The 142140-nt window shown below is 48.0% G+C and overlaps 3 protein-coding genes across 8 annotated transcripts; 2 read left to right on the top strand and 1 right to left on the bottom strand.

Annotated features, from left to right (window-relative positions):
* The first annotated feature begins 24769 nt into the window (after positions 1 to 24769).
* Positions 24770 to 106779, top strand: PEMT (phosphatidylethanolamine N-methyltransferase). 5 transcript variants are annotated; one of them, XM_049776960.1, is made up of 7 exons: positions 24770 to 24784; positions 40174 to 40281; positions 93397 to 93512; positions 102031 to 102176; positions 103985 to 104096; positions 106187 to 106261; positions 106549 to 106779. In XM_049776960.1, exons 2-7 carry the CDS (start codon positions 40189 to 40191, stop codon positions 106604 to 106606), a joined length of 600 nt encoding a protein of 199 aa, XP_049632917.1. In that variant the 5' UTR covers positions 24770 to 24784; positions 40174 to 40188; the 3' UTR covers positions 106607 to 106779. The 5 variants fall into 5 exon arrangements, with proteins under 5 accessions (XP_049632917.1, XP_049632916.1, XP_049632919.1 ...); XM_049776959.1 differs by lacking the exon at positions 24770 to 24784 and adding an exon at positions 24791 to 24856; XM_049776962.1 differs by lacking the exon at positions 24770 to 24784 and adding an exon at positions 25244 to 25303.
* A 2563-nt stretch (positions 106780 to 109342) lies between these two features.
* On the top strand, positions 109343 to 110624 carry RASD1 (ras related dexamethasone induced 1). 2 transcript variants are annotated; one of them, XM_049776939.1, is made up of 2 exons: positions 109343 to 109706; positions 110065 to 110624. In XM_049776939.1, the coding sequence occupies exons 1-2, from the start codon at positions 109421 to 109423 to the stop codon at positions 110580 to 110582; spliced, it is 804 nt and encodes a 267-aa protein (XP_049632896.1). In that variant the 5' UTR covers positions 109343 to 109420; the 3' UTR covers positions 110583 to 110624. The 2 variants fall into 2 exon arrangements, with proteins under 2 accessions (XP_049632896.1, XP_049632894.1); XM_049776937.1 differs by having other exon boundaries at positions 109991 to 110624.
* Positions 110625 to 114061: 3437 nt separating this feature from the next.
* Positions 114062 to 131501, bottom strand: MED9 (mediator complex subunit 9). Its single transcript, XM_049776991.1, has 2 exons — positions 131286 to 131501; positions 114062 to 115012 (listed from the first exon to the last, which is right to left on the bottom strand). The coding sequence occupies exons 1-2, from the start codon at positions 131498 to 131500 to the stop codon at positions 114796 to 114798; spliced, it is 432 nt and encodes a 143-aa protein (XP_049632948.1). The 5' UTR covers position 131501; the 3' UTR covers positions 114062 to 114795.
* Between the last annotated feature and the right edge of the window lie 10639 nt (positions 131502 to 142140).

The following is a 142140-nucleotide window of genomic DNA, read 5'->3' as shown; positions in this document are numbered from 1 at the left end:
GGCTGACATCTTGGCTCATGGTTCCATGTGGTGGAGAGACTGGCTTGTGGGTGAACAGCTTGCGGTGTGAGTTTCTGGCCTGCTATTCCTTCCCAACTGTGTGTGGATTATTTCCTCTGTTGGAATTGCTGCCAGACCTGCGTCTCTTGTCCTACCCAGACAGGGGGCATGGGGATTCTTCTTCTCTGGGTTTATGGAATGCACAACCCACCATTTCACATGGCCCCAAGTATTTGGACAGTCTTAACTGGGGCCATAATCCCTGTTTCAAAGTCTTTGATGATTCTGGAATGTTGTTATTGGGTATCTGTCAAGTGTGAAGGTCCGGGTTGCTCAATGTTTGCAAGACCAGCCCCCACCACAAAGAATTATCCCACTCAAACACATGTTTGAAACATCACACACATTCATCAAGAAATGTGAACAAGGTGGGGGGCCGGAGCGATAGCACAGCAGTAAGGCATTTGCCTTGCACACGACCAACACAGGACAGACCCCGGTTTGAATCCTGGCATCCCATATGATCCCCCGAGCCTGTTTGGAGTGACTTCTGAGCAGACCCAGGAGTAACTCCTGAGCACTGCTGGGTGTGACACAAAAACCAAAAAAAAAAAAAAAAAAAAAAAAAAAGAAAGAGGGCCCGGAGAGATAGCACAGCGGCGTTTGCCTTGCAAGCAGCTGATCCAGGACCAAAGGTGATTGGTTCGAATCCCGGTGTCCCATATGGTCCCCCATGCCTGCCAGGAGCAACCCCTGAGCAAAGCCGGGTGTAGCCCAAAAACAAATAAAAAAAAAAGTAGAAAGAAAGAAATGTGAACAAAGTTCTAGAGCAATAGTAAGCAAGCAGGACCTTGCATGTGGCCGACTCTGGTTCAATCTCCAGCATCCCATATGGTACCCCAATCCCCACCAGGAGTGATTCCTGACTGCAGAGCCAGGAGCACTACCAGATATGGCCCAAAAGTCGGGGGGGGGGGGCAGAGAGATGGAGCACAGCAGATAGGGCATTTGTCTTGCATGTGGCCAACCGAGGTTTGATCCCTGTCATTCTATATGGTCCCCTGAGCCTGCCAGGAGTGATTCCTGAGCACAGAGCTAGGAGTAACCCCTGAGCAATGTTGGGTGCAGACCTAAAACCAAAAAAAAAAAGAAAAGGAAGGAAGGGAGAGAGGAGGGAGGAAGGAAGAAAGGAGCGAGGGAGGGAGGGAAAGGGGAAGGGAGGAAGGGGGAAGGAGAGGGAAGGAAGGAAGGAAGGAAGGAAGGAAGGAAGGAAGGAAGGAAGGAAGGAAGGAAGGAAGGAAGGAAGGAAGGAAGGAAGGAAGGAAAGAAGAAGGAAGGAAGGAAGGAAGGAAGGAAGGAAGGAAAGAAGGAAGGAAGGAAGGAAGGAAGGAAGGAAGGAAGGAAGGAAGGAAGGAAGGAAGGAAGGAAGGAAGGAGATGTGAACAGTTGTTGGATATATAATATTGTGTGTAGGATATTTGCTTTGCTCATGGCTAATCTGGGTTTGATTCCTGGAGCCCTACCAGGAGTGCTCCGAGTGCAGACCCTAAAATAAGACCTGAGCATTCCCATGTGTGACCTAAACCTGAAAAGGAAAAAAAAATACCTGAACAGAAGCCAGGAATATGGCTCAGAAACCGATATGGCTCTGCATGTGTGACACTCCCCCCAAACAAGAGAGACACAGAGACAGACACAAAGGCAGAGAAAGAAAGACAAAGAGAAAAACAGAGAGACAGATTGAATCACACGCGCATGCACGCGCGCACACACACACACACACACACACACACACACACACACACACACACACACACACACACAGAACATTGATAGATTCTAGCCCAGGTACTTGTTCTGGATAATGAGTCTGAGCTCGGTGAGCAGACCTGTTAGGTTCTAATTCAAAAGCCCCCTTTGGATTATCTCTGGGCTTGTCCATAAATTCAGTTTGTGTTTTGCTGCTGGATGCTGGCTCACCTGTGGGGGCTTTGTGCTTTGCATGTCAGGGTACATGACTTTTCTCCCCCCCGGGGAGCAGGAGGGAGACAGGGATGTCAGCATTAACAAGGACATATCAGCCAAGCAACAGGGGTGCGGGCAAGGGGCTGGGATGATAGCTCACCCTGTGCCAGACTCCCCCAGGCTGAGCTAGACCCTGGTTGGGTCTGAGCAGTGCTCCCAAGCTCCAGGCAGCTCATTAATCAGCAACCAGCACACCAGCAGGTAGCAGCAGCTGGGCAGTCAGAGGGAAGAAAGGAGAAGAAACCCCCCACCCTCTCACCCCTCATCTCTATGGAGGGCAGGCCTGCCCCTCGAGGCTTTCAAAACTCCAGCACTGAGGACCGGCAGAGCAACAGCTTACATTGATGGCTCCCTAGGACACAGAGAGGGCTTCAGCCAAACTCACCCTGGGTACAAAATACCCAAAAGTCAGTGTTAAGAAAAAGAGACGGGGCCGGAGCGGTGGAGAGGAGTGGTGGAGAGGAGCGGTAAGGCCTTGCTAGTGCTAGCCTAGGATGGACCTTGGTTAGATCCCCTGGAGTCCCATATGGTCCCCCAAACCAGGAGCTATTTCTGAGAGCATAGCCAGGAGTAACCCCTGAGCGTCACCGGGTGTGGCCCAAAAACCGAAAGAAAGAAAAGAAAAAGAGAAATTAAGGAAGGAATGCTCCAGATCAACACCAGCCCAGGACAGTCAGCAGACTCAAAAGTGGACTCTGTTGGCTGTGCTCAGTCTTCCATGATAAACTGCTTCTGGTTATCCTAGTGTGGGGATTGTGAATTTGCTGAAATTAGGGTTCAAACACCTACCTCTTACTCTCTTTTTTTTTCGTTTTGCTTTGTTTTTGGGTCACACCCGGCAGCGCTCAGGGGTTACTCCTGGCTCTACGCTCAGAAATCGCTCCTGGGGCCTGGAGAGATAGCACAGTTGCCTTGCAAGCAGCTGATCCAGGACCAAAGGTGGTTGGTTCGAATCCCGGTGTCCCATATGGTCCCCCGTGCCTGCCAGGAGCTATTTCTGAGCAGACAGCCAGGAGTAACCCCTGAGCACCGCTGGGTGTGGCTCCTGGCAGGCTGGGGGGACTATACAAGATTCCGGTATTCGAACCACTGTCCTTCTGCATGCAAAGTAAATGCCTTACCTCCTTGATATCTCTCCGGCCCCTACCTCTTACTCTTTTTTTTTTTCCTTTTTACCTCTTACTCTTTTTTTTTTTTTTTTTTTTGATTTTTGGGTCACAGCCGGTATCACACAGGGGTTACTCCTGGCTCTATGCTCAGAAATCACTCCTGGCAGGTTCGGGGGACCATATGGGATGTCGGGATTTGAACTGATGACCTTCTGCATGAAAGGCAAACACCTTACCTCCATGCTATCTCTCTGGCCCCTACCTCTTACTCTTTTTTCTTTTGTTTTTGTTTTTTTTGGGCCACACCCGGCATTGCTCAGGGGTTACTCCTGGCTGTCTGCTCAGAAATAGCTCCTGGCAGGCATGGGGAACCATATGGGACACCGGGTTTCGAACCAACCACCTTTGGTCCTGGATCAGCTGCTTGCAAGGCAAACACGGCTGTGCTATCTCTCCGGGCCCACCTCTTACTCTTAAAGGGTGCAATAGGGACCGAGAGATTGTATAGCCCTGAAGGGCTCTTACTTTGCATATGGCCAATGCTAGGTTTGAGCTCCAGCATCCCATATGATCCTCCGAGCCCACTAGGAGTGATTCCTGAGTGCAAAGCAGGAGTCACCCTTGAGCACTGCCATGTGTGGTGCTCCCCCTTTATAAAAGTACAACAGAAGAACCATATAGAACCATTCTCGCAAATTCTAGAAATGATAATAGATAAATTTGGGTGAAGGACATATGGGTTTTGTCATATAATTCTTGAAGTATTTTGTGAGTTGGTAAGTTTTCTTTCTTTTTTTTTTTTGGTTTTTGGGCCACACCCATTTGACGCTCAGGGGTTACTCCTGGCTATGCGCTCAGAAATCGCCCCTGGCTTGGGAGGACCATATGGGACACCGGGGGATCGAACCGCGGTCCATCCTACGCTAGCGCTTGTAAGGCAGACACCTTACCTCTAGCGCCACCTTCCCGGCGAGTTGGTAAGTTTTCAAAACAAAATTTCCCTTCTCTCTCCCCCATGCCTTTAATGTTGTGATGGAGGTAACAGGGAATCACAGTCACAGACCTGGCATGGTGCTCCCATATTTTGAGTTGTGCTCGGCAGCGGTTACACAGAGTTGGCTGCAGTGACATTGGGGTTACACTCTTAGGTGAGGATCAGGAGTCACAGCTGTGATTTCAGCTGGCGTCGTTGTGGTATGGTGTTTACATGTGCGGCTACCAGAGTTTGTACCTGCATGTATGGTGCTCACAATCTTCTAGTTTTAATGTTTGTCAGGGGCCATACCCCTTCTTTACCCCTTTCTATGATGCCCCCATACATGCCTGACTATAGTGGAGCCAGAAATTCTTGCAGCCTTGGTGATGGCAGAAGGTGGAGCTGTTGGGACTGAACTTAGTGTATGTGGGACACCAGGGATTTGAATTCATGACTTTAGGTTTCCCAGACAGTTGTTTTCAGTCACTTGAGTCTTTTTCTGAGCTCTTGAGGAAAAAAAAAAACCAAAAAACAATTCAGAGCAGGAGAAACAGTGTAGGTCTTGAAAGGCCTTGCATACAGCTGACTCTGGTTTGATTCCTGACACAAGACCCCTGAACAACTCCCAAGCGCTGATCTGGGAGTAGCCCCTTGAAAATAATCAGGGTAGTTCTTTTTCATTGGTTTTGAAGTCATATCTATGGTCCTAACCCCCCCTTTTTATGGTTTTTGGGCCATCCCTGGTGGTGCGCAGGGCTTACTTCTTTGTGTTCAGGGATTACTCCTAGAGGACTCAGGGGTCCATATAGGGTGTCATAGATCAAACCTGTGTCAGCCACATGCAAGACAAATGCCCTATCCACTGTACTTTTGCTTAGAGCCCAGAAAACACTATTCTAATGGAAGAGTATTTGCTTTTTGAACCATGCCAGGTAAGTTCAAGAATTACTCCAGGAGCCGGCGAGATAGCATGGAGGTAAGGCGTTTGCCTTCCATGCAGAAGGACAGTGGTTCGAATTCTGGCATCCCATATGGTCCCTCCGTGCCTGCCAGGGGCAATTTCTGAGCATAGAGCCAGGAGTAACCCCTGAGTGCTGTGGGGTGTGACCAAAAACCAAAAAAAAAAAAAAAAAAGAATTACTCCAGGGGCCAGAGAGATAGCACTGAGGTAAGGTGTTTGCCTTTCATGCAGAAGGTCATTGGTTCGAATCCCGGCATCCCATATGGTCTCCTGAGCCTGCTAGGAGCAATTTCTGAGCATGGAGCCAGGAGTAACTCCTGAGCACTGCTGGGTGTGACCCAAAAACAAAAACAAAAACAAAAAAAGAATTACTCCAAATATTCAAATACAGTGTTTGTGAACTAACCAGAGCTGGTTGCATGCAAAGCAAGTACCTTAACCTCCAACTATTATTAACATTATTTAACTATTAAATTGTTTTGGCTTTGGTTTGGTTTTGTTGTTTACTTTTGGGATACACCTTGCAACACTCAGAGCTTACTCCTGGTCTACACTCAGAAATCACTCCTGATGGACTCAGGCTCAGGGAACCAAGAAATCCAACACAGGTTGGCTGTGTGCAACGAAAGCACCTTCCCTGCTGTACTATCTCTCCATCCTTAAATTACTGTTAGCATATTTGTAACAGTAAAACTCTGTTGAAGAGGATAAATAAAGGAAGGGTAGGAGGAGATGTGAAGCAGAAGACAGACTTTTGAAAGACAGGTGCTGAGACAGCCTCTTTGACATGTAGGTTATTTCAGCTGAGGTCAAAGGAGGCCCGGAAACTCACAGGAAACTTGTTATCACCACCTTACTACCCAGAAGAATGAAATGGGGGTATTACTCAGATTAGGATCTCTACCAGAGCTAATATTTCTTTCTCTTTTATTTTTGGTTTTTGAGTCATACTCGGCAGCGCTCAGGGGTCACTCCTGACTCCATGCTCAGAAATTGCTCCTGGCAGGCACAGGGAACCATATGGGATGCCAGGATTTGAACCACTGACCTTCTGCATGCAAGGCAAACGCCCTACCTCCGTGCTATCTCTCTAGTCCCCAGAACGAATATTTCTTTTTTTTTTTTTTTTTTGGCCACACCTGTTTGATGCTCAGGGATTACTCCTGGCTAAGCGCTCAGAAATTGCCCCTGGCTTGGGGGGACCATATGGGATGCTGGGGGATCGAACCGTGGTCCTTCCTTGGCTAGTGCTTGCAAGGCAAACACCTTACCTCTAGTGCCACCTCACTGGCCCCGAACGAATATTTCTTTGGGAGAAATTTACTTATATGTCTGGGAAAACATTGGCCTTCTTATGAATTAGAGGAAGTGTCCTGGTCTTTTGAGTCTCCTTCCTGCCTTTTGAAAGTCATGTATCTATCTATCTATCTATCTATCTATCTATCTATCTATCTATCTATCTATCTATCTATCGTTCATCTATATATCTAAATTACCACGTATCTATTTGTCCATTTCTTTCTTTCTTCCTATCTATTATGTATTCATCCATCCTATCTACCATATCTATCATCAATCAACATATCAATATTTCTGTATAATTTATACCTATTATCCACATTTATCTACTATGAATATCATCTATCTATTCTTGGTATTTGTTCTCTAAAAATGATTGCTATCTAAAGAGTAGGAGGAAGAAAATAAAACAGAAGATCTATATCTGCTATTTATGTCTATGCCCTATTATCTATATCCACTTATCCATCTACATTTTCCCACTTTGACTCTAGAATCTACAGCCATGTACATTCTCCATCCATAGACTTGTTCTTTTCTTTTTTTTTGTTTTTTGGGCCACACCCGGCGTTGCTCAGGGTTACTCCTGGCTGTCTGCTCAGAAATAGCTCCTGGCAGGCACGGGGGGACCATATGGGACACCGGGATTTGAACCAACCACCTTAGGTCCTGGATTGGCTGCTTGCAAGGCAAACACCGCTGTGCTATCTCTCCGGCCCGACTTGTTCTTTTCTATTGTTAGTTTCACAGATGTTTATCGCTCAAAATGTTTGACCCACCCCCATTAAGTTGCCAGGAGGGACCAATTGCAGGGGTGCCACCCAATCTTTAGCGGTAATGGTGATTACTCCGGCTCTAGTTCTGTCTGGCTCCTGTGTGCTCTCCCTCAAAAACAGTTCCCACTGCGTCCTAAAGACCCACCTCTCCATTAAAGAAGTTTCTTTATTTTTATAATTAAAAGTCGCCACATCAGGGCCGGAGAGATAAAATGGAGGCAGGGTGTTTGCTTTGCATGCAGAAGGACAGTGGTTTGAATCCCATCATCCCATATGGTCCTCTGAGCCTGCCAGGAGCGATTTCTGATTGTAGAGCCAGGAGTAACCTCGGGTGTGACTCCCCCAAAAACAACAACAACAACAACAACAACAAAACCCAAAAAGTTGCCACATCCATGGGGCCAGAACGGTGGTACAAGTGTTAGGATCTTTGCCTCGCACGGGGCTGACCTAGGACGGACCACGGTTCGATCCCCAGCATCCCATATGGTCCTCCAAGCCAGGAATGATTTCTGAGGGCATAGCTAGGAGTAAGTCCTGAGTGTCAATGGGTGTGGCCCCAAAACAAAAACAAAAAAAACAAAAACAAAAAATTGCCACATCCAGTTATACTCAGGAGTTACTCCTGGTTCTGCACTCAGCAATTACTCCTGGTGGTACATGGGGGACCATATGGGATACCAGGGATTGAACCCAAGTTTGGCCATGTTTAAAGCAATCACTCTACCCTCCATAATCAATTTTTTAAAATCTCTAATACAAAAGATAAAAAAGAAAGGGAATAAATAACAGTCAAAGTCATTAGAACTGAAATATTGTCTATAGAATTGAGCTTAGATGGGGCGGGGCTGGGCAGAATGGTTGGGACTCATTGGAGGGGCTTGGGTTCTCTGGTGGATCTGGTCTGGTGTTGGAATAATACATGCATGGAAAATGACTAACAGTATTGTAAATTCCTGTACCTTAATGAAAGAAGGGGAAGACCTGCTTCTGCTCCTGACACATTTGCACCTGTTGTGCCCAGACTGCTCCTGTATCTCTTGCACAGTTCCCAGCTGGCCTACACTGTACTCAGTGCTACATCCTGCCCTTCTTGCCTCCATTCTTTTTGTTCTGTGCTCAAGAATCTCTCCTGGTGGGGCTCTGGAGAACCATATGCTGTGCAAAGGAAGCACCCTAATGGCTGTATTGTCACTGTGACATCTCTCCTCCATTCTTTGAGCCTGTGACAAAGAAAACTCTCATGGCTTCCTGAGTCTGCTCTCTGCCCTCCCTCGGGTCACAATTATCTGACGATAGCTGGTCCTTTGCTAGGTCAGCTATGTTACTGGTGCAGGGATGGACACTGGACCCGGCTGGAGCAACTGGATTTTATCTCTGGGCTTGAAAACAAATGCAGTCTAATTTCCAAAGACGAGGACATTTTCTAGTTATCCTCTTGTTTTCTAGCTTAATCCCACTGTGTTGAGGAGAATAACTGATGTGATTTCTGTCCTTTGAAATCTGCTGAGACTTGCTTTCTGCCCAGCTGCAGTGGATGTTGGCGAGAGCTCAGTGTCACCTTGAAAAGCAGGCTCTTCTGGGCTTTGGGGAGAGCTCTGCGGAGATCAGTGAGCTGGAGTTGCTTTGCTATGTTCTCATCAAGTACGCTGAGTCTTTCCTGCTGCCTCTCTCTCCCTTACCAAGATAAATATTTTAACCCCCGAAGATGTTTTCATTGTTGCAAACATCTAACATGCACTGAGGCTTAGTTCCAAGAGCACCTTTTCCAGGCCTCTTCCTCCCTTCCTGTTTACAAAGGGAACCGCTATCCACCTGCCAGCTAGGGATGAACGGTTTCCCTTTCCTTTTTTTCTGCTTGCCTGACAGTATCTTTATGTGATCTCTGTTTCTGAGGGATAATTTTATGCACTCAAACTTCACTGTGGCCTTCATTCTCTTTCATTTTCTGCTTGGGGGCCACACCTAACGGTGCTCAAGAGCTATTTCGGGCTCTGTGCTCAGGAGTAACTCTTAGCGACGCCCAGGGGACACATTGGGTGTCCAGGCCTATAAAACCTCAAACAGGGGGCCGGAGAGATAGCATGGAGGTAAGGCGTTTGCCTTTCATGCAGGAGGTCATCGGTTCGAATCCCGGCGCCCCATATGGTCCCCTGTGCCTGCCAGGAGCAATTTCTGAGCCTGGAGCCAGGAATAACCCCTGAGCACTGCCAGGTGTGACCCAAAAACCAAAAAAAAAAAAAAAAAAAAAAAAAAAAAAAAAAAAAAAACCTCAAACAGGAAGAGGATTAGAAAAAGGGTTTATTTGAGGGAGAGGCAAGGCTAGGAGGCCAGGGACCTTACAGCAAGCCCCCTAGGCCAATAGGGGAAGAGAGGGGGCCAAAGTTGGGACCAGGGCAAGGAGTCAGCCTGGGAAAGGACCAGACAAAGGGAAACAGTAACAGAGGTGGCAAAAGACAGCAGGAGCAGGGCCGAAGAGATAGCATGGAAGAAAGGTGTTTGCCTAGCATGCAGAAGGACAGAGCCTGCCAAGAGCAATTTCTGAGCTTGGAACCAGGATTAACCCTTGAGCACCGCTGGGTGTGACCCAAAAACCAAATACAAAAAAAAAAAAAAAAAGACAAAAGACAGCAGGAGCAGGGAAGCCTGCAAACAGTTCCTCCAGCAATTTGGCAACAACCAACCCATCATCTAACAGGAGAGATCCGGCAGAGGGCAGTGGCTGGGCCCTAGCACGGCAGCCCAGGCTTTATATACCCCTGGGCCAACTGCCCTCCAGCAGCAGATGTTTCACCCTTAAAAGGACATTAGCCCACGGGCCTTAAGAATCTGTTTCCGGGGCCGGGCGGTGGCGCTGGAGGTAAGGTGCCTGCCTTGCCTGCGCTAGCCTAGGACGGACCGCGGTTCGATCCCCCGGCTCCCATATGGTCCCCCAAGAAGCCAGGAGCAACTTCTGAGCACATAGCCAGGAGTAACCCCTGAGCGTCACAGGGTGTGGCCCAAAAACCAAAAAAAAAAAAAAAAAAAAAAAAAAAAAAAAGAATCTGTTTCCGTACTATTGGGGATCTAACCTTCTACAAGGGGGGCTAGATCCTTACCCTTTCCCCCAGTACGACCTTTCCAGTCCTTGTTCATTTTTTTGTTCATTATCTCTTTGATGCATACCTGGGATAAGAGGTTGGGTGGGAGTAGAGGAGTTAGGCAGGGTGGAGGATTGGGTAGGGGATGTCTGTTGTCAATAGCAAACAATGTCCCTGCTCTCCAAAAGAGAGGGAGGCAAGAGGAGGAACTAAATTTCCCATGGTTGGAAGCAACCAAGGAGGTGGGTGGGACCATCTGGTCAGCCTGTGTTCTCCGAAAAGACTTCTCAGAGAAGAGGAAAGTGTCCTGTGGTGGAAGGGGGAATGTGATGGGGGAGAAGCAGAGACAGGGGCAAAAACTTGATGTGCTTTTTGTTACTGGTGACTCAATAAAGCAAGGAGCAAGGGAAGTAGACTCAGACAGTACTGCTTCTTTCTATCTTATGCTTGAGCCCCCTCAGCTACCTGCACTAGGGAAATGCCCAGCTTGGACCAGGACCAGTATACTATACAGCAAGGACACTTATATCCTGCCAGCCCCACGAGGAAGCCCATCCAGCTGACCCTAACTTCAACTTGTTCTGTATAACATAGGAGATAATCCTTGCCAGCTGATTTCTTGGGGAGCTGTGAACTCAGGCTGGAGCAAGGATTTGCTCTTTGCAGGGAAGGAAAGTCAGTCCTACTGGGGACATAGGTTCTGAGTTCTGAGTCTGGGTACATTATTTTACAGGGAAGAATTTTAGGAGGAGATAAAGTAGTGAAGCAATATATATATATATATATATATATATATATATATATACACATACATATATATTTGTTTGTTTGTTTGTTCTTGTTTTTGTGTTTTTTGGTCAAGCCTGGCAGCGCTCAGGGGTTACTCCTGGCTCTACGGTCAGAAATTGCTCCTGGTGGGGCTGGAGAGATAGCATGGAGTTTGCCTTTCATGCAGGAGGTCATCGGTTTGAATCCCAGCATCCCATATGGTCCCCCGTGCCTGCCAGGAGCAATTTCTGAGACTGGAGCCAGGAATAACCCCTAAGCACTGCCGGGTGTGACCCAAAAACCACACACACACAAAAAAAAATTGCTCCTGGCAGGCTCGGGGGACCATATGGAATGCCGGAATTCAAACCACTGTCTTTCTGCATGCAAGGCAAACATTTTACCTCCATGCTATTTCTGGCCCCTCAAGCTATATATATATATATATATATATATATATATATATATATATATATATACACATATATATTTTTTTAATTGGTCACATCCTGCAATGCTCAGGGGTTACTCCTGGCTCTACACTCAGGAATTACTCCTGGCTGGCGAAGGTGACCATCTGGGATGCTGGAGAGAGAACCTGGGATAGGGACATGCAAGGCAATTAGCCTATCTGCTTGCTGTACTCTTGCTCAGCCTTGTGCAAGGTAGTTTTTATTTGAATGAAACGTACTTAGTTGTGAAAGGAAAGAAAAAAGGGGAAATCTGTGTTCAAGAGAGAACACGGGCTTTGCAAGCAAGCAAGGTAAGTGCTCAAGGGAGAACGTGGGTTTGAAGAACAAGCCAGTCAACAAGCAAAGAGACATAGAAGGATACATGTTCAGGGGACTAGGGAGAGCTCAGCGGCACAGAAGGCCAAGGGTGCTCACAATGCACATGGCCAACCCAGGTTCAATCTCTGGCCCACAAGCCCTGCTAGCAATGATCTCTGAGCATAGAGCCAGTAAACCCTGAGTACCACTGAGTGTGACCCAAAATTAAAACAAAAAAAGAATGTGTTCAAGGATGTTTAAGAAAGAACATGGGGGCCCGGAGAGATAGCACAGCGGCGTTTGCCTTGCAAGCAGCCGATCCAGGACCAAAGGTGGTTGGTTCGAATCCCGGTGTCCCATATGGTCTCCCGTGCCTGCCAGGAGCTATTTCTGAGTAGACAGCCAGGAGTAACCCCTGAGCACCGCTGGGTGTGGCCCAAAAACCAAAAAAAAAAAAAAGGAAAGAACATGGGGGCCGGAGAGATAGCATGGAGGTAAGGTGTTTGCCTTTCATGCAGAAGGATGGTGGTTTGAATCCTGGCATCCCATGTGCCTTCCAGGAGCAACTTCTGAGCATAGTGCCAGGAGTAACCCCTGAGTGCTGCTGGGTGTGACCCAAAAACCAAAAAAAAAAAAAAAAAAAGGAAAGAAAGAAAGAACATGGGCTTAAAGAGCAAAACTTAAACGACTTTTGGGAAGAGCTTTTATACAGTTTCTCCAAATTATATTTTCCTGAAGTTCTGTATACATAAAAGTTAATCTGGGGGCCGGAGAGATAGCATGGAGGTAAGGTGTTTGCCTTTCATGCAGGAGGTCATCAGTTCGAATCCCAGCGTCCCATATGGTCCCCCCGTGCCTGCCAGGAGCAATTTCTGAGCGTGAAGCCAGGAATAACCCCTGAGCACTGCCGGGTGTGACCCAAAAACCACACACACACAAAAAAAGTTAATCTGGCCCTCCTGGACCTCATCTCTACTGTCCATGGTACCATGGTAGGAAGCTTGCCACAAATAGCTGGGGGATGCAGTTTGGGCAGAGGAAGGATCACGATTACAATGATAATTGGAAATATCACTTTGGACAATAACTGGGTACTGAAAGAAGGTAAAGTGATATGCATGATGCCCCTTCAGTAACATGTCGAACCACAGTCTAAAAAGAAAAAAGGGGTTGGGGCCCGGAGAGATAGCACAGCGGCGTTTGCCTTGCAAGCAGCCGATCCAGGACCAAAGGTGGTTGGTTCGAATCCTGGTGTCCCATATGGTCCCCCGTGCCTGCCAGGAGCTATTTCTGAGCAGACAGCCAGGAGTAAGCTCTGAGCACCGCCGGGTGTGACCCAAAAACCAAAAAAAAAAAAAAAAAAAAAAAAGAAAAAAGGGGTCGGGGCCAGAGAGATAACATGGAGGTAGGGTGTTTGTCTGTGTGCAGAAGGATGGTGGTTCGAATCCCGGTATCCCATATGGTCCCTCGTGCCTGCCTGCCAGGAGCGATTTTGGAGCATGAAGTCAGGAGTAACCCCTGAGTGCTGCCGGGTGTACCCAAAAGCCAAATTAAAAAAAAAATTGCTCTTGGCAGGCTCAGGGGACCATATGGGATGCTGGATTTGAACCACCGTCCTTCTGCATGCAAGGCAAATGCCCTACCTCCATGCTATCTCTTCGCCCCATGTGTTTTATTTTTATTTATTTATTTATTTATGTTTGGTTTTTGGGCCACACCCGGCGATGCTCAGGGGTTACTTCTGGATGTCTGCTTAGAAATAGCTCCTGGTAGGCATGGGGGACCATATGGCACACCGGAATTCGAACCAACCACCTTTGGTCCTGGATCAGCTGCTTGCAAGGCAAACACAGCTGTGCTATCTCTCCGGGCCCATGTTTTTTTTTTGTTTTTTTTTTTGAGCCACACCCGGTGATGCTCAGGGGTTACTCCTGGCTATGCGCTCAGAAGTCGCTCCTGGCTTGGGGGACCATATGGGACACCGGGGGATCGAACTGCGGTTCATCCAAGGCTAGCGCAGGCAAAGCAGGCACCTTACCTCTAGAGCCACCGCCCGGCCCCATGTGTTTTATTTTTAATAAAAAGCTAATCTGGACAATGTCACAGAAAAGCCTTGTGCTGTTGTTGATATTCTCAAAATTTCATCTATTTTTTTTCACACTTTTTTTCCAGTGCATATCTTCCACCCCCCGTCAGGAATTACTCCTGGTTCTGCTCTCAGGAATTACTCTTGGTGGTACATGGGGGACCATATGGGATGTGCAAAGCAAGTGTCCTACTCACTGTATTCTCTAGCCCCACATCCCTTACACGTTTGTGACGCACAGGGGTTACTCCTGGCTATGCTCTCAGAAATCACTCCAGCTTTGGGGGCTATATGGGACTCCGGAGATCAAACCAAGGTTCGTCCTACATCAGCCACGTGCAAGGCAAACATCCTACCGCTGTGCCACCGCTCTGGCCCCTCTTCTACTTTTCTTTCTTTCTTTCTTTCTTTCTTTCTTTCTTTCTTTCTTTCTTTCTTTCTTTCTTTCTTTCTTTCTTTCTTTCTTTCTTTCTTTCTTTCTTTCTTTCTTTCTTTCTTTCTTTCTTTCTTTCTTTCTTTCTTTCTTTCTTTCTTTCTTTCTTTCTTTTTTTTTTTTTTGTTTTTGGGTCACACCCGGCGGTGCTCTGGGGTTACTCCTGGCTCTATGCTCAGAAGTCGGAATTCGAGCCATCCTTCTGCATGAAAGACAAACGCTTTACCTCCATGCTATTTCTCTGGCCCCCTACTTTTCCTTTCTTTTTATTTTTTGTTTGTTTTTGTATTTGGGCCACACCCAGCTATGCTCAGGGTTACTCCTGGCTCTACACTCAGAAATCGCTCTCCCTCAGGGGACCATATGGGATGCTGGAGATTGAACCTGGTCTGTGTCAGATCAGCAACATGCAAGGCAAATGCCCTACTGCTGCTATGCTATGGATCAGGCCCCTAGATTCCACTTTTCTGAAGGTACTGCTTTTCTCTGTTGGGGCCCTGGATTTCTGCATCAGGGTGATGTCTCAGTTTCTTCTCTTCAAAGAGTTCAGGATTTGCATGTCCAAAGGATGTGATCTTTTTTTTTTTTTTTTTTTTTTTTTGGTTTTTGGGTCACACCCAGCAGTGCTCAGGGATTATTCCTGGCTCCAGGCTCAGAAATTGCTCCTGTCAGGCACGGGGGACCATATGGGGCACCGGGATTTGAACCAATGACCTCCTGCATGAAAGGCAAACGCCTTACCTCCATGCTATCTTTCCAGCCCCAGGATGTGATCTTTGTGTCTTTGTTTTGTTTTGTTTCTCTTTTGCCACATCGGGAGACATTCAGGGGTTACTCCTGGCTATGCGCTCAGAAATCACTCCTGGCTTGGGGGCCATATGGGACACCAAGGAATTAAATCGCTGTCTGTCCTAGGCTAGCGACAAGGCTCTGCGCCACCCCTTCATTCCTCTTCGTATCTTTGGGTTACATCAGGGCTAGGCAATCTCTTCTTTTTTTTTTTTTTTTGGGGGGGGGGCCACACCCGTTTGATGCTCAGGGGTTACTCCTGGCTATGTGCTCAGAAATCGCCCCTGGCTTGGGGGGACCATATGGGACGCCGGGGGATTGAACCGCGGTCCGTTCCTTGGCTAGCGCTTGTAAGGCAGACACCTTACCTCTAGCGCCACCTTCCCGGCCCCGGTAATCTCTTCTTAAAAATTTTATTATAAAAAAAATTTATTATTTGGGGGGTGCTGGGAGGCTTGGCAGGCCCCCAGACGTTCTCCTATTTCTCCCCTGGACTCTAGGCCTTGCCTGAGTGCCACCTTGGGTGGCCTGATGTGGGTCCCAGGTGGACTCTGTTAGGGGTCCCCAGGCTTCCCCCCTCCCTACTCTAGGGGGGAGGAGCAGGGGGAGAAGCCAGGCAAATATCTGACTTCTGGTTCCTTGATCCTGGAGGCCAGCTCTTCCCAGGTGTGGGGTTAGGGGACACACCATACCGGAGGCCTACTCCCTAGCTTGGGGGGTGCTGGGAGGCTTGGCAGGCCCCCAGCCATTCCCCTATTTCTCCCCTTTATTCCAGGCCTTCCCTGGTTGCCGGCTCAGGTGGACTCTATAGTGGTCCTCAGTCTTCCCCCTTTCTCTCTCTACACTAAGGGGTGGGGGGGAACACATAGGGTGGAGTGCAGGCCAATGCAGCACTGGTGTATGTCATGACATTCACTGGTATTTTTTTTCTCATTGATCTCCATTTTAAAAACTGTGCGGGGGCGTACCATATATATTCAAAATAAAAATTGGAGGATGGACTCTCAGGCTGGGAAGAGGCCAGCACTTTTTTCCTACTTGTTTACTCTTAGCGGCTTCTTGGCCTCTTCCTTTCTTCATTGTGTAACTGTGGTTGCTACCGTACTAGGTTTCTGATTAGTTCCCACAAACGGTGACAATTGAGTCCACTGTCTTAAGTTAGATTGTTTATTTTCCCCACTTTTTATCCCTTTGTTATCTGTTAAATAAGGAAGTTTGTAGAAGTGTCCCTCCATTTATAAGAACCAAGTCAATTGGATTGTTGGATTTGTTCTAGCATCCCCATAGGCACCAATCTCACCATGTGATACTGTTCTTCCTTTGCATAGACACATTAAAATGGGAAATTATATACAAACACGTTCTTATTTTATAGAGATGGGAAGACACAAATCTTGTAATGCAGTAGGACCTTACACCCTGAACATTGTCATAAAGACCTAGCTCATGTCTTGAAAGAATGGGCATTGTCCATTTACCTCTAATACAGGGATGCCATCTACAAAACAACCATGGTTGTGTACTACATCACCTGAATGCAATCCTCTACCAGGGAAGATCCTACCACAGCTCTGGCATAGACCTATTCAACAGAGACTTCCCTTTAACACCCAGAGAACTTTACAACAATAACAACCTGCTTTAAAGACTGAGGTATCTGCATCACCCTCTAATTGTGAGTGAAACTAAAGGGTGCTCCGCATCATCCTGACTCTTTTTTTTTTTTGGATTTTGGGCCACACCCAGCGGTGCTCAGGGGTTACTCCTGGCTGTCTGCTCAGAAATAGCTCCTAGCAGGAGGCACGGGGGACCATATGGGACACCAGGATTCGAACCAACCACCTTTGGTTCTGGATCGGCTCCTTGCAAGGCAAACACCGCTGTGCTATCTCTCAGGGCCCTTCATCCTGACTCTTATGTAGAATATGGACATATTCCGAGATCCTTGTTACAGAAACCTGACACCACCAACAGTGACTGTGTGAAAAATAAAAGTTTATTGGCATACAGACAATGACTTGGGTTGGACAACCTAATATGCCTGAAGCCTAGCGTTGGTCTTATGCCAGAAAACTTCAGGGGTAAGGTTTTCTTGTATTTAGGCCAAGGCTTTTTTCTTTCCATGTCCCCTATATTTTGCTGGGCCTATGCAAATAATTTCCACACTAACACAGTCTTTACTGTGCTCCTTTGACTCATTCTTAGTGAATTATTGTATTATGATCAATTGTGTCAACAATACCACAGCTTTTAATGTTAAGGGAGTTGCATAATTTTTTTGGCTTTGGATTGCTTTGTGTAAGAAATATTATAATGTACTACAATCTGGGGCTTGAGGGACAAAGTAAATGTACATGTTTAAATAAATAAATAAATGAAAAAAAATTATTATTTTCCAATACATTACCAGGGTCCCCTTCTTATCTGTGGGCAATGCTTTGAGCACTGAGATGTGAATAAATGTTGGTCATCATTGAATACTGCCTGACATTCTTCCATTTGTAGGAGGCAGGATTGAGAAAGGGAAATGATCAGGCCAATAGATTTCAAGCCTGTCATTTAGCTGTGTGACAGTGGCCCAGTCCTTTTCACATCTGGAAAACGAGAGCAGCATTTTTTTTAACTTTATTTATTTATTTATTGATTGATTGATTGGTTGGTTGGTTGGTTTTTGGACCATATCCAGTGGCATTCAGGGTCACTCCTGGCTTCTGCACTCAGAAATTGCTCCTGACAGGCTGGGGGATGCCTGGAATCAAACTGGGTCCCTCCCAGGACAGCCGTATGCAAGGCAAACTTCCTACAGCTGTGCTATCTCTCCAGCCCTAAGAGCAGCATTTTCGGGCCCGGAGAGATAGTACAGCGGCGCTTGCCTTGCAAGCAGCCAATCCAGGACCAAAGGTGGTTGGTTTGAATCCCAGTGTCCCATATGGTCCCCCATGCCTGCCAGAAGCTATTTCTGAGCAAACAGCCAGGAGTAACCCCTGAGCACCGCTGGGTGTGGCCGAAAAACCGAAAAAAAAAAAAAAATAAATAAAAAGCAGCATTTTCTACTTTATAGGATTCCTAAGAGCTTTCCTTCCTTCCTTCCTTCCTTCCTTCCTTCCTTCCTTCCTTCCTTCCTTCCTTCCTTCCTTCCTTCCTTCCTTCCTTCCTCCCTTCCTCCCTCCCTCCCTCCCTCCCTCCCTTCCTCCCTTCCTTCCTTCCTTCCTTCCTTCCTTCCTTCCTTCCTTCCTTCCTTCCTTCCTTCCTTCCTTCCTTCCTTCCTTCTTTCCTTTCTTTATGGCCACATCTAATAACGCTCAGAGGTTACTCCTGGCTCTGTGCTCAGAAATCTGGCAGGCTAGGTGGGACGCAGACTATATGGGATGGGATGCAGGGGATCGAACCCAGGTCCATCCTGGGTCAGCTGTGTGCAGGGCAAATACCTACCATTGTGCTATCACTCTGGATCCATAGAGTGACTCGAGGGCAGAGCCAAGAGTTACTCCAAAGCTTGATTGGGTGTGGCCCCAGGAAAACAAACAGAACAACAACAACAAAATGATGTTTTCTTCCACAAAGAGTCATTAGCTCTAGGGCAAACACCAGGAAATAGTGAGGCTAGGATTACTGTTCTCAGTCAGGGTTGATTTGTGACTTGTTGATCTTTTGAAATCTTGCCTGTTCCTGGTCACTGAGGCTTAGAAAAGTGACTTGCCCAACTCTTCATTCACTCATCCTCTACCAAATGGCTGCTTTGTGCCAGGTGCTAAAGAGACTGCTCTGAACAGATAAAGAACCAGGCACACATCCACACACATACACTTTGACTTGTACATTTAATGTGAGTGTAGGAGACTGACACAGAGTAAAGAAATAAGTCAACTTTGGGCCGGAAAGATGGCATGGAGGTTGGGTGTTTGCCTTGCATGCAAAAGTATGGTGGTTTGAATCCTGGCATTCCATATGGTCCCCTGAGCCTGCCAGGGGCGATTTCTGAGCGTAGAGCCAGGAATTACACCTGAGTGCTGCCAGGTGTGACCCTAAAATGAAAAAAAAAACCAAAAAACCAAAAAAAAAAAAAAAAAAAAAGATAGGAAGGAAGGAAGGAAGAAATGACTCAACTTAATTTAATGAGGACAAAGGACAGAGGGTTGGGAGATGGGGGTGTCAGGGGACATCAGTGCCTTCAGTGGAGTGGAAGGTGAGGCCAGGGAGGTAAGGAAGGTGTCTGAAGCCCATGGAAGGACACAGTCCAGATGAAGAGGCAGCCTGTGCAAGGTGCTAAGGCTGCACCCCAGGTATTCTAGTAACAGCAAGGCCAGCAAAGAGAGGTGTCTGCAGAGGGGACACCGGATCCATCAAGGGTATGTATGAGCTGCTGGCTGGCATCCTGGAGATTTTCTCAGCCCTTGACTCAGCAACAGGAGGCCATTCAGAAGCAAGTCCTTAAACCAGGGCAGAAGAGACTCATCTGCTGTGTGGCCCCAAGTCTCACCTTACTTCTGCCAAACCTCCAGCACTGAGGGGAGTAATTTGGCCAGAATTGAGGGGCACTGAGCCTGGTGACCCTTCCTTATCTTCCTGTGTACCCTGCCCTAACTTTGTCTGCTTCCACCCCCAGTAGAAAGAGCTAGTGGTTCCGAACCTAGCTCATATGACCCCTTGCACCCCAGCCTGACCCCACTAGGAACCTGGGCTCATCCTAAAGCCCGGTATCCCATATGGTCCTCCGAGCCTGCCAGGAGTGATTTCTGAGTGAAAAAGCCAGAAGTAACCCCTGAGCACTGCCGGATGTGACCTTAAACTAAAAACCAAACAAACAAAAATTTTAATCCCCCATGATCTTTCTAATCTTCACAATAACCTCATTCAAGAAATATTATCATACTTTACAAGCAAAAAATAGATGGAACAGGGTAAAGTTTAAGCTTTGCTCAAAGCTACCCAATAAGCAAGTATAACTTTTTTTTTTAAGTTTTGGGCTCAGGGCTCACTCCCGGTAAAGATCAGGGAACCACATAAAATCTAACCTATTTCTGTGTGCAAGGCAAGTGCTTTCCCCTTACATGCAGAGCTCTCTCCTCAACCTTAAACAAGTGTCATTCTTTAAAAAAATTTTTCTTTTGGGTCACACCCGGCGACACTCAGGGATTACTCTTGGTTTTGTGCTCAGAAGTTGCTCCTGGCATGCTCGGGGGACCACATGGGATGACGGGATTTGAACAGGGTTCAGTCTGGTGTTGACCGTGTGCAAGACCTACTATAGCTATAGTGCTATAGCTCCACTTCCCATTTTTTAAAATCAAAACCATTGTGATTTTTTCACAATGTTTCTTCATAATGTGATTTCTTCAAGTTCTTCATAGAACAAATGACATTATACTACTAACAGCCAGGTTCAGCATTGAGGTGGGTAAGGGAGAAGGAAGGCCAAAAGAAAGGAAGAAAAGGCCTTGAGCCTTTTCAGGACATCCAAACTCTTGGCTAGAGAGGTCAGTGGGAGAATTTTGCCCTGGAGCCCAATGAGAGATGTTCCATAATAGTAGCTCTTCTTATCAAAAGTGCCATCAAATATCAGTGGGCCATATCCCTGAGGAGAAAGGAGCTTGATTTGAAGGGTGACCTTGAGAGAGACCTAGAACAAATGCCCAATGCAAGTAGAATAAGCAGTGAGCCTCCTGTCATTTTAGGCTGGTAAGCAGAATTGACTTTTCCTTTGCCAGGGATGATTAAAAGGAATTTTTCTTTTAGGGAGAGATTGGCCTGGATGATTTCCCTGCAGTCACTTAGGCATGTGAGTCTTCAAAATAATCAGGTATGGGGATGGGGGGTGGCGGCTGGATGGGAGAAGGGACAGGAGTGATAGCACAGTAGATAGACAGTCGACCCAGGTTTGATCCTGGGCTTCCCATATGGTTCCCAAGCTTTCCAGGAGCGATTTCTGAAAGCAGAATCAGAAGTAAACCCTGAACACTGCCAGCTGCAGCCCAAAACAAAACAACGACAAAAAAAATCAGGCACATGGGCCCAGAGAGATAGCACAGCGGTGTTTACCTTGCAAGCAGCCGATCCAGGACCAAAGGTGGTTGGTTTGAATCCCAGTGTCCCATATGGTCCCCCCCCCACCCCCCGGGCCTGCCAGAAGCTATTTCTGAGCAGACAGCCAGGTCCCCCTGAGCACCGCCGGGTGAGGCCCAAAAACCAAAAATAAATAAATAAATAAATAAAATAAAATAAATCAGGCACAGATTGATGCCCCCAGATTTCTCTGGTAGGAGCTTTGACCAGGCTTAGCTGCAGTCAAGCTTGTTCTATTAGAGTGAGAGGGGTAGCGTTGCATCAGCTATGATGTGACCTCTGACCTTCACCTTTGTTTTCAGATAATAAATCAAAGTACACAAAAACCCAATTTTCCTTGTTCAAAAAAACACACACACATGGGGCCAGAGAGACAGCATGGAGGTAGGGCGTTTGCCTTTCATACAGAAGGATGGTGGCTCAAATCCCGGCATCCCATTTGGTCCCCCAAGCCTGCCAGGAGCGATTTCTGAGCATAGAGCTAGGAGTAACCCTTGAACGCTGCCGGGTGTGACCCCAAAACCAAAAAAAATAAAACAAACAACAACACACACACAAAACTCCCAAATAAATACAAAGCAAACAAAAAACAACACAGGGGCTGGAAAGATAGCACAGTGGTAGGGTGTTTGCCTTGCCGCAGCTGACCCAGGACCTATAGTGATTTGAATCTCTGCATCCCATATGGTGCCCTGAGCCAGCCAGGAGTGATTTCTGAGGGAAGAGCCAGAAGTAACCTCTGAGTGCCACCAGGTGTGACTCAAAAACCAAAACCAAACCAAACCAAAACAAAATAGGACCAAAACAGTTCAAGAGAAAACTGGGGCTACAGCAAATAGGGTTAGAGGGAATGCTTGCCATGGCGCTTCCCCCACCAGCTCTTCTCTGGCAGGTTCCCCAGAACTGATTGAGTCTAGCAGACCTGAGTTTGCGTGGATATTCTGGACAGAGAAATCTCCTGAGTCCTGTGAGTCCCAGAAGCTAGTCAGTATGCAAGGCGTCAGCATAGTGTATACTCAGGTCTGGAGTGGTCAGTGAATATTAAGTACTTCCTCTGGGTCAGATCCTGTATGATTAGTTTTACCAATACGTACTTTCATAGGTCCCTTTTGAGGAGACAGAGCTAATACATGCTTCCAAACCTGTCATTTCTGTCTGCTCTGATTCTATACAGCTGTCAGCACAAGGACAGTTGCACAGTGGTTGCTTAGTAGGTGCTAAAGGTTCAGGGGACAGAAGCAGGTAGCTAGGATGAGAAAGCAGTGTGCCTTGCCTTTCAATCACCAGCTCCTACCTTAAATCTCAGTCTGTTTCTCCATCCATGTAACACCTGATCTCAAAAGGAGGCTCTCTGAAATCCTGTCCTGCGCAGCACAGACAAATTTTCTCTGTAGGAAATACCTGTCTAGGTTTCCAGAACAGTGCAAATAATCTTTCTTTTTCTAGTGTGCCCTGCCTCCACATTTTACATGTCTGGCACTCTTTTCAGCTCTACGCATTCTATCACTTTGTGATCTGACCTAGTCCCAGGTTGTGACTGTTTTTTGAGGCGTTATAATTTGTGAGGGAAATTGATAGAAATTTGGGTGTAAGAGGGAAACTGGCAGAGATTTAAAGGCTTAAGGGAGGAAATGAAGGAAGGTGGAGAAGAAATCTGAGCACAAGAAAGACCCTAGTCACCAGAGAAAGACAATGTATGTGTGTGTGGAAGTTCTGCATAAAACCCTTTGTTCTTCAAAGCCACATAGCTTAAATGACAATATAGCGTGTATAATTCTCATTACTTGCTTGTTTCTGCAGTTGAAGACAAAAACAAACAAACAAACAACAGAGGCTTGGAAGAGATAGTACAGTAGGTAGGAAATTTGCCTTGCATAAGATTCCCTAAGCATACCAGAGAGCAGAGCCAGGAGCAGACCCTGCGCATCACTAAACCTGTGCCCCATCCCCACCAAAAATAAAAAAAAGGAAAAGAATATTATAAAGAAAAGAAAAAAAAATAAAGAGAAAAATGGAGTAGCTCTTTTTGTTCAGGTCAAACAACAGTTGGAAGGGTTACCTGAACTTTTGATTCGCGTGAATAAACTCCTTTCTCTTCCACCCACCTTAGGCTGTAATTTAGATTCCTTGAACTTATCCTAGCAAGTTTACAATAGTATTGAAGTCAGTTATAAAACCAACCCACCACCAGGATTAAGACCTCTTCATCATTGTCCCTTCTCCCTTCTGTTGCCAGTAGCTCAGTAAAGTGGGGAACGAGGGAGATAGCACTATTTTCTTGTCTTCTGTACCACCACATTCCAGAAATGTCCAGCTTAAAGCAGGATTGGTAAAGTTGATTCTGAGCACTGACATGACACAGCTGCTTGCGTCCTACCAGCCCTGATGTAGCATCAAGGTGCACCTAACGTCTACTTGCTCTGCACAGTGTGGGAGACAATCCCTGCCACCCAATTATTTGGGAAGGAGGTGTGTGGACTCAAATTGAAGCAAGGAATTGCTCTTTGTAGGAAAGAAAAGTTGGTCCAACAGGCGTTCCAGGCCCATTGCCTTCTCTCACAAGAAAGAATTTCAAGAGGCGGTGAAATAGTGCAGAGAGTTTTTATTGAAGGAGATTTACTTAGGAAGAGAAGGAAGAGAAAGAGGAATACATGCTCAAGGGAGAACAAGGACTTGTGAGGGTGAGCCTGAAATGACTTTCAAGAGGAGCTTTTCTACAATTCCCCCCCAAATTAATCTGGGCATCATTACAGGAAAAGCCTTGTCTTCTCATAATTTCCTTCTTTGTACTTAAGATATTTTCATAATCGCAGATTCTTTAGTAACTTCTCTCTTTCTGAGAGGTTAATCCTTCTCTGAGTTGAGGCCTGCCTTGGATTTCTGTATTAGGGTGGTGCCTCAGTTTCTCCTTTTTTTTTTTTTTTTTTTTTTTTTTTTTTTTTTTTTTTTTTTTTGGTTTTTGGGCCACACCCAGTAACGCTCAGGGGTTACTCCTGGCTATGTGCTCAGAAGTCGCTCCTGGCTTGGGGGGACCATATGGGACGCCGGGGGATCGAACCGCGGTCCGTCCGAGGCTAGCGTAGGCAAGGCAGGCACCTTACCTTTAGCGCCACCGCCCGGCCCCAGTTTCTCCTTTTTTAGCTCAGGATTTAAACAAATTAAATCACCGTGAATTACAAAATTATATTCATAACAGTTTCAGAATACAATGTTCCAACACTAATTCACTTCACCAGTTTTCCATCCACCAATGTCCCCACCCATCCCTCCCCCACAGCCTGCCTCTAGGGCAGGCACTTTTTTCTCCCACCCCCCTTTCCTTTTAAGCATAGTGGTTTACAAAGCTGATAGGGTATCTTGCATATCACATCACCGCTTTTCAACTCTCCTCCGGAGAGACTGAGCCCTCCACAATTTGCATGTCAAAAGGATGTGGTCTTCATGCCTTTGGGCTGCTTCGCGACCAGGCAATCTTTTCTTAAATTTTATTATTTTCCTAAAGTTCCAGGTCCCCCTTCCTATCGGCCTTCAGCACTTGCTCTCCTCCAATTCCCAGTTCTATTGATCCTGTCTCAGGGTTTGTTTGCAATAGGGATTGCCTAATCCCTAGTTGGTTTCTTTATACTCAACATCGGAGCCTGATCTTTGGGTACGTTTTCTGACTTTCTGATACGTGTAATTTGGACGACTTCTTGCAATTCCATCCACGTTGCAGCAAACGGTAAATTTCATCTTTTCTCATAGCTCATATTTTCTCATAGTACTTCCAAATGTATATATACTAATCTCTATAGCCACTATTTGCTGTGTTTGGTTTCAGATGTTTACAGTACATATTGTAATTCGTTTGGTCACGTAAGGTTTGCGAGACGGTGAGGACAGGACCCCTGTGTTGCTGCTGGGTCAATAACGAATGACTGACTGGAGAAGGTGTCAGCTAAAACTGGAGGAGGTGGGGGTGGACTCTAGATCTAGAGGCCGCAGAAGACTGCTGGCCTTGCACCGCCTCTGGGTACAAAGCAACTCTCAGAAGTGGGCGGGGAAGGGGTGTCTCGCTGGGGCCAAAGTCTAAATCCGCAGGGGGCTGCGTGCAAGGCTACTTATACCTAAGGCCGGTGGCTCCAGGTCTCTAAGCCTTTCCAGCCGCCAGCCGGGTCAAGAACGCCAGGTTAGTAGTGGAAGGCCCTGGTGCAGGATCCAGAGCCCAAGCCACAGGGCAGGGGCCGAATTCAAGCAGCCTTAGAACTTGCAGGCGCTGCCGCGGTCGGCCTTGGGACTTGTAGTTTTTCACCGCAGCTCGAAATGCCCGCGCGAGTCCCAGAGAAGGGGCAGTTTGCGGGGACGGAGAACTACATTTCCCAGAGGGCCGCGGGTCGTTGGGGTAGCCGGTAAAGCGCTCCGGTCACCGGCGATTTCCCCGGCGCAATGGGGCCGGCTTTCGGTGGGGAGCGGCTGCCGCGAGGCTCCTGCGGGCTCCCTCTAGCAACATCCCCGATTGAGAGGATTTGGGGGTCCAGCCAGCTGAGGCTATGGGCAGCTCGGTGGGGGAGCCCGACTGCTGCGGAGGCCTCGGGAATATTGACTTCAGGCAGGTAGTGACCGCGCCCCGCTGCACCGCCGCCGTGCGGGGAGAGAGACCGCGGGGTCGCGCCGCTTCCCAGGCCGGGTGGGCGGGGCCACCGCGTTGCCGGGCAACGGGGCGGGGCTACGGGCCACTGGGAGGATGCGAGTGCCTGGGGCGCTGGGTTCAAGTTCTGAGCGTGTTAACTCAAGTTTGAGTTCTCTGTGCGACTGTTGCGCGTGAGCGTGGTGCAACTAGGGCGCTTATTCGAGGGAGGGGATGGCTAATGGATGCTTCCTTCCCTGTAGGAATTTACTCCACTCCACTCCACGCTCAGGAGTCCAGATCTGCAGCCTAGGCTTCGACCCTGGGCCTGTGGTTAGGTCGTTATCACCGGCAAAGCATCTGCTGCCATGGGATGATGGGGTGGGTTGGCTGTGCTGAGACTGCTGCAAAGGGGCTGCCTCTCTGCAGAGCCAGAGGTCAGAGTGAGAATTTGGTTGACTTCTAGGTTCCTTATCCCTTGATTTTAGTCCCTCCTGCAATCTGCCTACAACTGGTGTTCTTTTTCTTGTTGTTTGTTTTTTTGGGCCGCAGCCAGCGGCACTCAGGTCACTCCTGGCTCTGTGCTCAGAAATCACTCCTGGCAGGCTCAGGGAACCAACCATATGGGATGCTGCAGATCGAACCCTTAATGGCCACGTGCAAGGCAAAAGACCTACCCATTGTGCTATCACTCCAGCCCATTTTAACTGGTGTTCTCTTAAGACTTGACTTCCCTCCCCTCCCCTCCCCTCCCCCCCTCCCCTCCCCTCCCCTCCCCTTCCCTTCCCTCCCCTCCCCTTCCCTTCCCTCCCCTTCCCTTCCCCTCCCTTCCCTTCCCCTCCCTTCCCCTCCCTTCCCTTCCCTTCCCTTTCCTCCCCTCCCCTCCCCTCCCCTCCCCTCCCTTCCTTCCTTCCTTCCTTCCTTCCTTCCTTCCTTCCTTCCTTCCTTCCTTCCTTCCTCCCTCCCTCCCTCCCTCCCTCCCTCCCTCCCTCCCTCCCTCCCTCCCTCCCTCCCTTCCTTCCTTCCTTCCTTCCTTCCTTCCTTCCTTCCTTCCTTCCTTCCTTCCTTCCTTTTTTTTTTTTGGGTCACACCTGGAAGTGCTCAGGGCTCTATTCTCAGAAATCGTTCCTGGCAGGCTCAGGGGACCATATGGGATGCCGGGATTCGAACCATGAAAGGCAAATGCCTTACCTCCATGCTATCTCTCCGGCCTCCTTTTTCCTTCCTTCCTTCCTTTCTTCCTTCCTTCCTTCCTTCCTTCCTTCCTTCCTTCCTTCCTTCCTTCCTTCCTTCCTTCCTTCCTTCCTTCCTTCCTTCCTTCCTCCCTCCTTCCCTCCTTCCTTCCTTCCTTCCTTCCTTCCTTCCTTCCTTCCTTCCTTCCTTCCTTCCTTCCTTCCTTCCTTCCTTCCTTCCTTCCTTCCTTCCTTTCCCTTCCTTCTCCTTCCTTCCTCCTTGTCACTCCCAGCAGCGCTCAGAGGTTACTTCTGGCTCTGCACTCAGAAATCGCTCCTGGCAGGCTCTGGGACCATATGGGATGCCAGGATTCGAACCACCGTTCCTTTTGCATGCAAGGCAAAGGCCTTGCCTCCGTGCTATCTCTCCATCCCCAGTGATTTTTTTTTTTATTTCGAGAAGGGTGTCCACATCCTTTGATGCTCAGGGGATACTCCTGGCTTTGTACTCAGGAATCACTCCTGGTGGTGTTCAGAGGGACCATTTAATATGCCAGGGATGGGGCTGGAGAGATAGCCCCAATAGTTGTACTATTGCTCTGGCCCGCCATTAGCTCTTTTTTTTTTTTTTTTTACTCTTATTTTACTTTATTTTTTGGAAGCTTTTGGGTCACACTCAGTGGCACTTAGGGTACTCCTGGCTCTGTGCTCAGAAATTGCTCCTGGGAGATGAGCGGCAGAGTGGTGATATAGTTCGAGGGCCTTTGCCTTGCACGTGGCTGACCTTGGATGGACCACGGTTCCATCCCTCAACATTCAAGCCAGGGGCGATTTCTGAGTGCATAGCCAGGAATAACCCCTGAGCATCACCAGATGTGGCCCCAAAAATCAAAAAAAAAAAAAAAAAAAGAAAAAAAATTGCTCCTGGAAGGCTTAGGGGAACCTATGGGATACCAGGGGATCAAACCCTGATCATCCACATACAAGGTGCCCTGTCTGCTGTGCTATAGCTCCAACCCCATTTTTTTTTTTTTGGTTTTTGGGCCACACCCAGTAATGCTCAGGGGTTACTCCTGGCTATGCGCTCAGAAGTTGCTCCTGGCTTGGGGGACCATATGGGACACCGGGGGATCGAACCGTGGTCCGTCCAAGGCTAGCGCAGGCAAGGCAGGCACCTTACCTTTAGCGCCACCGCCCGGCCCCCCATTTTTTTTTTAAGTTTGGGTTACACTCAGCAGTACTCTGGTTACTCCTGTGTCTGTACTTACAATTATTCCTGGCAGGCTTTGGGACCATATGGGATGCTGGGGATCAAGCCTAGTTGGCCATGTGTAAAACTCTACCTAATTGTTTCTGCCCCTAATTTCCTAATTTGCTACTTTCTGTTTTGTTTTGTTTTGGGCCACACCTGACCCTAATGAGCTACTTTTATTTGTTTTATTTATTTATTTATTTGGTTTTTGGACCACACCTGGTGTAACCAGGGGTTACTCCTGGCTATGCATTTAGAAATGGTCCTGGTTTGGGGGACTATATGGATCATACCCATGTCCATCTTGGGTCAGCCTGGTGCAAGGCAAGTGCCTACTGCTGTGCTATCGCTCTGGCACCAGCTACTTTTTTTTTTTTTTGGTTTCTGGGTCACACTCGGTGGTGCTCAGGGATTACTCCTGGCTCTATGCTCAGAAATCAGGCTCCTGACAGGCTCGGGATTGGGATTGGGATTGGGATAGGGGATGCCGGGATTGGAACCATTGTGCTTATGCATGCAAGACAAATGCCCTACCTCCATGCTATCTCTCTGGCCCCACCACCTACTTTTAATGTAGTACCTAAGATTTATTTCTGGTTGAAGCAGTCTTTAATATACCAGTCCTTTGTCCTTTGTTTTGTTCATCCATTAATGCAGCAGGTCTTTGATGACCTGTTTTTTGGGAAATAATTTAGGGCCTACTTTAGAGGGAGCGAATAAGCCTGGAAATCATTCACTGAAAAAGCTAGAACAGGGCTCGGGGAGAGATAGCACAGCGGCGTTTGCCTTGCAAAAAGCCGATCCAGGACCAAAGGTGGTTGGTTCGAACCCCGGTGTCCCATATGGTCCCCCATGCCTGCCAGGAGCTATTTCTGAGCAGACAGCCAGGAGTAACCCCTGAGCACTGCCGGGTGTGGCCCAAAACCAAAAAAAAAAAAAAAAAAAAAAAAAAAAAAGCTAGAACAGATTGTTTAGAGAGAAGCCGGTGGGGAGGAGGGGTTGATAATCAGATAACCCAGAAGTGATAACTGGTTTTCTCTCTGAGACTGAATGATAAATCTAGACACTCCAGGGTTTGAGGGAGGAAGAACACAGCCATAGGACTAGAGGAGGGAGTACTTCTCCCTGGGACACTGAAGGCTGCTGAGGGCCAACAGGACTGCCAAGTGAGTGAGTGGGAAGCTGGAGAGATGAGGATTTCTACTTAATTTTCTTTATTTTGTTGTTGTTTGTTTGCTTTTGGTGTTTTTGGGTCACACCCGGCAGTGCTCAGGGGTCACTCCTGGCTCTACGCTCAGAAATCGTACCTGGCAGGCTCGGTGGTCCTTATGGGATGCCAGGATTTGAACCACTATCCTTCTGCAAGCAAGGCAAACACCCTACCTCCATGCTATCTCTCTGGTCCCTTTTCTTGGTTTTTTTTTTTTTTTTTTTGGCCACATCCAGCGCTGCTCAGTGCTCCTGGCTCTGTGCCCAGGGATAATTTCTGGTAGGGCTCAGGGGACCACATAGGATGGGATTGAACCCAAGGTGGCTGTGTGCAAGGCAAATGCCTTACCCATTGTGCTATTTCTCTGGCCCCCTGACTTTCTATTTTTAAACACTTCAATTAAGCATCATAGACCAGGGATCCTAGGGATATAGTTCCTGCTTTGGATTAAATGAAAGCTGAATTTAGGTCATGTTGGAGTGGTGGTATCTTTAGAAATATAAACTGAATGGGCTATAGAGACATAAACTGAATGGGCTATAGAGACAGCTGCCTTTGGCTGCAGTCTGTTTTCTGCTGCAGCTGATTACTGAATGCTAAGTGCATGGCCTGGCTTGGGGATTGGGTGCTTAAAATCTCTGTGGTTGGATCACTAGTCATTTGAGGCTCATTTGCCTCCAGCCAGAGGGTAGACTTCAAGAGGGCAGTAGACCCTCCAGAGAGTGAGGCTTCTATACTCAGGCATCTGAAGCAAAGTCTGTTTAGGTAGACTGACATCAGCCATCTGTAGTGGGTGTCTGGGATAAGCAAGGGCTTCTCTGCTTTTTTCCATCAAGAGCCTGATAGTGTTCTGTGACTGGAGAGAATTCACTTTTTCTGTGATTGCTGTTTTTTTTTGGGGATGGGGCCACACCCAGCAGTGCTCAGGTTACTCCTTGTTCTGTGCTCAGTTATCACTCCTGGCAGGCTTGGGGGACCATATGGCATGCATGCCAGGAATTGAACTAAGATTCTTCCAGGGTTGACTGTATGTAAGGCAAATTCCCTACATTGTGCTATCGCTCCAGCCCATTATTTATTAATTTTCTATTTTATTTTATTTATTTATTTATTTTGTTTTTGGGCCACACCTGGCAGTGCTCAGGGGTTACTCCTGGCTTCTGCTCAGAAATAGCTCCTGGCAGGCACGGGGGACCATATGGGACACCGGGATTCGAACCAACCACCTTTGGTCCTGGATGGGCTGCTTGCAAGGCAAACGCCACTGTGCTATCTCTCCGGGCCCTAATTTTCTATTTTAGTTTTGTTATTGTTCAAGAACATAGTCTGTGCTTTCTTTTTGGCAGAGTGGGGCTCACCTTTGCTCAGGGACCACTCCTGGTAGTGTGTGGAGTGCTGGGATTTGAACCATTATCATAGGTGCAGCTGCATGGAAGGCAGGTATCTTCTCATCTCTGGCCTCTGTGCCCTTTGACGGGAGGAACTGTGTTTTGGACTAAACTCAGTGAGTGGGGTTATTCCTCGAGGTGCTTGGGGACCCTTGTGCTGAGCATTGAACAAGAGTCAGCTGTGAGCAAGTACCTTAAGCCCTAACTACTTCTCAGCTGTTTATCTTAAAGTTAACCTTTTATTTTACACTAATATTATGATATATTTGTTGGGTGTTCCATGTGCTATGATTGTGGCTGCTAGTGTCAGGCTATGTGGTTGCTGGTGGGGCCAACCCTGATTTTCTGGCTACTTGGGTACTGCATCAGTCACCAGAGCAGTGTCAGGTATCCAACTCTAATCGTGACCCTGTCTCTCACTTTTTGGGGCTGATGTTTTTTTTTTTTCTTTTCTTTTTTGGGTCATGAGCTGATGATGTTCAGGAATTACTCCTGCCTCTGCTGTCAGAAATAGCTCCTGGCTTGGGGACCATATGGGACGCTGGGGGATCGAATAGTGGTCCATCCTAGGCTAGTGCCTTACCACTTGCACCACTGCTCTGACCCCAAGATGTTATTTTCTTGAAAAAAATTTTTTTGCCTCAATTTTTTCTTTTTTTTTTTTTCTTTTTTTTTTGGTTTTTGGGCCACACCTGGCGTTGCTCAGGGGTTACTCCTGGCTGTCTGCTCAGAAATAGCTCCTGGCAGGCACGGGGAACCATATGGGACACCGGGATTCGAACCAACCACCTTTGGTCCTGGATCGGCTGCTTGCAAGGCAAACGCTGCTGTGCTATCTCTCCGGGCCCTCTTTTTTTTTTTGCCTCAATTTTTTCATTTGCAAAATGCCTCCCAAAGTTAATTACCTGTCTTGAACAACATCTGTGAGGCTTCACTTGGTGCCTAGCACTGGGCCAAGTAGTTTTCCCTTATAGTATCTCACTTTCCTCCTTCCCCCACACTATGAAGCAAGTGGCACTATTCAGAAAAGCAAGTGACATGGCCAAGCTTCTGTAGGGCATCAAGCTCTGCCAGTCAAAGTGAACCCTGTTTCAGTATCATTCTCTGCCCTTTGCCAAGCTTGGCATCTGTTCTATTCTCAGTGAAGCAGTAAAGGTCGACTGGCTGGTCAGTATTGTTGCCTTCATCAAATACTGCATGATTGATTGGCTTATGTACTTAGATTTTTATTTATTTTTGTCCACACTTGGTGGTTCTCATGGCTTACTCCTGGCTCTGCTCAGGAATCACTCTTGCTGGTGCTTAAGGGAACATATGTGGTGCCACAGCTCAGGTCACCCACATGCAAGGCAAGCGACCTACCTGATATACTGTCTCCACCACTGAAATGTGTGGCTTATTTATTTTTGGTGTGTGAAGCAAGATAGTTTTTTTTGTTTTTGTTTTTGGGTTTTTGTTTTTGGCTCATACGTGGCACTGCTCAGGGGTTACTCCTGGCTCTACTCTCAGAAATCACTCCTCGCAGGCTTGGGGGACCATATGGGATGCCGGGATTTGAACCACCGTCCTGCATGCAAAGCAAACACCCTAAATCTATGCTATCTCTCCGGCCCCTAGGTAGTTTTTTTATTGAAAGAAATTTCCTGGGGCTGGAGCTATAGCACAGTGGTAAGGCATTTGCTTTGCACGCAGCCAACACAGGACAGACCCCGGTTTGAATCCCGGCATCTCATATTGTCCCCTGTGCCTGCCAGGAGCAACTTCTGAGGGCGGAGCCAGGAGTAACTCCTGAGCACTGCCAGGTGTGACCCAAAAAGAAAAAAAAAAAAAAAAAGGAAAAGAAAAAAAACATTTCCTTAGAGAGGGCTGGAGGGATAGCACAGCGGTAGAGTATTTGCCTTGCATGCTGCCATCTCAGAATGGGCCCAGGTTCGATCCTTGGCATTCCTATGGTCCCCCGAGCCTGCAGGGAGCGATTTCTGAGTGCAGAGCCAGGAGTAACCCCTGAGCGCTGCCGTGGATGGCTGGGGTGGCCCAAAAACAAACAAATAGGGCCCGGAGAGATAGCACAGCGGCGTTTGCCTTGCAAGCAGCCGATCCAGGACCAAAGGTGGTTGGTTCGAATCCCGGTGTCCCATATGGTCCCCCATGCCTGCCAGGAGCTATTTCTGAGCAGACAGCCAGGAGTAACCCCTGAGCAACGCTGGTGTGGCCCAAAAACTAAAAAAAAAAAAAAAAAAAAAAAAAAACAAAAAAAAAAACAAACAAACAAATAAAAATTTTCTTAGAGAGATGTGAAGGGAGAGAAATAGAGGAATAGGTGTAAAGAAAGAACATGGTCTTCTCCAGAAGGAAAAGCACAACTGAGGTGTAGTCAGTTATACACAAACCAACGCTGGGGCCTCTTTTCTGAACTCCTGTGGGTGGAGTAAAGAAACCATTTTCCTGAGGCTCCTGAGGCTTACAGGGGTGCAGTGATGTGAGAGGAAGGGACTGGACCCAACATGGGGAGAGGTATCCTTCTGAGGAGAAAGTCTTTAGTGGGATCCTGAGTAATAATCTCAAAGCATCAGATTTTTGCACATATCTGTGGGACACTTGTTGGCTGAAGAATGAGTTAATGAATATCTTGCCCCTTTCTGAAAGGAGGTCATAAATTTAGGGACTTGGATTTTTTTTTTTTTTTTGGTGGTTTTTGGGTCACACCTGGCAGTGCTCAGGGGTTACTCCTGGCTCCATGCTCAGAAATTGCTCCTGGCAGGCACAGGGGACCATATGGGACACCGGGATTCGAACCAATGACCTTCTGCATGAAAGGCAAACACCTTACCTCCATGCTATCTCTCCGGCCCCAAATTTAGGGACTTGGAGCTTGCTACTCTCCCACCTCCTTTTTTGATCCTTAGGGCTTATGTCTGACTCTGAGCTTATAGGTCACTCCTGGCAGTGCTAGGGCCATATGGGGTGCTGGGGCTTGACTTGGTTGTCTGCTTGCAATGCAAGCTCCCTATATACTCTCTACTCTCTTCCTGTGCTGGCCCTTTTTGCTGTAGGTTTTGTGTTGTGCCAGGAATTGTCAGCCTGTGATCTCTGGCCTTGGGTTCCAATGGTTTTTAGGTGATTTGGATGTGGCTCAGCAATAAAGTGCTTGTCCTGTGTGTCTTAAGACCCAGTACCACCAACTCCTGCCCCCATCTGCACACAATATGTCTTTAAAGGAGCTTCAGCTGGTAGGGCGCTTGTCTTGCATTCAGCTGACTTGGGTTTGATCCCCAGAACCCCTTATGGTCCCAAGCACCATTAGGAGTGATCCCTGAGCACAGATCCAGGAGTAATAAGCCTGAGGTGTAGCCTAAAAAAGCCAATCCCCCATTCCCCCTCAAACAAAATAGTAAACAAAATAAAGTTGGTTTCCAGGAATTGCTTATGCTCTAGACCAGCATTCCTCAAGGTAATTTCCTCTCTGGCTTTTCCTTTGGAGTGTCCTCCAGAAAGCAAGAGCAGTGAGATGTCTGCCTGTCTGCAGGAAGGAGAAGGGGAGACAGTGTGTTCCTTTTCCTGGGAGCTGGGTGGGTGGAGGGGGTTATGCTTCTAGAGAAACTAAAGCCCTGTCCTTGAACGTTGCTAGGCTCAGGTCTCCAGTAAAGGTCCTGAACGAACTGGAGAGTAGGGACACATGGGCCCCCCCAGTGCAAGGCTGGGACCGCAATTCCAAAGGCCGATTGCTGCAGGAGCCCCTGTTCTCTGGCCTCCCACAGCCCTTTGCCCCTTTTGCTGTGTGCTGTGTGTGTGGATTCCCACAGGATCAATATGACTTTGACTCTCAGGGCCCTCCTATTTGTTTGGATGTCACAATAGGACCCTGAGGCTATTGACCTGTAGCAAATTATTCCCTGGAGGGGCTGCAATTCCCTTCTGTTGAGTGAAATTACTAGGCACTGTTTCCTCCCTGGCCCATGGGGTTTCAACAGCTGAACCGTTGATGTCTCAGCAGCTAGAGTTCTTAGTTGGTAGGTAGCTGCAGTCATGGGGTGAGTTACAGAGAACGGGGCCTCTGAGGGGTTCTGGTCTTAGAATTACCAGAGTTGGGGCTCCAAAATCCCAGAACTGAAAACAAAGAATTGACAGGCAGCTGGCACGAAGCCAGGACCTGTGCTGCGTCAAGATTCAGGGAGAGGTGGGGATGCAGGGGTGGGCTCTTCCTCCTGGTCCAGGTGGTCCACAGGTGTGCCCAGGGACCCAGAACTCCCCTTCCTCCATTTACATTTGACCCAGGCCTTTGTTCTTTGTTCTTTGCTGCTGACCCAGCATTTGAGCGAGGTTTGCCCTTTCAAGCTGCTTGTAGGACTTGATCGCAATCAGGACCTTCAGCCAGGAGTGGGAGGACGGGAGGGGCTCAGCTGAGCAGCTTGGAATGCCAGTGAGCCATTACTCACTCTTTCCTGCCCTTCTCCAGGCAACACAAATCCCAGATGCACTCGGTCACTCACTCTCAAGGTGACCCAGGGGACAGGATACTTCTGCCCACCAGGACAGATTGACCCAAGGGTATCAGGACCTGGAACCTCTGAAGATCCAGTGTTGATTAAATTAGCATTCATCGTATGGTTTAGGGTCACACCCAACAATTCTCAGGGTTTTCTTTCTCTTGGCTCTGCACTCAGTGCTTGGGGATCATATGTGATGCTTGGGGTCAAACCCAGGTCAGTCGTGTGAAGGTGAGCATCTTAATCCTTGTATATCTCTCTGGCCCAGTTTTCTTTTTCTTTTTCTTTTTTTTTTTTTGGGGGGGGGGCACCCCCAGCAATGCTCAGAGGTTACTCCTGGTTCTGCACTCAGGAATTTCTGGTAGTGCTCGAGATCATGTGGGATGTCAGAATGAACCTGGATTGGTTACTTGCAAAGGAAAATACCCTACCTGCTCAGTTTTCACTTTTTTCCCCCCTATTCTTTTGGGTCACACCCAGCAGCACTCAGAGTTTACTCCTGGCTCTACGCTCAGAAATCGTTACAGGCTTGGGGAACCATATGGGCAGCCGGGATTCGAACCACCGTCCTTCTTCATGCAAGGCAAATGCCTTACCTCCATGCTATCTCTCCAGCCCCCCCCCCCCTTTTTGTGGTGTGGACCTAGGTCCCCAATATGCAAAGCATGAATATCTTCTACCCCTGAATCACAGCCTCTACCCCCGAGAGTCTAGTAATTTTGGCCGATTGAATAGTAACTGGGAGATGCAGGTGAGATGTTCAATGCCCTCTACTTTACTCAATGTTAGTTAACTATTTTGTGCCTCAGTTTCCCTCCACCTCTCAGAAGAGGGAGAAGGATGCTTCATCCTCATTGTCCCATCTCATGGGGAGTGTCTGTCTGCCTGGCTCTGTAGGGTGCTGAGGGCTCCATTGTTGATGGAACTAGCAGGCTTCAGGGCTCTTTAGAAACTGTGGAGATAATTGGTTTTGACAGCTAGTGATGAGGCCTCTGTGTTTGTCTGGCGGACATGCAGAGCACAGTGAAGAGATCCTCAGGGCAGGGATGTGCTGCTTCTGTTCACTGCCTTTGAGGTTTCCTCTCTCATTCACATTTCTGAATTTCAGCCTAGCTATTTACTTCCCAGGGGTTCTGGAACTGAGTTCTCTCCAGTGGTCTGGTGGAGAAAGAGGAAGACTTTCTCAGGACACCTTGCCAAGGTTCTTCCCCAGATGTGCTGTTTACATCCCGGGAAAGTGTGAACGTTAAAGCCCAGTTGGAGAAGGCAAGTGCCCAGCAGTCCTGGCTAGCCAGGATGCAGCTGAGGTCTATCTCTCTCACCCCAGACTCTGTGTCTCTCCCAGTGAGCATTTCCATATGTAGGACAAGCAGCACCCTTTAAGGAAGTGCTTCCCCAAAAGGGATACACAGAACATTTCTCCACCCTGACACTACAAACATGTAGGGACAGTGGTAGTTTTGAGCACAGTTGGGAGGGTGCTTTGTTTGTTCCCTTAAAGAAGGTAGATTTTCAAAGGGTGCTTGCTAAGTGATGCTTGTACTTAAGAGACCATATTCTGTGCCTGAGTTGGAACCAGTCTTCCAGCATGTAAAACCATGTTTGTGCTCAGCCCATGGAACTTTCTGTGGCCTCTCCAAGTGATTTCTTTGTAAGTTTGGTTGGGAGCCTCTGCTCGAAGGATTCACAAGTCTTTGTCACTTTTCATTATGAGCAAAGGGAGTATGCCTTTGTAGAGAGGGACTCCTGAGCATCAGACCAGTCCAGTCAACACTATGCTGTCTCAGGCTACCTGAGCCTAACCACAGGGGTCAGATACATGGTCACAGGGGAGGCCTGCCCATCTAGGAGCTAGAGCTTAAGAGCACAAAGTCAGGAAGAGCTTTTCTTTTCTTTTCTTTTTTTTGGTTTTTGGTTTTTGGGCCACACCTGGCATTGCTCAGGGGTTACTCCTGGCTGTCTGCTCAGAAATAGCTCCTGGCAGGTACGGGGGACCATATGGGACACTGGGATTCGAACCAACCACCTTTGGTTCTGGATCTCTCCGGGCCCCAGGAAGAGCTTTTCATTGGACACAGGAAAGGTGTGCAAGGCGTAGCTGCTCAGAGGTGACAAGGATGCCCATCCCCCAGGTTATGCCTGCTTATTTGTTGAAGGATGTTGCTGACCTACAGTGTACAGGGTTATGGGCAGGTCGCCAGAAAGAGCATTTTTTAAAAATATTTTTTATTTAAGTAAATGATCGTAGTTGGGTTACAGTCAGAAACAGAACACCCCCCCTTCACCAGTGTAACATTCCCCCCTCTCCCCTTTCCATCCCCTGCCTGTATTCGAGATAGGCATTCTACTACAGTTATTTGGTTTTAAGTTCAGTAAGTTGTATTTTTTTTTTCCTTAAAGGATAAGAGTAAAAAAATATAGTAAAGGTGTGATAGTGACAATCGCCGTTTGCATAGGTCCAGAAAAATGGAAAAAAAATCTTTGACCTGATTACAAAAGGGCCTCACCCCAGAAGTTTATTGGCATAAGACCGACTCTGGGTTCCAGGTATACCAGTCTGTCCAACCCAAGTCATTCTTCGTGGTCCCCATGAAATGTTTTCACACTTTAGCTATTGTTGGTATCAGACTCTTATATTTAAAGATTCTGGATTCTGTGCATTTCTTTCATCGATGTCAGGCTGATGTGGAGCATCCTCTAGTTTCAGCATACCATTAAATGCGTAGTGATCTGCCCTGCAAGCAGGCTGTTGCTGAGTCGTGTGGGTGTTGAGAGCACTCTCAGAAAGAGCATTTCTCTTCGCTGTATGCAGAGGATGTGAACCCCTGTTCACTGACACGTCCTAACTGGCGGGGTGTTCCCATTTCCACTACCTACCATGTGCTACCTCATTGCCTTGAAGGGCAGACTCAACTCTTTAGAAGGGGTCAGCGGAACAATTGAGTCCTTGTCTGCAGTTTCAGGTCAATTCCCTTGGGAGCTGCTGAGATGGTGTCTGTCCCCTGTGCCCCCACTGCAGTTAGCAAATATTGAAAAGGACATTGAATGCTCTGGGCCACCCAGTGTCCTCATGGATGAGTCAGGGCAGCTGTGGGTAGTGGGAGGGGAGGGGCACAGGGTCAGGGTTGAGAGTTAGTGAATGGGGAGAGTGGAACCTGGTGGGTGATGGAATTTGGGTAGCCAGTACCTGTTCGCCACCCTACACTCCTTTCACCCAGTTGCACATCCCAGGGACTGGCAGGCTCCTACCTACTTCTGTCTGGGGCCCACAGAACGCCTACCATTCCCTGGTCTTGGTCATCTACTTCTGGCCAGTGTTTTTAGCATCTGAGTATCAACCTTCAAGAGGCTGTCTTCAAGTGTTGTCTGGGCAGACTGTTCCTAGGCCACTATGTCTTGGGTCTGTTGTCCATCTGCCCACCACTAGAACTCCTGCTCTAGCCATAAGGGCTGTTTTCTGCCTCTAGCTGGAAGCAGAATTGGAGAGAATCTGAGTTTGAGTTCTAGAGCACAGGCAAGTGAGCTGCAGGGGTCCCTGGAGACATGCCATTAGCCCCTATCATGAAATAGGAGCTCTGTTTATCCAGCAGAGGAAAATGTTCAACCACTTAGACCCTGAACTGGAGGACCTACGACCACCAGACAAGTAGAGATAACTGACAGATTTTAAAATTCAAGGGGTGGGCACAATGGGTTGAAAGATGGTGGCATGGGTGGGTGCGTGCTGTGAGTATTGAGGGAATGCTTTTTCTACTGGGTCCTGGGGGCCAAATAAGGGTTTGCTGTGTGTGTGTGTGTGTGTGTGTGTGTGTGTGTGTGTGTGTGTGTGTGTGTGTGTGTGTGTGTGTGTACAGGGATAAGAGGGTATTTCAGACAGGCTCAGGAATTACGGGTTAGAGACACTACAGGAAGTAAGGTGCTTTTTCTACTGGGTCCTGGGGGCCAAATAAGGGTTTGCTGTGTGTGTGTGTGTGTGTGTGTGTGTGTGTGTGTGTGTGTGTGTGTGTGTGTGTGTGTACAGGGATAAGAGGGTATTTTAGACAGGCTCAGGAATTACGGGTTAGAGACACTACAGGAAGTAAGGCACTTGCCTTGGCATGGGGGTGCTATGGCTGTGACCCTGGTTCAGAGCCCCAGTACCACTTGCCCTGAACACTGCTGATTATGGCCCAAACACCCCTGACCCCAAAGAAGAATGTGAAAGGTGGTGCAGGGAGGATGGAGGTGAGAGCTGCCATTGGGAAGGGAAGGTCTCAGTAGTCTTGCCAAAGGAGGCAAGAGTTCATAGGCCAGATGGCTACTCCAGCAATGTGGGGTGAAAGGTGTGGGGTGTGTGGTATCTGTGTGTCTGCCTGTAACATCATCTTCCATGGATGGGCGTCTACATTTCTCAACCGTTGGAAGCCACATGCCCTCTGCACCCATATTTGAGTCCTGGGGCAGATTCCTGTAGTGGGATTTTACTTAGACTTGTGGGAGCATCTATAGCAGCCCTTGTCATCACTTGGAGGGCTGGTGGCCTTGGTCAGTGGGAGTAGTCACTGACCAAATTCCTGATTTATCACAAGGGTCTTGGCCCTTGGCACCTCCAAACACATAAGTGGGGTTCCAGTTGAGGTTTCATTCCTTTCAGGGTGCCAGACTCAGTTCGTGGCGCCTCCTTGCATCTTGCTTTTCCGCATTGGGCCTGGTCACCTTCCCACAGGGACTGCCACAGTTGAGTAGTTTTGGCTTTTATCTGCAACTCTCAGACTGCACAGCAGTAATCTTTGCTGGACTTTGGTGTCCCCAGGCCTCCTGGCGTGTTCCCAGAGGGTAACTTTTTGTCTGAGTTCTGGGGGTTTGTTGTTCTGGGTCTCCCTGCACGTAGGACTGGCAGAGCTTGTGCGGTTCTCCTGATGATCCCTGCCTCTGTCCCTGCAGGCAGACCTCTGCGTTATGAGCTGGCTGCTGGCCTACGTGGACCCCTCTGATCCCCGCTTTGTGGCTGCTGTCCTTGCCATCGCTTTCAATCCTTTCTTCTGGAATGTGGTAAGTGCCTAGCTCTGTCTAGGGGCCTTCACAGGGTTGCCTTCCAGTTTGCTCCCCACCCAGTTGCTGACCAGGGGCACTCCGTCATCACCACTGTAGATAGCCCAGGAGTGCCTACTGGGCAGGGGGGCATGCAGGACTGCCTGCTGGTATCAGCCTCCTTGCGGAAGTCCATAGGCTTTGTTGTGTGGGGTAAGGTGGGCGCAGGTGGGGGCAGGTAGGGTCGTCTTGTTGCAGCACTGTGGCCTCCACAGTGAAAGCCTGTTCTGGGTGAATCTCCCTCAAATGTGCTGCTTCCACTTGATGGTTTTGAAGTGGGGCTTCTTAAGCAAAACGAGCAGGGTTGCTGATGGGTCAGAACAAGTCTATTAGAGGGCAGAGGAGACCGAACAGTGTCTGGGCTGGGCTGGGAACTTGTGAGCTGGGCTCTGGGGATCGGGCTGGGGAGGCCCTTTTCCCCACCAAGATTGGGGAAAGATGCTCTAGGGAGCTTCTGGGCTGAGGGAGGAAGCATGAGGTATCCAGTTTACTAGCTGACAGTTCCTGGAGTCAGCCTGTGCGCCAGTTTGCTGAAGCGGAGCTGGGAACACTGGGCTCTTGCTGGAGAGGGCTTGGGGAAGGCGGCTGTACCCTGTTCCAGACTCATCTGGTTACCCCTGAGTCCCAGTACAGAATGTGCTGTCTGTGACTTATGGCTTTTCTCCCTCTGCTGGTGGGTTGGAGAGAGGCAGAGCTGGGACTGGCAACCCTGGCCTGAGGGGTTGATGGAGGGTGGGGTATGCTAGGGAATGGAGGCTCAGAAGTAGGTCCAGTTTCAGTTTGAAGGGTGAGCTGTTTGGCCCAGGATTATTCTTTGGATCTTCTGGTACCCACACCATGCTGTTCAGATCCCTGGGTTCTCTACTCTGAGCTTGAACTGTCTTGAGCTGAGACCTCCCCTCACTCACCTATAGGTACTCCTAGGTGCCTGCCTGTGTGCTCTCAAATATCTCTTCTCATGAAGACATGGGGGTACAGTAAAGGCTCTTTAAAGATGGCCATGAAACAGAGGTTTTCAAAGATGGCCATGCCCTGGAACCTGTGGATGTTCCTTTTTCTAGAAAGAAAGACCAACATGGGGCCGGAGAGATAGCCCAGCGGTGTTTGCCTTGCAAGCAGCCGATCCAGGACCTAAGGTGGTTGGTTTGAATCCCAGCTTCCCATATGGTCCCCTGTGCCTGCCAGGAGTTATTTCTGAGCAGATAGCCAGGAGTAACCCCTAAGCACCACTGGGTGTGGCCCAAAAAAAAAAAAAAAAAAAAAGAAAAAGAAAAGAAAAGAAAGAAAAACCAAGACCAAGACCAAGATGGATGGTGTTCTAGGTGTGGCTAATAAAGGGCCTTGAGCTGAGAGAGTGGCCTGAGCTGCTGGGTAGGGCATATGTGCAACTATAGGGAACCTAAAGAGGGCTTGGTCACGGTCTGGAGAGGAGACTTTAGCAGGGGAGGTGTACTGCCCTGGAACCCCTGCACTCCTCGGCCTGGGAACTAGCTCTGGACTTCCCTTGCTTTAAGCCAGTCTGAGCTCATTGTCGTGTACTTTGGGGAGCTGGTGCAGGGATCCAGGGGGAGTGGATGACATTCTTTCCAGCCTGCAGGTCTCTCTCATTGGACCCTGGCCTCTGGGTTTGCTAGTCTGGCCTTTGTCCACAACTCCTGGGGCCTGTTGCTGTCCTAGCTAGAGGAGCAGAACGAGCTGCAGTGCATCTTGGGGACTCACCCACACAGGCCCCTTGGTTTTCTCTGGCCTCTGACAGTGGGTTTTTGTGCCTCCACTTTGAAGACACTCTGGTCCTGGCAGCATCAGCATAGCCTTGAGGTTATAGTGACTGAGGGAAATGCTTGCGTCTGTGCCTTGTCAGAAGGCTTTCTTCTTTTTCCATAAGTTTCTGATTTGCCTTGTATTTGAAAAAAATCTTTCACTGGAACAGTTTGTGGTCAGGAATGGGAGAGGGCAGGCTCTTCAAAGGCTTTTCAGAATGGGAAAAGTTATGCAAACATGGTGTGGTTTTGTGGGCATGCTGGGAGAGCAGCAAGGCGAGGGATGTGGGGTAGGAGGGGCTGACCCCAGCCCCATGACAGCATACTGACGGCAATGCCAACCTCAAGCAGAACTGTAAATGGGCTCACACCCGGGAAAGTGCTTAATTAGTGAACAGCAATTTTGTCCACATAATGCTCCTGCAGGGCTCGCTCTGCTCAGCTGCACGCAGACTGCATTTTATGCAGCGTTTCAGTTCCTCTGTCATTACCAAAGCTGTTGTGAACCCTTTGGAAATGGGGTTCAAAGAGGCTCCATATTTCTTCAGTTATTTATGAGGCCCAGCTGTGTGCCAGGCGCTGGGTTTTTGGCCCTGGTCCCCAAGACACTGACGTCTTAGAAAGTGCAGTTTGTGAACACACACAATCCCTGCAGTGGGGAGGTTGGGTAGGGAGCCAGGAGGGTTCTTCGGGCCAAGGGTGACCTTGAATAGACCTACCTCTTAGATGAGGGGAATGGAGCCAGCAGAAAAACTGATCAAAGTTCTGGGGCAGATTCTGGGTGCTCTTCGAAAGCAAGAGGATTTGATTTGTTTGTTGCTTAGGGACACATCTGGCGGTGCTCAGGGCCAACTCCTGGGTCTGCACTCAGGAATTATTCCTGACAGTGTTCATGGGATCATATGGGATGCTTGGACTCAAACCTGGATTTGTCATTTGTGCAAGGCCTTCCCTGCTCTAGTATTGCTCTGGCCCTAGAAGGCAGGAGGATTTGTTGTTGCTTTTTTGTTTTGTTTTGTTTTGGGGGCCACACCTGACAATACTTTGAGGGTTATTACTTGCTCTATGCTCAGGAATTACTTACTCCTGGCTATGCTGAAGGGACCATATAGGATGCCAGGATCAAACCCAGGTCAGCTGTGTGCAAGGCAAATATTCTGTTACCTCTCTGGTGTCAGGAAGATTTGAAGGCAAGATCTAGTCTTGTCTTACCAAGGGGAGTGTTGAGAGAAGGCAGGGCTCTCCCTAAGTGGCCTTTAGAGCATGTGACCATCTTCAGGAAAGGCACAACTGGGGAAGGATTTAGTCCTTCAGAGACAGGACTGTGTGAGGGCTATGGTTGCTGCTGGAGAAGCCTGGAACAGTGGGGAGGGACACCTAGGTGCCCTCTTGCTGCCTCTTTAGTTCACTGTCTGCTCTTCATTGCTGTTTGAAGTATCCCAATGATGACTAATGCTTGGCCTAGTGTTTATGTTGGTGCACCTTGCCAGCCCCAAGCCCAAATCGCCATCTCCCTTTTCCCCTGTCTAAGGCCTCTTTCTTCCTCATTCAGGAAACCCTTCCTTCCGCTAACCCCAAGCTAAAGGTTCCATGCCAAGGAACCTGGGTCAGCCGCATGCTTGGCAAATGCCCTACCCATTCTCCACCACCCTTTTAAAAAAAATTCTTGCCGCTTGATGGTATTGAGTGGATAATATACCACTCTCCTCATCCTCAGTTTTTGTGGGGCTCATGTTTATAGGAGGGGGTGCTTATTCACAACCCTATTGGTTCTTTACTCCTGATCTTAGATGGCTCAGACAGCCCTGTGTGTCCTGCCAGTGTTTTTGGGTCTTTCCTTTACCCACGTGTCCGAAATCAATTGGCAAGCACCCACTTTGCTCCACAAGTCCTCCGAATGCATGGACTGTGCAGCCTACACATACTGTTTATAAGTCCCAGGCTCCTGGCAGTGGAGCTCTGACCTAGCTCCCTGTTGTGGGTGGCAGCTGCTATACAAGGCCCATTCCCACCTCTGGCGTTTGCATGCCAGGACTTTGTGCAAAGAAAGAGAATAGCAGGAAAGGGAACCACCCCTAGCCCGACTATTTGTGGCATCTTGGTGGAGATAAGATAGGCTCCTGTTCTGCGTAGTAGTTTCAGCGCCCAGGGCTACATCTTTGTGTTTATGCTGGAGCCAGTACCAGGGTATTAAAACTAACCTTGAGCTCTGTTGTTTACAAAAGAAAATTTATAGTTTAGGTGCCTGTTTGTGGTAACTATTCTGAAGGACTAGTATTTCAGATAGCAAAGCTGAATGAGACATATCATCTTGTTTGCATGCCCCAGGTGATCTAGATGGGTTTGTAGTTGAGCTCCTGGTGTCCTTGATGATTGGTATTGGGAGGAGCTAGAGATGACGGGGTTGAGGGTGGGCAATGTTAGCGATGGGCTGTGCTAGTGAGAGACTTCTGTGCTCCCACCTGTGCTTATGACCATATGTGCCTCTCTCTGGCCTAAGGCTCCTCCTTCTGGGTCATCCACTTGCCCTAGAAGTCCCTCAAGACAGGCTTTCACTGTCCTCCAGCTTCAGACCCCTTTTTTTTTTCTTTGTGGGGACAGTTGGGCCATACCTGGTGGGTACCCCTAGCTCTGTGCTCAGGGATTACTCCTGACAGTGGAGCTCTGACCCAGCTCCTGCTGTGGGTAGGCAGCTGCTATACAACGTCCATTCCCACTTCTGGCAATTGCATACACACAGGATCACTTCCGGCAGGGCTAACTCCTGGCAGGGCTCCAGGGAACCATGTGGAATCAAACTGGGGCTGACTGCATGCAAGACAAGTACCTTACCTGCTGCATTTTTGCTCTGCCCCTCCCAGGCCCTTTATTCTTTTTTTTCCGTTTGTTTGTTTTTGGGCCATATCCAAGTAGCACTCGGTTACGCCTAGCTCAGAAATCACTCCTGGCAGGCTTGGGGGACCATGTTTGCTGTTAGGTCTGGGGCTGACAGTATGCAAGGCAAACACTCTACCACAGTGCTATCACTCCAGCCCCCCAGGCTCTTTCTTCTCAGGGAGGGGCCTCTATCTGGGCAGCCTCTTCAGAGGCTGAGTATTGAGTATCAGTTGTTGGATTGAGTATCAGTTGGTTCCTGGAATGCACCCTGATCTCAAAACCAGGAATTGGAACTGGAGGCCTGCTGTGGGAGTGGTTCTCTTACAGAACAGGAGTCAAGCCTTCCTTTGTCCTGTGCTTTTCTGGTTTGACCTATTTGATTTTGGTTTCTGGGTGACACCTGGTGATATATTGGGCATCTCTCAGATGTGCATCTGGTGATTGGATGGTACCAGAGATCAAACTCAGATTTTTCTGCATACCAAGCTTATGGAACTCTCTGGCCTCTGAACTGGTGTTTGTTTGAAGGGTTCAGCATGCTCCTATTCTGCAGGAAAATGTGGTCTCCCCAGAAGATGAAACTGGGAGAAGCATTGGGTAGAAGTGAAGGAGGGAGGTTATTGCCTGGCTGGGGTCTTGCAGCAGGTAGATAGATGATTGCTGTGTGTTGAGTACTGTGGACTTGGGAATGAGTGGCGTGGCTGGACGGCAGGTGGCGCTGTGAGCCTGGCCAGGTGCTCAGGGAGGCCCCAGTGAGAGTTGGCATGGCAGATAAGAAGGATGTTGAGCAGCCTGTCCTGCCTGGCTGCCTCCTCATCTGCCTCTACACTTTTTTGTGCATTTGCAGTGCAGCCTCAGTTTCTGCCTTCAAATCTGCATGTTGGCTTAGTTAGGTGCCGGAAAGCTGGTGCTGCTGATGTTCTGGGCTGAGGTAACTGGAGCAGCCCAGCAGCTAGGGGTCCAGGTTCTTTATGAAGTTTACTCACTATCAGGTCTTTTCCTTCTGTGGAGCAAGGATGAACCCTTGAGGTGCTATGATTTACTCTCCATGTCTTCCTCAAGGGTTCAGGGTTGGCTTGAGGGTGAGACACCTCGTGCCCTCCAGCATTGATGCTTTGGCCGGCAAATAAGCCAGGGTGTCAGGAATAAGTGTCTTTTAAGGACCAGAGAACTGACATCTAGAGAATATGCTGGTGACGAGAGGCTTCCTGCAGGGGCTGGAGCAATAGTACAGTGGGGAAGACATTTACATCGGGTTGATCTGGGCTTGATCCCCAGCATCCCATATGGTCCCCAAAGCCTGCCAGGAGTAATTCCACGAGAGCAGAGCTAGAATTAATCTATGTGCATCACTGGGTGGAGCACAAAACGAAACAAAACAAAACAAAAAGAGGGCTTCTGTAACTCCCTGGACTGAGGGCCACCCAGGACTGGCAGAGGTGGGATTTGGCTTATCTCAATAGGTGGTTGAGGGGCTGGAGAGATAGTACAGTACAGTGGGTAGAACACTTGCTTTGCATGTGGCTGACCTGGGTTCAATCCCTGCCACCCAATGTGGGTTCTTGAGTCTGCCAGGAGTGATCCTTGAATGCAGGGCTAGGAGTAAGCCCCAAAGATAGCTGGGAGTAGGTCTAAAACAAACAAGAAGAGGTGTGTGGAGCAAGGGTGCACAGCTGCACACCAGTGCTTTGAAGGCTGGCCTGAATCCCTACTCTGCTAGAATAGGGTTTGCGTGTGCAGGTGTGTATGTGAGACCATGTGTTGCATGCGTGTGTGCCTGTATTTATGCATGCATGCAGGTGCGCTGGTGAACACACTCTTGTGTGTGCAGACATACCTTATATAGTCCAGAGCTCTGGGTTGTCATGAAGTTGCTGTTTGAGACCATGCTTCGGTCTCTGCAGTCTGCTTCCCAAGCGTGGCCACATGCCTCCTGGGCTCTGAGCCCTGTTTCCAGAGCAGGAACATCCTGCATTTGCAGGGATGCTGAGCTCGGCTTGCTGGTGTAGCCTATGGCACAGAAAGATCTTTCCTTGAGCAGAGCCTGCTGAGACCTTGACTATGAACAAGGCCTCTCAACAACTTGTCCTTTCAGACAGATGTACACGATGCTTCTTTTCAAAGATTTCTGATTGATGGGAGCACATCCATTTGGGAGTGGGCTCCTCCAAGCTCTGTACTTTGGAGTCTCCTGGTTATGCTTCAGGACCAGATAGTGGTGGGGATCAAACTGGGGGCTTTGGACTGCAAGCCCTGAGCTCTGGCACTTTGAGCGCTCTCTTCAGCCTCCAGGACTCAGCTCCTATACATTTGAACTGAAATGGGGTTGTAAAAATTTGGCAACAGGGGCCGGGCGGTGGCGCTGGAGGTAAGGTGCCTGCCTTGCCTGCGCTAGCCTAGGACGGACCGCGGTTCGATCCCTCGGCGTCCCATATGGTCCCCCAAGAAGCCAGGAGCAACTTCTGAGCGCATAGCCAGGAGTAACCCCTGAGCGTCACAGGGTGTGGCCTAAAAACCAAAAAAAAAAAAAAAAAAAAAGAAGCAGTGACTAACAAGTTCAGCGCCACCCTCTAATGAAACTGGGTGTTTCCAGCAGTGCTCAGCTGTGTTGTGGTTGGAGAAACACACATGGTCAAGATTTAGTCCCTGGTAGAGGACAGACACCCCAGCACTCTGCCTGCACCTTGCTCAGAGCAAGGTTCCCAGCAGGTCCTTAACTGGGAACCTTCTGCTGCTTCTCACTGAGACCTGTATCATTCCCTGGGCCTCCTATTGGGGTCATAGGAGCAGACTGTTGCATGGTTAATGCACATGTTCTTTTATTTGTGGGGAGGGGTGTGATGGAGGAGTTTTGGGCCACACCAGTGGTGCTTCAAGGCTTACTCCTGGATCTGCACTCGGACCACTCCTGGCGGGGCTCAGGGGACCATATGGGATGTGGGCATTGAATCTGGTCAGCTGTGTGCAAAATATCCTCTCCACTGTGCTAGGCTCCCGCCGTGGAGCTATGAACCCCGGGAGATGTGCATTTTCAGTGGGAAGCAGCCCTGCCCAGCCCCACATCTCTGAACAGAAAGTCGGTCCTGGGCAATGTGAAGGCCTTGTGGGGCAGTTGGCCTGGCAGGGGACCGCTGTCTCATTGATCAGGGCTAACTTTAGCCTCTCTGTGTCTCAGCAGCTGTGATGAGAAAAGGTGTGTGGCTTCTCAAAAGTGGGTCAGCACAGTCTTTGCCATCCTGGCAGGAGAGACTCAGTGGGGAGCCAAGTAAGGTGGGTACAGAAGCAAGCCCTGTCCACATACAAAAGCCCTTCTGAAAGCCCCAACTGAGCAGGCTCTCCCCACCCTCCCCACCTCCTCCAGTTCCTACCACTCTAGAGATGTAATTTGAATTTTCTTAGAAAGAAAAGGAATGCTCGTGCTACCCCAGATGTTTGCCTACAGCAGCTGGTTTCTGGCATCTATGGCCCAGGGGATAGTCCCCTCAGCACATAAATTGATGTTGTCTGAGGGTCTCGTGACTTGCATGTCTCTCACGATCCTTCTGCATCCAGGGTGGTTGGGCCAGGCCAGCATTGTTTTACCATGTTCTTCTGTGTTCTCTGTTCTGAAGATCGGCTTCTTTCTATTAGAACTTTTTTTATTGTTTTTGGGTCACATCCAGCGGCGCTCAGGGGTTACTTCTGGCTCTGCACTCAGAAATCACTCCTGGCAGGCTCAGGGGACCATATGGGATGCCAGGAATCAAACCACCTTCGTCCTGGGTCAGTTGTGTGCAAGGCAAAGCCCTACCACTGTGCTGTCTTTCCTGCCCCTATTAGAACTTTCTTTTCACCTCTTTTTTTTTTTTTTTTTTTCAAAGCAAGTGCCGTACCCACTGTAGTATTTCTCTGGCCCCATTTATCTAATTTTATTTATTTATTAGTTTTGTTTTTCTTGGTCACACCTGGTGGCACACAGGGCTTATTTCTGGCTCTGTGCTCAGAAATTACGCCTGACAGGCTTGGGGAACCATATGGGATGCTGGGAATTGAACTGGGGTCTGTCCTGTGTTGCCCACACACAAGGCAAACGCCCTACTGCTGTGCTATCTCTTCAGCCCCATTTATCTAATTTTAGTGACTTTGGTTTTTTGTTGGGGTAGGGATGGGATGGGAACACAAACCATTGTGCTCAGGGTAACTCTTGACTCTGCGCTTAAGAATTATAACTGGGGGGCCGGGCGGTGGCGCTAGAGGTAAGGTGCCTGCCTTGCCAGCGCTAGCCTAGGACAGACCGCGGATCGATCCCCCGGTGTCCCATATGGCCCCCCAAGCCAGGAGCGACTTCTGAGCGCATAGCCAGGAGTAACCCCTGAGCGTCACCGGGTGTGGCCCGAAAACCAAAAAAAAAAAAGAAAAAGAATTATAACTGGCATGACTTGGGACTACATGGGATGCGCTGTTGAAGAGCACACCTGGGTTGGCAGTATGCAAGGCGAACACCTTACCTACTGTAACTATTGCTTTTTTTTTTTTTTTTGGCCATATCCAGCAGCGCTCAGGTGTTACTCCTGGCTCTGCACTCACAAATTGCTCCTGGCAGGCTCTGGGGACCATATGGGATACACAGGATCTAACCCGGGTCAGCTGTGTGCAAAGCTACCACTGTGCTATTGTTCTGCCCCCTAATGCTGACCCTTTGACTTGTCCCTCCACTCTCTGGGTCCCCATCCAGGATCAGCAGGGGAGCCTTTGTCTTGTTTGCTCATGGCTTGGCAGCTCAGGTTTTGGGGGAGGGAATGAGTGCAAAGGGTCTTGGAGGCAGGCATGCCTGGCTCATACTCTGGCTGTGGGAGAGGCGGTGTTGTGGCACTCTTGTGGCAGCACAGGAGCTCTTACATCATTGGGAATGACTGGAGTCTTTCTTTCACCCGAGGCTTAGTCCAAGTGCTTTCATTAGTCCGAGAACTCAAGCCCAGGAAAATTCCATGGCCCAGGGATACAGCTTTGAGAGTATGGGGTAGCTTTTGGCCCCTCATTGTCTCCAGGAGTTGGGAATGGGCCAGGGAGAGATTTGAGCGCTGATGCTCATTGTAAATGTCATTGTAAATGTCCTTGACTGCCCCTGTGATACCACATGGGAGTGGGAGAGGGTGGAGAATGCCTACTGCCTGAGGCCTCCCCATTCTTCCTGCCATTTTGTTCAGTTTTTGTTTTGGGGGTCACACCCAACTCTGCTTAGGGCTTATTTTCTTCTGGTACTTCAGGGGACCATTTGTGGTACCAGGCATTGATCTTGGGTTGGCTGCATTTGAATTTAAGGCCTTGCCAGTTCTCTCTATCTCACTGGCCCAGTTTCTGCCACTTTGGTCCCTGTTTCTCTTTTTGTTTTCTTTCTGGGTACAGAAAGGTGGGAAGCAGAGGTGGGAGAGAGCCCCATGCCCGCCTGACCAGCCATGTTCTGAAGGCACACTCTGCTCTCATTTTGGTTTTACTTTAGGTTTTGTTTTTTTGGTTTTTGGGTCACACCTGGCAGTGCTCAGGGGCTACTCCTGGCTCTTTGCTCAGAAATCGCTCCTGGCAGGCTCAGGGGACCCTATGGGTTGCCAGGATTCAAACCACCCTCCTTCTGCATGGAAGGGAAACACCTCCATGCTATCTCTCCAGCCTCTCTGCTGTCATTTTGGGAGAGGCTCTGTGCTGGATTGCTTCTGGATCTTATATGAACAATTGCAGTTTCTTTAAAAGAGGGGACATCCCGCTGGTGCAGGCTGGGGTGCCAGGTTCCCGAGGTGGGCCAGGTGCCTGGGTTGGCTGTGGTGCTCCTGAGGTAAATGCTGGAAAAGGGACTAAAACCAGAGTGGCTTGAAAGTGTTGGGCAGAAAAGGAAGGAGCATCTTAGTCTTCGTGAGAAAGGGAGATGAGGAGGGGTCCTGGATGTTGGGGCAGAGGGACCTACAAAAATCCCTAACTGCATTTCTCACAATCAGGTATGGGCTCTCTGAGGCTCTGGTGTAGTCTTGAGGCCATGTCCATAGGTGGACAAACAGAATTTGTTTCGCATCTGAACGGGCACAGTTGTCCAGGTCTGCTGGGGCCTTCGGGCTGTGCCCATGGATTGAGGGACCCACAGTGAGGATATGAGGGCTCTCTTTCAGGGTTATCATTCAGCTCAGATAAAGGGCTGCCTTGTAGAAAGTGACTGGCAGGCTTGGATCACAATACAGTTTCTTTCTCCTTCCTTTCTGCTCTCCCTACTCTGTTCCTACTGTGAGTTGTCCTAGCCCCAAGAAAGTAATGGGTGAGAAGGATGGAATCTGTGACCCTGAAAGCTCAGCCCGAGGAGAGAAAGGAAGGGAGTGCATGTGATGTTAGGATTCATAACAGTACAAAATAAATTTGATCGTGATTCCTGGTACATAGCTCCTAACCCCCTGGCATTTCTATGTGGTGAGAGCCAGACATGTCTTTTGTTATGTTAATGAGCGACTTTCAGAAAGCTGGAAAACTGGCTATGGCACCAAGGGCTGGGGTGTGTGGTTGCCAGGGAAACCAGCCATGTGATTAGAGGACTGGAACTTTCTGCCTTAACCTCTGTATCTCCAATACATAAGGAGAGGGGTGGGGGGTGGAATCAGCTGCTAGGGCCTAGTGATCTCATCAGTCAGTTATGCCTATGTAATGAAGTCTCCATAAGAACTAGGGTTCCAGTTCCCCAGTAGCACAGCAGTAGGTCATTGCCTTACACGTAGCCAATCCAGGACAGATGGTGATTCAAATCCCGGCATCCCATATGGTCCCCCGTGCCTGCCGGGGGCAATTTCTGAGTACAGAGCCAGAAGTAACCCCTGAGTACCGCTGGGTATGACTCCAAAAACAAACAAACAAACCAACAAACAAAAAAGAACTGGGGTTCTGGACTGAGAGATGGGATGGGGTTAAGGTGCTTGCCTCACATGTAGCTGACCTGGGTACTAGCCTTGGCACTACATACAGTCTGGTCCCCTGAGCACCGCATCTAAGTAGGGGATCATACCTATAAAAATTTGGAGCAGCTATATCTCCTTATCCTCAGCATCTCCTGTCAGGGTACTCCTGAACTTTTTTCTTTTTTGGTTTTTGGTCCACACCCAGCTATGCTCAGGTGTTACTCCTGCCTCTGTACTAAAGAATCTCTCTTGATGGTGCTGGGGGACCATATATATGGTGCCAGGGATCAAACCCAGGCCTGCTGTAAGCAAGGCTGTTCTATCTCCCCTGTGCTCTGTCCTTGCTTCACATTCATGTGTTCTAGTAAGCAAACTCCTCCTCCTCTGCATTCTGGGGATTGCTCTGGTATATTAATTGAGCCCAAGGAGGAGACAGTCTGTTTGCATACCAGGACTTTTAGCTGGCTTTGGGTGGGTCATACCAGGGGCATCCACTTCTCTGAACCCCAGGTGACAGTGTCAGAACTGGGGGTATTGGGAAGTCAGGCAGGGCAGCTACTGTTTATCTTGAGGCCATGCTGCTTTCTCAGGGCCTGTACTTGCCTTTTTTCCTGATTAGCTCCCTAATCAGGCTGGCCTGAGGGGCCTCTGTCCGATATTTTCTGCCAGAAACTGCTGTTGTGCCTGCCTGGTCCTGAGGTTGCTGCCTGTTTGCACACTTTTCTGTGAGGATCCCGGGCCTTTGGGAGATGCCACAGCAGCAAACTGGCATTGAAGGGGCCACACTGGGGAGCTCTGGGGAGCCCTTAGAGGAAAGTGCTGCCCGCAACCCTGTCCAGGCAGGCATGAAATTTCTCCCATGGGATCTTCCTTGCTGCCTTGGGAGGCTCAGAGCCTTCTTCCATGGTGAGGGAGGTGACCATCAATGAGTTCCTTCCCTAGCAGGCATTTGGGCCTGTGGGCCTGTGGTGTGATTGTGGTCTTCTGCTATGGCCTGGCCACTGTTGTGAGGATGGGCATCCTGAGGTTGGGGTGATCCATCCAGAGAGCCACAGGCTGTGACGGACATACAGGAATATCACTGCTGCTCCCTCACCCATGACTGCTGTGCATTCATAGCCCGGGGCTGCAAGTCCCAAACAGTTGAGCCCTAGGGAGCTGACTGGGACCCTGGACACAGACCTGGGCCTGGCAAGCTGGGGCTTCTGCTGCTGGTCGTCATTCCTTTATCCACTGCCTCTGGGGCCTGTCTGGTGCAAACACAGATTTGAGGGGCTGTGCGGCTGGGTCCAGAGAGGGTGACCATTGGGGCCATGATGGCCAGAGCACTTAAGGGAGGTGTGACTTCCCAGCCCTCCATCACTGAGGCCTGAGGTGCCCAATGAGCCCTGCACTGATTTCACTTGGCCACAGTCTGTCTTCCTGGCTGCCTGGGGTCTACCTGTGTCAATATTATGACCATATGTGGGCTTCCTGTGGGACTCCTGAGTGGAAGGAGCTGCCTTGAGCCCAGAGCAGTGTGTGTACATGTGTCCCGGCCCCTGTGTTCTCTACTCTTTCAACAGGCTGAGCTTCTGGCCACTCTAGCTTGTCCTGTCACTGTTCCCTCTGGGCCTCAGTCTTGCCAGCTATTAAATAGACTCAGCAGTTCTGCCTTGCTGGAATGTTGGATTTTCCGGTTTTTTTGCAGTTGTTGGTGGCCTGTGGGACTTTGGCAGGCTGAAGGCCTTTGGGGTGGACTCAGGCAGGGCAGCTTGGGACAATTTCTATTGCCCTCTGATTGTGAGGCTTTGCCTCTGATTCATGTTTCTGAAAGGGTGACATTCCCCACCCCTGCATTGTATCTATCCAGTAGATAGAAGAACCTCATATAGTTCTGAGTGATTTCTTTCTTATTTATTTATTTATTTATTTATTTATTTATTTATTTGTTTTTGGGTCACACCCAGCAGTGTTCAGGGGTTACTCCTGGCTCTATGCTTAGAAATTGCTCTTGGCAGGCTCGGAGGACCATATGGGATGCCGGGATTTGAACCACCGTCCTTCTGCATGCAAGGCAAATGCCCTACCTCCATGTTATCTCTCTGCCTCTTCTTTCCTTTCTTTATTTTATTTTATTTTTACTTTTTATTGGCCACTAGTGGTGCTCAGAGCTTACTCCCGAGTCTGCGCACAGGATGGGCTCCTGGTGGGCTTTGGGGGACCATATAGGGTGTCAAGAAAGAAACCTGAATTGGCCGTGTACAGGGTCCATGCCCTACCTGCTATGCTATGGCTCTGGCCCCATGAGTAATTTCTTGTTGATTTCTGGAAACTTGATGCTTGGTGGTAGATTGGTGCCTGAACAGGTACACAGTGAGGTCCTCTGGTGCCTTCAGGCTTAGCTGAGATGGGGGGAGGCTTGGACTCTGCTGCCTTACAAGGTGGAGTTCAGGGAAATCTTGGGTGCTGCCATTGTGGCTAGGGAGTGGTGGTGACCCGGTTGTGTATTTTTCCTGTGGACCTCTGGGGTTCCCTTGGACCATAACTGTGGGTGCACAGAAAAAGAGACGGGAGGGGCTGGAGCGATAGCACAGCTGAGAGGGCGTTTGCTTGCAAGCGGCCAACTCGGGGTTGATCCTCAGCATCCCATATGGTCCCCTGAGCCTGCCAGAAGTGATTTCTGAACACAATCAGGAGTAATCCCTGACCAATTTAAGGGTGTGTCCCCAAAACCAAAACAAACAAACAAAAAAGAAAAATAGGGCAGGAGAGGGTACATTCTCTGATTACATGGGCTTGCATGAGGAAAGGTCTAAGTGGGGTCGGGAGAAATTTAGGAAGATGGACCTCCTGTGCTTTGCCAGGGTTTGCACCTCTGCTGGGGTGTTAAGAAGGCATGCCAGGTAGAGGGTACCATGAGGACCTGGATACAGCCAGTCTGGTCCTTTGCAGCTTTGGGGGTGGTGGCAAATTCTTGTCAGGGGCCAGCTGGGGCATAGGACCCTGAGCTCCATGATTCTAGTCCCATTGATGACCTCTGCTTTGACCATTTTTCTGTTTGGTGTAGATCTCAGGAGTTGGGGGCAGCCAGGACCTGGCCCCTAGCCAGGGAGCAATGAGGACTCTCCCCATGCACATTCCTGCATTGACCTCCCCTTGGAAGAGTCCTGCAGCCCTGTTGCCTTCCCCAAATTCTTGCTAGGCACTGTGGTTGGGGAGTTTCCAGCATCCTGGTCACCTCATTTGAGAGCTTTCTGGCCAGTTCAGGTCAGTCTTGGCAGTGATTGTTCCAGAAGCCCAAAGACTGTAGTGAGAAGGACTCCAGCACTTCTGATCTGCTAGCCCTCCAGGTCCAGGCCTTCAGCAGCTCCCAGAGCCTTCCAGCTAGGCTCCAGCCCATTTCCCCCACCCAGAGCTGCCATTTCCGCTGTGGACAGTGGAGGTGGTGGACTGCTTTGTGTCTTCTGCTTCCACACAGAAGCAGAGCTTCTGGCTCTCAGAGTGTCTCTCTGAGCCTCAGTTTTCTCTTCTGTAAAATAGGCAAACCTAGAGGAGCCATCTTGGCAATCTGGGAAGTAAGTGATCTGCAGGTCTCAGCCACAGCACAGCCTCTGAGACTCACAGAAAAGCCTCAGGGTTTTTGATCCTTGTTCCGACCCCTGTGTATCCCCAGGCCCTACAGATTACCCCCTTTTTTCCTCCTCACACATTGACTCTGCATTTCTGTGAATACCTCAGGTAGGGCCATGGGCCCTGTTCCAGGTGTGGTGATGGATGGAAATACCCCTACAAGTGTATGGAGTGGGATGCAGAGATGGGAAATCCTGCTGCAGGCAATGTAGCCCTGGATAGAAATCCAATCCCAGCAGACAGGGGTTGGGCACAAGGGGATCCCTAGCCTGGCCCCTGCCCTCTGGTGGTACATCTGAGCTTTGGCCTCTCTGGAAGCTGCAGGGCCTCAGGTTCAAGGCTGCACTCTACAAGGACAAAAACTAGTTTCTCTAGATTGGATTGAGGTTAAGATCGGCGAGTAGGGGGCTGGAAATCCATAGCCCCCGACCCGTGTGACCTTCTGGCAGTTTCCTGAGACACAGACACAAGGTGATCCTTCAGTCCAGACATGTCAGAGCAGTATGTTCAGAAGACACTGTTCCCGGTGAGGTTTTGACACCTCACCAGGAGTTGGGAGAGCCAGGTGTGAGAGCCAGTGGCCTAATTTTAGACCTTGGGTCTCCATGTCAAAACACTGGCAGGATAATTGGAAAAGAAAGAAACTAACAATGACAACGGGTGTTGGTCATTTGTAAATTACACAGCAAGCACAATCCCAGAGCAGGGCACCTGATGCTGCAGTTCTGTCTGGGTGGCACCGAGCGAGACATGCACCATTCTAGCACTGTGACCCTGCAGCTGCACTGCTGAGCTTCATCACAGATGGGGCAGGAAATCGTGAGGAACAGATTAGATAGTCACTTATCCAGCTCCTGCTGGGAAAATGAAGACCTTTTCTCATCAGAGAAATTTCCAGTTTTCTATACCCTAAGTATCATAATTTCTTTTTCAGTCACAAATATATATTCCCTCTAACACATACAGGCTCTTCAGTAGCAGAGATGGAGCTACATGGAGAGGGTACAGCTGCTGCCTGCATAGGACTTGAGCTGGTCCAGGGGTTCTGACCAGCCTTAGCTGCCATATCTCGCTGCCCATTCATCCCCATATCTAACACTGTGTCCTTGTGACCTGCATGTCATCCTGTGTAAGATGACATCCAGCTATTAACCTAAAACAAAGGTGTTCCCCATCTTCCTCTTTCCCATAAACCTCTCCCTTTGATTTGTAACAGCTCACTTTAGATAGGTACTTTTGTTTGGGCTTAATAAAGAGCAGTTCTGGCTTTTGGTGGAGACTGAGAGACATTGAGGCGAAAGGCAGACTGACCCCATGGCTCTCTCCTGACTGGCTTGGCTTATTATTATTTCTTTGCCACTACCCTGCTTCTTCAGACCTGGCTGCGTGGGTTTAGAAGTAGGGTGCCTGGGGATGATCTTACAACTCGTGGACCCATGGATTTTTATTTTATGAGCCTGTATCATAGTGACCCCTGGGCTGAAACTGGGAAGCTGCATGACTTTCATTGGGGTTGGCCCTAAAGACCTATGAGTCCATGTATTTCCTGACTTAGCCCTGGGGACCGGATAGTTCATTGTTTGTCTCGATGCAGTAATCATGTGTAGAATAGGAGCTATATATAAGTAATTTTGGGGCCAGACCACTGTAGGTAAGCCTCATCACTAAAGCTACTCACATCTAACTTTTGGCTTCCTAGTGCATAAAATTCATATTTATGAGAGAAAGAGAGGGAGGGAGAAAGGGGCACAGGGAGGGAGAGGGAGAGAGAGAGACAGAGAGAGAGATAGAGATATCATGTGTGACTGAGAACAAACAAATAAAGAATTACAAAATTCTCTCCAGTACCATTCTCTCCAGTATCATTTATAGCCCCTGGACTTCCTCTGACTTCATCTAAGCAGAAAGTGCTGAGCTTGGAACAGTAACGAGAACTAACATGCCATACTAGGCAATGCACGCTTTACTTTTGGCTGCACATAGGTGACCCAGAGGCAGTGGTGCCAGGGGTTGGCTATGGGTAAGGCAAGTGCCTTAACTTTCTGGACTATCTCTCCTACCCATCAAATTGACTTGAAATAGGAACCCTGCTTCACATCATTAATCATCAGGGAGATGCAAATTAAAAGAATGAGGTACCATCTCACACCTCAGAGACTGGCACACATCACAAAGAACAAGAACAATCGGTGCTGGTGGGGATGTGGAGAGAAAGGAACTCTTATTTACTGCAGGTGGGAATGCCACCTAGTCCAGCCTTTATGGAAAACAATATGGAGATTTCCTCAAAAAACTAGAAATCGAGCTCCATATGATCCAGCAATACCACTCTTAGGGATATACCCTAGGAACACAAAAACAATACAAAATGCCCTCTTCACTTTTATGTTTATAGCAGCACTATATACAATAGGTAGAATCTGAAAACAACTAGGTGCCCGACAATAAATGAAGTGGCTAGAGAAATTGTGGTACATTTACACAATGGAATACTATGCAGCCATCAGAAAAATGAAGTCATGAAATTTTCCTATACATGGATGGACATGGAAACTATTATGTTGAGAGAAATAAGTCAGAGGGAGAGAGGGAGACACACAGAATAGTCTCACTCATCTATGGGACTTAAGAAAAATAAAAGACATGATTGTAATAATAACCAGAGATAATAGAGATGAGGGCCAGAAGGACCGGGCCATGATATGAAGCTTTCCATAGAGTGGAAAGTGCAGTTAGAGAAATAACTACACTGACAACTATCATGACAATGGTAGTGAGTGAGAGAAATAGAATGCCTGTCTCGAATTAATAGGCCGGAGGTTGGGGAGGTGGGAGTTGGGGGCCATTGGTGGTGGGAATGTTGTACTGGTGAAGGGCGGTGTTCTTTTTTTTTATAACTGAAACCCACTACAAACATGTTTGTAATCATGGTGCTTAAATAAAGATATTAACAACAACAAAAAAAAGCAATAGGAGTCCTGGACTGGAGATGTGGTTCTGCGCTAGAGTACTGGCCTCACATGTGCCTCGTCCCAAAACCAAAAGAAAAATTAAAAAAGTACTTTGATTTGGGCCTGATTATCCCCAGGGAGACTGCTCTGCCAAAGGCTGGAGCAGGTAGACACTGTGCTGTTTGTTCTTGTCCCTCGAGGTGACAGTACCACAAGAGTCCCTGTCCTCACAGGTCACGGGAAATGTTCCGCCGGGGAGTGATTAGCACAGAACATGATATTTTGAACCCAGGCTGTTCCGAGTGAGGTGAGCGTGTGCTCATGCCAGTCCCCTGGGCTGTCAAAGGCTGCTTCAGGGACAGTTGCACCATCCTGTGAATGGATCGGATTTCTGCGGTGTTCTCTTTGCATTTTCCTCCTGTAGGGTTTAACTTGTCCCCTGCCCGAGGCAGATGGATAAGCCGGGCCTCTTTTCCCCCAGCACTGCCACTGCTGTGGACTGTGGTCCTGAGCCCACCCTGATCCCAGAGTGTGGGGGTTGGTGCTGGTGAGTGTTGGCTGCTGTGTATTGCTTAGACCTGTGCTCCCCAAAGTGGGCACTACTGTTCCCCCTTTTTGGGGATCTCTAGATCAATTCAGGCGGTTAATAGTCACCTCAGGCATTTTGGGAGCATTCACTTGAAGGCAAATTTTCAGTGTGCACTGAGTTGTTTATTCATTTTTTTTCTCTTTTGGGGGTGGATCACTGAGTGACTGAGTGGCCTCGGGTGGTGATCTGGGGATGTGGGTGGACAAGCTCTTGCAAGCAAGCCTGAGCTCATTCCACTGAGCTTTCTTTCTCTCTGTCTCTTGGACCCTGGTTTTCACTTAGAAAAGGGAGCAGTGGGCCCGGAGAGATAGCACAGCGGTGTTTGCCTTGCAAGCAGCCGATCCAGGACCAAAGGTGGTTGGTTCGAATCCCAGTGTCCCATATGGTTCCCCGTGCCTGCCAGGAGCTATTTCTGAGCAGACAGCCAGGAGTAAACCCCTGAGCACCGCCGGGTGTGGCCCAAAAACCAAAAACCGAAAACCAAAAAAAAAAAAAAAAAAAAAATAGAAAAGGGAGCAGTAGGCCTAGTAAGTTTGGGCTCCTTTGGGTTAGATGCACGTATCAGTGAGCCCTTCAACGCTGACAGCTCTAGGGGTCAGAGTCCCTTGCTCCACATTTGCCTTCTTCGTTTTCCCTCCCATCCACATTCCCCTTATTCCCCAGAGCTCAGTCACTGAGTATGGCTTTGATTTTCCTTGTCTTTGTCCAATGCTGTCAATCCTGGGACACCTTATCTTGCTGAATACCAATTCTTTTTTTTTTTTTTTTTGGCCACACTTGGTTGCACTCAGTGGTTGCTCCTGGCTCTGCGCTCAGAAATTGCTCCTGGCAGCTCAGGGGACCATATGGGATGCTGGGAATTGAATTCAAGTCCATCTTGGGACTGCCGCATGCAAGGCAAATGCCCTACCATTGTGCTCTCTCCGGCCCAGGCTTTTTGTTTTTTAAGGACCATACCTGGTTTGGAGGGCCATGTTGTGTGAAAGTGATTGAATCTGTTGCTCCCTCATATAGCATGTACTCATAGCATGTACTCCAGGGGTCTCAAACTCACGGCCCGTGGGCCATTTGCAACATTTTGTGGCCCGCAGCCGACCTTCAAATATCGCAGTATTCGCGATTATTCGCTTACTGAATAATCGCAATAAAAATCACATTAGTAAGAAAAAAAATTGCATTAAACATTCGCATACCCCGAGCAGTTCCGTTCGGGGTATGCAAATGTTTAATGCGATTTTTGCTATTTTTTTCTTACTAATGCGATTTTTTTTATTGCAAATATTCGGTAAGCGAAATCCCTTATGCGGCCCTGCCTCACCCCGACTTTGCCTCCTGCGGCCCCCAGGTAAATTGAGTTTGAGACCTCTGATGTACTCCATCCCTTGGGACCCTCTCTGGGCCCCTGTGTCATTTACCTTTGATTTGATGTCAGTCCTGGGTGTGGAGGTCCCCTTGCTAGGGAGGACTACCTGACTACTTCCCCCATCCAACCCCATTAATCTTTTTCCTAGAACCCAGTCCTTGGTGATCAGTATGGGCTTGCTCCACCCTGGATAGTCCTCAGAGCAGGCTTTAGCCCCTTCCCCTGGCCTTGGATTGCAGTTGAGCCCAGCTGCTTGTAAATATTTCCCTCTGCCTCAGCAGGTGTGAAATAGCATCATGGGGCTCCTTGGCTGCTGAGTGGTTTCCTGTTGCATTCATTATCCCCAGACTCTGACTGCATTAACAACTGCTAATTGGGAACATTAGGTGCAGGAGGAGGAGCTGAGCTTTTCTGGAGACCAACACAAGAACTGGAGAGGGGCCAGTACTCCAGCCCATGGACTCCTGCAGGGAGTCCAGTTCCCCACTGACCACTTCTCCATCCTTTAAAAGGAGAAGGGTGAAAGCCTATGCCCAGTGTGCAGAGGTCTGGGTCAGCATGTGGTAAATGAAATAATCCTAACTGCTTGGTTGGCAGCTGTGAGGATAATGAGGTGACTTCCTTGGCACATAGACTCGGCAATTATGAGGAACTAACTGGGATTTTGAGACCTGCCTCCAAACTGGGAGCTCAGTCAGGCCACTAGGAGGCCATCCACACGCTAAGTGAGCCCTCATATGGAAGCCCCTTCCCTCTTCTATGCTAAGTCAGACAGACCACAGAGGGACCAAGCACATTGGAGACATCTGCCAGATGCAGGTTGGCTTCGGGGTGTCTTGATGCTTGCTGGTGGGCTGGATGGGGAGTGGGTAGGGACATGAGATCCTTCCAGTTCATGTTCAGACGACTATGTACCCTTTCTGTTTTCCTTCTGTGTCCATAGCAAACTCAGTAAATGACAGAAATGCCCTGAGTTGCTTCAGTCTATCATACCTAGAACCCTAGTCTGGTTTTATAAGGTTTGCCCCTATTTGAAGCCTGCATCTGCAGTTATCTGTTCTCCTATCCCCAACCCCAGACTCAGTCCTGGTCCTTTGCAGAAACTTTTGGTGAATTTAGGACTGTAGGGTGGACATTAGGACCAGAGAGAGAGAGAGGGTTGTCTGGTTAGGGACACTGGTTCTCACCCATGCATGTGGACTGTGACACTCCTGATGCTATCATGCCATTTTGTCTCTTGCAAGTGATGCTCTGGGCAGGCCAGAGCAATGCCCATGGACATGAGCACTCAGCTTGGCAGGGCCTGAACCACGATGAGAATAGGATCTCCATGAGCTGTGGAGAGGAATCAAGAATGTGCACCAGAGAGATAGCCGTTGAGATAGCATGGAAGTAGGGCGTTTGCCTTGCATGCAGAAGGACGGTGGTTCGAATCCCGGCATCCCATATGGTCCCCTGAGCCTGCCAGGAGTGATTTCTGAGTGTAGAGCCAGGAGTAACCCCCAGCGTCACCAGATGTGACCCCCCCCCCCAAAAAAGTGCACTCCTCATCCTTGAGCTGCCTGAGGATGCAACGCTGGGCTGTGAGAGAGCCAGGCTCAGGCTGACGTTCTGGAACATCTGGACGAGATGTTCTGAAGGAGGAAAGGAGGTGTGAGAAAAAGATGTCTGGATAGGATTGGAGCTGGAGCCTTAGGCAAAGGGAACTTGTTTCTTGTTGACCCACCCTAAGCATTCAGAAAAGTGTAGAGCATGAATTTCCCGTACCCCAACGCCTGGATTCCACAACATCTTGATGAAGATACAGACACCCTGAAGCTGAGGGTACTTCCTACCCACCAGCACAACTTCATCATCACAGAGAGGACATTCTGAGCCCAAGACTGGGGAAGCAAGAGTAGAACTAGTTCTGGGAAAGAATGCTGGTGAGTCATTGACAGGCTCCCTGGAAAGGCTTTCTGTGTCTGTCTGTGGGGGGAGTGGTGCAAGTTGAGGACCTGAGACAGAAGGACTCCTGCACAGACCCAGAGCCATGGCCTGGCCTGCATGGTGTGTGTCTGTGTCTTTGTGTCTGTCTGTAAAATGCTATCCCAAGGAATATCTACGCAATGCTGATCTCAGCTGAGGTGGGACAGTGCCTCCATGCAGCAGGGAAATCATAGACAGTGGTGGGGACCTAAGGCCCCTGTCTCTAGGATGCAAGGCAGGGCTTCTTTGTAGAGGCCATTCATGCTGAATCTTTTGAGGATGACCTCCAGAGAGGGGTGAGGTCCCTCAATGCTACAGCAAGGTTAGCAGGTTCTTATAGACTATGCTATGTCTCAGATTGAGTTACATCTTTGGGGTCTCCAGCCCCTGCCTAACATGACCAGGAGCTCAGGCTTTCCAGAAGTATGTCTGGCGGAGGACAGGGGACACATGGAACACATTATGTCCACCTTTCGGGAAGCTGAGAACATGATGCCTCTTTGGGTTGATAAGGGCCTTAGATCGGCATAGGCAGAATTCTCTCCTTTTTCCATCTTCTCAAATTGCATTTTTTCTTTTGGGGGTGGGGCTCACACCCAGGGGTACTTAGGGACCACTCTTGGGGCTGCTCACAGAACCACATGTGGGCTGGAGATTGAACTGGGTCAGCATTGTGAAGGGCAAATACCTTAATCCCTGTACTAATTTTATGGCCATTATTTTTTTTTACCACTGTTGCTTTAAAAATAAGAACATTTATTTATTTATTGTGTATTGTGTATTGTGACCACCCTATGGTGGTCAGCCTTACTCCTGGCTCTGTACTCAGAAGTCATTCCTGGCAGGGTTGGGATGCCAGGGATTGAACCTGGGTTGACTTTTGTGTCCAAGGCAAATTTCCTCTCCACTCAACTATTGCTATGGCCCCTCTTATCATTATTTTATTTAGTTTTTTTTCATCCATTTTACAGGGGTACCAGGATTGACAGTAATTTTAATTATACTTTAAACACATGTGCTATTCCAATACCAGACCCCCCATCACCAGGGAGGGAGCCTGCTTCCCTCCACCAGTGTCCCTAGAACACCTCCAAGCCACCCCCTGTCCCAAATAAGATTTTCTTCTATAGACAAAATTTTCAATTCTGCTGGCTTAGGCCATTTGTTTCTGTTTCTTTATATCCTACACAGGACATGTGTGTATGTGTTTTAAATTTATTTGGGAAGTGGTTATAGCTACACACATAAATAAAGCAACTGAACTTTTACAAAGTTGTAAACCAATAATAATTTTTTCCCAAAAATCATGTATCTTTCTCTTTATATTAATTAAAAAAATTTTTTTTGGGGGCCGGAGAGATAGCATGGAGGTAAGGCGTTTGCCTTTCATGCAGGAGGTCATTGGTTCGAATCCCGGCGTCCCATATGGTCCCCCGTGCCTGCCAGGAGCAATTTCTGAGCCTGGAGCCAGGAATAACTCCTGAGCACTGCCTGGTGTGACCCAAAAAACACACACACAAAATTTTTTTTTGGTTATTTTGGGTCACACTCGGTGACGCTCAAGGATTACTCCTGGCTATGCGCTCAGAAATCACTCCTGGCTTGAGGGGACCATCTGGAATGCTGGGGGATCGAACTGTGGTCCAGCCTAGGCTAGTATGCGCAAGGCAGACACTTTACCGCTTGTGCCACTACTCCAGTCCCTATGCTGATACTTTTAAACATTTACATTTTGGACCACACTCTGGTTCTTAGGGCTTACTCCTGCTTCTGTGCTCAGGGATCTCTTGGGGTAGCATGTGGTATCAGGGATTAAATTTTGGGTTGGTTGTCTGAAGGCAAAGCCCTATCCATTGTACTATTTCTCTAGCCAAATGCTAATATATTTTAAAATTACTGTGAGATGCTATCTCTCCGGCCCCTGACCCACATTTTCCCCCCTGCATTCTGTAGGATGTCTCAGTAACACCAGGAATAATTCGTGACTGAAGAGCACTGCTGCCTATGACACCCCTCAAAAAAACCCTAAAACTAAAATTAATATGAAGTAGATAAATCCTAAAGTATAATACTTAGTGTTAAGGGTGAGGAGAGGAAATTAAAATAAGGAGAATAAAATAAAAGGTATAAAAGTATGTGTTGGATAAAAAAAAGAAAAGAGATTAAGTAAAAGAAAATTTGTGGGCCCGGAGAGATAGCACAGCGGCGTTTGCCTTGCAAGCAGCCGATCCAGGACCAAAGGTGGTTGGTTCTAATCCCGGTGTCCCATATGGTCCCCTGTTCCTGCCAGGAGCTATTTCTGAGCACACAGCCAGGAGTAACCCCTGAGCATTGCCGGGTGTGGCCCAAAAACCAAAAAAAAAAGAAAAAGAAAAAGAAAATTTGTGACAAAAATATCTCACAATGGGGTCATTAGGCCATTGTCTGAAGGTTTATTAAACTGTTTTTAGTTGTGAAAAAAAAAAGTATGTGTTGGGGACACAGATATTACAGCAGGTAGGGTGCCTTTGGCACATGGCCACCTGGGTTTGACCCCTCGCATCCTATATGGTCCCCTGAGCCTGCCAGGAGTGATTTCTCAGTATAGAACCAACTGCTTAGTGTGTCTTCCTCCAAACAAAAACAACAAAAGGGGGCTGGAGAGATAGAATGGAGGTAAGGCATTTGCTTTGCATGCGGAAGGACAGTGGTTCGAATCCCGTCATCCCATATGGTCCCCAGAGCCTGCCAGCAGTGATTTTTGAGCGTAGAGCCAGGAGTAACCCCTGGGCGCTGCCTGGTGTGAACCAAAAACCAAAAAATCAAAACCTCAAAAACAAAAAATGTGTTTTATACTAAAAATGGAATATTGGCCTTATATTAGAAAATTACTGTATAGATAGTGCTTAAGTGCCTGCATTGATAAGATATAGCATATAATAAAAAATTCTGTACCTGGAGCCGGCGAGGTGGCGCTAGAAGTAAGGTGTCTGCCTTGCAAGCGCTAGCCAAGGAAGGACTGTAGTTCGATCCCTCGGCGTCCCATATGGTCCCCCCAAGCCAGGGGCAATTTCTGAGCGCCATATGGTACCCCCCAAGCCAGGGGCAATTTCTGAGCGCCTAGCCAGGAGTAACCCCTGAGCATCAAACGGTGTGGCCCAGAAAACCAAAAAAAAAAAAATTCTGTATCAAAATCACCTGATAGATTTAGAAACATTCAGTATAAGTGAAACATTAATTATTAAAAAAGGCATAATCTTATCAAGTTAGAAAAAAAAACAATTTTTTTCTCTTTTCTTTAAAATTTTTTCTTTTGGTGGTGGTGGTGGGTGATGGTGGTGGTGTGGTGATGGTTGGCGTGGGGTGCAATTTTTTTCTCTTTAAGAACAGAACTTTATTTTCACTGATTTAGGATGCCAGAGTTTTCTGCCAAAGAGCTGTGATGACAGTTGAATGTACAAAGTATTGACAAGTGACTAACTCAGAGTACAAAGACTTATGAGTGGTTGTTTCTTCCTTTTCTGATTTTAACTTAGAAGATCACCCACACATTTCCCTGGGGCACAGTTGTGGTCCTCTCTGAGGGTTGCATATTCTTTCCAGTTGTGTACCTTGTGCATTGAGCAATGGTGCTTTTCCATGCTGTGGAGGTATAGTACTTACTGGATGGTTCCTGAGATGTTCACACTTTGGTCTGTGTATTGTGTGAGTCTGCTTAGACACACCTGGCCATTGCCTACTCTAAATAGATCTTAATCTTGTAGACAACAGCAGTCTTAAGTGCCACGAGTGAAGACTGCAAAGTGCCGAGAGATTTGTCTTGTCTTTTTTTTTTTTTTTTTTTTTGGTTTTTGGGCCACACTCGGCAGTGCTCAGGGGTGACTCCTGGCTGTCTGCTCAGAAATAGCTCCTGGCAGGCATGGGGACCATATGGGACACCAGGATTCGAACCAACCACCTTTGGTCCTGGATCGGCTGCTTGCAAGGCAAACGCCACTATGCTATCTCTCCGGGCCCCGTTGTCTTGTCTTTTAAAGAAACTCCTTTCTTTAAATGCTTCTTGAAAATTGTTTTCAAGGCTTGTTGCCTGTTTTTGAAGCGTCCTGAAGCTGTCATCTCTTCAACTCTGAATGATAACTTACCTGGGTAAAGTATTCTTGGTGAGTTGTTTATTTCACCAAACTTTTATTTTATTCTTTTACTATATTTTACCATTCTCTTCTGACTCATAGAGTCTTTTTTGAGGTGCTAAGAATCTTATGAGTTTTCCTTTTTATGTACTTTCTTTGAATATTCTATCCGTGTTTTTAGCCTTTATTGTCCGGCAACAATGTGCCCTGAAGAGTTTCTGTTTGAGTCTATTTTTGTGGACTGTTTGGATTTCTTTGATTCCTGCAACTCTAGGAAATTTCGTCTGTGATTTAACTAGGGGTTCTTCATCAAGTTTGCCTTCTTGTTCTTCAAGGATTCTGAAGATTCTTAGTATTGTTCCTCTTGACATCATCTCATATTTCTCTGGTGTGCTGTTTATTTCCTTTCAAACTTTTTTCCATCTTCTATTGTTTTCTAATGGCTTCCTGCCTCTTATCTTGGAGCCTCTTGTTCTTTTTCTCAGCTGATATTCAGCTACTCAAAACTACTGCAGTTTTTTATATCACCTATCACCCTATCATGTTCTATTATTTCCATCACTTCTGATTGTAGTGTTCTCATTTCTGCTCTCCTACTGTTTGTTCCATTGTATCCTTGAGAACTCATCAAACATTCTCAATATAGTGGTACAAAAGTTATTGTCTAAAAGTTTACAGAATGGTTGGCAACTGATGGAGCCTTCTGTGTTAACCGTTTTTGCTCACTGAGCTTGGTGGCTTTTCCATCTCTTACCTATTGTGCTCCTACAACTGTGTTGCACTGTACTCAGGGTGAATCTTCGTAGTACCGTATTTTCCAGCATATAAGACAACTTTTGAAACAAAAAAAGTCAACCGAAAATCAGGGGTCGTCTTATACACCGAGTATATCCCGAAAAATGTTTCAATATGCCGCTAAACGAAAATTGTCTGAATATTGCCACAAAACGAATTTTCCAACTCCATCCTGCACCAATCACTGCAAGGCTGCTCGGACCGTCTCTCTAACTCAGCCAATCCAAGCAGGCTTTTGATGCATGCAAATTAGACAATGTTCTGGACCTGAATCTACACTGTCAAAAGCCTGCTCAGATTGGCCAGAGTCAGAGAGGAAGTCTATTACAGTATAACCTTTGAACCTTTGCTTGTTCTGATTGGCTCACTGTGGTACATACAGTTGCAGCTCAGGAACGATCTGTCTGATACAGCAAATATAGGCCTAAACCTATGTTTTAACTGCAAAATTAGGGGGTTGTCTTATCCGCAGGCAAATACAGTAAGCCCCCCTGGGAGTCTCTGAGGGATTAGGCTGGGGGTTGCTCTTTTCCTTCCCTTCTGGTCTTCACCCAATGAGAGGGGGTCTGTGTGTGAGCAGTGTGAGGTGTGAGAGTTTGTTCAGGACATTTGGAGCGGGGCCTGTGGAACTGACAGAGGGCAGGCGTGGAGGCTGCCTGGATTCAGCTGGAAGGGAAGGGAACCTTCTTCGGGTTCCAGAAAGTGCTCAGGATGTCAGTCTGGAGTTGAACCTCAGCAGGGATCTTGGAGGAACAAGTGGAGGATGAGGAGATGTGAAGGTAGTTCGCTGAGATTCCTTTTTAGTAGCAGCTTCCTCAGCCATGCTGGGGCAAGTATCCAGGGAGCTTTTCCAGAGAACCTGCTCTGTGCTGCTGGTGGTGCTGGGGACACTAGGGTTCCCCCAGCAGTGTTTGGGGTGGGGTAGGGGTGTTGTGCAGCACCAAGGAGCAGAATCTGCAAGGTTCTCATGCCTTTGAGCTCTCCCCTTGGCTCCAAGCACACTGTTGAAAGGTGAAGTTCATCGCTGAGATGCCTCAAAGAAGAGAGATAACCTTGGAATTGTCTCCCCTCTGCTGGCAAACCTTCACATGACTGCCAGTCATCGGAACCCCCAGGATTCCCTTGAGTGAACTAACATGCATAGTAAAGCTCAAATGTCAAAACATCCTGGACTGGATGGCGCCAGCTGCTCTCAAGCGGCCTGACCTGGCCAGATCTTCCCAGAGGAAAGTCTAGCAGGCTCCTTTGTTGGTGCCATGAGCCTGGAAGGGGGTGTCCTTTCACGAGGTTAGAAAGGGATTCTAGGACCCACCCATCTTGTATTTACAGAGTTACTGCTTGCTCGAGGAAGGCAGAAGTGGGGGGCGGGATGAAGAGTGATATTGAGCCCTGAAGAGCCACCCCTTGGTGTTCTCTGGGACAGCAGTGATTTGTGCTGATTTGTGGCAGTTGTGGTACAGATAAAGCTGGACAAGAGGCCCTCAGAAACGTGGGGTTCTCCTAGCTGTGCTGGGACTTGATTAAAACCTAGGCATCGGGGCCGGTGAGGTGGCGCTAGAGGTAAGGTGTTTGCCTTGCAAGCACTAGCCAAGGAAGGACCGCGGTTTGATCCCTTGGCGTTCCATATGGTCCCCCCAAGCCAGGGTCAATTTCTGAGTGCTTAGCCAGGAATAACCCCTGAGCATCAAACGGGCTGAAAAGCCAAAAACAAACAAACAAACAAACAAAAAAACCCCTAGACATCAGAGGTGGGAGGGGTGCAGTGGTGAAGGGTGGTGTGGATTCTATGAATGAAACCCAACAATGAATAATTTGGTAACCACAGTGCTTAAATAAAGCAATTAAAAAAACAAAAAACAGAAAAACAACAAAACCCAACAACCCGGTCTCTGATTCAGCATCCCTAGGAGGGGAACTGAGGATCTCTGTGTCAGCCCCAAACTGTGCTCCTACTGGGATTGAGACTGATTTAGAGTCTGTACTGAGACAGCTGAGGCAGCTGAAATATTAGTCTCAGTCACTCTGAGAGATGGGCTGGTGGCCGAGATTGGGACTGGCTGTGACTGAAAGATTCAGGTCTTCCTTCCATGAAAGATAATCCTCCTGCACAGAGACCCTGCTCTGGCCCATCTGTGCCCTTGCTGAGGTGTCCTTGCTCTCTCAAAGGACAGTGGTCGCCCTGGAGATAGGCCCAGTCAGCCCTGGCACTCTGAGACTAGAAAAGCATTAGCCAAGTAGGTCGCTGGAGGTGGTGCTGGGAGTGGCGGTGGAGAGGTGAGTATGGCCACACCCAGTTCCCTGAACAGGTTCTGACTGTCCCCAGCCAGGTCCTGCTGGCTGTGTCATACCAGTCCACAGAGAACGCTCCTTTTCTGGATTAACTGTGAGGCAGCGCAATTAGGCAAACAACTTTCCTTAGCATCCCTCTCGCCTTAAAGAATAACAAGATTAGCTGCGGCCTTCCGGCTCTGGGCTCTGGGATTCTAATATTCACTAATGGCCTCTGGCCCCAAAAGGCCTTCCTGGAGCTTGTGCGGGCAGGGGCGGGGTATTCACCGTTGGCCTTGGAGCTTGGGGTGGCAGCTCAGGGCTCATTCCTCTCAGGGGAAAGTTGTCTGTAGGTCCAAGACTGTGTTTCTGGCCCAAGTGTCTTCCCTTTTCTGAACCTGGTTCTTCCTCTCACCCTCCCACCTGGCAATGATCAGGGGTCACTCCTGGCTTTATATTCTACACTCAGGAATTGCTCCTGGTGGTGTTCAGCAGATTCTTTTTTTTTTTTGTGGTTTTTGGGTCACACCCAGCAGTGCTCAGGGGTTTTTCCTGGTTCCGTGCTCAGAAATTGTTCCTGGCAGGCACGGGGGACCATATGGGACTCCGGGATTCGAACCAATGACCTTCTGCATGAAAGGTAAACGCCTTACCTCCATGCTATCTCTCCAGCCCCATTCAACAGACTCTTAAGTTCACCAAAATCCGCAAAGGACCATGCTAAAGATCAAACCTTGGTTAGCCTCATACAAGGCAAAAGCCCTACCTATTATACAGTTTCTCTGCTCCCTGAACCTTGTTTTCTTACCTTGGAAATATTTCCCTTCAAATATTTCTCTGCTGCTTTGTCCTTTACAACAGCTCAGATCTGGGCAGGTTTCTTATGATAAATCCCCCTTCCCTGGGGCTGGAGAGATAACATGGAGGTAAGGCCTTTCAGGCAAAAGGTCATTGGGGCATCCCAATGGTCCCAGGCATCCCATATGCTCCCCAGAGCCTGCCAGGAGTGATTTCTTAGCATGGAGTCAGGAGTAACTCCTGAGCGCTGCAGGGTGTGACCCAAAAACAAACAAACAAAAAAATCCCCCTTCCCTTCCTGCTTTCTGCAGGGGTTGTTGTGTGATAGGTGTGTTGATGGTGTTGGATTTTTGCTGGGGCCTCCACATGTATGATTGCATACATCTGGCTGTGGGGCACTGGTTGTCACTCATACTCTGTCAGTGCTGGGGTGTCTCAAACAGCAGAGTGGCCATGAGTTCTTGGAACATACCTGATACATTTGCAAGGCAGGTACTTTTGTCACTGAGGTGTCTCGGGCTCTAATGGGGCTGATTTTGTTTTGAGCCCAGTGAATGACTGCTTCTGGCAGCTTGCTGGGGACCTGGGAAGCAAACCTACAAACCTATACCATATGCACCCCCATTTCTGCATTCTGCAAATGGGTGACAGGCCCAGACAGACCAAGAACAGATAGAGCAGAGGCAGGAGAGAATGATGGTCTGGAGCAGAGGGCTCAGGCCTGAACTCTGCCTCTTGCCTCTGCTGCGAGCCCCCTTGCTCCTTTCCTCAGGACCATTACTTAGCACCCTGGCAGGCCTGCCCTTCAGCCCGGCCCCAGGCACAGAAGGTGTTCTCCTGAACAGTGGGGTGTCTGCCTGCCATGTCTTTCATGCCTACACTGATGGAAATGGCTTACATCGCCCTGGTGAGGACAGGTGGGCTGAGGAAAGGATGATCTGGCAGAGACAGGGACCAAGCCTGGGGAGGAGAATGCATGATTCCAAAAAGATGTCTTTCAGGGCACCTTTCAGGATGATGGAAGTCTGTGTGGATTCAGGGGCACCTTTGTGACTCTGCTAGCTCAATTCACAAAAGTACATTCATTAAAAGGTAGACATTTCTGTTTTTTTTTTTTTTTTGTTTTTGTTTTTGTTTTTGGGCCACACCCAGCGGTGCTCAGGGGTGACTCCTGGCTGTCTGCTCAGAAATAGCTCCTGGCAGGCACGGGGGACCATATGGGACACCGGGATTCGAACCAACCACCTTTGGTCCTGGATTGGCTGCTTGCAAGGCAAACGCCGCTGTGCTATCTCTCCGGGCCCTCTTTTTTTTTTTTTTTTTTGATTTTTGGGTCACACCCGGCAGCACTCAGGGTTTACTCCCGGCTCTATGCTCAGAAATCGCCCCTGGCAGGCTCGGGGGACCATATGGGATGCCGGGATTTGAACCGGGATTTGAACTACTGTCCTTCTGCATGCAAGGAAACGCCTTACCTCCATGCTATCTCTCCAGCTCCCCCATCCCTTCCTTTCCTCTCTCTTCCCCTTTACCTTCCTTTCCTCTCTCCTCCCCTTTACCTTCTTTTCCCCTCTCCTTCCCTTCCCTTCCCTTCCCTTCCTTTTTTGGACCACACCTGGTGGTGCTCAGACCTTACATTTGGGCCTGCACTCTGGGATCACTCCTGATGAAGCACAGGAAGCATATGAGGTGCTAAGGATTGAATCTGAGTTGGGCCAGTGTAAGGCAAGCACCTTCCTGTTTGCACTATTGCTTCTCAGAATCTCTCATAATAAACTTGAAACTCTGCATCAGGCAAGAAGAGGTGCTGAGGTGTACGAACACTGGGTGGTGCTCTGCAGGTGCGTGGTGACCCTCTTGTGAGAAGTCACAGTGTCTCTGCCAGGGTACAGAGTGGTGGAATCCTCAGAGCATTTACCCTATACTGTGGGGGACCCAGTACTTCAAGAACATGTCACACTGTAGGGCCTCACCTGTTCCCCTCCTTAGGTTCCCTGGGCCTCTGCTTAGCACAGGTTGAATCCGATGATGAGTGCTCACAAAAGTTGGAGCAGTGTGACTATCTTCCAACAGTCCCCATGGCCCTGGAAGGCTGGGCAACAGAGGGCTGCTGTGCTCAGCTCTGCCCATCTCAGCTCCCCTGCTGAGACTGAGCAGAGGTGAGAGCACAGTGGATTGAACCCATCTAGGGTTAGGCCCCTGGTTCAGACCCACCAAGCCTGTGGAACCCAGATGCCCAGGAGCCAAGAGTGGCCAGGACTTCCTTACCCTTCTACCCCCTACTGTGGCCCCTGTCCCACCCCCCACCCTCACCACAGGCAAGGTGTCGACACTGAGGCTAATCAGAGAGGTGGACCATGAGATGCTGGGGTTGATGCCCATAGTGGAGCAGCTGCAAGCACACAATGCTTGTGTCTACTCCTCTTTGGCTCTGGCTTGTCCCTGGGACTTAGCAACTTCAGAAGACGTGGATAATGTAGAAAAAGAAGCCAAATCTGTGACAGAGAGAGAGAGAGAGAGAGAGAGAGAGAGAGAGAGAGAGAGAGAGAGAGAGAGAGAGAGAGAGAGAGAAAGAGAGAGAGAGAGAAGAGAGAGAGGAGAGAGAGAAGAGAGAAGAGAGAGTGTTTCCTGAGCCCCACGGGCTTTGGCAACATAACAAAAGTACTGCAGGACTCAGTGGTGAGGAAGTGTAGGGAACCTCCATGCACAAAGGTCTGGGGATGTTGCTGCCTGAATCATGTCACTATCAGGACAGACCCAGACCCTGGGTACAAGCCTCTGTCCTCTGTGTCCCTCTGGGGGTAGGGAGGCCCCCTGGCAACACAGAGGGAAGACCAAGGCTAGTGCATGACATGTTGAAGAGCTTTCCCTGCTGTACCACACAGACCATGGTCATGCGGCAGCAGTAGCTGTGTCCCAGCTCAGCACTGTCCTGCATCCCATAGAAACCAGGGAGGCAGTGACCTGGGGCTGAGAACCAATCCTGGGGTCAGGCTGTCCATTTTACTCTGTTATGAATTATGCATTTCCTGTTGTTTCCAGGAAATCTTAGCTCAAGGTCATAAAGATTTTGTAATATATCTGTCCTCTTCTGCTAAGAGCTTTATAGCTCTAGGTTTTATGTTTTGATTTATAATTCACTTGGAGTTCATTTTTGCATAAGATGTAAGAATTGAAGTTCACGGGTTTTGCATATGATAGTCAATGACATTCGTTGAAATTTCCTCTCCATAGAATTGTCTTTGCACTTTGTCACAAATCAAACACAAGCTCTGGATTTATATTTTGGACTTTGTTCTGTTCCAAGGATTGTTGTTTGGAATCTTACTGTTAACCTGACTTTGATCTTCCTTTGCAGAATTGTTTTAGCTGTTGTTTTGTTTTGTTTTGGGGCCACACTTAGCAGAGATTAACTCTTCTGTGCTGTGGGATCTCTCCTGGCGATGCTTGAGGGACCATATGGGGTACCAGGGATCAAACCTAGGTTAGATGTGCGTGTGCAAGGCAAGTGTATGCTCAGTTGTACACCTAGGCCCCTTAGTCATTTTAAGTTCTTTGCTTCCATAGGAATGACAGAATAAGGTTGTCCATTTACAACTAAAAGCCAATTGAAATTCTGATTGTATTATGTTGAACCTATAGACCTATTTGCATGAATTGGCATTTTGTTCTCTCAAAGTGTGGGGCCCACAGACATTGCATAGCTTTGAATCCTCCAAGTGTTGGGTTTCACAGCTGTCTGAGTTACTTTTTGCATGTATTCCATCAGGTTTTCTATATTCTTCGTTGTTCACTTCCTCTTGAGTAAGCCCTGAGAACATCTAACTGGGTGTAGTTCAGAAACAAACAATGTGACCTGATCATATCTCTCCTTTTTAGTTTCTGAGAAGAGTTCATATACATAATTGGTAATATTTCTTCATTAAGTATTGTCAGGGTTTTCTTTACGATGTTCTTATTTTAAATTACTTTTATTTTTTTATTTGTTTGTTTTTGGCCTACACCTGGTGGTGCTCAGGAGTTACTCATAGCTCTGTGCTGAGGGGTCATTCCTGGTTGTTTGGGGATCATATGGGATGCTGGGGATTGTACCTGGGTCAGCTGTTTGCAAGGCAAATGACTAATTCCCTGTGCTATCACTCTGGCCTCTGGTTTAATTTTCTTAGGCCATATCCAGCAGTGCTCAGAGGTGCTCAGATATCTGGCTTTGCTCAGAAATGACTTCTGGTGGGACTCAGATCAGATGCAGTGTCAGGGACCAAATGCAGGTCAACTAAGGTGAGGGCCTTAACTGCTATCCCATCTCTCTGGTCCCTATGATGACTTTTTGGTTTTGTTTTTGGGCCACAGCCAGAGGTGCTCAATCTTGGCTCTGCACTTAAGGATCACTCCTGATAGGCTTGAGGGAGGGACCAAATGGAATGCTGGGGATCATACCTGGGTCAGCCATGTGGAAGGCAAGGCCCCACCCACTATATTCTCTGTTTTTGCTATAATCTCTCTTTTCCCTTTCACCTACCAGGCAAACACACTTAGCAATGCCCAGGGATATTCCTGGGCATATGGACCATTTGGAATGCTGGGGATTGAATCTGGGTTGACCACTTCATAGGTAGCTTCTGTCTACTGTACTATTTCTTTAGTCCTGTTAGGATGCTTTTTTTTTGGGGGGGGGGGCACACCCGGCGGTGCTCAGGGGTCACTCCTGGCTGTCTGCTCAGAAATAGCTCCTGGCAGGCACAGGGGACCATATGGGACACCGGGATTCGAACCAACCACCTTTGGTCCTGGATCGGCTGCTTGCAAGGCAAACACCACTGTGCTATCTCTCCGGGCCCAAGGATGCTTTTTTAAAACTGCAGATTAAGACAGTTTGGTTATGGCCCAGAGATATGCCTCAGAAGTAGAGCATTTACTATGCACAAGTGAAACCCTAGGTTTGATTTCCTACATCTTTCCCTAATATATTATTATTGTTCTAGAAAGGTTATTTATTTTTTTCTTGAGCGAGCTTTGGTAATTTTGTCTTTCAAGGAGTAGACCTATTTTTGTTTTCTTTCTTTTTTTTCTTTTTGGATTTTTGGGTCACACCTGGCAGCGCTTAGAGGTTACTCCTGGTTCTACGCTCAGAAATCCGCCCCTGGCAGGCTTGGGGGACCATATGGGATGCCAGGATTTGAACCACCGACCTTCCACATGCAAGGCCAATGTCCTACCTCCATGCTATCTTTCCGGCCCCAAATAGCCTATTTTTCTTTCTTTTTTTTTGTTTTTGTTTTTGTTTTTGTTTTTGGGCCACATCTGGCAGCGCTCAGGGGTTACTCTTGGCTCTATGCTCAGAAATCGCTCCTGGCAGGCTCAGAGGATCATATGGGATGCTGGGATTTGAACTACCATTCTTCTGCATGCAAGGCAAAAATGCTACCTCCATGCTATCTCTCTGGCCCCAGAGTTCTTTTATTCTTGATGTTGAGAACTTATATCTTCCATTTTCTTGGTCTTCTATATGGTATTTTATTAATTTAATTTTCACTTTTTTTTTTTTTTTTTTTGCTTTTGCTTTTTGGGCCACACTCAGTGGCATTCAGGGCTATGTGCTCAGAAATTGCTACTGGCTTGGGGGATCATATGGGACACCAGGGAATCGAACTATGGTCCCATCCTAGGTTAGCGCATGCAAGGTAGATGCCCTACCCCTTGCGCCACCATTCCAGCCCCATAATTTTTACTATTGTTCTATTTTCCATTTACTTGATTTTTAGCCAATTATTTTCCTCTTTATGTGGGTTTCATTTTTTTCTTAATCTAGTTTATTTGGGGAGCACAGGGGCCAAGTATGATAGTGTTTAGGGTAAGCTCTCATCTCAGTGCTCAATAATGTCTTGCTGTGTTAGGGAGACCCTTGTGGTACCATGGGATTGAAACCTGGGGTTCTTTCATGTATAGCCTGTGCTTTAGCTTTTTTTTTTTTTTTTTTTTTTTTTGGTTTTTGGGCCACACCCATTTGATGCTCAGGGGTTACTCCTGGCTATGCGCTCAGAAGTCCCTCCTGGCTTGGGGGACCACATGGGACGCCGGGGGATCAAACCGCGGTCCATCCAAGGATAGCGCAGGCAAGGCAGGCACCTTACCTCTAGCGCCACCGCCCGGCCCCTGCTTTAGCTTTTAAAAGCCACCTCCCTGGTACTTTATCATGATTCTTATGGGGAGGCTAGGGCCATTGTTCTGTCTGAGACCCCCCCCCCCCTATTTTTTTTGGGGGGGGGTTGGGCCACATTCAGCAATGCACAGGGTTTACTTCTGGCTCTAGGAATAAAACTTAGTAAAATTACTGCTGACTGTTTTCTGGGGACCATGTGGGATGCTGGGGATTAAAACTGGGTTTACTGCGTGTAAGCAAACACCCTACCTGCTGTACTATTCCTTTGGCTCCCTGACTTTTCTTTTTTTTAATCTAAGTGTCCAGTGCATTGATTTACCCTATGTACAGCTTTACAGTAGTATCTCAGTTTTTGATATATTGTATTTTCATTTGATTAAAAGCCCTTGGCCAGGGGCCGGAGAGATAGCATGGAGGTAAGGCATTTGCCTTTCATGCAGAAGGTCATCGGTTCGAATCCCGGCATCCCATATGGTCCCCCGTGCCTGCCAGGAGCAATTTCTGAGCATGAAGCCAGGAGTAACCCCTGAGCACTGCCGGGTGTGACCCAAAAACCACAAAAAAAAAAAAAAAAAAAAAAAAAGCCCTTGGCTGGAGCTGCTTACCTTGCACACAGTTGAACCAGGTTCAATCCCTGGTATCCTATGTTGTTTGTTGAGCACTGCCAGGAATAATCTCTTTGTCGAAGCCCTGACACTGCCAGGTGTGACACAAAACTACCCTACACTTTTTCCTATCCTCCCCACCTCTCCAAAAAGACCTTGGCTAGAGAGGTAGTATCATGGCTAAGGTGCTTTTTATTTTGTATGCAGCCAAACTTGATTCACTTCCTGGTACCACATGGCCCCTTCCCTTGAATCCTTCCAAGGGTCCTCTGAACCATAAGCCACAGCTAATGTGGCCCAAGAAACCAAAGATAAAAACCATCTTTCTAAATATTCCCTTTGATTTATTTTATCTTATGAATCGGCATTTTGGGAGTTTGTTAGTTTCCAGAGATCTCTTTGATTAAATTCTAATCAATTCTTTGTGGTCAGAGAACACTCTGTGTATGTTGGCTTCTTTCTAATTTATTGTGATTTGTCTTATTTCCCAGGCTGTAGTCCAACATGATAAATCTCCTATGTGTACTTGAAATAATGAGTTTTTTTTTTTTTTGCTTTTGGGTAAAGTATTTTATAAATGGTTATATGCTGAATTGCTTGATAAATATCCAGATCTCCAGCTATTTATTTATTTATTTATTTATTTATTTATTTATATATTTATTTTTCTTCTAATGTTCAAAGAGAAATATTGAATAGACAGGTTTATCTATTCCTGCAGTTTGGTTTTTTATTTTCTATTCTATGGAGCTCTGATGGGGTGCATGGAAATTTAAGATATGCCCTTTTGACTATGAAAAAAAAATCCTTATTTACCCCAGTGATGATAATGTTTGCTCTGATCTCTATTTGGTGTACTATTAATATTTCTACCAGTTTTTTGTTTTGTTTTGTTTTTGGGTCACACCTGGCAGCGCTCAGGGGTTACTCCTGGCTCTACACTCAGAAATTGCTCCTGGCAGGCTCGGGGGATCATATGGGATGCCGGGATTTGAAGCACCATCCTTCTGCATGCAAGGCAAATGCCCGACCTCCATGTATCTCTCTGGCCCCTCTACCAGTTTTCTTTTGATCAGTGTTAGAAACTATATCTCTTGTGCCATCCTTTTGCTTCCAACCTATTTGTATCTTAAATAAAGTGAATTTCTACCTATAGAAAGAGATAAAGTCTCATTTTTTTTTTCTTTCTTTCTCTCTCTCTATTTTTGGGGGTTACTCCTGGCTGTCTGCTCAGAAATAGCTCCTGGCAGGCACGGGGGACCATATGGGACACCGGGATTCGAACCAACCACTTTTGGTCCTGGATCGGCTGCTTGCAAGGCAAATGCCGCTGTGCTATCTCTCCGGGCCCTTTTTCCTTTCTTTCTAACTATATATTTTAATTGGGATGTTTAGGTCATTAGCCTTTATTGTAATAATTTATGTAGTTGGGTTTAAATCAGTGCCATTCATTACTTTATGTCTAGTGGGTGTTTGGTTGTTTCCAATGAGGAGGTAAGTAAGATCCATCTACCTTGACTGGAACTCAAAAAGGCAATAATTGTGTATTAATGCCATTTTGTATTCAGTTCATGTTCAATTCCTGAATGTCTCAGATTCATCTTTTTACATTTGGTTTGTTTCTCTCAAGATCCCAATAGGTCTAGTTATGGTTCTTGTAACTTAATTCTTAAATTCCTTTGAATTTGGAGCCGGAGAGATAGCACAGCGGTAGTGCATTTGCCTTGTATGTGGCATACCCAAGACAGACTTGGGTTTGATTTCCGGCATCTCATATGGTCTCCGGAGTCTGCCAGGACCAGTTTCTGAGTGCAGAACCAAGAGTAACCCTTGAGCACTGCCCTGTGTGGCCCACCCCCCCCAAAATTTTTCTTTGAATTTTCTGGTTTTGGTGATCTGAGTTATGTGTGTGTGATGCTGAGGATTTAAACTCAGGCCCAGTCCCCAGAAGAGCAAGGCACTATCACTAAGCCACCTTTCCAGCTCTGGGTGATTATATCAATGATGCTTTTTGTTGGGAGTGTCCTGGGAGAAGGCATTGGTCAGCAACCAGAAGTGTTCAGGGATTACTCCTGTTTCTGTTGTCAGGGATCACTCCTGGCGGTACTCAGGGAGCCATATGTAATTTCAGGGATTGAAAATTGAAAATGTAATTTCAGGATCTGTTTTATGAAGGACAAGCGGTTTAACTTCTGTATTCTCTTGACCTTCTATGAATTCTTTTCCTTTTTTTTTTGGTTTGTTTGTTTGGGGGACAGGATGTATGTCGGGAGAACCACACAGCAAGTGCTCAGGGCTTACTCAAATCTTTGCTCAGAGATCTGAGGTGCTTAGGAGACTATATATGGTGTTGGGGATTGAACCCTGGTCAACCATGTGTAAAGCCTTAAGTTCTGTTACTCTCTCCAGCTCCCTGTGATGATTTTTAATGAGTGTCTGTTTACTGTAATGTCACAGATGTCAGAAGCACTTTATAAATTGCGCTTCCTGAAATAAATGAGATTTTCAGTATGCGACTGCTTTACGGACACAATGGCAGTGTTCCATTAGATTTTCCGCCTCCTCCTCTGACAGAAGGTCAGGAAGCCCCACTCTGAGAGTTGCTGGGATTGACCATTGGCTTCAGGGAGGTCAGTGTGACCCTTGTAGTCAAGTGTTCTCTGTTGGGTTCCTTACTTCATTAAAAGTTGCAAAATGGTGGTTTCAATTCTGTCATTGCTCCTGCAGTACTTTTGTGCAGAGAAAATGTTTGCTCACCAATGATTTGGGAAAGCGCATTTAGCCAACAGCAGAATGATGCTAAATTTTGCTTCTTTACAAACAGATCTTTAGAACAGTATGCTCATGTCCTTGGGAGCTCTGAAGAAATTGATTTGAGCATTTATTTGTATGTGTGTGTTTGTGCCTGATAATTGGTTGATACATTGATTTCCCCCCCCTTTTTTTTTTGGATTTTGGGTCACACCTGGCGGCACTCGGGTTACTCCTGGCTCTATACTCTGAAATCGCCCATGGAATGATCCCTGAGCACAAAGCCAGGAGTTAGCCCAGTGCATTGCCAGCTATGGTCCCAAAATTAAAAATAAATAAAAGTATATATGGAGTATTACATGATATATGATGTATTTGGAGTATTTGGCATATATCAATTCACTGGAATTTCCCTTTTTAGTTTTGGGGCTATACTCCGTGGAGATCAGGTTTTTCTCCTGGCTTTGCACTAAGGTGTAGTGTTAAATAATTAAGGATGGGGCTGGATGGCGATGGATGGAGGTGGATTTTTCTGTCTGCCATCCCAGGCCACGTGGCTCAGCAACCCCCATGCAGCCGGCGAGTTCCAGGCCCAGGTGAAACGCGAAATCACTCACTCACAGGCAGGCATCAGGAAGAATCATCTTTATTCAAGCCCTAGCCACCACGTGTGTGTGGCCTATTCATAACCTTTCAAGCACAGCAATATTTTGCTAGCCCTGCATCTTATTTCCTGTTAGCCATCTTCCCTTTGGGCTCCATGCTGGCCAAAGACCAGAACACAGAAACCCAGAAGCCAGAGCGCACAGCAGCGCAGAAAGGGCAAAGAGACAAAAAAAAGGTCCTTCTGTGAAAAGCTGCTGGCTGCAGGAGGATTCTTTGGCTCTCCTTGCCCGATCTTTTAAACCCTATTGTTCTGGTCTGTGTGGATTATTATTTGCTGCGGATAAATATTTCCAAGGTCTTCCCCCGAAAGGGGACAAGGGGATGGGAAGTAATTTCTCATTCTGGGGACTGTTCTTGGATTCACAAATACCCAGCCAAGATAACAGCGAAGATATCTTGCACTAAGGGATCACTTTTGGAAGGACTTGGGACCTTCCGGGGTTCCAGGGATTAAACCCAGGTGGGCTTCTTACAAGGCAAATGTCCTACTTGCTGCCTCTGAAGGAACTTTTGTTCATTTGTTCCTCTTTGTATGTATGTGTGTATGCATGTGCATGCTTGTGTGCGCATGTATGTGTGTGTGTGTGTGTGTGTGTGTGTGCGCGCGCATGCGCGTGCTCAGGGGTTACTCCTGGCTCTGCACTCAGGAGTTATTCAGCAGTGTTTGGGGGACCCTATGGAATGCTATGGATCAAACTTGGGTCAGCCCTGTGCAAGGCAAACACCCTACCTATTTGTGCTATTGCTTCAGTCCTTCCAATTGTCCCTCTGTAATGAGCTGGGGATTCCTGACATTTTCCTCTATCTTCTGGTATTTTCACCTTCGTTTCCATAGCTTCCAGGGCTCAGCAGCCCTGGGGTTAGCATTTTAGCATTGGAATTGTTCTTTTAATCAAAGTCCTTGGTGACTCACAACTAGGTTCTCACGACCCTGGTGCTCATGACCATGGGAGTGGTCTTTCATGTAGCTGCAGTGAGGAAAAGGAAATTTAAAATTTTTAGGGCTTATTGTTGTTGTCTTGGTAGTTGTCTTGCATAAGGCCAACCTGGCTTTAATTTCTGGCATTCCATATGGTCCCTTGAGCCTCCCATCCCCAGGAGTGATCCTTGAGCACAGCTGAGTGTGGTTGTAAAACAAATACAACAAAACAAAATACAACAATTTCTTCTTGTTGTTGTTTGTTTTGGGCCATACCTGATGATGCTCAGAGGTTACTCCTAGCTCTGTGCTCAGAAATCGCTCCTGGTAGGCTCGGGGAACCATATGGGGTATTGGGGATTGAACCTGGGTCAGTCCTGGGTCAACTCCGGGTTGGCCACGTGCAAAGCAAGCACCCTACTCACTGTGCTATCACTCTAGCCTCAAAATTTTCTTTTTGTATCTTTTTTCTCTTGTGGGAGCTTGATTCCTAAATGTCTGATTATAATTTATGTAATACATTCCATGCAACAATATCTTATTATCTGTTGTTACTAACAGATACTAACTGGGCATTTTAGAATTTCTTTATAAAGAAGGTCTTTCTTCCTTCTTAATAACCTGAATATTTCTTAGGTTATATTACTGGATGATGAAAGACAATGCTGAGTTTTAGAATCACTCAAAGCCCTTATCTGTGCTGTTAGCTACAGCTGGTAGTTTCCTTCTTTTATCCTTGAAGTTTTTTTTTTTTTTAATTTAGTTTTTGGGTCACACCCAGCAATGCTCAGGGGTTACTCCTGGCTCTATGCTCAGAAATTGCTCCTGGCAGGCACGGGGGACCATATGGGACACCGGGATTCGAACCAACCACCTTTGGTCCTGGATCGGCTGCTTGCAAGGCAAACTCCGCTGTGCTATCTCTCTGGGTCCGAAACAAATTTTTGTGGGAGGCTTTGGGCCACACCTGATGACGCTCTGAGGTTACTCCTGGCTATGCTCTCAGAAGTCGCTCCTGGCTTGAGGGGACCATATAGGACACCGGGAATGGAACTGAGGTCTATCCTGGGTTAGCATTTGCAAGGCAATGCCAGTTAGGGACTCTTTCCTGCTTTCATCTTTCCAGTCCCCCCGGCCTCCCCTGACTGGGCCTTTACCAACCTTGTTGGGACTTAACAAGAAAGCTCCCTGAGGCTTTCTCCTATCCTACTACTGGGGAAATGGAGAGCTTTTGCTCTCCAGCTTTTCTCTCTATACTATGGTCTTTGTATTTGGAGAGTATTTGTATTTGTATCAGAGGAGTGAAGAGACTGAATGTGGGCAGACAACTTCATACTTGCCAGGCCAGGTCTTTGTCCCAAGAGGAATCTGACACATGGTCAGTCTTAGGTATTATGCCTTTGGTTACGTGGCTTGAGGACTCTTCACGGTAGTTGAGTCCAGATGGGAATTCACCATGAGGGGAGAGCTTGTGTGTTGACCTCTTCATTGAAGTCCTGAGAACACCCAGGACTGCACAAGGCCAAGGCTGCTAGCATCTGGGCTATCTGATGCCTTGGTACCACTGGCAGCACATAGCTTACTGAGCTAGGCTGCGGGGACTGAAGGTGGAACCCAAAGTGGGCAGACAATCTTCATAGGGAAGCAGAGGGGAGTGGGGAAAGCTTCAGTGAGCAGGCCCATGAAATTTAGGGGCTCTCCACTGACCAAGGAGCTGGGGAATCTGCATCTGAGCTGAGAGAACTCCCAGGCCTTGACTCACTGGACCTCTCCAGAACTCCAGGCACTGCTGCTCTGTGGCCCTCTCAGCTCCTCAGTCACTTCTAGACAGCAACCCCGGGTGGACCCAGAAGGTCCAAGGGGTGAGTCCCAGTCACGATGGTGAGAGCTTGTCTTGGGGCTTTCCTTCTGTCCAGCTGTGCAGCCCTCTGTTCATGGGGCTCCTTCAGGATACACCCCCACAATAGATCACATGTAGGTGTGGATGAGATGGGTTTGTTGGAATTCCTGCAGAGTCTCAGGAATGCATGTGGCAGGTGTTTCTAGAAGATTCTGGCGAGTGGGTGACCCAGCAAAGCGTAGGAGAGCCTCTTGGAGGGACTGATGGGTGGAAGAAGGGGCCAAACTGCAGGTAAGAAAGCTCGAGGCCCAGTAGGAGGTTATGTGTGTGCTTGTGGTGGAGATGGGGCAGTGAGCAGTGGGTGCCCAGCAGAGAGGTCACCTGGGCCTGGTGCCCACTGGGAGCAGAGTCCATATGCCCTCCCTAGAGGCTGCTTCACAACAGTTTCCTCATCTGCTTCCCAGCAGCCTGTCAGCCAACAGCCTGGTCTTTATGCCTCTCCACTCCCACCCACTTGTCTACACTAGATAAAAACAAACACCACCACACTACTTCACAAAGCCTCTGAATATTCTGTATATAGTGGGTAGATTTTTATTTTGTTTTGGTTTATGGGCCACATTCAATGGTGCCCAGGGTTTATACCTGGTTCTACACACAGGGATTGTTCCTGTTTACTTGGGGGATCATAAGGGGTGCCAGGGATTGGTGGGGGATTGAACCTGGGTCAGCCACATGCAAGGCAAGCACCTTACCCAATATATTTTAACTCCAGTCCCAAGTATAGCAAGTAATTGAGTCCTCACAGTAATGGTTTGAGACAGTAGATCTCCGTACAGCGGGGTCATAACAGAAAAAGTTGACACATCTTCAATCATGAATCATGACTTCATTTTATAGATCAGGAAATTGAGTTAGAGAGAGGGGAACTATTCACTAAGGCATTTATTTACTTACTTACCGGACTGAAGCCAAGCTTGTCATGTACCCTTTATAGAAATAAACCTAACAACTCTATGACACTGTCATTTCACTGGAGCAAATTTCTCAAGGCTACATGGTTTGTTCCTGCTCACAATGTGCTTGTCCTGTGGTCCCAGAAGGCTTAGTTGGGGTAGGTGGTGGGGACCAGGGTGAATGGTGGATTGTTGGCTGGTTGTGATACTGTTGGCTCCTGGCCCAGATATTTCAACACTGTCTTGGACTTGCTGAAGGCAGATTTCTGCTTCCTTGAGGACAGGCATGCATTGCTTTGATGGCTGATGAGACATCTGGGGGACACATGTGCTGGGTTTACATGCTTGAGAAGTGTGGTGATGTCACTGTGTTGTGTCTGCTGAGGCTGAACAGTTGTACCCTGTGGCCAGCAACCTGACAACTCCCAGCAAGCATCAGGCGCTAGGCCTCCCTCAGGAGTCATCAACTCACAGAAGCGTAAACCATGGCCCCTGTGGAGGTGGGCTGCTCAGCTGTGGCCAAGGGCTTCTTTTACAGTGTGGCAGACCCACCATCAAACTGTCTGCCTGGGGCAGTTCTGTCTATGTGCCAACTCTCAGAGTCAGTTGTTGGACTACTCCCCCGCAGTCATCCTTATTTTTTCAGTCAAGGGATTTCTAGGGTTTCACACATGAAAGGCATGCACTTTATCCCTACTTTTGGCCCTCGCTTAAAACTTGGTCAGGGGTTACTCCTGACTTTGAACTAAGGAATCACTCCTAGTGTGCTTGGGGGACTATATGAGATGCCATGGATTGAACCCAGATTAGTCCTGTGCCTGAGAGATAGCTCAATGGACTGAACATATGCTTTGCATGCAGAAGACCCGGGTGCTCTGCATATTCTTCAAAGCACAAAACCAGGAGTATCTCCTAAGCATCTGTATGTGACCTGTTAATAAAATATATTAAAGCCTTTTTTTTTTTTGGTTTTTGGGCCACACCCGGTGACGCTCAGGGGTTACTCCTGGCTATGCGCTCAGAAGTCGCTCCTGGCTTGGGGGACCATATGGGATGCCGGGGGATCGAACCGCGGTCCGTCCAAGGCTAGCGCAGGCAAGGCAGGCACTTTACCTCTAGCGCTACCGCCCGGCCCCTATTAAAGCTTTTTTTGAAAAAAAAAAAAAAAATCAAATGCTGTGGGTTTGATCAAAACAAATCTTGGACTACCAGTTACCATCTCTCAAGGATGAGTTCCTAGGATTGGATGCCAGAACAGAACTCTGGAAAGCGCAAAGGCCATGATTGTGCTGCCTCAGAGAGAGACAGGGAGAGATGGGTCTCCTTCCTCATCATAAAAAAGGGCATGAGGGAGTTGAATTACCCTATTATTCTATACGTTACAACCGACTGGGTCTGTGCCCATGTAGCCAGCCAGCTGGCAGTCAAGTCTAGCCTGCTGTCCTGGATCCCTATTTCTTTCCCATCTGTGTGCTGTCTCCTCTGGCTCTTCATAGACCTTGTGAAGGAAGTTTTGCAAGAATAGAAAATGAAACCAGCATTTTGGAGGAAAAGGCCCGTCCCTGGGAGCTGAGTTGGGTGACCCCTGGTCAGGGGTGTGGGAGAAGCAGCATTTCATAGGATCCCTTGTTCCCATCTAGATTCTGATGTTGCATTTGGGTGCTTTATAGTAAAAGGTTATTTGAGAAGAGAGAGACTGAGAGAGAAAGAGAAAAGAGGAGAGGAGAGAGAGGAGGAAGAGAGGAGGAGGAGGAGGAGGAGGAGGGAGAAAAAGAGGGGAAGGGAGGAGAGTTCAGTGGGCAAGAGCATATGCTTTGCATGTAGGAAGTCCAGGTCTGAGCCTTCTACATGGTCAACAAAACAAGCATTTTCAGGAGCGACCCCTGAACCTGAGCAGGGAGTAGCCCTAGAGAGTTATCACCAGGTGTGCCCGTGCCCCTTTTCCCCAATAAATAAATTAAAAGTTCATTGTTATTTGTTCTGAAATTCAGACTTACCTTAGGGGCCTGGTATTTATCCAACAACCTGGGGAAAGGACAGGAGGCATGGAGGAAGTTGGGCATCTTCTGTTTCATTTTGGGATTCTGGAAATTGCAAAGACAAGCAGTTTCAGAAGCAGTGACTTTGGGAGCTCCCTCTGTGTGGGCACATCCCAGGGGAGCTTGACATGAATCCCCAACCCTTGGCTTCTATGTTCACCTTCTACTACCTGCCTCCAACCCTTTAATCAGATGAAGTGTGTAGCCAGTCACTCCAGAAAGGAAGGAAAGGATGGAAATGGCGGTTGCTTCTTCAGTGACCTGGGATTGCATGTAGATGGATGTAGATGGCCAAGCAGCAGCAGAGAGGGGGGTGTAGGATAGTCCTGGGCTAGCATTCCCTTCTTGCCTTTGTCAGCAGGGCACTCTGAAAGTGCATCTGTCACCCTGTTCGCCCATGGGAGGTGCAACCTTGGGAGGCCTTGGGAGTCTGTGGGAGATAGAGGGCCTGGAAAGTTCCTCTGGGAAATTGCCCCCTTGTCCCCAGCACTGAGTGGTTCTGCCTGAGTCTGGAGGTTTGCATACTTGCTTCCCTATCTTTTGTTTTGTTTTGGGGTCAAACCCAGTGATGCTTAGGGATTACTCTTGGTTCTGTACTCAGAGTCACTCCTGGCAGAGCTTGGGGGACCATCTGGGATGCCAGGGATTAAACTCAGCATGAAAGGCAAGTCCCCACCCACTACTCTATTGGTCTAGCCCCCCATCTCTTTTTGTTTGTTTTCTGGGGGCCACACCCAGTGGTGCTCAGGGGTTACTCCTGGCTCTGCACTCAGAAATTACTCCTGGCTGGCTCAGGCTCATATGGGATGCTAGGGATTAAACCTGGGTCAGCTGTGTGCCAGGCATATGCCCTACTCATTGTGCTATCACAGGACCCCCTTCCCCCATTTTTTTGGAGCACAGTGTTTGCTCCCCTGGAGCAGGTACAGCTGGTCCTGGGGAACTTTAGGAAGTCTCAGTAAGAGCAATAGAGTCTCTAGAGGGGGCATGGACACAGGCTGGCATATATGAATGTCTGCAGCATCTCATGTGTCAGGGCAGATTTTATAGGGAGCAGCCTCTGAGAAGCAGCGCTCCTGAGGTGGCACGTACCAGTACTGAGTGGCCCCTGTTGTCAGGTTCCTTTAGTTCTGACGTGTGTATGTCCCAATGATCTTCCAGGAGCTGGAAAAGTGCCTTCCCAGCAGGTTCTCTCGTGAACTCACAGTCTCTCCTGCGCCTGGCCCTCCCAACACTGCTACTCTGACTCTGTGCCAATAGCTGCCTCTACTCGGACTAGTGCCATGCAGTAGTGGCTCTTTTCTGGCTCAGCCGTGAGCCGAGGATGTCCCTTTGCACTGTGGTTAGGTGTCTGTCCTGCACAGAGGTCTTTATAGAACCTATCCTTGGGTACAGAGTTTGACCTGTTCTCCCTTTCGCCTCCTCATTTTACAGTTCACAGGCAGTCCCAGAGAGCCTGGAGGACAAACAGGGTACTCTTGGGTTTGAGTCTGGCCCTCACCCCTCCTGACGTCCAGTCTGGTGCTCCCCTGTCGAATGTGGGGCTGGACATGAGGGCCACTGGTCTCTCAGGTAGAAGGACTCAATGTCTTTCTGTGATGTCTAGCAGGCTTCAGTGCTCTTTGGGAGCATTATCCCATCAAAAGAAGAAACAATTCAATAGCTTCTGAAGCTGAATGTGCAACTCATGCACCAGAAAGGTGTGTCTGAGGCAGCTAGTCTGAGAACTGAGGGGGTGGAAGGAGGTTTCTTCTGGGAGAGAAAGAACATGAGGCAGGAGCCTCTTCCATCTCCTGTGCCCTGTTTAGTGAGGTTCCAGCTTCTTCCACGGTAAAGGGTGCTCATTTGTGGGTGCTGGTGTATCCCCACCTCAGGGTGGTTTTGAGCATGAAGAGAACTTTAAGAACCTTTGACATTGAGTCTTTGGTCTTTTGAATTCTCATCATATATTGGTGTCCTTGATCCATGGGTATTCAGTACCCTGATTAGTCTTGGGCTACATCAGGCCCTGGGCTGGCCCAGGACACTCATGTTCATTTTCAGGTCACTCTAAATGGCATCTTATGTCCTCTGGTGCAGCTGCTTTGGAGATGACTGTGGGAGGAACTCTGACTCGTGTACTGAAACCACCTACCCCTGGGATTGAGGACTTCCTCTCTCCCTCTCAGCACATGGGACTAGCTAGGGTCCTTGCTTTGTGGTAGTAGGACTCTCAGCTAATGGAGTCAATTCCCCAAGGATGAGCCTGGCAGGACCCCATGTTTAGACTCTCAGTCACAGAGGGGCCCCCCTGCAGAAAGGTGGGTTGGTTGGATAGAACCTGCATAACACTGAAGTGAAGTTTTAACATCCAAAACTTTGGTGCATTCCAGAACATGGAGCAGAAAGACTGTTTACAAAGTGAAGACCATATTTGCAAATTAGATTAGTATTCAGCACATATAAACAACTCATAGATCACCAACAAAAAATAAACCCCCAAACTGTCTTAAGACTTACAGATGGCAAGGCCAGAGAGATAGCATGGAGGTAAGGCATTTGCCTTTCATGCAGGAGGACATCGGTTCGAATCCCAGCGTCCCATATGGTCCCCCGTGCCTGCCAGGAGCAATTTCTGAGCCTGGAGCCAGGAATAACCCCTGAGCACTGCCGGGTGTGACCCAACCAACACACACACACACACACACACACACACACACACACACACACACACACACACACACACACACACACACACACACACACACACAAAGACTTACAGATGGTAACCAGAGAATTCAACTATAAATGCGAATTTGATTTACATACACTTAATGGCTATGGCTGCATTTCTTTTGGCAAGGTGATGGAGGTGGTGATATCAGGAATCAGAGTCAAGGCCTCACACATACAAGGCCTGTACTCTACTATTGAACTGTACCTCTGGCCCCTAAAATGATTACAGTCTTTGTTTGAGTTTTGGAGACTATACCTGGCAGTGCTCAAGGATTATATATTGTGCAGGGGTTGAACTGAGTGAGGATGGCTGCATGCAAGGCAAGTATCTTCACTCTAACCTCTGTACTATCACTGACCCCAAGTGACTGCATTTTTTTTTTTTTTTTTTTGGTTTTTGGGCCACACCCATTTGATGCTCAGGGGTTACTCCTGGCTATGCGCTCAGAAGTCGCTCCTGGCTTGGGGGACCATATGGGACGCCGGGGGATCGAACCGCGGTCCGTCCTAGGCTAGCGCAGGCAAGGCAGGCACCTTACCTCTAGCGCCACCGCCTGGCCCCTTTTTTTTTAAAAAAGAAAATAGAACCAAAGAGTTGGTATGGGAGGTAAACTACTTGCCTTGCTCACAGAAACCCAGGATCAATCCTCAGCATCCCATCTGGTCCCCTCAGCACAGTTGTATATAGAAAAAGGAAAACTAGGTGGGAGGTGGAGTGGGGGTAGGGATAATGAGTTTTGGCAGGGCTGTGGAGAAATCCCCTGCACACTGTGAGATGGGCAACTACTGGGGACAGTCTGGCAGGACCTTAGGAAACAAGTCCATCACAGATTAGCAAGTCCACTCCTAGATGAACAGGTCTGTGTGGTGGGCACATGCTCACACACACATTCTTAAGAGCTCTGTCCAGAACTGTCACAAAGGTGAAAGCACCTAAAGGGTCAACTGCTAAAGGAATAGGCAATAGAGAATTTTGTTTTATTATATATTTTATGTTTGGAAATAAATATTTGCAAGCAGCAACACAAAAGTATTTATAAAGAATGCACAATCGCTGAAAATTATGAAAACATTTCTGCTACAGTACATTTTAAATACAAAAAATTTCAAGCCACACCTGGTGGTGCTCAGGGCTATGTCTAGCTCTACATTCAGGAATTATTACTGGCGGTGCTTGGGGAATCATACGAGGTACAGGGGATTGAACTGAGGTCTGTTGTGTGCAAGGCAAACATCCTACCCACTGTACTATTGTTCTGACCCTGAGAAGTTCATTTTCTTCTTTTTGTTTTTGGGTCACACCCGGCAGCGCTCAGGGGTTACTCCAGGCTCTAAGCTCAGAAATCGCTCCTGGCAGGCTCAGGAGACCCTCTAGGATGCCGGGATTTGAACCACTGTCTTTCTGCATGCAAGGCAAATTCCCTACCTCCATGCTATCTCTCCAGCTCCAGAAGTTTATTTTAAAAACAGATAAAATTCAGTCATTAAGTGAAAATGGTATATATAAATGGTAGGGTTTTTTTTTTTTTTTTTTTTTTTTAGGTTATTTTAAAGAAGGTAGAATAGTTTATTGGAAAGTAGAGGAGAAAGAAGGAACTCTCCATGTGGGAAGGAAATTAGCATAGGACTTGGTTTGTTTTTTTAACAGTTTATTAAAACCTGAGACAGGGGGATTCACAAAGAAACTATTGCTGTCTTATGGCATCCGCTGAAGCCAGAGCTAGGAATGCCTCTGGGATATTTTACTTAGAAAGATGACAAAGGCTGGCCTGAGTGATAGCACAGCGGTAGGGCATTTGCCTTGCATGTGGTCCACCTGGGACAGACCTGGATTCATCCCAACATCCCATTTGGTCTCCTGAGCCTGCCAGGAGTGATTTCTGAGCACAGAGCCAGGAGTAACCAGAGGGCCACCAGGTGTGGCCCAAAAATTAAAACAAAACAAAACAAAAAAACAAAAAAAGAAAGTGGACAAAGGTAACATCTTATTTAACTTACTGCTCTCAACCCCTGGAAACCTTTAAGTAAACAGAAAACACTCTCCAATTATACCTGAGACTACTGTCACCCCATCAGTTGTCCCTTGTTTTTCCCCACTGCTCCCAGTGATAGCACTCACTTCAGGTAAACACTGCATTAGAATATTATTTGTCACGCAACACTTCTGACCATCTAACATTATGGATAAGCCTCAGTGAAAGTAGTCAAAGGTCATGTTTTATATGATTCTGTTTATCCAAAACTTCCAGCAAGGCAGTTCCACAGACAGAAAGTAGATTAATGGTTGCCAAGGCTGGGGAGAGTGACAGCTGAGGGACTTGGGCTGCCATGTGGGTGAGAGAAGAGTTCTGAAATTAGGCCATGGTCACAGTTGCACAACTGAGAACCACTTTGAATTTCATCTCTAAAAACTAAAAACTGGACTAGAATTATGAACTTCTGGGGATGGTGGCTAGAGACACAATACAATGTAAGCTTTGCATGTGGCCAATCTGGGTTTAGTCCCCAGTACCTCTTATAGTCCCTTGAGCCTACCAGGAGTGATCCCTGAATAAGCCCTGAGCACTGCCAAATGTGTCCCCCTAATCAAAAGGGTAAAGATGAATGAGCAGAGAGATAGCTCAAGAGGCTAAACAAAGACCTTCACTGCATGGTTTCCTGATCACTCTTGGGAGTAGCCCCCAAGCATCACTGGTCACGACTTAAAAAGACCCAAATAAACAAAGGAGCATATGGAATGCTAGACCAGGGGTGTGGCTCTAGCTGCAGTGGTTTGGGCCCCTGCTTAGCAGGTACAAACCCCTAACTCTGATCTCTGGTACTAGACGCCCCACCCATGCTAGCATCACCTGGTGTAGCCATACTGACCCCCACATTCCACCAGGAGTGAAAGCGGTCCTGCCCCTCCACAGAACTCCGGGTGGCCCAGGGGATCCTTAGGGTGCAGTTTGTCACCAGCCTACATTCCAGCCTCAACTTGTCCACTCTAGCTTCCTCTTTCTGAGCGAGAGCCAGGCTTCGCAGGGGGTTGCCGCAGCCTGCCCAAATAGCGCCAGGCAAAGGGCATGTTTACCTTCCGGGAGAATCATGCAGTGGTGTAATAGCAAAGTGATTGAGGGGAAGGCCCAGCAGAAAGTGACTTTGCTCCTTCCTCTGAACTTCAGCCTGTTGCCCTTGTCCACATGCTGCTGCTGAGACCTGGGACCTGAGGACAGGCCAGAGCTATCTCTGCTGCAGGGACAGGTGGGTAGTTGGCGGCAAGTAGGCCAGGTGCTGGACCCTCTGATTAATTGCCAGGTAGGAGAGAGCATGTGGAAAGTTGAACCAGGTGGCAAACATCATCTAGAATCAACTTTTAGCTACCCATGAGCACAGTTAATGCCTACTCACTCCCAACAAATACCTTTCCAGGTCCCGCTTGTGACCAAAAACTGAGAGAAAGAGGTGGGAGTGGGTGAGGGATGCTGGAGGGTAGTAGAGGCAAGGCGGTTCAGGATGCCTGGCAGACACATGCACATAGAGCCAAGTTCACATGCCTATAACAAAACAAAACAAAACAAAAAGCCCAGAGAAATAAGCGATGCTGTCTCACATGTGGCCAACCCGTTTGATTTCTGACCCTTTGTGCTGTGATTCCCTGAGTACAAAACTTTGAGTGAGCCCCTGAGCTCCCAACAGTGGGGTTTCCTTCCCCATAAAAGAAAACATTAAAAAAAAAATTGGGGCCTTAGGGAATGCTGGAAAGCAAGCCCCAGGGAGGGTGCCTGTCTCCCCTCCTCTTTGTGCCTGGTGTTGGGCTGCTATGGCAGGGCTGTACTCTGGCCTTTTGAGGGCTCCTGCTTTGCCATCTTCTCAGCAGAGACTCTTCCCTCTGCTTCTTTTCACTGCTGTGGCTGTTTGGAGCCCTATGAAGCAGACTCTAGGCTGTAAAGAGGATAAAGGACTTCAGGGTGCACCAGGTCTGTGGTACTATCTGTTTCCCTCAGACTGTATTTGGAGACTGGTTTGAGGTGCTACCAGACAGAATAAAGGATGCATGGGGCTCCCTGCCAAGCTGAACTGAGTACCCCCACTTTTCAGCTTCTCCACCTGCTACACCCCTGCACACGTTCCCAAGACAGGAATGGGGCAGGACGGCCATAAGAATGTGGGAGTAGGAAAGGCAGAGGCTTGAGAACTCACCTTCCACCCTGGAGCAACCTGGACCTGGAGCAGGGCCTAGACACAGCCCTCAGCCTGGACACCACAGTCTTTTGTCACTGTGCCCACTGGGGCCCTAAGCAGACATGTCATTACCAATCATCAGGTTTGAGACCCTCACAATCTTCATCCTGGGGTTATTAGAACCTTTGACCAAGAGGGAGTCTTCCTCCCTTATCTTCTTCCTAGGTTCTCAACAAACTGGTAATGTTTTCTCTTTCTTTTAGGTTGCAAGATGGGAACAGAAAACTCGCAAGCTGAGCAAAGCCTTCGGCTCTCCTCACCTGGCCTGCTATGCCCTGGGCAGCACCATTTTGCTCCTGAATGTCCTGCGCTCCCATTGGTAGGCATGCAAATCCAAACACACGTTTGCTGTAAGAAGCCATTGCACCTGTGGGTGGGAAGCTTACCACAGTGAACATCATATCTGGATGCCTGGGGTGTGCAGCTTTCCCCTCCTCTCTGGCCTTGCAGAGGTGTCAGGGGCACATGCTGGGGATGATGTTCCAGGCTTGCAATTCTGATCTTTAGGGTTAAGAGAAAGTTACTCTGGAAATTGGTTGGGTTGGTTGGGAACACTGTAGTTGACCCAGCCTGGGCCTGGTATCAGCAAACCAATTGGTGTCCCTCTGGCCTTAGCTGTGTTACCCTCCTGCATTAGAGGTCGTTGGTGTGAAGTCATTCTTGATGGGGAGCCTTGACTCCTCTGATCCAATGGGGTGGGGTCAGGGTAGCCAGGAAGGTGGTGAAGGACCAAGTGGGACCCAGCCACAGTCCTTTGGACCTTGTCTCTCTTTGTGGGAGATTTTAGGGACAGCACACTGGTTTCTAGAGGAACATGGTTCGTTTGATGCTATGAGGGATGGGAGCATGCACATGGACTCCCCAGATGTGCAGGATAAAAAGCTCTAATGGTTCCCACCCCAGTGGCAACCATTATGGGGGTCCGAGTGGTGTTTGGCATTGCAATCCATGGCCCCAAGCCTTGACCAGACTGCATTGTCTTGGCTTGGAGTCCTGGCTCTTGGGCCTCTGTGAAAGGCGTGGCCAGCCTCCCCTCACTGTGTCCAGGGCCCTTTGCTCTACATTTCTGCCATCTCCATTACTAGAGGACCCTGCCAAGGCTAGCTTTCTGCACTGATTCATGAACACGAGACTTTGCTGTTTGGCCTTGTAGGCTATCTAGATGGACTCGCAACAGAGCATTCTGGACTGCCCCCAGTGTGGTGGAGCTCAGCAACCCAGCTGCAGATTGATTGGGTGCCTGATCTCACTCCAGTAGCTGGGAGCCTACTTCTCCACCTGCTGCACCCAGCACATGTTCCCAAGGCAGGGATGGGGAGGGGTGGTCATAGTTTCCATAGGAGTATGGGAGTAGGAAGGGCAGAGGCTGAGAGTTCATCTACTACCCCGGAGCAGCTGGAACCAGGCCAAGGCCTAGACACAGCCTTCATTCTGGACACCATTGTCCTTTGTCACTGTGCCCATTGGGCCCCTGGGAAAACATGTCATTTCTATGCATAAGGCTTGTATGTCAACCCCACTGGATTCCCAGGTGCTGGCATCCTCACCTGGACAATTCTTCCATGGCATGTATGTGTGCTAACTCAGCAGAGGGCAGCCCTAAGCAGCCCTAAGCATACATCTTCCCTCCCACACTGGGTTCCAATTCCCTTGTCTGCTTTTGCCTGAAACTTTGAGCGAGGCCTCCCTTCGTTAGGACCCCTATTTCCCCCACTCTGCATCTCTCCTGCTGTAATTTCTTATGAGGATCTCAGTGAAGGACTCCTCCTTGCAGAAGTGACCCCAGATCTTCCATCCATCCCCATCCCTTTCCTGGCATCTCCCTGCCCATCTGTCCAGCTTCTCTTACCTGAGCTCTGGGGTTTTTGGGGCCTCCCAGGGCCTTCTCCTACTATAGCTCTCAGTACTGGTACAGTGAGGGCCAACTTAGCTGTCAGAATCTGCTTGCACTCCTGTGAAACCTGCCTTTCCCAAACCATGTGGAACAACACTCAGGATTGCCCCAAGGCTGGTGTTTCCAAGCTGCGGCATTTCCCAGCTCCCAGGGAACACTAAAGATGGATGCAGAGTCCACTGAACTGTGGGGAACCCAGCTGAGAACCAATCTCTTGGTGAGGAAGTGAGTGGCTCAGTGGGTCCATAAATGGGTGAGCATCTGTCATTAGTGACAGTGGCTCCCTCTAGGCCCTGCTTCCTTCTTCCTTCCCCACAACCCACAGGCCAGGTGATAGCCCTTCTGAGCTCTTTCCCAGTGCCCTTAGGACATCCCCCAAGGCAGCACTACCAGCCATCCTCCTGTCTCCTGGTGGTGGGTGCCTTCTGGTGTGCCTGACTATCAGGTGCCAGGGAGGTCAGCAGTCAGGGCTATACAAAACCTCCATCCTGATGCTGAGGCAGGGTGAACCCCTGGCAATCCTGATCGCACCCCTCTTCTTAGGCCACAGATTTCAGCTTGGCCTGTGGGGAGACAGTCAGGGGTCCCCAGCACTTATCCTAGTCTTGCCCCTGGTTTGACCCCCCCAAGGGGCCCCCCTTACTGATTTTGGTGACTTTGGAAGCTCAGGTCTGCTTGAACACAGATGCTCCTGTCTCTTAGTGGAGTTGGCCTCTGGCTAATGGAGGGCTGACATGAGTGGAGAGGGGAGAAGGCAACAGAGCCTGGGTGTCCCCCCCCCCCCATCCTCCCTCAGCTCTTATCTCAAGAAGGCCTTGTACACACCCATGACCTGGACCCATTTCCAATGGCACATCGTTACTAGGCCAGAGGATTGCCCCTGTGCGATGAGGTGGTGCTTTTTCTCTCCCTACTGCTTAAGCCTTTGGTGACCTGCCCTGTGCTAGGTACCAGGTTGGTCTGTGTAAGGGGAGATTGTGAAGGAATTGGGGTGGGTAAGGGGGATAGGGTTGGAGAGACATTTGGCTATGGCAGAAAAGGGGACACATAAGTGCTACTGAGCTGAGGAGTGAAAGAAGCTGAACTGGGATTTGTGCTTTTTTGAGTAAGCTGTGTCCATCTTCCCCGCCAGACACATCCCTCAGTTTGGGTTTCCACTTCCAAGAAAAAGTCCTTGGCTGTGTCTGCCCTACGTAGAGAGAAGTGGCAGTATGTGGCCTTGAGGACTAGAACCCTCTTCCACCCAAAGGCAGTGCTCAGGCAGATTTAGGGACCTTTGTGGATGCTACTTGGTTATGAAACCCACCACTGGGGTTGGCTGTGGACATGTTTGGGGCATCTGTGTGGCAAATTAACCTTCCTCCCTCTGTGGGGTCTTTGATCAATGGCTGCAAACAGCTGTCTGGGGTCTGGACCAGCTTCCTGCTTTGGTCGACAGCCCAGAAGTCTGGTTAGCTGCTCTTCAGCCTAGTGCTTTCTCCTTTGTTTTCTTCTTGATGAGTCTGCCCACAGCACCTGCAGATACTGGCCCATTCACAGTGAGGGAATGAGAAGAGGGAATGACTGAGGAAGGGAAGGGAGGGAACGAATGAATGAGGGAATGGGTGAATGAGAGAATGAGGGAGGGAATGGATAAGAGTGAATGACTGAGGGAATCAATGAGGGAGGGGGTAAATGAGTAAGAAGATGATTATGATGATATAAGCCTTGCTCAGGGGTTAGTCCTGGCTCTGCAATCAAAAAGAGTCACTCCTGGCCAATTGGTTTCAAGTATCATATGGTATGCTGGGGATTACACCTGGATGGCCAGGCATCCCTATCTGCTGTACTCTCTCTCCAGCTCTCTGGGAAATTTTATTCTGCCTGCAAAATAGTATCAGTTACCATCTGCATGGAAATTGATTGCTGCTTAACTTTCTGAGAGGGGTATTTGTTGTCTTTGGACTAGTTAAAACTGTTCTTGCTCAGTCACTTTTATACTGTTACTATGATTTCAGGCTTTGGCAGCCTTTTTCCTGTAAAGGGCCCGAGAGAGTTGTTTGGACTCCATGGGCCTCATGGTCATTGCAGCTGTGCAGCCTGAGAGCAGAGCTGTAACTCAGAGAGTTGGTCTGGCTACCATATGTTGTGCTGGCCCGTGGTCTCCTAGAGGAATGCCTGGTTTTGCCTTGGGTATCCCTGACCACCTTGCTAGTGGCCCTGTGACTCAGGGAAGGTGCAGCAGGAACAAGGCAGCCTTTGCTCTTGCCCGGTGGTCTTGAGCAGTCTCCTGGTTTCCTGACCTGGGCTTCTGTATGTGCAATGGAACAGCTGCCCCTGCCCAGTGGGGTGGGCAAACTCCATTACTCCCAGACTATTTGGGCTGGAGACCACAATGTGCTCACAGCCAGTCCAAATCCAGTCAGTATCTGCCCAGGGGGGTCTGGGGAGGCAGGCAGAGCTACCTGTGTGAGGAATGGGCCTGGACTGCATGGAACTGTAGCTGAGGAGTACAGCTCTGAAGCAGTGGATGCTGGTTTTAGGGGGCTGTGGGTAATTTGTGACGGGCAAAGGTGGGGGCTTCCTGTGCCTAGATTTGGCAACAGCTCTGACACAAGATGCCAGCAGGATGGAGCCAGGCATGCGGTTCCTAGGAGATGGCAGAAGGCCGTCAGAGCTCTTGACGCTGAAGGCTGTTTCAGTCCTGCTGTTGGGATCTGCAGGAGGGCCTGCCATGTCTTCTTACAACCGCTGGCCTGGCTCTTCTTCAAGGCTGTCCTAGTTTGGGTAGACTGGGCAGTTCAAAAGCTCCTGGAAGGGGACACAGGATGCAGCGTACACCGGGCTGCCTCCTCCTCCTGCCACTGATCCCCTACCCTCCTTTCTACAAGGGGAAGGTGAGAATCCAGTTCAGACCAGCTCTGCCTGTGGCCTCATTTCTCTGTAGCTTTCCCCACCTAACTCACTGTCTCACTCCCAGATGTGATTTCTTGTTTCTGTGGTAAAACACATGCAATAGACTTAATGTTCAATCTGTGAGCATTTGACGAATGAGATTGGCCTAGTGTTGTACAGCTGCTTGGGTTCGAACATTTTCACCCTCTGCACAGCTGCCTCCAGCTCTGCAGCCGCCTCTATGCTGTCTTATAGCAGTGAATCTGGCTGCTGTGTTGCCGGCAGCTGCAGGCTCAATGTGATGTCACACAGCAAGAGTGAGGGACTGAGCCAGAGGTGCTCACAGCGCAGGTGATATTGTATCTGCGGCCAGGGTGCAGTAGTCTGGGCCCAGCGTATGAGCGCCTGTTCTGAGGCTCTGGCTATGGATCATAAGTGGAAGAAGTACCTGTGAAGCCCAGCCCTCTGCCCCCACAGGTGTACCCTCAGACTGTCAGCTCTAATGGCATCGGGAACCCCAAATCATCACCTAGTGACAGGCCTCTGGGCAGACTTACTTACATGGACACCTGCCACGTCCTTGTGTCTGCTAGCTTTCCCAAAAGCTATCTCTCACTGACCATGCTCAGAGAGTGCAGGGTAAGGGAGCACTTGATTGAATTCTATTCCAGCTGCTGGGAGATATCAGGTTCTCTGGGTGAAAGAGAGTGTACAGGTGCGGGGTGGTAGTGCCCAGCCACAGGCAGGAGTTGGGTTGGGGCACAAGGAAGAAATGTTCTCCTTCAGTGTGGACTCGCAATGGGCCCTACACAGCCAAGTGTGTAGTAATGGCACATGCCTGGTCCCTGTGGCCTGTGTGCCAGTCAGTGCCCCCACCCAGTAACCAGCTAGAACTGCCCTCAGAAGAGGGTCAGGACTGGTCTGATAGCTGAGTGGCTGTAAAATAAAAATATAAATGTAGGGGGCTGGAGCGATAGCATAGTGGTAGGGCATTTGGCTTGCATGTGGCCAACCCCAGATGGACCACGGTTCGATTACTGGCATTCTATATGGTCCCCCGAGCCTGCCAGGAGCGATTTCTGAGTGCAGAGTCAGGACTAACCTGAGTGCTGCCAGGTGTGGCCCAACTCCCACTCCCCCGCAAAATTCAGTTGGATGAGGATATCACAGGCACCGTGTTTCTAACCCCTCAGGCAGACAGGTATGATGAAACAGGGTAGTGGTGGAGAAGTAACAGCAGTCAGAAAAGCTATTCATTGGAATCAGCTTGCTTTATAGGAATAAAAAATGGCCTTTCTCTGCCATATCCAACCTCTGCCATGTGCTCATTCGCCCCAGCCCAAACCCAGCCTCTTTCTTTATTATCCAGAACCCCACACACCAGGGTGGGGGAAGACCCTATAATCCAGGTGGGTTTTTAGATACCAAAAGAAGAGGATAGGGAAACAGGAAGTTGGGGGGAGGGTTACAAATGGCCACTGAAGGAACCTGTGAGGGAGTGGCCAAGCCCAGCCTGCAGTGGCCAACAATGAGAGTAGAATCATGACCATCACTTCCAGTCCCTGTTGGTGGTCCAGGTCATACGCACTATATTACTGTGTAGGAGGAAAGAGTCAGGGAGCTGTCAGACTCCTGCCCCATGTGGAGTATTGCTCAGAGTGAGTTGGGGCTGGAAGTGTCTGAGAGCCAGACCAGGGCTAGGGGGAGTGGAGCCTGTGGCCCCCATGGTCTTGTGTGTCCCAGGACTGCTGGGAAGGCCTAAAGCTTGTCATGTCAGCTGTACCTAGAATCTGAAACAGCCTCGTTTTGGAGGCTGTAGGGACAGAACTCTCACTCCCTGCCATCTCTCCAGGTTCCGGGATTTGGGAGGAGTAGAGCGCATCAACCAGAAGTCACATTGGTGACCGAAAGTATAATCTCCAGGTTCAAAAATAGCAACCGACATAAATGAATGAGTCTCCACTCCCTGGATCATCCCCAGTGCGGACTATTTCTAAAGGAAATTGCCTACTCATTTGGCTGCACTGTGCTCGGCCCTCCGTTTATTTCTCCTGGAATGGACTGTGCTTTCCTGGCTTAATGTAGGCGCTGGGACAGCATTGTCACCTGGAGGTGGGGTAGCCAACCATTCCCGTAACCCTGTGGGCTCCCAGTGTTCCAGTCCCTGAAGAGAACCCAGGCATAGGGCCCACACTCTGGCAGGGACTCAGCTGCAGAGGGAGGACAGGTCGGGTCTGAGCAGTGATCCCAGGGAGAGATACAAACACACACACACATACACACACACACACACACACACACACACACACACACACACACACACACACACACACACACACACACACACACCCTATGTCTCTTCGCTGGTGCTGGACTTCTTAGCATTCACCTCAACATTGAGTTCTCACCAATAGGAATACCCTGACCTTGCCCTTGACTTCTCACGGTGACACTCTGACTTGTCTTTACTGTAGCCTAGGCCCGGCCCTCATACACTACCCCCTATCCCATGGTCCCCAGCTCACCAGGTCTGGCCAGCAGGTGCCCAGCAGGCCTCATGGCTCTAGGTTTGGGGCACAAGGGTCAGTCTGGCACTAACTAGGTAGCAGGCATTGAGGATCACCCTGCCTCTCTGTAGAGAGGCCTAAGTGTTTCCCTTCCAACCTGATCCTGCTCTTTGTATCTGGTGCAGTGGAAGCCAGGATGTCTGAGTCTGTAGGGAAGCCTCATTGGGGAGGGAGCAGGGCGAGCTCAGCTGCTCTCCTACCCTAGCACCAGAGCCTCTATGCAGGATGAGTGCCCCACCTGGGTGTCTGCTGAGGAGGCCCAGCAGCCCAGCCTGGAGCTGCAGAGACCCTGAGCCAGACAGTGGGAGGGTGGTGGCAGGTGGAAAGCCAGGGCTGTGGCAGTGACCAAGGTGGTCTGGGGTAGGGTGCCAATGCTTTCAGATAATAGTGCAGCCTGTGCCTAAGGTGCCCAGGCAGGCTTTCTTCTCCCTCTCTATGCTCTGCCCTCTGGAGAGGAGGGAGGAGGTGTCGGTGCCAAATAGAGCCTGTCACACTGTCCCTGGGGTCAGGGAAACACCTGGCTGAGCAGCAGCTGCCTCTGTTCAAGAGCTGTCAGGAAAGGGGAGTTCCAGGAGGTAGTTTTTATAAGGAGAGTATTCCAGAAATCCAGCTAGTCTTGGGGCGAAGGAATGAGGAGGACCATATGAGGGATGCTGAGGATTGAACTCCAGTCTGCCATGTGCAAGACAAACACCCTACCCTGTCAATCTACTTGTCTTTTGTTGAGAGGTTCAATGGCTGTGTTCCAGAGGAAGGGTACAGGGGCCACTGGTGAAGAGGGTGAAGGAGAGCAGGGCTAGGGAGAGGGTACTGGGGCGCACTCAATCTTGTGCAGAAGCCAGGGGAGGCAAAGGGCTTATACCAAGCTTTAAGTTGCTGAGATGGGGTGTGGGAGATCACAGCGTAGTGTGGGCAGCAGGCACAAGGCCCTGAGCCACAGAGCTGTGCCCACCCAGATGCTCCATTTTCCATGCAGCTCTGGTTATTCACCTGACAGTGTACAGACTTTAGCCTTGGAGCTGAATCCTGCCTCCTCATATGCTTTTTTTTTTTTTTTAATTTTAATTTTTTATTCTTTTTTTCTTCTTTTAATGCAGAGGCTCAGAGATTACGCCTGGCAGGGCTTAAGGGTCCTGGGGTTTGAAGCTGGTTAGGCCATGTGCAAGGCAAGCACCCTGCCTGCCATATTATCCTTCCAGTTCCCACATGCATAATTCTTAAGTGCTTTTGCGGAGGAGGGCCCATTTCTAAAGCTCTGAAATTTGTTTTACTTACATGTCAGACCACTTGGCTTTGTCTGGAAAGTTTAGAAAAATAACCAGGCCTGGCTTCCCTCATTGATTACTTTCCTCAGGGGTAAAAGGTAGGAAGGTGCTTCTCAGCACTTGGCCAGGGCTCATCTCTTTACAAAGTGTCATCTGCTGGATTGGCTCACTGGAGAGCATCACTTCTCCTGCACCAGTGATGTGTATCTGTCTGTCTGTCTCTCTGCCTGCCTGCAGCTTCACACAAGCCATGTTGAACCAGCCCCGGATGGAGAGCCTGGACGGCCCTATCACCTACCAGCTGGGCCTCGCACTGCTGGCAGTGGGCAGCGTGTTTGTACTTTCCAGCTTCTTGGCCCTGGGCTTCACTGGGACCTTCCTAGGTAAGACCCTAAGGCCGGGACAGACCCGCTGGCTCCTGGGGAGCAGAGGACCAAGATGCAGGGCAGGGGTAAAGAAGCTGCTTTCTGGTTGCCATGCCCTCCCAGGGCTGCCGTGCCTGAAGGAACCTGGCCACACTGTGCTGAGTTGTAGCAAGTGCGGGGGGTTTGACATGATTTTTGGCTCCTCAGACTGTCGCTCTCCAGTGGGGAGCCCTGAGGTGACCTGGCTGGGCATCCTCAAGAAATGGGTGATGTCTAGCAGCATGGAAGCCTCAGAAGGAAATTAGGGAGTAGGAGGATTTGGGGCAGCCTTGGACAGGAGAGAAGGGGTGCAGCTGCCGTCAGAGGGAGCCCTTCAGCAGGCAGCAACAAGGGAAGGTGTGGATCTGCTTCTCTCTCTCTGTCTTGGCTGCCCCCACTCCTTGGGGTGGGGGTCTCCTGAGCTTGTGTACCCCAGCAGATGGGTCTTCAGTGTGGTGTCATGCCCCACAGTGGGGAGCTCAGGCAGATTTGGGCTAGGGGGGTGCTCCTGGGAACCTAGAGAGGCATCTGGGCCCCTGGGGACAGTGGCTGTGGGAAGGACAGTGGGCCTTAGGTGTTGAGGGAGATCACTTTCCCAAAGGCCATATGGGAAGGTGAAGATAGGGAGCAGTGGCCTGGGAGAGGGTTGCTGTCCTGGAGACCAGGGGTGCACAGTCCTACTGTGCTTGTGTAAGGCAGAACCTTGGGGTGGGGTGGGGTGCAACACAGGGGCAGTGTCGGTTGAAGACCTCTGGATGGGGGAGAAGGAAGGGACTAGGAACACCAGCTATTGCCACCCCTCCCCGAGATATGGCCTAGAAAGGAGAGGTGCTCCGGTTCACCCTAGCTCTGGATTGTGGGGCACAAAGCTGCTCCCCCGCCATGAGTCAGCCCTAAAGCAGGCTTCTGGGCCATTTCCTGCCTCCTGAGAAGAAAGCTTTGCCGGCAACCCTCCCAAAGCTCCTGGGGGGCTCCTTTGTCTCCAGGACTGGCCTACTTCTGCCTGGGATGAGACTCTGAGGGGTGTCTGGGGCTAGTGGGTTGGGGGGTGATGCTGTAGGGGGCTCTCTCTAGCCTCAGAGTGGAGGGGGGACCCTGGGAGTAAGGTCTCCCTGGGAGGCCAATGCTGAACCCATCCAGGCCTGCTGCTGTTTGAGGAGAGACAAAGCAGTGTACAACTTCTCAGGGAACAGCATGGCAGTGAAGGGAGGAGCAGTGCTGGTGGCTCAGCGGTTGAGCATTGGCCTTACAGCAGGGGTCTCAAACTCAATTTCCTGGGGGCCGCAGGAGGCAAAGTCGGGTTGATCCTTGAATGCAAAGTCAGTAGTAAGCCTTGAACATTGAGGTGTGTGACCCAAACAACTAAAACAAAACAAAACAAGATTCCTCTAGGGCAGGGCCACAAAACGTTGTACGGAGGGCCACAAACGGCCCACAGACCGCGAGTTTGAGACCCCTGCTTACAGGGCCCTGAATTTGATTCTTTTTTTTTTTTGGTTTTTGGGCCACACCCGTTTGACGCTCAGGGGTTACTCTTGGCTATGTGCTCAGAAATCGCCCCTGGCTTGGGGGGACCATATGGGACGCCGGGGGATCGAACCTCGGTCCTTCCTTGGCTAGAGCTTGCAAGGCAGACACCTTACCTCCAGCGCCACCTACCCGGCCCCCTGAATTTGATTCTTGGCCCTGCAAATAAAACCAGCAGGCGGGGGAATAGGTCTTAGCCCCTGAGGTATCCCTGACTTGGTACATTGTGGCCTCTGTTCCCCATCCCCACCTGCCTTCAGGTGATTACTTCGGGATTCTCAAGGAAGCACGAGTGACATCATTCCCGTTCAATGTTCTGGACAACCCCATGTACTGGGGCAGCACTGCCAACTACCTGGGCTGGGCCCTCATGTGAGTAGCATCCACACTACCCTGAGGGTGGGCTGGAGGAAGACGCACCTGCTCCGAGCATCACCCCGCCTTGGGAGTTTCCTGTCTGGGAATAAATGAGATCTTAGAGTGAGGCCGGCAGGCTTCCCTCTTGGACCAGTGAGGTTAGTGGTGTGCATGGGCTTGTAGGGCGGGTACTACCCTCTTGTATGTGGCCCTCTTCACAGGTAGCTGCAGAAAGGTGGGTTTCACATTACCAAGTCATCAAGTATTATTCTCTTGATTCTTGGGGCTCATTAAAGAAAGAATCAAACTGGCCTATGTCCTAGGAGCCTCTGGAGCCTTTTCCTCTAGAAAAGCTCCTGAAGATTCTCAAGTGAACCATCTGGCACAAACTCTAAAGACCAGAAAGGTTCTAGAAGCCAAGGTGGGATGTCAGCCAAGCTGCTGCCACCAGTCTCCCCCAAGAGGCCTGGAAGAACAGCAGCCAGAGGGACCTACCACACTTTCAGAGCCCCCTGCCCTCTGGCCTGGTCAGGGTGACAGCTCCCTGGGTCAGTTACATGTACTCCACTCCGCCACTGCTCAGAGCTGCTTTCAATGTCTTCCCTGTAGCCCCTCAGTTCTCCCAACATGCTATGCTTCCCCCTTTTCCCCGCTAGTAGTTCCTGGCGCCCAGAAGAAGGCTGCCTGCAGTTGGGTGTCAGCAGTTGTGGGTACCTGTGAGGCACTCAGGGCTTTCCTGGTGTCAGGGTGCTGAGCGGCAGTCTGAGAGCATGTCAGACACGAGCCATTACCCAGCTACCAGACGCTGATCCAGCACAGCAGCTAACAGCCCAGCTCAGCCCCACTGTCCCCTCCTAAGAAAAGATAAGAGCCCTGGCATTACGGGATACATACCTGGGGGGCTTCCCTTCAGTGCTTATTTAGAGTGAGGGTCTCTAGGACACATTCCAGGCCTGATCCTGCTGGGCCTGTTCAGAACACACACAGCTTTTAGAGGAGGTCACACAAGATCGAGGGGCAGGGTTTGCGCAGAGTAATGGGTAGAGTGTCTGCAGAACTCCTTCTGGGGCTGACACTGTGCTTTGTTACCCTGGCTTCCCAGTTAGAGGTCACTGGTCTTGGGGGTGGGAGGTACTCTGTGACCACAGAGCCTGGCCTGGTTCCACCAGACATGTCCCTCGGTAGGGACACTCGGCTCATCTGCCTCTTCCCCAGCTTCCTGGGGTATAGGGGAGCTGTTTGGCTAACATTCATTAGTGGTGAGGAACCCTGGTTCCCTCTGCCCTAAATCATAGTGGGGTGGAGCCAACCAGATGGGGTAGGGGTACCTCCACCATTCCTCCAGGAGCTCCCACATAGTCAGGAGTGGCACTGAGAGGCACCTAGAATCTGGGCCCCCTTTATCCAATGCCCCCTCCCCATCCCACTTTTTTTTTGTGTTTTTGTTTTTGGGCCACACCCATTTGACGCTCAGGGGCTACTCCTGGCTATGCGCTCAGAAATTGCCCCTGGCTTGGCGATTGGGGGGGGACCGTATGGGGGGACCATATGGGACGCCGGGGTATCGAACCTCCGTCCATCCTACACTAGCGTTTGCAAGGCAGACACCTTACCTCTAGCGCCACCTTTCCGCCCCCCCCCCCCCCCTTCTTGATGAGGACAAAGCAGCCTGGTGCTGGCTCCTGCAGAACCCCTGAGATCCTGGTGGAGGCAGAGCCAGCCTGCCTGTTCGTGGGAAGCCCCAGTGGGTTCTATCTCCCTCATTGTCAAAATAAAGGAAGGTGAGGGCGGGAAGGAAGGGATGCAGAGGAGGCTGAAAGGAGGAAAGAGAGGGAGGGAAGGCAGCAGTTGGAGCAGATGGATCTGGGGATCTCAGTGCAGGAGACCCACATCTAGAAAACTGCAGGCATCATTTTTTGTCCCCCCAAACACCTTCCTGTGTGGAAAACCCCAACTGGCCTCCAGCTGTTCCTCCCCTTCTCCTGGGTCAGGAGCAAGTGTGGCTCTTCTGAGGGACTGAACCAGCCTAGAAAGGTCAGTCCCCAGGAAAGCCAGTTTCAGAAGGAGGAACCCAGCATGTCCCACTGACCGGTCTTCCCTTCCAGGAATGCCAGTCCCACCGGCGTGCTGCTCACCGTGGTCGTGGCTCTCATCTATGTGGTTGCTGTCTTGTATGAGGAGTGAGTAGGCACTTCACAGACCTGGGCCCTGTTCTTTCACCAGTGTGATCACCACACCAATCTGGGCCACCCCTATAGCTGTTTTGTAACTAGGGGCATGAGGGCTAGGCTGTCCATCCACTGGGCCATATGAGGTCACTGCACATGGCAGGCGGGAAGCTGTGGGCATGAGGATTTATCTGCCCTCCTGGTCCCACACAGATTTTCTCCTTCAGTCCAGGGAGGGTTTGGGATATGAGGTGGCACCCCCCCACAGCTGACCTGAGCCTCTGACCTGTCTAATGCAGGCCCTTCACTGCTGAGATCTACCGGCAGAAAGCCTCCCAGTCCCACAAGCGGAGCTGACACTGACTGTCAGGATGGAGAATGGTGCCAGGCTACTCAGAGAGACCTGGCAGGGCTCCTCCAGTGCCTTGCTTCCTGCTGCCTTGGGATCCCTGGACATGCTGCTGTGTGGCTACTGAGCCTTCCTGCACCACTACACCCTGATGCACAATAAAGGCTTCCTGAGTCCAGCACTCCTGTCTCTGCCTGCCTGGGGGGTGGGGAGGGCACACTTGGGGTTCATGGAGCCTCTCATAGAGGCTCCTGGCTTGAGGAGCACCAGCCTTGAGGAGAGCACCTGTGTCAGCCTGTTGAGAAGGAACATGCACAGGGAATGTACATGGGTTGGGTCTGGGCACTTACCTTGCAGTGCTCAAGACCTGATACATCAGCCTGATGATTCCTGGGACACTATCAGAGAGTGGAAACGTTGACTGTGAGTGGCTTGCAGTCACCTGATAGGATGGGGAAGCCTCCTGAGGAAGTGAGATCAGAGCTGAACCCCACAGGATGACAGAGAGCAGCCTGGGGGGAAGAGCCTCTAGGCTTGGCAGGCATCCTCACACCTTAGTCTCCCAGGGGAGAGTGTGGCTGTGTCAGAGCTGGGCTGGGCATGAACATTCGCAGAAAACTGGGATAGAGCATTTGGTCCCGGGGCCTTGGAGATAGATAGGTCACCTTGGTGGTGATCTAAGAGGTATCAGTGCGTACAGCTAGTATACCTGTCTGGCCTGAGGTGGAAGTGGGCATTTGCTGAAAAATCACTGGGAGGCCATGGTATGCTCTCATGGGAGAAACAAGCTGTGCCCAGCACTGTGTCTTCCTCTGCTGCTCCTTCTGCAGTGACCTGTGAATGGGTATCTGCTCAACCTGGATGCAGCAAGGATAGGCTTGTGAGACAAGCTCGAAGACAGCAGGAGGTCACAGTGACCCTTTGACACTGCATAGGGCAGAAGAGCCCAGTGCCTCTGACAGACAGGCTGAAGCCTAGGACACAGACTTGCAGATTCAGAGGCTCTGAGGGCTCGGAGAGGCAGGGGAGCCCTGGGGAAAAGGAAGAGGGGGAAGCCCAGAACTCAGACCCTCAGTTTCTCCATCTGTCAAATTCAGAGTAATGATCCTGAGCATGCCAGAGGAAGACCAGTGCCTGGCATGGCATAAACCTGGCACTCCTCAGAAGGGCCGAGACCCAAGGTCCTGACTAGGAGGCTGGGTAAGGTGATGTTTTTGAGTCCCTGCCCAGGCTGAGGGGGGAGCGGGGCGAGAGGCATGTTTAAATAGCTTCAAGTGGAGATTAGCACTGCTCAGAGCCCCCCTCAGAGTTGGCCCGCTGTGAGAGGTGTTCTCCTGAGCCTTCCAAGGCAAATGAGTTCACTCCAGATAGCTGAGTCCAGGTCACAGCAGCCTCTGGTCGCTCAAGGTTACTGATCAGGTGTGCTTTTGCAGTACAAATCCACACTCACACACTCACTCAAGCTCCCTCCCTCCCTTCGTCATCACTTCCGAGCTACACAGAACTGCACGCTCCCTCACTCGGGGTACCAAAGCCTTCCCTGGGGCCTGGAGCCACCTGCTTCTCCACCAATAAAGCAGGAATAATGTTAGCCCAAGAAATACTTTGTTATTTTATTTTTTGGGTCACACCCGGCAGTCCTCAGAGGTGACTCCTGGCTCTACGCTCAGAAATCGCTCCTGGCGGGCTGGGGAACTATATGGGATGCTGGGATTCGAACCACCGTCCTTCTGCATGCAAGGCAAACGTTCTACCTTCATGCTATCTCTCCGGCCCCCCAAGAAATTCTTAAGGGCAGAATTGGTCTCACTAGCCCCTGACTGGAACACGCACCCACTTTGGGGCCCACCCCCATGCTTAGTGTGTGTGTGTGTGGGTGGGGGCAGGACTCTCCTGGGCCTTGTTCCCTGCCAACAGCATCCTGGCATACCCCAGCCTTGCTCCTCTGGCTCTGATCTTGGTGCTTCCAGTGCCAGCTGCGGGGCCCCTCTGCTGCCCTCTGGCGGTCCAGCGACCCGCGGAGGAGAGCAGAGAGGCTGGAGCTGGGGGCGCTCCCTTGCCCTTGCAGAGGGCGCAAAGCCCTGGGCAAGGCGCCTGGCACCTGGGAAGCACCTGCTGCGCCGCTTCATGTACAGGCTGTTGTTCTCTAGGGAAACTGAAGCTCCCACAAAAATAAAACTGAGTCCTGGGGCCGGTGAGATAGCATGGAGGTAGTGCATTTGCCTTGCATGCAGAAGGCCGGTGGTTCGAATCCCGGCATCCCATATGGTTCCCCCGAGCCTGCCAGGAGCGATTTCTGGGCCTAGAGCCAGAAGGAACCCTTCATTGAGCGCTGCCGGGCGTGACCCAAAAACCAGAAAGAAAAATAAAAGGGAGTCCTGATGTGGTGGGGTCTTGCTTCGAGCCCTCGAGCATCAATAAGGACCGAAACGGGGCCCACCGCGTGCTGCGCTGTGGCCTCGGAGGTGGGCGCCGGGGAGCGAGCGGGGCGGGGTCTGGAGCCTGAGCTCCGCCGCCGGGAGGCTGGAGGGGGCAGCGGCCAGCCGAGGTCGCGGGCGGGCGGGCGGGCGGGCGGGCTGGAGCGCGGGGCGTGACGCAGCCCTCGGGGGCGGGCCGGGGCGTGGCGTGGCGGGCGGCCGCGCGGCGGGTATATAAGGGCAGCGCCGGGCGCAGAGCCGCCGAGTCGCAGTGTTTGAGTTCAGGAGCCCGAGCCGCCCGCTCCCAGCCGAGCCCACTGCCAGCCCCGCACTCGACTCGCTCGTCTCGTCTCGTCTCGTCTCGTCTCGTCTCTTCTCGTCTCGGCCCCGCGGCCCCTGCGCCCAATGAAACTGGCTGCGATGATCAAGAAGATGTGCCCGAGCGACTCGGAGCTGAGCATCCCGGCCAAGAACTGCTACCGCATGGTCATCCTCGGCTCGTCCAAGGTGGGCAAGACGGCCATCGTGTCGCGCTTCCTCACCGGCCGCTTCGAGGACACCTACACGCCCACCATCGAGGACTTCCACCGCAAGTTCTACTCCATCCGCGGCGAGGTCTACCAGCTGGACATCCTCGACACGTCCGGCAACCACCCCTTCCCCGCCATGCGGCGCCTGTCCATCCTCACCGGTAAGAAGGGGCCCGGGGACTCGGGCATAAGGGCTTTGGGGGTTTGGGAGTGTGCCTGGCCCACCCTCCTGGGGGCCGGGGCGAGAAGCGAACGCTGTCGGGCCGGCCCGGCACCCCGAACGGTTCTGCCGCGCTGGGCGCGCAAAGGTGGGCGCGCCCGTGCTCTGCGCTGCGCGGCGCAGACTTGGGGGGGTCCCTGCAGCGCCCCAAAGTCATCCTGACTCGTTCCCCTCTCTGGCAGCCACCCCTAACGCCCCCTTTTCCTCTCTCTCTCCTCTCTCCAGGAGATGTTTTCATCCTGGTGTTCAGCCTGGACAACCGCGACTCCTTCGAGGAGGTGCAGCGGCTCAAGCAGCAGATCCTGGACACCAAGTCGTGCCTGAAGAACAAGACCAAGGAGAACGTGGACGTGCCGCTGGTCATCTGCGGCAACAAGGGCGACCGCGACTTCTACCGCGAAGTGGAGCCGCGCGAGATCGAGCGGCTGGTGGGCGACGACCCGCAGCGCTGCGCCTACTTCGAGATCTCGGCCAAGAAGAACAGCAGCCTGGACCAGATGTTCCGCGCGCTCTTCGCCATGGCCAAGCTGCCGAGCGAGATGAGCCCCGACCTGCACCGCAAGGTGTCGGTGCAGTACTGCGACGTGCTGCACAAGAAGGCGCTGCGCAACAAGAAGCTGCTGCGCGCGGGCAGCGGCGGCGACCCCGGCGAGCCCGGCGACGCCTTCGGCATCGTGGCCCCCTTCGCGCGCCGGCCGAGCGTGCACAGCGACCTCATGTACATCCGAGAGAAAGCCAGCGGCGGCGGCCAGGCCAAAGACAAGGAGCGCTGCGTCATCAGCTAGGAGTCCCCAAGGCGACAGACACTGAAACTTGATCTCTGAAGTCCTAGCCCGCCCCCCCCCAGCGCCCGGTCCGGGTCCGGGTCCGGGTCCGGGTCGGGAGGGGGGTGGCGCTGGCCCGCGGACGGGCGGGCGCCTTCTCTTCCCGCGCGGGCCTGGTTGGAGCGCAGGGAAGGACCCAGGAGCGAGAAGGGACCGCCCTCTGCCCTGGAAGGAAAGAAAGCGAACTAAGACAGTTCAGTGGGGGGACTCCCCACTTTGGCGGCCCACTACCCAGAGACTTGACGGGTGTGGGGGTCAGGCCCGGTAGAGGTAGAGACTGAACGTGTCGAGGGGTTGGGGTGAAAGTGAACCAGCTTTGAGAACCTCCAAGCCTGCCAGCTGGAGGGGCAGAACAAACTGGGCATTATCTCCTCTGTGACTGTGGTTGTCTGGACAGCTGGCGAAAGTCGACGCCTTCTGAGAACTAATGGGTCGTGGGTCCAAACATTTTCAAGTGACTTGTTTACATGTGTGTGTGAAGTTGCACAAAGGAAAAACATCAAACTTGCACTTTAATAGTAATTCTGGTGTCACCACGGACATGAACAAAATCTTATCAGGTGTTTCTATTGTGTGTGTCAGTCTGTTGTTACTTTTTTATATATATAAAATAAAATAATTTAAAATGAGACATCTTGTTTCCTTTGCTTTTAGAAAGATACGGAGGGGAACAGGGTGGGATGAGAGGGTGGCTTGTCTGCTTCTCTAGGGCTGAAACCACGTTCCCCAGAGCTGGAAAACAGCCTCATCACTGAAAACTACTTCACCTCCCTTAGAAAACATTAGTACAGATGACTGGGCTGAAGCCCTGCTATTGAAGGGCTCCTTAACTGCCAACAAGAATTTCAGGGTATTCCCTAGCCATTTACCAGCCAGTCTGTCCTTTGTCCCTGTGTTCAGAGCAGGTTCCAGGACAACCAAAGAAAATCTCCATAGGCTTGAGCGTCACTGGAGCCTTGCTTTCACAAAAGAAAATTGGCCTTGGGAAGTGGAGGGGCAAGCTGATGTAAGGAAGAGTCTCACTGATGCCAGGAGTGCCCTCCATGAGCTGTCAGGAGAAGAGGCCTCTTGGGCCCCTCTAGCTCCTGGATGCACCTGCTAGCTTGCAGCCTCCTCCCAGCAGTTGAAGGTCTCTGGCCCAGGCCATAGCTTTCCACCACCTCTAACTGCAGGCTCTTGACAAGTGACTGCAGCACAGGTGTCAAATTCTTTTAAAATATCTGGGGAGGGGACGCGATAGCACAGTGGTAGGGCGTTTATCTTGCACAAGGCTGACCCAGGACAGACCCAGGTTCAATTCCTGTCATCCTATATGGTCTCCTGAGCCTGCCAGGTTCTTCTTCGCTCTTCTGAGCGAAGAGCCAGGAGGAACCCCTGAGCACTGCTGGGTCAGGCCAAAAAACAAACAAACAAAAAACAACAACAACAAATCTGGGGAAATGTACAGTATGCTTCCTCAGTATGGGATGCTGTGAAAATTAGAGGTTTGTAAAGAACCTAGCACCAGGGGCCGGAGCGGTAAGGTGCAAGCGGTAAGGCGTTTGCCTTGCACGAGGCTAACCTAGGACAGATTGTGGCTTGATTCTGCCCCCCCCCCCCCGTGTCCCATAAGGTTCCCCAAACCAGGAGCAATTTCTGAGCGCAAACCCAGGAGTAACTGGGTAACAGGAATAACCTGAGCATCACCGGGTGTGGCCAAAAAGCAAAAACAAAAAAAGGAGGCCAGAGCTTGCATGGAGGTAAGGCATTTGCTTCGCATGCAGGATGGTGGTTCGAATTCCGGCATTCCATATGGTCCCCCAAGCCTGCCAGGAGCGATTTCTGATCGTAGAGCCAGGAGTAACCCCTGAGCGCTACTGGGTGTGACCCAAAAACCAAAAAATAGGAAAAAAAAAAAAAAAAAAAAAAGAAAAAGAACCTAGCACCTAGTAATACAAGTACCTGATGGAGTCAAGATGTTCTGTCCCAACACAGTCCAAATTGTTGTGGTGGGCCCTAACAAAGACCCACTCACTACCCATAATGGCCAATTCTTGCTGAGTGGAGTCATGGGTTTTGCTGTGTATGTCCTGAGAGAAGTAGTGCAGTACCAAAGTTCTCATCATTGTCTCCTCTAAACCAAATGAATGATTTTGTCTTTGGGCCACACCCGGTGATGCTCAGGGTTACTCCTGGACTCAAGGAGTCACTCCTAGCTTGGAGGACAATATGGGACACCGGGAATCAAACCAAAGTCTGTCCTGGATCAGCCATGTGCAAGCCCTACCGCTGTGCTTTCTCTCCGGCCACTAACTGAACATTTTTTTTCAATTATCCGAAAGACACAGCCTATCATGAATTTCAGTACAAAAGCAAAGATGTCTTAGCATAGAACATGGATCTTTATTCCCTTGAAGAGTCCAGCCTGTCCCAGAATGCAGGAAAGGGTCCAGCTCCCTCTGGCCCACGAGGAACCCTGGTCTGTTCCAATCTTGCAGAAAGGCCCAGGTCAGGTGTTGGCTTACTTCATGTTCCTTGGAATTTGGTCAGAGCCTTAAAAATGGCTCATATACTACTCTAGAACTTCAAGAAAATAACTGATTCAGTTAAATAACAGTCCAGTCCCAAGGAAGAACCAGTCTAATGGTGACTACTATCTACCTACTTAACATGGAGCCTAGAAAAAGAAAAAAACCCAACACAAACATGGAGCCTGCTTTCCTGTCCAAAGCCACTGAAACCTGATCTACACTTCCCCCCCACCAAACCCTGGGCTCCCAATATGTCAGCCATCTTGACAGGTGGCTGCAGCCTGTCATAAATGGAACTCCTGCTAAGATGATTTTATGCCAGTGTACTGCCAAAGAGGTCAGTTGGTGGGCATCTGTTAAACCCTTGAACTGGTCAGCTCAGGCTATGTGCAAACTCAAACAATATTCAGATACTTCTCACTTCATCCTTAGAAGCACAGATAAGTATTGCTGACTGCAGTCAACACACGAAAACTCCAATAAAACGTCCCTCTGCAAGAAATGGTGAGTTGCTCATGAGTATCTAGGAAGCTAAAGTGGCTGCATTACTTCCAGCCATCTCATACCCCCAGTAATGATTCAGATTCAAGCTATCACATCTGGACCAAACAGTGGCCACCCTGAGCAAAAAGCGCATTCAGAGCCTCTGCAGCATTGCTAGTCAAGGTGCATCAGGGGCTCTGGCGGGAAGGCCACCATAGGAAATCCTTCTTTTATTTTTTTTTTTTGTTCTTTATTTGGTCACTCCTGGCTTGCTCCTGGCTCTGTGCTCCAGAAATTAGTTTTAAACGGAACAGTGGAAATCCAATCTAGATCAACTTAGTGGAAAACCTATTGACATTATGTAGAAAAAAAAAGGACATCCCCCCTTTCCAAGGGTAGCACTGTGGGGGTCTAAGTGCCACTTTTGGGCAGTCAAGGGCTAAGAAAGCTGAGGTGACAGAAGACAATGACAGCAGAGCTAAATGTGTAACAAGAACATGTAGGTGGCAAAGAACTTCAAGATTAGGGGCTATCTGGCAGCAGACACCTCTATGGCAGTTACATTCACTGGGTCAAATTTAAAAGGAAGCCAATTGTTTTTGGAGGTGGGGGGCAGGCCACCCCGTAGTCTTTCAGAACAATGTTCCATTCTCTCACCGCCTTCTTTTACCATTTCAAGACATGCTGAGAGCAGGCCTAATTTCTCCAGTGAATTCTATACAAATATTTCAGATGTGACTGTTAATAGGAATAATATGTACCTGGTACACATTGATCAAATCTAAGAGGACAGGGGAGGAAGGCAGGAAGCAAAGGGGAGTTGCCTCCTTTCCTACTGTACTCTTTGGATGTGTCAAAGAAGCCTGAATACACAGCAGATGGTCCATTCCCCAGAGGCAGGATAGAGTCTCCCACCCTTCCTCCCCAGCCTCCAGGAACATTCTTCCCTCCACCCCCCAGCAGGCATAAGCATTATGCATCTAGACATATGGCTATATACAAAGAAGCCCCAAAGGAGCCAAGTTTGAGTGCTGGCCCCTTGCATAGTCAATGCCAAATTGAATTAAGGAAAAGGAACAACAGCCCTGATTGGGCTCAAGTTTTGGAGGAGTACAAAAGAGTCAGCCTCTGGCAGCAGGCAGGGAGGGGCAGATGGTGAGGTCGCTTGGTCTCCAGCTTCTCTCTCTGGGCATTGATGGAAGTCAGTCTCACTCTACTCCTTGGGGATCTCAAACATGCAAAGGCTCTTGTATTTCTGCAGAAGTTCATTTTTGGTCCTGACTTGCTCTCGTAGACTGTGCAGCTGCTGCTGCTGCTGCTCAGGGCTCAGATGGATGCCAGGCATGGTGCTGATGACTTTGCGAAGCTCCTGGAATTTGGTTTTGAGTGCGTTCAGGTCCTGGTGGATATCTGGGCCGTCCTTGTCCATACTATGGGAGGAAGAGGGCAGCTGTTAGCATTTGTAATTTACACCCTAGCTTTTCAGCCCTGCAACTTACAGGACTTGCCAATCCTGTACTGCTTTATTTATTTATTTTTGGTTTTTGGGCCATACTCAGTGGTGCTCAGGGGTTACTTCTGGCTCTGTGCTCAGAAACTGCTTCTGGCAGGCTTAGGGGACCATATGGAATGCTGGGAATTGATCCCTGGTCCTTTCTGGTTGGCATGCAAGTCAAATGCCCTACTGCTGTGCTATTGTTGTGCTACCACTCAGCGCATTGTTTTAAAACACCTTGTTTTCTAAACCCCCCCACCCCCCAAAAGTTGTGTGTGTACACACACACTCTCCCTCCCTCGAGGACAAATTCTTTCTCAGCATTTGTTCTAGATCAGGTACGTGACAGCTGCTCGGTAAATGTGTACCCATGGCCAGCAGAGCCTATGCTGTCCCTCTGAATGCTTGCTCAAAAATTAGGTGGCTTAAAGGATATTATTAGCGCAGAAGGTAGGGAACTATATCTACTTTATTCATAGCTATACCCCTTGTCCTCAGTCCAGCCTGAAAACACTTAAGGCACTCAGGCAATCTTGTTAACAGGATGGATAATTAAAAAAAAATAAGCTCGGGGCCGGGCGGTGGCGCTGGAGGTAAGGTAAGCCTTACCTGCGCTAGCCTAGGAGACGGACCGCGGTTCGATCCCCCGGCGTCCCATATGGTCCCCCAAGCCAGGAGCGACTTCTGAGCGCATAGCCAGGAGTAACCCCTGAGCGTCACCGGGTGTGGCCCAAAAACCAAAAAAAAAAAAAAAAAAAAAAAAAAGCTCAAAAATGGTTGTTGGATGGTCAAATCATTACCAATATAAGGTTGCAAATGTGAAGTAAAACTTTCTGAAGTACATTTATTGTCATTTATGCCCCTTCCAGACTTATCAGCTAACAAGAGTTCAATATTTAGCTGATGTTTTAATGCTCAAATTTATTAACAGAGATAAATTTCCAGTTACAATAGGCAGCTTTCTCCTACCAATCACATAAACTCCTTGCCTTTGGGTCAAACTATAATCAAGGCAGAATCATTTACTTCATTTCACAGCTATTAGCTGGTGAGAGATCCAGGTTCCCCAGTGCTACTAAATTAAAAAAAAATTTTTTTAAAATAAAGTTATTGAGTTCTGAAAACAAGTACTTGAGACCAAAAACTTAAAAGCCAATTCAGTAGACTACTCTACAAGTCAACCTTTGAGGCCTAAGAGAGGAGAATGTCAATTCTTGGTGCAAAATCTCAACCCAGAATGCATTAATTCATGTTTATTATTCATCACTTCTCTACTTATGCCAAAAGATTATCCATTTTTCTTTACAACTCATACCCGGCAAACGAGACATCCCTTATGGTTTGTTCACTATCAACAGCGAACATCTCTCTTCTGATCAGAAAGACAGGAACTGGATCATTTATTCTATGAAATAAATAGCTATTTCAAACATTTATTGTTCTTTGAGTCTCAATTTAGATATAGAATGAATGGTTTACTTTATTACAGTCGAGGAAGGAGCAATAAGTATTCATGAGAATTGCAAATCATTTGAATTGGGGGACATACCTGGCATTATTTAGGGCTTACTCCTGGCTCTGCAGTCAGGAATCACTCTTGATGGGTTTAGGAGACCATATGGGATTCTAGGGATCCAACCCAGGTTAACTGCATGCAAAGTAAGTGTCCTACATGATGGACTATCTCTCTGGCCCAAAAACTGCAAATCATTTGGAAGAAAGCAAACAGGGAGCATCTTTTTAGATCTCCTCTGAGATACACAGCTCTGGACAGAAACCATCTGGACATCTGTAATCAGTGTACTTAAAGACATATGTGTTAACACATTGTTATGAATTTAAGTCCCAGAGCAGTTCTGCAACTAAAATATAGTTTTAAGAAGATGGACTAGCACCACATGAGTCCTGAAAGAACACAGTATAAATAACTTTACATAAAAATTTGGGAGGAAGTTATGTAAAGAGTGGGCCATGCTAGAGATGTTCATTTTTTAAAAACTTCATATTGCCAAGGTATTTCCAAAGAGATAGCTAAAGTGGTAGAGAACATGTTAGGTGTGTGTGCAGTCTGAGTTCAATAGTTGGCACTGCCTGGTGAAGCAGCTCTGCTGATCCCAGAGCAGTGCCAGCATGCAAACACCTAGGCCTGCAGCACCAGACAATGTACCATCTAGAATAGTCCTGGTTCTCCTGAGAACTGCTAAGTTTGAACCCTATGAAAATAATTTGGTTGTGGGGGAGTACCAGGGGTGGATTACGTATTCTGGGTTGCATGTCACTGAGCTATATTTCTTGCCTTAACATACTAAAGGTGGAGTATTATGAAAGGTTCAGGGAGGGAAGCTCTCCTGAAAGGGGGCCACAGAGCCAAGAGAGGCCCACTCCACAAGCTCCTCCGCTGCCCTAATTAGAAGTGGTAAAAAGGCGGAACTCCTGGGGAGAGGAAAACACTGTATTCAGGATCTGGCTAGAACCAAGGCGATCTGGTAGGCCAGGAAGAGTATGAAACACTCCAGCCAAAAGAAGAGATAGGCTTGACTATTGAGAATAAAAGCAGAAAACTGAAAATGGGTGTGGTGCCTTTGTGTTCTATGTTAGTCATCACCCAACTTTAGCAGGAGAGAAAAATGAGAGTAGGTCAGGCCCAGAAGCACCTAAATTGTGTAAGCTCAGGGCTGGGGTACTTTCAGCCACCCAGAGGCAATTTTATTTATTTCTTGGTTTTTGGGTCACACCTGGCAATGATCAGGGCTTACTCATGGCTCTGTACTCAAGGATCACTTTTTCCTTTTGTGGCTTTTTGGGCCACACTCAGCAGTGCTCAGAGGTTACTCCTGGCTCTTTGTTGAGAAATCACTCCCAGCAAGCTCAGGGGGACCATATGGAATGCCAGGGATCAAACCAGGGTTGGCTGGCTGCATGCAAAGAAAATGCCTTACCTGCTGTGCTATCGTTCAGGCCCCTTGAGGGTCACTCTTGATGGGCTAGGGGAACTATACATATATGGCACTGGGGATCAAACCCAGATTGGCTGCATGCAAGATAAATGTCCCACCCACTGTGCTTTCTATCCTCTCACACCCCACCACCCCTCAGGCTTTTTTTTTTTAAGTTTGGGCCACACCAGCAGAACTCAGGGATTATTCTTGGCTCTGAGCTCAGGGGTTATTCCTGGCAGTGCTTGGGGACCACATGGGATGCTGGGAATTGAGCCTGGGTTGGCTGCATACAAGGCAAATGCCCTACCCACTGTGCTATTGCTCCCACCGTCATCCCCCCACCCCAGCAGTTTTTAAAGCTGAACAAAACACTATAGCTATGGCTTGACAGGGCACTTCTCAATCATCTTTTGCAGATTCGGACTGATACTTGATATCATTCCAACCGTGAACAGACTCTATTATAATGTGTATGTCATCAGACTTGATACCATCACAGTAGTACCCAAGTACCACCAGGTATGGCTTCCAGCCCACAGCACACCCACATCCTTTCAACTCCATCTTTTAAATCCCTGATTGGTGAGTGTTAAGAATGGCACCTAGGGCAGTGGCCTGGCTCTCAGTCTTTCTCTTCTGAGACTGACATGGCTGTTCTTATCCACTTCTGCCCTGCTGGCCCCTGGAGACCAACATCAGGCCTTCAGTGAAGCTACAGTTCTGATGGAGAGATAATCTGCAAATCTGAAGACAGTGTGGAATTGCCAAGCAGTCTCTATAACTATCAAGATCACACTGAAAAAGAAAAAGAAGGGAATGAATGATGGAAGAGATGATGGCCTCGTTCCTGCCCCAAATGCTATTGCAGCAGTATTCCAGCACGCTCTTCCATATGTACCCACAGCAAGCACGAGCCGCTTCCTCCTGGGATGGTGAGAACAAAGAAAAACAAATACATCTGGAAGCAAGAATTCCTGAAAGTGGACCAAAGGCTACTTTTTGGAGCTATTCTGGCTGCAAGCTACTCAGACATCAAAGGCTTGCTTGATGTTACAGGCAAGACTGCTGCCAATGTGATCAAAAGAAAAACACCTGAGAGCCTCACAAGTCCTCCAGTATCAAAAGTGACTTTAGCGCAGCAGCAGCTGCCCAGGAAAGAGAATGAGTGCTGTGAAGAGAAGTGAAATGCTGTGTCTGATGTTGGGAAATGGTAAGAAGCGTTCCCAATACTAGTCTTACTGCTCTGTTTATAACTGTCAGCATTTAACAAACAGGAGACAAACCCAGGAGCAAATCACCTGTAGTAGTAGAATACAGAATGGTCTCAACTGCATTTGCAGTTGAGTACAGCTTGTGTTTCTTTTAGTATTATAAAGTTTTTTTTCTTAGTTGGGAATGAAAAAGAACTATGGGTAACTCTATAGAAATTGGTATTTTCAGTGGCCAGAGAGGAAGTACAGCAGGTAGGGCACCTGCCTTGTACCAGGTACAATCCCTGGCATCCCATATGGTCTGCTAAGCTCTGCCAGGTGTGGTCAAAAAACAAAAACCAAAACAAACAAACAACAAAGAACAATAGAAACAAGAAATCAACATTTTGGGCTTTCCCACAGTATAATGCAATTTTTGCCTAGCTTACTGTCCACAAACTTTATCTATTTTTTTGTTTGTTTTTTTGTTTTTGTTTTTGTTTTTGGGTCACACCTGGCGGTGCTGAGGGGTTACTCCTGGCTATCTGCTCAGAAATATGGTAGGTCCTGGCAGGCACCGGGGACCATATGGGACGCCGGGATTTGAACCAACCACCTTAGGTCCTGGGTCGGACGCTTGCAAGGCAAACGCTGCTGTGCTAGCTCTCCAGCCCCTTATTTATCTATTAAAGGTTAGCAACTTGTAATAAAAAAAAGAATGACACGGTAGCTGCTAAGTATATTCTGCCTCAGCTTTTAGTTGAGAAGCTTCAGTATCTAAAGATGCAAATTGGCAGCCACCAGTAAAAACTGTGCCCAGAAACCCAAGTAATTCCCTCAGGTCTCTAAAGCCAATCACTCCCAAACTCACTGCATTTTAACCTCTCCTTGGCACATGACTCAGTCTGTTCCTCCATCCCTGTGGCCTCAAACCCTCACAGTTTACCTGACTCACCCAGGACCAGTCATCCAAACTCACTTCAGCCTTTGTCTCCCTAAGATAGTAGGTTTCTTGTTGACAGTACTAGGTGCTGGAGGAGAAAAATGTAAAGATGATGAAACCCAAGCTATAGGGAAGGAAAGACCCATTAATCCCATAACCTGGAGATAACCTCTGTTAATAAGTGGTGTATGTTAACTCAGATTATTTCAAAATATAATATACAAATGCATCATACTGATGTGGAAAAAATGCAATTTCAGTATATCTGGTTTTATTCTTCCTTATTTAAAACTTTTTCTAGTTTAGCATCATTATTGAACTAAATTATTTGGTGGGAATTTGGGTATTTGGATGCTTATAATTTATCACATATCTCTCTCTATATATATGTGCTTGTTCAAGTATTTTGGTAGGGTAATTTCCCTAAAGTGTGATTCTGGCTTGAAGATTACATATATCAGAATTCTCATGGATTACTAAAATGGCCCCAGTCACTATCACCATCACCTTCAGATGCAGGTCCAATAGTTCCAGAAGACCATTTAGTACAATGCCTGTCCTTTAACCATCTGACTCTGACAACACCAGCTATTACTTTTCCAGGAGCTATTTGTATTTATCTGCTCTAGTTTTTAGTTTTGGGGGTACAACTGGCGATGCTCAGGGTTTACTCCTACGCTGAGGGATCACTTCTGGTGGGGTTTGGGGGGACTGTATGAAATATCAGGGATTGAACCCAGATTGGCTATGTGCAAGGCAAGTGATTTGTCCAGAGTACTATTTCTCTGGCCCATTAACTGATCTAGTTCTGCAGCATCCAACAGGCCTTTGAGACAGCTTTGAACCTCACATTCTTGCTTTTAACTATTCACAAGATACATTTAAAAATATTCTTTTTGGGGGGAGGAATAATTGAAAATAATCTCCTACAAAGTAGCTGGATACACTCATCCACCTCTTTGATATATGAACTCTCACTCAGAGTTCAAGGAGTTGGAGTGGAAGCACTGCATACAAGAGACCCAGGTTCAGTCCCTGACACTGCAGTCTCCCAACACGGTTAAGAGCCACTCCGAGCCAGGAGTTGCTTCTGAGCACCTCCAGATATGGCCAACAAACTAACACACACAATAACAACAATCCTGTTTAGCCTTCTGTCCTAACTTCTGTTCCCAGGTTCCTGTCGTCACTGGAGTCCAAGGAGACCCACAATTACCCCAGTAGTCATTACTGCTTGCAGCATGAGCTAGAAAGCTATACTCTATGTTGACTTCACGCACAGGCTCCCATGTGCCCCAGAACTCATCCAGCAGCCAGTCCCGCACCATCACCTATAGCCTCCTCCTCCCACCAACTTTCTGCAAACCTGGAGAGTCTCTTTTTCCAATTAGCAGGGAACCCACCTTCCCAAATAAAATCCAAGCCTGAGCTCAGAAACAGGGCTTCAGTCACTCCCTGGCCACATCGCCTGCTAGGAGGTTCCCAACAGACGATTCCCCTTGAAGTAGCCTTCACTTTCTCACATCAAGATTCTACTTTTCCAAGCCCATATGGTGCTATAACTTTCTTCTTTCCTGCTGCCCTGGGAGCTAGTGTGTTCACTGCCTGGATTCTCTACTGCTGTGCTGGCTTCTCCCTTGTACAAGCAAAGGGGCTCAGCTGGCTAGGAAGGCCAGCAGATTAAAATGGTAATTTGCGTGGAGCACTGAGGCACTGACACCCTGCTCCCTGCTCCCATGAGAAAGGTCTTGCTGACCTGTCTCCACAACAAAGGGACTTGGATGAAGCAATATGGGCCTTGAAGGGTCAAGAGCAATGTAGTACACTGCTCAGCACTTCAGTGATGACATCTGCAGATCAAATCGGCACTCCACTCCCTTCCTGGCAACCCAGATGAATTTAAAGAACACATTTAATTGAAAAAATGGTCAAGTACCCACGCTGACAAAAGACTCAAGACAGGAGTGAGCCAAAACCATCAGGCTGGGCAGTGAAGGGTGCAGTTTGGAACATCTGGCGTGGGACACTCAGTTCCCGACTCAAATTACATTCAGCAAGTTTGAAGGGAAACAATTTATATGTTTTCCTGGCCCCACAGTGTAAAATAAAAATAAAATAAAATAAAATAAAAATAAAAATCCAAGAGCTGGCAAGACTGCCCCAGGCACTGTGTTTCTAACCCCTTAGGCGGATGGGTCTGATGAAGCAGGGTAGCAGTGGAGAAATAATACCAAGCAGCCAGAAAAGATATTCATTGGAGTCAGCTCTCTGCCATGTGTTCACTCTTCTCCGTGCTCTCTGGAGCCCAAAGCCAGACCCCTTTCTTTATTCAAACCAACTCCCAAGTCAAGGGAGGGGGAAGGCCAAGTCAGATAGGAAAAGAAGAGGTTAGAGGAAAAGGAAGTTGGGGAAACACTTTTGTTTTGGTTTTTACCTAGATTCACCTTGGTGTACATAGGCCTAACTTTACTGCTCCAGTATCATAAATGTACTTTTATAACATGGCTTATTTATATATCAAAAAAGGTTGCAAAGAGACTTTTTGAATCCTTCCTTCCTCCCTCCCTCCCTCCCTCCCTCCCTCCCTCCCTCCCTCCCTCCCTCCCTTCTTTCCTTCCTTCCAGGGGACCATATGGGATGCTGGGATTCAACCATGTCCATGTTCGTCCTGGGTTGGCTGCGTGTAAGGCAAATGCCCTACTGCTGTGCTATCTCTTCAGCTCTTCTTTGTTTCTTTTTGCTTTTGGGTCACACCTTGTTGTGCTCAGGTTACTCCTGGCTCTACTCAAAAATGGCTACTTGGGGCCGGCGAGGTGGCGCTAGAGGTAAGGTGTCTGCCTTGCAAGCGCTAGCCAAGGAACGGACCGCGGTTCGATCCCCGGCGTCCCATATGGTCCCCCCAAGCCAGGGGTGATTTCTGAGCGCTTAGCCAGGAGTAACCCCTGAGCATCAAACGGGTGTGGCCCCCCAAAAAAATGGCTACTGGCAGGTTTGGGGACCATATCGGATGCCGGGGTTAGAATCCAGCACACCCTCCCCACTGTGCTATTACTCCAGCCCTCTCTCACCCTTCTTTTTTTTTGTTTTTGTTTTTGGTCACACCCGGCAGTGCTCAGGGGTTACTCCTGCTTCTACGCTCAGAAATTGCTCCTGACAGGCTCGGGGGACCATATGGGATGCCGGAATTCGAACCACCAACCTTCTGCACGCAAGGCAAATGCCTTACCTTCATGCTATCTCTCCAGCCCAGTCTCACCTTTCTTATAGTCATAAAAATGAGGCTTTTCTTTCCGTTCCCCACTTCTTAGAAAAACACAAGTATACAAGTGGTTCACCCACCATAGCAAAGGCATGGGAAGAAAGAAAGCAGAAAGGAGTCTTCCAATACCAAATCAGAGAGCACCCCAACCAGGAGTACTAGAGGAACCAGGAACAATTCAGCTGTGCAAGAGGCCCCGGAGCAAAGGTATGTATTCTTTGTTTTGAGGCTACACTGGGCAGTGCTGAGACTTCTGGCTTTGTGCTCCAGGCAGACTCAGGGGACACATGGAGTGCCAAGAATCAAACCTGAGACAGCAAGGCAAGCACAGTCATTGTTGTACTATCTCTCCACATTTCTCTGAGGAAGAACAGGAAGTTTGTTGTTGAGAGATGAGAGGATGGATACAGGCTGAAGGATTCTACCCACTCCAAAGCACACCTATTGTAATAACCTGCTCAGGCTGTGTTCTACCTGGTTTGTGCATCAGTTATAGTGGGTAAGGCACTTGCTTTGCAAGCAACTGACCAGGGTTTGATCCCTATAGCCATTTTTGGTTTTCTATGTCCTACCAGGAATAGTCACTGAGCACAGCCAAATGTGACCCCAAAGTAAGAGGTTAACTAAGCAATAATTTTAAGAACTAATAAAATGAGGTTTAAAAACTTGAATCGTGAGATAACAACAGGTTTGATAATAAAGAAGATTAACAACTAAATGTTCCATAAACTAAAAGCAACAAGCATCTCAGCTGGGCCATTAAGAATCAGACTGGTGGGGCCCGGAGAGATAGCACAGCGGCGTTTGCCTTGCAAGCAGCCAATCCAGGACCAAAGGTTGGTTCGAATCCCGGTGTCCCATATGGTCCCCCGTGCCTGCCAGGAGCTATTTCTGAGCATAAAGCCAGGAGTGACCCCTGAGCACCGCTGGGTGTGGCCCAAAAACCAAAAAGAAAAAAGAAAAAAAGAATCAGACTGGTAAAGATATAATTGCTAAGGATGAATACTGCCAAAAAAAAAAAAAAGAGGGGGAGCAGACTAACTTTGAGAAATCATTAAATGTAATATGTGGAGTCAAGAACTAAAATGGTTGGTATCAGAGAACAGAAGGTCTAATGGTCAATATGAAAACATCTGTGAATTCAGCATATGAAAGGAACGGTAAATTAAGCAGGGAAAACAAAGAATACTCAGTAGTGGTAGTGGGAAGACAATGGGTAGAGAAAAGGCTTATCTTACAGGCCTTCATCAAAATAAGTTCAAAAGAGCATCAAAGAGTTAAAGGGAAAGAAGGGTATTCTGGGGCTGGAGAGACAGTACAGTAGGTAAGGCATGTGCTTCACATGCAGCCAACCCAAGTTAGATTCCCAGCATTCCATTAGGTCCCCTGAGCATCACCAAGAGTAATTCCTGAGTGCTGAGCCAGGAGTAACCCCTAAGCATTACCAGACATGATCTCAAAGCCAAACAAAGGAAAAAAGGTATCCTGATTTCTGTAAAAAAGGGATCAACTACAAGGGCCAGGAATTCGACTCCAAGGCAGAACAGGTCTTGCATGCATGAAGTACGAGGTCTGAGTACACACTGCCCCCCAAAGGATCGATTAGAATGGGAAGGGCTTTCAAATTAGAACCAAAATTCAGACGTCATCGAAGGTAAGGCTTACCAATGCTAGCTACATAAAGATACTTTCCCTAGTAGAAGACACAGATAGAAACAACCTACCATTTCTGTTCTGATCAGATTAAATTCAAATTAGGGCATTCTGTTAAGCAGTGATCAAGCTTTGAAATTCACACATCCCACTGCTAAATATCTACCCTACAAACCCCCTTATAGTTTGACAAAATGGCACTGAGAAAGGCTCACGGCAGCTCTGACTGCAAGGCCAAAGACAGTGAAAGTGCCCTTGAGCAGGAAACAGTTTAAATAAAGAAGAGTCTGTTCAGACAAGGGAATCTCAAGTAGCTAGAGAGGAGTGAAGAGCAGAAGAGGTTCTTTCCTTTTATATACTTGGGCACTCTGAATCCATCAACCTTTTCTTTTTAATGCTTCCTGGTCATTTTAAATTCAGCTATTGGAAGTAAAAATTGATAAAGGGTACACCCCTTCAAGTAATTCCAGCACTTGACCTCATCATAAATGTCTTCAAATACAAGGATGCTCTTTACTGATTAGCAAAAATTAGAAAAACACCTTAAAAGGGCATAAATAGATTAACTACATATAATTTATGATGCGGCCACCCCTATGAGAAAAACTTATGTGTGAGTAGGAAAAGAGTCCAGAAAAAAAAAAAAAAACTAAATAAAAATTTTTTGTTTTCTTGTTTTTTTGGGCCACACCCAGTGATGCTCAGGGGATACTCCTGACTATGCGCTCAGGAATTGCTCCTGGCTTGAGGGACCATATGTGATCCTGGGAATCGAACCAAGGCCCATCCTAGGTTAGCGTGTGCAAGGCAGACATCCTACTGCTTGTGCCATTGCTCTGGCTCCAAAAACCTATACTTTTTTTTAAGTACAGTTATTCAATTTGTATAAATTGCTTTTTCCTAATTCAAAAGAGAAAGGTCTGAGAGACATATAGAAGGTAAGATGCATGCTCACCCATTCCCCAGATGGGAGTGATCCCCGAATGCAGGGCCAGGAGCACAAGATATGCCCCCCAACTCCCTGCTGCACACCCCATATCAGGTGGTGACAGTTGGTGATCAGTTGGTGACAGTTATTAAATTGTATGGCTGAAACTCAATCATGAACTTTGTAACTATGTATCTCAGTGATTCAATTAAAGCATTTATTTATTTTTAAAAAATCAGAAGAGATTTAATGAAGAGAATAGAAACAGAAAGGAAGGCAGGAAGTTGCTATATTGTAAGAGGGGGTCCCTTATGTATGAAAGATTGAAAACACACTGGTCTAATTCCTGGAAGAAGACTTAGTATGAACACGGTTATTATGGCAGGGAGAGGAGGGGAAGAGGAGAATATTTTATCAATTGACGTATTTCTGTACTTCTGAACTTGTAATTTCTCTTCATTCCCTTCCCAGAGCTAAAGAAATAGCTCATAGCCTCATACCAGGTCAGCACTTTTAGTCAATGAGCCACTCACCCTACCCCTTTTGGCTGGAGATGCCTCAACAGAAGTGGTGTCAGGGATCCCCTCAATGTCAGTGGGAACATATAAACTAAACTCTAAACTTCCTGCTTGGCTTTAGGCCACTGAGTCATCTTTCTTGTCCCTCAGGCTTTTTTCAATTTAAAGAAACACGCATACTAAACCAACAACATGGCATAATATAATACTCTAGGTCCTTATGAAAACCATAAGGCTAAATTAATTTTAGTTCTTTCTCTTTACTGATCCCCTGGGCAAGTAGGAAACAAATAATTCAAATCTCTGGGGAAATACAGGAAAGGAAGGGATCTGGGCCTGGGGCACTGGGCCAATCTTTTATTCCTTAAGCTGTTGTCATCCATGTCAAGCATGAAACTCCAAATCTTTGCTAGTTTCCCAGTCCTGAGAAGAAAAAAGTTCATTTCCTAAGGAGGGAAGTTATCTGCAGAATCCTGTTTCTTCCTGCTTCTCCAGCTTTCTTTTCCTACCCTCTCTGATTTATGCTCCAATCCCACCACTGAGAACTGACTCCACAGTGAATGCCCCCCCCCCCTTTTGCATCACATCTTTACCATGCTCTTCCTACATCACCCTTCTTACCTCCTCCCTCCAGAGACAAGACTCTGGGTGGGTATTAAGAAGTAGATCCCTACAGTCCTCTCCCACCATTCCAAATAGATTGTTCTACTTCCATCTTGAAGATTACTCTGCCCTACAATTTTTTCTTAGAAAAGAATGACCAACTGTATCTGGATATGAGAGCACCAGGCACACTGCAGGGCTAGAAGAGGGGATCCAATAATGGTAATGGGAACTAAATGGAAATTCACAAACTACATGCTGAGATCCCTACCATAACCTATAATCCCATCTGGCTTCTAGACTGGTAACTGTAAAGAACAGAGTTACCTTCTCTGGGGCATCTGACCAACCAAAGAGTAAGGACATTGGGCGAACTCTGCAAAAATGGACCTTGACAGTTCATTCTAAAAGAGTAACAAAAACATCACTCATACTCAGAGTTTCCACTAAGCCTTTAGTGTTTTTTGTTTGTTTGTTTGTTTGTTTGTTTGTTTTTTGGTTTTTGGGCCACACCCGGTAACGCTCAGGGGTTACTCCTGGCTATGAGCTCAGAAGTTGCTCCTGGCTTGGGGGACCATATGGGACACCGGGGGATCGAACCGTGGTCCATCCAAGGCTAGCGCAGGCAATGCAGGCACCTTACCTCTAGCGCCACTGCCCGGCCCCGCCTTTAGTGTTTTATTATTAAATATAAATATAAACATAAAACAATACTAAGCTGAGAAGAATGTAGAAGAACTATTAGGAAAGAAGGGCAAAATAAAAGCGGGGAAAACAATGCCAAAACGATAATATGGGGGCCGGTGAGGTGGCACTGGAGGTAAGGTGTCTCTGCCTTGCAAGCTCTAGCCAACGAAGAACCATGGTTCGATCCCCAGGCGTCCCATATGGTCCCCCCAAGCCAGGGGCAATTTCTGAGCACGCTTATCCAGGAGTAACCCCTGAGCATCAAACGGGTGTGGCCCGAAAAACAAAAAAACAAAAAACAAAAAACAACAACAACAACAACAAAAATATATATATATGTTAGGGGAGAGTTACTGTAATCATGAAAAAGCGCTAACTTCGGGCCGGAGAGATGGCATGGAGGTAAGGCGTTTACCTTTCATGCAGAAGGTCATCGGTTCGAATCCCGGCGTCCCATATGGTCCCCCGTGCCTGCCAGGAGCAGTTTCTGAGCACAGAGCCAGGAAAAACCCCCGAGCACTGCCGGGTGTGACCCAAAAACCACAAAAAAAAAAAAAAAAAAAAAAAAAAAGCGCTAACTTCAATCTTAAATATGTGAAGGTTGTATTGACTTTATAGACCAATAGGATGAGATAGACTGAGCAACACCGGGGTATGAGTCCCCCAAATAAAGAAAAGAGAGAAGGGGAGGAAGTAATTACCATAAAGTAGATGGCCAAGGGCTACCACACTGACAAACCTCAAGAAGTATTATCAGCCTTGGTCATGACTTTCACCCAAATCTCAAAATTTGATGTGCCAGGAACCTTCTATTTTCTCCCCTTCTCTCTTTGCTGGTCTCTAAAACAAATACATAGACACACATATATAAACCCATGATCAACCCACCCACTACCTTTTAAAGTCAGCAGCTCTTAAGTATCTTACAATGATCTCATGATTGGGATAGTACTACTCCCTCTCATAGAAGAAACTCAGAGAAACTGAGTGATTTGAACACAATTATTCAGCCAGTACCTTATAAAGCTGTAATTGGAACCCATGAGGTCCAATATTACTATCTACTTACTAAAAATAAGCAAATTAAGTTCTAGAAAGGTTTTATTTTACTAAAACTAAAAGGCAGACATCAGAATGAGATTTGAAGCCAACACTATTATACTTCAAAGCTATTATCCATATAGTGTACCTTCCTTAGCCCAGTACTATTTCTTTCTTTCTTGGGGTAACATCCAGCAGTGCTCAGAGCTTATTTCTGGCTCTGTGTTCAGGGGACTGTATGCAGTGCCCAGGATCAACTAGAGTCAACTGTGTATAAGACAAACATCTTAATTTCTAAAACCTACTACAAAGTATTTATTTATTGGGGGAGGGATTGAACCACACCTGGAGATGCTCAGGGGTTAATCCCATATCTCACTCAAGAATTACTCCTTGGTGGGGGTTAAAGAGATAGCACAGTGGTAGGGCATTTGCCTTGCAGGCAGCCAACCCAGGTCAGATGGTGGTTCAAATCCCAGTATCCCATACCGTCTCCTGAGCCTGCCAGGAGCCATTTCCGAGTGCAGTGTCAGGAGTAACCCGAGTGCTGCCAGGTTGGCCTCATATGAGGCAAATGTACTACTGTTTTGGCCCCCTACTGCCAAGTATTTAAGGCTAGTCTGACCCCACAGTTCTATCAAAATAAGGATAAATGCACTTTAGGGGGTCTGTCTTGAGAATGTGTGTGGTTTCACTTTTCTTAAACACAGTGTAATTATATCTGGGTTTACTTGGATTACCCCTTTACACTCCAGTTCTGCCCTGGAATTGCAGGGTCTAAATAGTCTTTTCTGTCTTAATGCTGAAAAGTGTTACTTTATAGCTAACAAGAACAGAGGAAACTCCTTATCTTATAAAGTTTTTTCACATCAAATAAAGTCAGGGTTTAATGTGAGAACAAAGGCCTAGCAGCAGTTGTTGTAAAAGTGGCAGAAGCATCAAATTACACCATATCAAGTGATTCTAGTCTGGTTAAACTCAAGAAAGGGCAGGCCACTAACAATACGTTCATGTGATGAACAATAATTCCACTTTATAAAAACATCTAAGAGCAAATTAATGTTCATCTGAATGTTACTGCAATAGTAATTTTAGTTTTACACTTGGGGGAGACTCCCTAGCATTGCTGGGGAACCCAGGGCCACTCCAGAAAACATTTTGGCAAGGCCTGATGGTTAGGTACTCAAGTGCAGATGTGCAGTGTTATTTAGGGGTGGGAAGCAGGGGTGACAGGGAAATTTAGGAGTGCAGAGGGGCCAACTAAGGCCCCTTTTGGAGGAGGGAGGGAGGGATGGAGGGAGGGGGAGAGAGAGGGAGAGAGAGGGAGAGGGAGAGGGAGAGGGAGGGAGAGAGAGAGAGAGAGAGAGAGAGAGAGAGAGAGAGAGAGAGAGAGAGAGAGAGAGAGAGAGAGAGAGAGAGAGAGAATTCTGTGTAAGGGGATCTATCTCTGGCTAGAAGCATGCAAAAGGCATGTGCTCTAACACTTTGAGCTACCTCCCGATTCTTGTTTGGATTTTTAAAAAAATCTATTTTTTTCTATATCAGAGATTAAACCCAGGGTCTTACACATGCAAAATAAGTGCCCTGTTCCAGCTTTTGTTTTAATCTGTAATGTTAGATAAGGAATTATAATCCTAGGGGTTGAGAACTATTATTATGTAGATAATAATATAGAGTTGAAGAGCATCTTTGTTTGCAGGAGAGACCTCCAAGCACTCTGAGGCATGCTCTCCCTACACCTCCACAAATGACAGTAACAGTAAAAGTAGTTTAAACTAGCACCAGAGAGACTTTTCATTGTGCTTTTCTTTTTCAAGGGTCATTTGAAAAGTGAGGCTAAGTGAGAACACTGACCATCACCTTTATCACACTGTTAGCATCTAGAGGATAACTTATGTGTCTTTGTTTTTCCTTTCATGTTTCCAATCATTACCCCTCCGATGCTTTGTGAGCCAGTCATTTCTATTGGCGACTTTTCCCCTTCGACCTGTGAGTGATGTGGGCTGAAAAGTTGGCTCTTTTAATTCTGGACACCTCAACGCAGTGTGTTACTTACTACACAGGGGAGATGATCCACATGGGCTGAATGATTTGGGGAGGTGGAGATGGGGGCGAAGTACCAAAGCAGGGATTCTTGTTATTCAACAGGTGAAGAAAAGAGGCTCAGAGAAACTTAATTGTGCACCGACAGACCCCCTAAACTTAATTTAGCAACCTTGAGATTTAGGACCGTAGGGGCTCCATTTAGCGAGAGAGGCCTACGGTATCATGTCATAAGATCATCACCTAGCTTGCAAGAACTGGCAACTCAGGGTTCAAAGAGCTGGTTGATTCGTGGTGGTCTTGGACAGGCCTCTTCCCTCTGGGGGTCTGTGTCCCCTGGCAGCTGTCAAGCAGGCGTGACGGCGAAGCCCGAATGCGGCGCAGGTCCTCTCCCGGGCCCTTACCATTTGATGATGTTGTGAACCAAGGGTAGGAAGGAGTAGTTCTCCTCCTCCTTCAGACCCGCCGGTGACTGAGGCCTCGGTGCGGGCGGCTGCTGGGGTTGCGGCGCGGCGACGGGAGTTGGCGGCTGCGGCTTGGCCTCGGGCAGCGGCGGCTCGGCGGGGGGCGGTAACGCATCTTCGACCTGTCGGCCCGGGGCCACCCCGGAGGAGGCCATGACACTCAGAACTCCCCAGTGCGGAAAGCGAACTCAGCAGTCGCGGACCTCCGACGTCATCACCGCGCGCCCAGAGGTGGGCGGGGCTGGGTGCACGCGCCGGGCGCCAGGCGGGGCCAAGACTCAGGGGGCGGGGAATGTTGCTAGGCAACAGACAGTTGCTGGTTGCTCGGGTGGCCTGGACCAGATAGCTAAATTATTAAATAGCCAGAAATAGGAGATTCACGTCAGAAATAGCACATTTTTATTTCTAGTTACGTGGGAGAAGAGGGTCCAAAGACACTAAAACAGAATGACGGACTCAAGCATGACCCAGCCATGGGGAAATGCGCCAGAAGAATCAATTTAAACTAACTGCTAGTTAGTTTTGGTCAGATGTAAGGAACTGAGACTTCAGGGCATGAGGAATCCAGGGATTTCATGATCTACGGGTTGTCCTGGACACCTTCAGGAGAGGCAGCAAACTCTGTCGCTGCCGGGCCTAGTGGGGTAGCCCCTATGCTGTCAGTAAGGAGGTAGATATAAAGAACGTGTCCCTCAAACTTCCATGGGGCTGATAGGACCCTTCAACATGCAATATGCACCTTCCGCATGGAAAATGCTTTGCTCAGTGTTGGGGAGGGATTGGGGAGGCTGTCTGAACTTCAATATATGGCAGAGAGGAATTAGTGATGGAGAATCATCCTATTGGTAGTTGTTCAGGTACTTGCCATACCTGAGGCTGCTTCCTTATGCCTAGGTCTAAAATCAGCAATAGAAAAGTTGACACTTTCTAACTTCAGATACATGGTTGACCTTCATAAGTCTTGATTAAAAATCCCTGACATCCTGGGTCAAAGCAGGCATTTCTGGTGGGTGTGTGATAATGTTTCTTAAAAAACATACTCTATGATGGGGCCAGAACGGTGGTGCAAGCAGTAGGGCATTTGCCTTGCATGTACTAACCTAGGACGGACCGTGGTTCGATCCCCCACATCCCTATAGTCCCTCAAGCCAGGAGCGATTTCTGAGCGCATAGCCAGGAGTAACCCTGAGTGTCATCGGATGTGGCCCAAAAAGGCAAAAACAAAAGCAAATAAAACAAACAAACAAACCCCCCCCCAAAAAAAACCCAAATAGGGGCCCGGAGAAATAGCACAGCAGCGTTTGCCTTGCAAGCAGCCGATATAGGACCAAAGGTGGTTGGCTGGAATCCTGGTGTCCCATATGGTCCCCCGTCCCTGCCAGGAGCTATTTCTGAGCAGACAGCCAGGAGTAACCCCTGAGCACCGCCAGGTGTGACCCTAAAACCAAAAAAAAACCCCAAATACATACTCTAGAGTGCTATCACGCCAGTGTTGGGGCAACAGGGATGCACATCCAATGCTTAAATGGTGGGTGGAAAAGGACATGAACTAATGCCTCATACTTCCTCTTTCTTCCCTCAGGTATTTCAAAAAAAAGGGAAAACTTCCCATGTAAAAAGCAAAATTTAGCTGTGCTTTAGAGTCAGTGGCCAATTACATGGAAAGCATCAGTTCTAATATTTTTTGGATTCCATGAGAGGGACTGTGGAGGCAGATCTTCAGGAGACAAGGTAGAGGAGGGTTACAAATGAGAGAGTGGACTAATAGGCTCTTTGGGCCTCTTAGCTCAACTTGCTTCAGTGAGACTTGCCTCGACACCTCATCGGGAAGGCATGAGGAGGAAGAGGACTTCAGGCTTCCTTTCTTCTAATCCTGGACCTCTCCAGCTAAAAGAATGTTAAATCCTGGTAACGAATGAACAAAAACGACCTGAGGATACAGCACCAGATCTACTTGAGCAGACTATATATTCTAGGAATAATGGAATCAATAGTTAGTGATGATGATGTTAGTAACTACTACAGAATAAAATGAGACAAAAGAAACAGAGTCACAGTCATATCATTTAGCCTTGCCTACAAAAGAACTAGAAGGAAAATATTAATACAGCAAGTATTTTTTTTTGAGTGGGAGCATATCTAACTGTGCTCAGAAATCACACCTGGTGATGCTCAGGGAATCATGTGGTCTTGGTATTGAATTTAGGCCTCCAGTATATGACTCATGCACACTAGTTTTCTGAGCTGTCCTCAGCCCAATAAGTATTTTCTTAATGCTGTGAACAGACAGGAAAGGATAACTTAAAATGAAATGACACAGAATGGAACCAGTTTTACCATAGGCTAATTGACATAAACAAAAATTATATTAAGGTAGAGGCCTGAGTGGTAGTACAGAGGGTAGGGCATTTACCTTGCATACAGCCAACCTGGGCTCAATCTCCAGCATCCCATGTGGACCCCCAAATACCTCCAGGAAAAATTCTGGTGTGCAGAGCCATTAGTAACCCTTGAGCACTACTGAGTGTGGCCCCAAAAAAGAAAAAAAAATCATATTAAAGTAGAAGTGGTCTGGCAAAAGCTACTTAAAAAGATGCCTATTCTTCACCAAAGAACTGCCAAAATAAACAGTAAAAAAAAAAAAAAAAAGATGCCTATTTCAAGCTCCCATTTCAAAGGCCTAGAAGGCTGAGGCCCTCCTTGCTGAAATAACAACCCAGAGGTGCCCAGGAGGCTTCAGAGTCCCTACTATATATTGCTTTACTCTTCAGCACAGTTCCTAGAACTGCCCCAGACATCCCTGATTTACCAATTTGGCCTGGCAAAATATACATTCTATGCCTTTGCCTCATAAATTTCTCAGTTTGGCAACAATACTCCCTTTCTGAGATAGGCTAAAATTATTTATACAATTGGCTCAGAACATTTTATAGTTGAACTCAAGTACAATATGTATTTTGTACCCTTTTTATGTGATTGGCTTAGCATATTTTATGTACAATTTACTCGTTCCCCCAAATTAGACACAACTTTTGCTTCTCCCTCCCATGTATAATCTATAGAAAGCAGAAGTTTTCCACCTGAAGCAGCTCAGATAAAAAGTGTCCCTTTCAGGGGGCTGGAGAGATAGCATGGAGGTAAGGCATTTGCCTTTCATGCAGAAGGTCATTGGTTCGAATCCCGCCATCCCATATGGTTCTCCGAGCCTGCCAGGAGTGATTTCTGAGCATGGAGCCATAAGTAACCCCTGAGCGCTGCCAGGTGTGACCCAAAAACCAAAAAAAAAAAAAAAAAAAAAAAAAACCAAAAAAACAAAACCCCTCAGAATGCTGGACGAGTCTCTCTCTCTTTGGAGTCCACTGCTGTAACAGTCTGACCAGTGTGCATTCTTTCAATAAACTGACTTGCTCTGCTTAAATTATTTCACTGCCGGTAGTACTTTTATCTTCCCCGGCTTGGACTTAGCAAAGTCTGGGTTAGATAACCTCCTCTGAACCCTTTAATGGTCACAAAACTTCTCAACAAAACCCCATAAAACTGTTCTCCAACAATCATTTGCATTTATTCATTCATTTACACACTCATTTTTCGAGACTCCTGATTTCAGGTTTTCTAAATTCTTTATTCCAAATCCTAGATGACAAGAGCCTGCGCCAGCAGCTCAGCGTACAAAATGGGACTCAATCCTCGACAATATGTCTTTTCTCCACAGGGTGTACTAACATACCCACACTCACACAATGGGACAAAGTGAGACATGCTAGTGAGTCTCAGGCACATGGTTGGGAAACGGGGAGGAGAAGAGAGCAACAGAGAAACCTGTGCAGACACGGAGAAACATACAAACTTCACATAGACCATGGCTCTGTTCAAGCATCCGTTTTTTTCTCTCATCATACAATGAAAAGATGTTGGATGAAATGATATTGCAAAGTACTGCTGCACTTCTATCGAAGATTCAAGGAAACTAAGGCTTACCTGGTTAAATACTAGCCATAGTATCACACAGTTCCCCAGTAACACAGGAAACTGTCGATTCTCACCACTCACAGGAGGGTGAGTTCTTTAATCAGAATCTGAAACCATCACTCTCCAGCACCACCATCCCCCAAATATAAAATTTGAAAAACAACCCAGTGTATATCAATAATATTTTTCTGAGAATATCATGTGTTCTTTTTACTCCTCATGTGTGTTTTTTTTTTATCTTAATCACAGACTCAACTTATCATTGGCAGAATGAGGGTGACTTTTTTTTTTTAAAGAAAAAAACACCACTTCAGATATAAATAGATATGGCTAAAGAAAACAAATTGAAAATGTAAGACACATACTCCAGTAGGGCACATTGACAATTTTCCCTAAAAATAAAAATAATTAGTGGCAGAGCAAAACTGCATTCATAACATTGCAAGCAGATGTCAGAAAAATACTGCCTTGCTGGTTTCATTAAGGCTGAAATTGCCACAACAAATGTGTGTGTTCATTACCACTGTGTTCAAAGTCAAAGAAGGCAGATGCTCTCCTGATATATAAAGGCTATAAGACATCACCAGTAAGGCTTTCTACTCATTACTTTCTTAGTTCAGACTTAAATTGTTTTTCAGTACTTGTCCAGGCTAGTTGGTCAGCCAGTCTGACTTGAGCCCTGCTCAGCCTCCTTGAAGTTGTGCGAACAACTGTTCAACCTCACTTTGGGTTGCCATGCAAATCCCTAGAGGATGAAGAAATTTAATACATATAAATTCACTTCAAAAATTGTCTGTGTGCAATAGCTATTCACTCTATGACTTTCATAGAAGGCTTCTTTACCAATTAATAAAATCAGGCAATTCAAAAGAACAAGTTAGATCATTACTTTCCAATGGAAGCATGACACAAGCCAGGAATACAAGCCAGAAGGGCTGCTTTCAATTTTCTAGAATCCACATCAGAAGAGGAAAAGAAATAAGTTAAACTTAATTTTAATTATATATTTGAGTTAACTCAATATACCCAAAACACAATTATTTCAACAATTTAAATAAAAGGAGTTTTACTGGTTTTTATGCTGTCTTTGAAATCCAGTATGCATTTTATACTGTTAGCACAGTGCAAATCAAATAGCCACATTACAAGTGCTCTGTGGTTAAATAGGGCCAGCAGTTACAGATTCATGGTGTGGTCAAGAGATAAATACATATCAATATAGTACCAGACAGAAGACTCATAGGGCTGAGTGCAGGTTTTTCATGAAGGAGGCCCTTGTTTGATCCTTGGCACCTCACTGTCCTCAAGCACAGTAGGTATGGCTCAAAACCAAAACCAAACAAATACATGTCAACACTGACAAAGCTTAAAGGTGAGAGATTAAAAAACCAAGAGCACACAGGAAATAAGGTATTATTTTACTACGTATGTAAATATTTAAACCATGAAGAATAAGCAATATATATCATCCATTGATAAAAGTGTATTTTAAATTTTAAAAATGTATCTTTAAAAATGTATTTTTAATTTTTTTTTAAAAATCATAGTTTAAGTAACATTATTATACTAGTGTTAATGTTTATGGATAAAGTTTATTTACAGAGTTAGTACACCTCTCCACCAAGTTGCCCACGACCAGCCACCATTGTCTCTGAGACCTCTAGCTTGATCTCTATTCCCCTTCCTCTCTGCCCCACTATTTGCTGGTCAAGTTTCTTTAAAAAAATTTATTTATTTATTTATTTATTTATTTTGGTTTTTCGGTCACACCTGGCAGTGCTCAGGAGTTATTCCTGGCTCTGTGCTCAAAAATCGCTCCTGGCAGGCAAGGGGACCATATGGAATGCTGGAATTTGAACCACCTCCTGGGTTGGCTGTGTGCGAGGCAAATGCCCTACGGCTGTGCTATCTCTCCAGTTCTCTTTAAAAAAAATTTTTTTTTTTGTGGTTTTTGGGTCACACCCGGCAGTGCTCAGGGGTTATTTCTGGCTCCAGGCTCAGAAATTGCTCCTGGCAGGCACAGGGGACCATATGGGGCACCGGGATTCGAACTGATGACCTCCTGCATGAAAAGCAAACGCCTTACCTCCATGCTATCTCTCCAGCCCCTAAAAATTTTTTTTATAGCATCATTATAATATGTCAAGTTGTTCATGATACAGTTGTTTCAGGCATTAATGTTCAAGCAACAGTTCTATCACCAGTGCAAAATTCTCTCTACCAAAGTTCCCAGCTTCCCACCTACCACCCAAGCCTGCCCCCTTGAAGGAACAAACAAATTTACGTACTTCATTTTGTTTGTTGCAACACAAAGGCAAATGGAATTATTAATATTTAGCTCCATAGAGGGAGGGACTTCAGAGCATAAAAACCGGCTATCCTTTGCAAAAGCTGGCTCCCTGTGTGTGACACCAGGCGGGGAAAATCCGCGAAAGTACACCGGCCCAGTGGGGCTCAGCTGTGAAAGACTGTGAGTGTGACCTGTCTATGTCTGTCTACTGTCCTCTTGCGTGAAACTCTTGCGAGTGGGGCAAAAAGAGGCTCAGAGGAGCACGGCCGCTCCGCTTCGCTACGCAGCCGTGCACTCTTTCTAAGGAAAGAACTCCATTGCAACAAGAAGGAAAAATCACACTAAGAACGGCGCTATATCACAGAAGCAAACATTTCTCTCTGGACTGTCTTCTCTGTTACATGCTCGGGCCTAAGATTTGACCCAGTGTGAGGCTTCATCCACGGAGGACTCCCCTCCCTTAGAGGCAAGTCAGCCCATCCAGAAAGGGAGGAGCCAGAGGAGTGTGCTGCCTACATCATATAGACAATGAATACCACTACAACACGTAGAAAAACCCACAATACAAATGTGACAATGGGGAAACAGCGCAGGCCAGCATCAGACATAGAGAATGAAGATGACAATTCTGAGGACCAGATAATGACTGAACAACTAATCAACCTCTCAGATAAGGACTTTAGACTAGCAATATGGAAGGTGCTCAACAGACTCCAAGAAACCATGGATCGAGTTGAACAGAACACTAATAAGAACCAAGAAAATATGAAGGCAGAAATGACAAAACTCCAAACTGAAATAACATGTCAATTAACAGGCCTGAAAAACTCAGTAAACGAAGTGAATGACAAAATGGATAAGCTCTGGGACAGGGTATCAGAAGCTGAGAATAGACTTGGTGCTGTGGAAGATGAGATACATAACAATTCCATACAGCAGGAGAGATTGGACAAAAAACTTAAAGCAAATGAGCAGACAATGGAAAAATTAGTCAAAGAATGGGAACAGACGAAAATAGAAGTCTATGATAAGATCAACAGAAACAACTTAAGAATCATTGGAGTCCCAGAGACCCAGGAAGAAAATTTCCAGGAAGAATCAATGGTCAAGAACATCATTAAAGAGAAACTTCCAGAGCTAAAGAATATATGTGATCAAATCCTGCATGCCCGAAGAGTACCAACCAAAAGAGACCCCAGAAAAACCACCCCAAGACACATCCTAGTCACAATGACAAATCCCACAGATAGAGACAGAATTCTGAAAACAGCAAGATCAAAAGGGGAAATCATGTTCAAGCAAGCTTCCCTGAGATTTACAGCAGACCTGTCACCAGAAACGCTCAATGCCAGAAAGCAGTGGTGGGATATTGTGACAAGACTGAATGAAATGAATGCTTCACCCAGAATACTATACCCAGCAAAACTCACTTTCCGGTTTGATGGAAGAATACATGGTTTCACAGACAAAAAACAGCTCAGAAACTTCACAGACACAAAACCAGTCTTAAGAGAAAAACTGAAAGACCTAATCTAAGACAAGACTACCCAAAAGACACACCAAATTTTGAAATAAAGATGGCGTTAAATCCCAGGACAATTCTTTCTCTCAACGTCAATGGACTAAATGCACCAGTTAAGAGACACAGAGTGGCTAAATGGATCAAAAAACTCAATCCAACCTTCTGCTGCCTACAAGAAACGCACCTGAATAGTCAGAACAAACATAGACTCAAAATAAAAGGCTGGAGAAAAGTTATCCAAGCAAACAACACCCATAAAAAAGCTGGAGTGGCCATACTAATATCAGATAATGCAAACTTTATACTCAGGAAGGTTGTAAGGGACAAAGACGGACATTTTATATTAATCAAGGGGTACGTAGAGCAGGAAGAATTCACTCTCCTAAACATATATGCACCGAATGAGGGGCCAGCAAAATATTTAATACAACTGTTGACAAATCTGAAAAATAATATCAACAACAACACGATAATTGTGGGGGACCTTAACACGGCTTTGTCAACACTGGACAGGTCAACCAGACTGAAACCCAACAAGAATATACTAGACCTGAGGAGAGAAATGGAAGAAAGAGGCCTAGTGGATATATATAGGACACTCCATCCCCAGAAACCTGGATACACATTCTTCTCCAATGTACATGGGACATTCTCCAGGATAGACTACATGCTGGCACATAAAACATACCTCCATAAGATCAAGAGGATAGAAATTTTGCAGGCTACCTTCGCTGACCACAAGGCTCTGAAATTATTTGTGAACTCCAAAGGGACTCAGAAGAAACACTTTAACACCTGGAAGTTAAACAGCCTCATGCTCAATAACCAGTGGGTCCGAGATGAAATCAAGGAGGAAATAAAAAGGTTCCTGGAAACAAATGACAATAAAGACACAAACTCTCAGAACTTATGGGACACAGCAAAAGCAGTACTGAGAGGAAAATTTATAGCTTTGCAAGCACACATCAGGAAGGAAGAAGGAGCTTACCTGAGTAGCTTAATGACACAGCTAATAGAACTAGAAAATGCTCAACAAAAGGACCCAAGAATAGGAAGACAGAAGGAAATAACAAAGCTGAGAGCAGAAATCAACGAAGTGGAAACTCAAAAAACAATCCGAAAGATCAACGAAAGCAGAAGTTGGTTCTTTGAAAAAATAAACAAGATTGATAGACCACTGGCAAACCTAACAAAGAAAGAGAGAGAGAGAAACTTGATAACTCGTATCAGGAATGAAAAAGGAGAGATCACTACTGATATGACAGAGATTCAAAGGGTAATCAGAAACTACTTTGAAAAACTCTATGCCACTAAAAATGAGAACCTGGAAGAAATGGATAAATTCTTGGACTCTTATAATCTTCCACGGTTGAAGGAAGAGGATGTAGCATATCTAAACACCCCCATCACCATTGATGAAATTAAAACAGTAATCAAATGTCTGCCGAAAAACAAAAGCCCAGGTCCAGATGGATTCACTAATGAATTCTATCAAACTTTCCAAGAGGAACTACTGCCAATCTTGGCAAGACTCTTTCATGAAATTGAACAAACAGAAACACTTCCAAATAGCTTTTATGAAGCCAACATCACCTTGATACCTAAACCAGACAGAGACGCTACCAAAAAAGAAAATTACAGACCAATATCACTGATGAATGCAGATGCAAAGATCCTCAACAAAATCCTGGCAAATAGGATTCAATGCCTCGTTAAGAAGATCATCCACTACGATCAAGTAGGTTTCATCCCAGGAATGCAAGGCTGGTTTAACATCCGTAAATCTATCAACATAATACACAACATCAATAACAAGAAAAATAAAAACCACATGATCATATCAATAGATGCAGAGAAAGCATTTGATAAGGTCCAACACCCATTCTTGATCAAAACTCTCAGCAAGATGGGAATGGAGGGAACCTTTCTCAATATAGTGAAGGCCATCTACCACAAGCCAGTGGCAAATATTATCCTCAATGGAGAAAAACTGAAAGCCTTCCCTCTAAATTCTGGCACAAGACAAGGCTGTCCTCTCTCACCACTCCTATTCAACATAGCACTGGAAGTACTTGCTATAGCGATTAGGCAAGAAAAGGATATCAAGGGAATCCAGATAGGAAAGGAAGAAGTCAAGCTCTCACTGTTTGCAGATGACATGATACTCTACTTAGAAAACCCTAAAGACTCTATCAAAAAGCTTCTAGAAACAATAGACTCATATAGCAAGGTGGCAGGCTACAAAATTAACACACAAAAATCAATGGCCTTTCTATACACCAACAGTAATAAAGAAGAAATGGACATTAAGAAAACAACCCCATTCACAATAGTACCACACAAACTCAAATATCTTGGAATCAACTTGACTAAATATGTGAAGGACCTATACAAAGAAAACTATAAAACTCTGCTCCAAGAAATAAGAGAGGACACACGGAAATGGAAACACATACCCTGCTCATGGATTGGCAGGATTAACATCATCAAAATGTCAATACTCCCCAAGGCATTATACAGATTTAATGCCATCCCTCTAAAGATACCCATGACATTCTTCAAAGAAGTGGATCAGACACTTTTGAAATTCATTTGGAACAATAAACACCCTCGAATAGCTAAAGCAATCATTGGGAAAAAGAATATGGGAGGAATTACTTTTCCCAACTTTAAACTGTACTACAAAGCAACAGTTATCAAAACAGCATGGTATTGGAATAAGGATAGGTCCTCAGATCAGTGGAATAGGCTTGAATACTCAGAAAATGTTCCCCAGAGATACAGCCATCTAATTTTTGATAAAGGAGCAGGAAATCCTAAATGGAGCAGGGAAAGCCTCTTCAACAAGTGGTGTTGGCACAATTGGATAGCCACTTGCAAAAAATTAAACTTAGACCCCCAGCTAACATCATGTACAAAGGTAAAATCCAAATGGATTAAAGACCTCGATATCAGCCCCAAAACCATAAGATATATAGAACAGCACATAGGCAAAACACTACAGGACATTACAG

This window comes from Suncus etruscus, chromosome 7 (genome assembly GCF_024139225.1).
Source record: "Suncus etruscus isolate mSunEtr1 chromosome 7, mSunEtr1.pri.cur, whole genome shotgun sequence".
Classification (NCBI taxonomy): domain Eukaryota; kingdom Metazoa; phylum Chordata; class Mammalia; order Eulipotyphla; family Soricidae; genus Suncus; species Suncus etruscus.
This window is presented reverse-complemented; position numbering and strand designations above follow the sequence as displayed.

Coding starts and splice junctions, on each gene's coding strand:
- PEMT (XM_049776957.1), top strand. CDS start 25,665: ATGGGCAGCTCGGTGGGGGAGCCCGACTGCTGCGGAGGCCTCGGGAAT. Junction 93,513..102,030: donor AATGTCCTGCGCTCCCATTG/GTAGGCATGCAA, acceptor GCCTGCCTGCAG/CTTCACACAAGCCATGTTGA. Junction 102,177..103,984: donor CTTCACTGGGACCTTCCTAG/GTAAGACCCTAA, acceptor ACCTGCCTTCAG/GTGATTACTTCGGGATTCTC.
- RASD1 (XM_049776937.1), top strand. CDS start 109,421: ATGAAACTGGCTGCGATGATCAAGAAGATGTGCCCGAGCGACTCGGAG. Junction 109,707..109,990: donor GCGCCTGTCCATCCTCACCG/GTAAGAAGGGGC, acceptor TCCTCTCTCCAG/GAGATGTTTTCATCCTGGTG.
- MED9 (XM_049776991.1), bottom strand. CDS start 131,500: ATGGCCTCCTCCGGGGTGGCCCCGGGCCGACAGGTCGAAGATGCGTTA. Junction 115,013..131,285: donor GTTCACAACATCATCAAATG/GTAAGGGCCCGG, acceptor TTCCTCCCATAG/TATGGACAAGGACGGCCCAG.